This window comes from Cavia porcellus, unplaced genomic scaffold (genome assembly GCF_034190915.1).
Source record: "Cavia porcellus strain 051 isolate PalLab524CR breed Dunkin Hartley unplaced genomic scaffold, mCavPor4.1 scaffold_8, whole genome shotgun sequence".
Classification (NCBI taxonomy): Eukaryota; Metazoa; Chordata; class Mammalia; order Rodentia; family Caviidae; genus Cavia; species Cavia porcellus.
The window spans coordinates 45439489-45561384 of record NW_026947491.1 but is presented as its reverse complement, the minus strand read 5'-3'; the positions used below and the strand labels follow the sequence as shown (position 1 = coordinate 45561384).

The following is a 121896-nucleotide window of genomic DNA, read 5'->3' as shown; positions in this document are numbered from 1 at the left end:
AGTTAGGAGAGACTGGAACCCTGGGGATTCATCACCTGTCCTAGCTCTCACCTGGACTGCAGCTCAGTGGGAAGGGGTGAGGAGGAAGTTCGTCCCTCTCCCGCCTCCACCCCTTCCCCACACCTTCCCTAGCTCAGGACCACTCCGCCCCCGCCAATCCATGAGAGATGGCTGCTGGGGACGGAGTGATGTATGTAATGCAGATAAAATGTCAGCAATTCTAAATGGGTCCGGAGATGCAGCGTGGGGGGGGGGAGGGAAAAAGGGCGGAGCAGGGGGGAAAGAGGAAGGGAAAATGAGATGTGGGTCCTCACCGGGAGGGAGGGCTGGAGGGGCAGACACCCCCTCCCCCAGCAAAGGCCAGGGGAAGGGTGGGCCCAGGAGGCAGGAGCCCAAATGAGATTTTGAAGAGGGAGCTGGAAGGTGGGGGTGGAGAGGAGGAGGCAGGCGGGGGCAGTGGGGCCGGAGCTGCTGATGTATAGCGGTTTCATAACTTCCTCAGTATTAAAGGCAGGTTCATGGGGAGGGCAGCTCCATTAATCACCGGGCTGAATGGGGCCGGGATCTGCTGAGAGGCGCGCTTACTGTCTGCTGCGCCTGCCCGGCTCTGGGCGGGAGGGGGCAAGGGCGATGCCCCTCTCAAAGAAGGGGTAAGACCCCAGCGTGCTATTCTGGGTGTTGGGCAAATGGGTCCTTGGCTAAAGGGGAGGGCAGGGGCTGGGGATGCGGCTAGGAAGAAGAAAAGGAAGGTTGTGACAGGGCCTGGAAGGGGGGTAAGGGCTGGGGGGCTGATGGGGGCAGAGGCTGAGGGACCCTGGGGAAGAAAAACTGGAGAGGGAGGACTGTGCCTTTGAACATGAAATTGATCACATGTAAATATAATGCAAATGACATGCAAACGAGCACAGGGTTCTCTGGGTCCACTGCTCAGGCATTCTCCTTCTTGGATTGAGAATTGGGGCCAATTTGCATCTCACTCTATGCCCAGTACCTCCATGCTCCATTATGAATATTGACAGAGGGAGGAGGCCAGGTCTCCCTTGTGGGGGTGGGCGGCAGGGGTGGAGCTGGGAAAGGGCGAGGCCATGCCTGTCCTAGAGTGGTGACATCAGGAACACTGACATGCCTGAGTGACAGTGAGAAGTGGGACTCAGGGATCTGAGTCTGAATTGATGGGGGTTAGAAGGGAAAAGGCTCAGCATGGAGGCAGAAAGATAGACAGACAGACAGACAAGTCCCCTCTGCTCATTTGACAGCCCCTGAGCCAGTGAGATGAGAACACATCCTGTATCTTGTGAAGTAGCCTCTGTCCCCTCTTCTAGGGAAGAAAGACCAGTGCTAAGAGTCAGAGAGGAAATGAGCTTTCTAAGGTCATAGTACTGTCCACTGCTGGACCTCGGCTTCAAGTCGCCTTGAGAGTTCTGGGCTTCTTCAATATGCTGTAAGCACGTCCATGATGAGATAAAATAAAAATAGTGGTATTCATGTCTTCCTCTGCTTCCCTCCCCTGGCTTGAGGATCCCTTAGGCGAGCTCTCTGCCACTGAGCCACATCCTCAGTACTGCCCAGGTGTTTACTGAGCACCTGACAGGGACAAAGAGGGGCCGTCCTGAGGAGAGGGAAGCCTGAATGTTGACTTCCGGAACACATCATCTAGCAGAGCCACAGACATTTCTTTTTTAGAATCTTTTATTTTGCTCACTGTTTATATTATATTTGTATTATATAGAATAATATAATATTTATGTTATATTTATATTGTATTTATCATATATGAGAACCATATGATAATGAACCTTGTATCTGACTTATTTCATAACATTATGGTCTTGGGCTGGGGCAATGCCTGCCTGGCAAGTGCAAGGTTGTGAATTTGATTCCTACCAAAAAATGTGTAGTCTGATAACACTATAGTCTTAAGGTGCATCCATTTTCCCAGACTTAACAGTTGGTGACAGTGGTCACAAGAGAGGTACAGTCCAGGCAGAGGCAGTGGAGGCAGTGGGGTGAGGGTACCAGGGAATGCTGCAAGGGAGGTGATTTTTTTCTCTTCTTTTTCTTTTTGTCCTATACTGGGTTCTGCTAGGCAAGTGGTCTACTGCTGAGCTATACCCTCAGGCTTTCTTTTTCCTTTTTCCTCTTCTTTAAATTTTGACACAGGGTCTTGCTGAGTTGCCCAAGTTGACCTCAAATTAACTCTATTCCTCGTCTCCTTTCTTTCTTTCTTTCTTTTTTTTTTTTTTTTTTTTTTTTTTGATCCTATGTAGCACAGGCTAGCCTCAGATTCCTAACTATCCTCCTGCCTCAGCCTCTAGGGTGCTGGGATTACAGGTGTGTGCCACAGTGCCTGACTGACCTTGAACTTTTGATCCTCTTACCTCAGCCTCTCAAGTGCCTAGAATTACAAGTGTACATCATCATGCCCATCTGGGAAGTGGTATTTGGCTTGGGTCTTGGGGACTGGGTAGAATGTGTTCCATGGCAGAGGAATGGGAAGAATGTTCTAGGCCAGGGATGATCTGGGCCACTGTGCAATGGAGGAGAGGATGAGAAAGCTATGTTCCCCATGTCTTAGTATTAGAGGCGTGGAGGTGAGAGGGAAGTCAAGGGAGCCGGTAACAGGACCTGAGGTCCAAGACGTGGACACTACCTAGAGGCTGGTTGGGAGGAGGCAATGAGGTCGGTCATTCACTGAACTACTGTTCAGTCAATAGACACTGATTGTACTGCAGCCAGAGCAGGGTTTCTCATAGCTCGGGATGCAGAGATGAAGGGATATGGCCCCCCTCCTCAGGAGGGTCCCTTAGCAGTAATGTCGAAAGAATGATCTGGGTATATAACAGTGTTTCTCTTGGAGGAGGACTGTGAGAATTCGATGCAAGAGTCTACATAAGGTACTCAGGGTGGCGTGCGGGATGGAAGGTCAGCTCAGGAGAGCTTAGTGACAGCTGCTGCATGGCAGGCCCTGTTCTGCAGGTGTCGAATGGGTGGAGGGAGAGGCAGGAGGATGTGGTCAGTGCTGCACAATCTCTGGAAGAGGTGGAGAGGGTGGCGTGACTGGGACAAGGGGAAGAGTCACAGAACTGTGAGAGGAGGAAGGGGTGAGAGAAGGCACATGACAGAGCACAGGCTAGCAGGGAAGGTGTGGCCTGGGAGCCCCATAGGATGGCTTTAGGACTCTGAAGACTTTTCCTTGGTTGGGGTCTCTGCTCTTTGGCTGTTCCCTTGGGAGTGCAGGCAGGGCCAGGGCCAGGGTTTGGGGGAGCTGGGTGCTAGGATTCCTGGGTTCCCTTCCCACCTGGCTTCATGGGTCTCCCAGACTCTTCTGTCTCATTGCTGAATTCTGCTCAACTTGTGGGAGATGTTCCTCACACTCTATCAAAATCTAACTTCCATCCTTCTTGCTGCAGGACTTGGGGATCAGTCCAACCTGCTCCGCTGTCTGTCTGATGTCTGTGTGGTCCCCTCAGGATAATTGTTCTGGACAACTCTAACACCACTCAGACAGATTGTCCGGCCTCCTGGCCCGACATCTCCCACCACTGCATCAAGCCAAATTACTCAGCCTTCCCCCCAGCCGGGGGCCCTGGTGAAATCCGATTAGCAAGGAGAGAGCTGCGTTCAGCTGACAGTTCCTTCGATAATTGCTTCTCAAGTAAGCGACACAAATCAGCCCATCTAGCCTGTTCCTGTTCCTCTCCTGGGGACCCAGGAGTCCAGCCCCAGGAGTGGGAGTTGAGGAAACTTGGAAGCTGTTTCCTGATACTGGTGACGTGGGCATCAGTCCATAAAGTTGGGCTGTGCTGCCCTGGGCCTGAGATGGTGGTGGCAGGGTAGAGGCCGAGCCAGAGACCCCACTGGCTCTGCATTTCTGCCTTCTCATTCCTTGGAGAAGGATCCCATGTATCCATTTCTCTGTCAGGTAGAAGAAGGCAGGCATCTAGAAGATACAGACAGAGAAATCACTGAACATGTTAGGCAAACAATGGGTGAACTTGTAGCCTAGATCCCCTGGCTCTCCAGTTCTAGGAGGTGATGGGATGAAACCTGTGGGACCGTCAGACATCTCCCTCCACTTGTGGAGGCCCTCTGCACCAGATGGGGGAAAGACAGGAGGGTTATATTCCACAGTGCTGGAATGGGCTGTCATCCAGGTCTCTGAAGGCTTTTGGAATCTGATCAAACCTTCAGCCTTTTGAGTCTGTGCCCAGGACATATTCTTGGGACACAATCCCTTGACTTACCTCATACAATACGGGCCTTTCTTCCCTTTTTCATAGCATAGAACTTTTAAAGGTCTGTTAATGAATATCCTTCCTTAATGCATTTCTTCCTTATATTGTGTGAGTGTGTGTGTGTGTGTGTGTGTGTGTATACATGTGATTTGGACTGAACCAAGGGTTTTGTGTGTAAGAACACACCCTGAGCCAGGTGTGGTGGCACACACCTGGAGTCCTAGTACTCTGAGAGACGGAGGCAGAAGGATCACAAGTTTGAGTCCAGCTTGGGCAACTCAGCAAGGCTCTATCTTAAAATAAAAAATAAAAAAGACTGGGGTCATAGTTTAGCATAAAGGCCCTAATCATCAATCCTGCAAAAACAAAACATGTAACAGAAAGAACACACTCTGAGCTGGGCATGGTGAGGCACACCTGTAATCCCAGCACTCAGAAGGCTGAGGCAGGAGGATTGCTGTGAATTCAAGGCCAGCCTGAATAACATAGTGAAAAAAAAGAACACACTTTGCCACTGAATCACACCCCTTCACCCCATCTACTGCTGATCTTGGACGCATGAAAGGTATTTTTCTTGCAACCCTAAATTTCTACGCTCAAACCTAGCCTATGCTAGTCTGTCTTTGTTGAACTCTCCAGGGATGAGTTGCTCAGACTTGACCTCTGTGCTTATGTCAGAATATGGTTCTTGGCCTGAATCTTGAGTGTTCAGCCCAGCATCTGCCTGAGACTCTGGCTGTGGTCTAATAGCAACAACTGAGCTTCAAGGAACACAAATTCTGATCTGGACATTGTATCAAACACCTTATGTAATTAAGTAATTTAATTGTTACAAAAGAAGGCATGGATTGCAAAGATTATCTCATTTTACAGCTCAAATAACTGAGGCACACAAAAATTAAGTAATTTGCCAAAGGCCATCACTAAGTAAGTAAGTGACAGAGCTGGAATGCAATTCAGACAGCCTCATTCTACAGCTTACACTCTTTCTCCTCCAATTCATATTCATTCATCTTCAGTCTCTCTCTCCAGCACTGGGGATTGAAGCTGGACCCTTTACACCGAGCTACATTCCATGTATATACGTATGTTTTAAATTTTCAGACAGAGTATTACTAAGTTGCGAGGCTTGAACTTGCAATTTTCCTGGCTTAGCCTCCAAGAATGAGGGATTTCCGGGTGCAGTGGTGTATACCCGTTATCCCAGCACTTGGGAGGCTGAGACAGGAGGATCATTGTGAGTTCAAGGCTGATCTGAACTACATGCCAAGACCTTGTGTCAAAAAACAAAACAAAACAAAACAAAACAAAAAACCCGCAGGGATTATAAGTGTGCACCACCACACACAGCTTCCAATGTTCCTTTAATGTTTTCTGGGCCGACCAAGAGGGTCCAGTGTAGTGGGGTTAGGGCAGGTGTCTACACCCTATTCTTTAGGGTTATCCAGGGAGCTGACCAGGTGACACTTGGAACTTAGGAAGGCAAATAGGTTTTCCTTTCTCCAACACCCAGTCTTTGTTTTCTACAGCTGGAGGCCCTGTGGCTAGACGATCTTCCTTGCTGCAGAAGCATGGAAGCAAGGGCAAAGGCTGAATGAGCAGCTTAGGAAAGTGAGCTGGGAGTCAGAGCTAGGCACTCCACAGGCCGATAGATGGCGCTCAAGGCCCAACACAGCCCCAATAGCCCAAGGAAACCTAGGGGAAAAAAATCAAAAAACAAAACAAAACAAAAACCCCCCCAAAAACCGGAGTGAGCAGATTAACCCCTTCCCCACTGGGTTCAGGCCTGAGCTACAGGCTGGTGGGCTTGGACAGCCCCTCTCTAGGTGATTCAACTCTTTAGCTTGTTACCCAGGCCACAGCCTGGACCTGCTCCTACTCTTATTCCCAAGGCTCTATCCATAAACCACTATTTTCAGCCCCTTGAAGACTACTGAGAGGGCCAGGAGACTAAGAAATGGGCGATGTTTCACCTAAGCCTATGCTCACCTCTCAGGGCTCTATCTCTTGAAAGTCTGCATGTGTCTCTATTTCTCTGCACCATCTTTCCTGACAGACAAATAGGTAGAGAGGAGCAGCATGGGCCCAAGACTCCTGTAGGGTCAGCTGTAGCAAATCACTGGGGGATGCCCAAACCTCAGTTTCTCCTTTTTATCTGAATTCCCTATCTCTGAGCTTGCTGGGGTAGATGGGCTTATAGGGACAGAGTTACCTGATTCTCCCAGGAAGTTAAAACTAAAGGAGTGGGGGTCTTGGCATATTTATTTGTCTGTCACTCATTTTACTTATTATTGTCCTGCTAGAGGTAGACTTGGGCATGAGGGGAGGCTGCCAAGATGATAAACTGAAATCATTGGGTGAACAAGTGGCAAAGTGGTTGGGTTGATAGAAAGATATCTATCTGATGGTTGAAATCTACGAAAAAAATTTTTGAGACAGGGTCTTGCATGTAGCTCAGGCTGGTCTTGAAGTCATGATCCTTCTGCCTCAGCCTCCCAAGTGCTAGAATCACAAGTATATACCACCATTCCTCGCCAGGTAGAGGAATTCTAAAAAAAAAAAAATGAGATGACACCACAGTGAAGTCCCTACTTGTTTTTGTTTAGACACATACATGATAAGTGTCATGGAGGAAGAGAAGCCCATTCTAAAAGCTAACTCTTATTTCAGTAATACCAGAGAAAGAAACAAAGACAGATATACACTGAAAGAGGCAGAGATGCAAATATATGGAGAGAAAAAATATAGGAGAGATGAGATAAATTTATATAGGTGGGGAAAGACAAAGACACAGAGAAGGGGAGAATCTGGTACAAATTAAAGCTCAGGAAATAATGGGCTTCATGAGGTAGATGATTCATTCCGTTTCTGAAATCTTGCAAGGGTGGGAGGGGTTTCTCACTTTAGTGTCAGAGGGGTCACTGCTCATGGTGCCCTGAAACTCCTGCTGCACCTATTAAGTTTGTCTGCTAATAGAGGACTGAAGGAGGCTTGGGAAATGAGTAGCACTCTTGTTCTCTCATTTCTTTCTGCTCTTGGGTTCACTAGTCTCCTTCCCTACTACATACAGGGAGACCTTGCTTTGGTGATCAGAGTCCTGGCTGTGCTCAGCATGGGTGGGAGTGGGAGGAACCCAGAAGATAACTGGCTTAGGGGATTTTTACTCTATTGAGAGTCCTATAGTCAGAACACATAGAAAGATCTAGAGGACAAGACCAAACCAAGGACAAATGAGCATGATGGTGCATGCCTGTAATCTCAGCATTCAAGAGGCTGAGGCAGGAGGATCACCACGAGTTTGAGACCAGCCTGGGCTACAAAGTGAGCTCATGGCCAGCCTGAACTGTATAGTGTGAACCTGTCTCCAAAAGACCACAAAACCAAACCAACAAACAAAAAACAAACCTAGGAATCAAAGTTTTGGGTATTGGTTCTTAGACAGGTGTAGGTGGGCTATATAAGTGCAGTCAAGGAATTACAATTGGTGAAAAAAGGCTTCCTCGGAAGAATATTTGAGAAAGAAGATTTGGATGAGCGGAAATGTGATAGTTAATTTTATATGTCCACTAATGTGGATTAAAGTCACCCAGATACTGTAGTTGGCTTTTGCTTCTAGGTGTGTCAGGGAGGGCATTTCCAAGAGACTGGCATTTGAATTGGTAAACTGAGTCAGGATCACACACTCCCTTAAGGCCCAATAGAACAAAAAAGCATAGGACACGTAAATTCTCTTTCTTTATGAGCTAGGACATCTATTTTCTCCTACCCTTTGACTTCATTGGAGATCTGACTAAAGGTCTTGGTTCTCAAGCCTTCAAGCCCTGGGACTTATATCTACAAGCTTCCCTGCAATCCCTCTTCAGATTCAGACTCAGACTGAATCACACCGTAGGTTTTCCAGCTTATCAACAGTAGATCAGCAGATCATGGGACTTCTTTGTTCCCCCATCCTGTGGGTCAGTCACATGGTAAATTTTCTCATAGAGGAAAATAAATAGATATTCAATTGGTTCTGCTTCTCTGGAGAACCCTAATATAGATTATGGGGCTAGGCAAATAGCAAGGCAGAAGAGGGAGAAAAGCCAAAATGGTGAACCTATGAAGGCGTTGGACAGTAATGGGGTAGTGTTTGCTTTTAGAGTTGTTAGGAGTCACCAGAAACGCCTCCGTTGGTGTTCTGCCTACAGCAATGGACCCTTGAGGGTTGCAAAGGAGTAGTCTCTTCTCCCTGGGGTAGCCAGACTGGTAGAAATAGATTTTTAGCCATTGTCAGTATCCTCAAGTGGGTAAGAGATTTGGGATGGTTGGAGCTTCCTGATGCTTAGGAATAAACTTTAGGATTAGGTTCTCTCATTTCTTTTTTTTTTTTTTTAAGGTTCTCTCATTTCTTAAGATTTCTAGATTTAGCTCCTTTTGAGTCTCCTGAGTGCTGAACTAACATGCCTACACCAACCACCACACTCCATTGGATTCAGCGCTGATGGTAAGAATAAACTACAACTCCCAGCACCACTTGGGGGCTCACCCGGCGTACTTTTCCGGGGATTTGGGCATTTCCGGCGGAAGTGGCTGTGGCTGAACCAATCTCCTTCCCAAAATACTGCGGACTATGACTCCCACTATCCTTCACGCCTGGCATGGGGAAAGGAACTGGAAACTGGATGGGAGTGTGTATCAGGTGAGGGAGCGGAAGGCTGGGAATGTAGGTCTCTGAGGCCCTCCCATGGCGCTAGGGGCAGAGCTGAGAGGGTGGTAAGAGAGCTGGTGTTTTGGGGGCCTTGCCTCGTCTGGAGCTAGTCCCAGTGTGAGGGAGAGGCGACCAGGGATCGCCTGGGAGGCTTGAGGATCACAGCCTTCCCGTCCGGTGGAGCCCGCGTGCGCAGGCGGAGTTTTGCAGAGTACTTGGCCTTGGCCTGTCGGAATCAGAGGAAGGGTGGAAGAATCTTACTGAGTGTATGCTCTGTTTTGGTTTTAAGGATTTGCTTGTTGTCCATATGGATGCCTGGAGTACCACTAAGGGACGGGAGTGGACAGTGTCGTGGGTACTGGGTAAACTTTTTCTACTGGATGTCCGAAAACCCGAGTATCTGTCAAAATTGGTTTTGGTTCGCCTCACTGCCTTTACATCTGATCTAATCTGGCACCTGTAGTGTTCAGGTTATAAAGCTTAGGCTATATTGAATTATAATTTGTTGCTTATCTGTTCTCTCACAGTACTAGAGATAGTAGTGAAAGCCACACACACACAGTTTATTCATTTTGAATTTGTTCCCCACAAAGATATTGCCACAGTGCTTGTTATGTAAAAGACTCAAATATTGAAAGAATAAATAAAGCAAGTTAACAGTTGGTAGTGGTTTGATGGCATATGGGATTTTCCTGGAGTGGAGAGTTACATGAATCTTGCTGAGCACTGTGGTATAACCTGGTAATCCTAGGTACTCTAGAAGCTGAGGTAGAAGAGTTACAATTTGGTAAGATCCTGTTTCAAAACAAAACAACAAACCAACAACCAGAACCTTCGTAGAGATGAACCCAGGACTAGAGTTCAAATTAGTTGACTTCTCCTCTGTGGTTCTTGATAACTAAATCGGGCTTTGGAACTCTGGAATTCTGAAAATAAGATCTGTCACTTTTGTATACCCCTATTCTTGTCTTTCCTGTGTGTGTTTTTGTTTTGTTTTCTTTTAAATTAGGGTTTTGCTGTATACCCTGGTTGGCCTTGAACTCACAAATTAGCCCAGGATTGGGTGAGTTTGGCTGGTCTCAAGTTCACCCAATACTTCTGACTCAACCTCCTGAGTATTCCGGTTACAGGCAAACACCACCATGCCTAGCATCTTTCCTTCACTAGCTCAGGTCTCTAAATGCAAAAAGTAGACTCAGAGAGATCCTACAGTGGAGCAGGGGGAGGTGCAAAGAAAGGAGTCCTGATATGTTTGGGTTCACCACACCTTTCTTCTTACTTTTTGTATAAGCTTATTTGGTCCTGAGTACCCACCTGGACAGATCATTTAAGGACTTCTGAGGCAGGGGGATTAGCTCAGTGGCTTGAGTGCCTGCTTGGCAAGCGTGAGATTGTGAGTTCGACCCCTGGTAACCCCTCCGTCACTAAAAAAAAAAAAAAGACTTCTGAGATTAGGACTTCCTAAATTCAAATTCTGGGGTTTTCTTCTTCTTTTTTTCTTCTGGTAGTCTAGGATGATAGAATACGCTGATGGCTCCAGCCTCAACACCCAACACTTATTTTTTCTTTTTGAGATGGGGTCTGTGCTCTGTAGTTCAGGCTGGCCTTAAGCTAATTTTTAGCCAAGGCTGGTCTTGAAGTCACAAAGATCCTCCTGCCTCAGCCTCCAGAGTACTGGGATTACAGGCACCTGCCACCATGCCTGGCTTAACATCCAAAACTGTTGTTTGAAGTGTTTTTTGTGTGTGTATCAGGGATTGAACTCATGACCTTTCACTTGCCAGGCAGGTGCTTGTGCCACTGAGCTAAACCTCTGGTCTGTTGTGTGATTTTTTTTTTTTTTTAATTTTAAGACAGAGTAATGTAAATTTGTCCAGTCTGGTCTTGAATTTGTAATCTTTTTGCTTCAGCCTCTTAAGTAACTGGGATTACAGACCCATACCCCTGGCATCTGACTTGTATCAATCTAGGTACAACAACCTCACCTGGGGAGAGCAGTCAGTCTTGACCTAGGCTCAGGCTGAGAGGAACAGTGGTCCATGCTCTATGGAGGCCCAGACATGGAAACACACTCTAGCAAGTCTTGGAAAGCAAGCAGCTGAGCCTTGAGTGAACTCAGGATGTAGATGTGGAGAGAAATGTGTCAAGAACGTTTCTTGGGGATGGGAGTGTAGCTCTGTGGTAGAGCACTGGCCTAGTATACTCAAAGTGTTGGCTTTGATCCCAAGCACTTAAAAAAGAGAATGATTCCTTGGTAGATAGTAGTTTTATTTCTGGTTTACTGATAAAGTATGGCGCTAGCTCCGAGCTCATGTTTGTGGAGTACCTAACAAAAGCTAGAACCTTAGAGTTGTGGATAGAAATTGAATTGAGCTTGGCCCCTGATCTGCCCTAGTTAGGGAAGGCAAGATGTAAAATTCATGATGAAGCCACTAACCATGGTGATATACGGTAGCTGTCAGCATTTGTTAGCCGTTGTAATCACATTTAACATAGAGATATACAGTCCTCACAGATAATCTTTTGTGTGGGAGGAGGTTAGGAATTTATTGCAAATACTGCCATGTTCTCAGCAGGGCAAACTTTAACAGAAGGGTGGTTTGAGCCACATCTTGAAGAAGGGATATGATTTGGATGTATAGGGATGTGGGGGAGTCACTGCCCTCATTGATGTCTACTGGGTGATGTGCTTGTCTCAAGAAGTAGACTTGGTTGGGTTTGTAGAAATAACATGTGCAAAGTTTTGGAGATTGAGGCAACAAGTTAGAACGCTGAGTTTGCTTGGGAGGGCTGAGGAGGAACGGCCTTTGCAGTTTATCACAACCCTTGCTGTCAGGCTCCCTCTCCTCATTGTATCCTCTCCCCTTTTCCTTTTTTCTTCTTTTCATCCTCTTCTGACCTATGCATAACACCTCATTCCATTCTTATATCAATATTATGTAGTAGGAATTACTCTTATTTGGGTGGGGAAACCTGAGCCCCTGGCCATGGTTACATAGTTTTCGAGAGTCTTTTTTGGGGTCTGGGGATTTAGCTCAGCAGCATAAGCACCTGCCTTGCCAGCATGCAGTCATGAGTTTGATCCCCAGTACCAAAAAAAAAAAAAAAAGAGTCTTTTCTGAATCAGTTAATCATTCTGTTTACCACTGAGGATTCTTGAATGGGGAAGAAGTTGGGCTGGAGCTCGGAGGCTGTAGAACTAGCAGAGTGGCTGATCAAACCATCTAAAGCAAGTTGGTGTGGGTGGTTAAGAGCATAGCCTTGAGTCAGATAGTGGAGGTTCAAATCCCAGCTTCATTTACTTGCTAGCTGCCTGCCCGTGCGCAAGTCGTTTGATCTTGCTAAGCCTCAGTCTCCTCACTTCTAACATGGGAGCAGTAATGCCTACCTCATGGGGTCGTTATGAAGATCAATGAGGTGTACCTCATGTAGAGCAATTGCTTACCACCTGGAAACGATTGTAGTTAGCCCTCTCAGGTCTCTGGGCTGTGGCTGTGCACCTGCATCTCATTCGTCAGCACAGTGGTTTCCAGGACACAGCCCATCCTGGCTGGACTTGTTTCACTAAGTGCAGAAAGGGTGCCACTAGCAAGTGCACACTGAAAACCTACTACTCAGGATGGTCTGGGAGCTCAGGACTCAGCCCTGAGCCTGACGGAAAGGAGGTTGGAGTGGAGGGTGGCTGGCTGGCTTTGGTTTATTCTCACCAGGTGATATGTGAAGAGGAAGGATTCTAGAAGTGAGATGGGGGCTGCACTACTGAGAACTGAGTTTGAGCTTAGGCAATTGGCAGATGACTAACTTGGTTTCCTAGGGTTCATTCATGAAATGGTAGTAGAGGTCCTGGCCAGCATGAAACCCTTCTGCTGTGGGCTGAGGGCTGATAGGGCCTCTGTCTTCCTCTTTTCCAGGTGATGGGGCATGGCTGTGCCTCAGGCTTTTCCAGTGGGCCTCCTTCCTGAGCCTGAAGCTTCCCTGATGGAGGCCCAGCCCTGTGCTCGAAATTTGGCTGAGGGCTTCCTTGAGGAGGAGCTTCGGCTCAATGTTGAGCTGAGCCAACTGCAGTTTTCAGAGCCTGTGGGCCTTATCTACAATCCTGTGGATTATGCGTGGGAGCCACATCGAAGCTACGTGACTCGCTACTGTCAGGGCCCCAAGGAAGTGCTGTTCCTAGGCATGAACCCGGGACCTTTTGGCATGGCCCAGACTGGGGTAAAGAGCCTGGCTTCCCCTGGTGGGTGGAGTGGGAGGCTTCTAGGTGGATGCTTGGTTGGGGAGGGGGAACATGTGCCTGATTGTGGACATGTGTGTCCGTCCCATAGCTCGCTCCTAGTACACCCTGGCTCCTGTAGTCTCAGACACTCTGGCCTCTCTGCCTGTTGTTAACCAAGCACATTAACGGTAGTTTCATTTCCCTTGTGAGCTCTGTGCTAATTGCCTCTGAGAGCTCTTCTTCTGCGATCCCCCATCCTTGCCTTACCTTGTCAGATCTCCCTTGTCCCTGGAGTATGACTGGGGTCAGGAGAAGGATTAGGGCTGCTGGGTCCTCAGGGAAGATTGGTTGGCAGGGGTGAGTATGAAAGACATAGAGGGCATTCTGGCAACCTGGGTTCTGTTTCTTGGCAGAGGAGAGGTTCTGAGTAGAGCCAGGATCCAAGCTGTCCTTTCAGAGCTTAGGATGAGTGACTGCCCCTCATGGGAGTGCTTGGCAGGTGGGGGAGGGGAGGAGGCCTCAGGGCAGGAGGCTCAATCGCTTTTATTGACCCCAACTGGGTGATGAAAGGTGATCAATGATGATCGATGGAAATGACAACCTGAGGCTTGGGGCCGGGAGGGCACCTAGAGAGCAGTGGCTGTCATTCTATCTCAGGTTTGTCCTGGCTGTCATTCTGTCTCAGGCCATCTGGGCCCTCATTACTAACCATCATGGCCTGTGTAGTGCAGATGTCCCAGTATACTCCCTGTACCTGGTCCCAAAGCTAGCGAAGGTAGAGGCAAACAGATAGATTCTTCTGAACCACAGGCCATAGTGAAGCAACTGAAGATGGTCAAGTCCAAACCACAGGCCCAGGAATCTGTCTCAGACCTTTGTGTAGGGTGGCGAGTGGGCCAAACCTGCGTCCTCATGGAAGGGGGATCACTTGGCCAAGAGGTGTCAGGTGAAGGTCATGTCTCTCTTCTTCCCCACAGGTGCCCTTTGGGGAAGTGAGCATGGTCCGAGACTGGTTGGGCATTGGGGGACCTGTGCTGACCCCTGCCCAAGAGCACCCTAAGCGACCAGTGCTGGGACTAGAGTGCCCACAGTCGGAGGTGAGCGGTGCCCGATTCTGGGGCTTTTTCCGGAACCTCTGTGGACAGCCTGAGGTCTTCTTCCGTCACTGCTTTGTCCACAATCTTTGTCCCCTGCTCTTTCTGGCTCCCAGTGGACGCAACCTCACCCCTGCTGAGCTGCCTGCTAAACAGCGAGAACAGCTACTGGGGATCTGTGATGCAGCCCTCTGCCGGCAGGTGCAGCTGCTAGGGGTGCGGCTAGTAGTGGGCGTGGGGCGACTGGCAGAGCAGCGAGCACGACGGGCTCTGTCTGGTCTGATGCCAGAGGTCCAGGTGGAGGGACTCTTGCATCCCTCTCCCCGAAACCCACAGGCCAACAAGGGCTGGGAGACAGTGGCCAAGGAAAGGCTCAGTGAGTTGGGGCTACTGCCTCTGCTGACAAAGTGAAAGCCCCCCGGGGCCAGGCACAGGGTGAGTTTCAAGGTCTCAAGTCACCCTTGCACAAGCAGATGACCACACATCTCCTGGACTGGACCAGTGAGGTCTTCTTGGGCTCTCTGGTGCCAGCAGATAACATTCTTTGATCTGTTGATGCATCCTCTGACCTGCCCTGCCAAGGCAGTGTCTGCTTGCCAGGTGAATAGTGACATCTGCCCTGCCGCTTCCTGCACCTTCTTTGAGCATCAGCCCTTTGTATTTCCATGTCTGAGTCCACAGAGAGTCCGCTCAGTGGGGGACTTTCTGCAGCCTGCTCTACCTCTTCATTTTCTTTTTTTTTTTTACCTCTTCATTTTCTTTAGAGCCTCTCCACAGCTGAGAATCTCCTGAATAGACACGTCTGAGGTCACGTTTGCTATTTCAGAAGGACAATTTTTTTATCTTATATTTTTATTGACATTTTTAAGTGTACCTATTAATAGGGGTCAGCATGATATTTCCATGCACACATATAGAGTGCACTTATCCAGCCTCTCCCTGAATCTTACCTTCTTCCAACCGGAGGCTGGATCTCCAGGATTCCTGCTCATCCTTGCAGAACAGCTTCTGCCTGGCACTTCTCACAGGGACCAGGACAGAGCATGGGGTATGAGGTTAATAATGAACTTCCTGTTGGGGGCTGAGGCTGGATCAGAATTCATTGTGGTAGAGTACAAACAGTCAGAAGAGCTGAATTTTTACCTAGCTTTGAGACTTGTGATCTTTATTGTACTTTTGATATTTTTGTATATTTTTTTGTTTCTTTTTGTGAGTCTTATGAACTCTGTGCTAGACACGTTGATTCGTCTGTCTCAGGATCTTTGTCTATAAAATGGGGATGCCTCTACTTTAGAGGCCCTTGCAAAGGCCCAGCACAAGGTGCTCACTACATATTCTTCTTGATTTTTGGCCTCTGAGGTGGGAAGCCACTACACTACAAAGGAAGCCCCTCTTTACTCTGAAGGCTGCTGGGAGGAGTTTGGGCCTCTACCTGCAGTCTTGGTGAGATGGACCAGTAACTGAAAAACCTAGTCTGTGAGTTTTCAGCCTAAGCATTAAAAGCTCCTAAACTCTCCTGTGTCAGTGCTTTTTTTCCCCACTTCCTGAACATCATGGATGGGGCATGACTTTTTAAATATTTCTTGCTCATATCTCTTCATGACATGCAAAGCTTCTTTTGGGCATCTGGAAGAGGGATGTAGCACCTCTGATTGCCTTGCCAAAGCCACAGGGTCTCCGGTATAGGCCTGCACAGTAGTTTATCTGATTCTTGAGCCCCTTGGGGAACAGATATCAGTGGATGACAGCCTGAATGCAATACTGCACTACAGAAGTCCCTTTCTACTTGGAAGACTTTGCTGGGGAAAATCTGGGGTTCCACATGTGCCCTGGGTAAGGGGCAAATTCTATTTTTTTTTGTTTTCCTTTTTTCTGGTACTGGGGATGGAACTCACGACTGCCTGCTTGCAAAGCAGGTGCTTATGCCGTTGAGCTAAATCCCCAGCAAGGGGCAAGTTCTTGCAGTGCCAGAGATGGAACAATGGCTAAGAAGACCCATAGTTTCTGGCTTGTTTTTTTGTTGAATGGCTGCTTAGATGGCTCTTTGGTAAGGGCTGGGAAAGAACCAAGTTGGGAATAGAGCAATTCTTGAGTCTACTTTAATGTGGGACACTTTGGGTCTCCTGGAATATAGATGATTTCCAACTGTCTTAGAATTAATAAGATTTCACCCTTGTCTATAGCAGCACAATTTGTAATAGCTAGATCTTGGAAACAACCTAAATGCTCATCGACTGAGGAATGGAAAAAAGATGTATTTTTATACAATGGAATACTACTGAGCCATAAAGAAGAATAAACGAAACTTTTATGGGTAAATGAATGCAATTTGAGACCCTACTCATAAGTGAAATAAATCGTAGGTAAACATCATGTTGTCTCACTAGTGTGAGAAGCTGAGAGAACATATGTATATATATATGTATATAAAAAAGATGGTTAAGATGGTTAGACTACTGATTTCTTTGAGGTCACTGAAGAGAAAGACTTATGCTGGTATTGTTTGGACAATTATAAGCAGATGTCTTGTGCTCTGGGTGAATGATTCGGGGATGACAATGCACAATGTATTACCATTATTGCCCCTGATTGATATGCTTTGAAATTTTGTGTTTTTTTTTTTTTTCCTTTTTGAAATAAAATGGATTTGAAAAAAATTAATAAGATTTTTAGTAAAAAAGCCTTCAGGACCTCATTGTAAAATAAAGAATTTGATCTGCCTTCATCCTCAGTCCTGAGAGGGAGACTCTAACATCTTGAAGTTTTACAAGCATTAGAGTGTCTGTTACTCGTGGTAGGCCCCTGAAACCACACCTGAATTTATGTTGAAATTTGATCTTTTTTTTTTTTTTTTTGTCTTTTTCATTTTTACTGGTACCAGGGATCGAACTCATGACCGCGTGCTTACAAGGCAGGTGCTTATGCCGCTGAGCTAAATCCCCAGCCCCCTGAAATTTGATCTTAAAACCACAGTTAAGTTTATATTGATATTTGATCTCAGACCACACCAAGTTTATACCAAGATTGACCTAGGATAGAGGCTGACCTTGCAAGAAAGATCAACCAGGCTGGGAATTTAGCTCAGTGGCATAAGCGCCTGCCTTGCAAGTGTGTGGTTATGAGTTCGATCCCCGGTACCGATAGAAAAAAGAAAGATCAACCATGTGCTAAGAGGGTTGGAACTTCTGGACGATACCAACCTGATCTCTTGAGGGTGGGAATGGGGCTAGAGATCCAATGAAACTATATTGCCCTTGATTTCAGTCAATCATGGCTCAGTAATGAAACTCTAAAAAGAGCTCTGAACACAGATTTGGGTCAGTTTCCTGACTGAACATGTGGATATGTTGGTATGGTGATGTGTCCTGATTCTATGGGCAAAGTACACACATCTGTGTTTAGAACACTTACAGACTTTGCTATCTTTCTGTTTGGCTGATCTGGAGGTCAGACCTAGGGCTTATGTGTGCAAACATGCTGAACACACAGACTAGCACTGAGTAGATTTCCAGCACTGAGCAGATTTCCAGTTCCTGATTTGTATTCTCTACAATAAAACTGTAAATGTAAGTATAGTTTTTCCTGAGTTCTGCCTGTCTAGAAATCACTGAACCAGAAGGGTTGCGTGAACCTTTGAATTTATACCCAGTTGGTCAGCAGGGCAGTGGGGACCCCCAAAGATGCCTCTGCCATGTGAAGTGAGGGCAGACTTACTGGGAACTGTAGAGTATGCACAGACTCCAGCTCGTTAGCATCAGAACTGCACGCATCATATTGTTAACTCTGCCACATTCATCAGGCTCTTTCCCTCTTCAGTCAGTTGCTAAGTAGTGAGTGCCCTGGGGTGCAGAGCACTGGATTAGGCTTTGTGAAATAATTGGAGAGATAGAAGCTGTTCCTTATATATTTGGCTCAGGAAAGCAATCTGGTGTAAGTGACCTTAGAGACTGGGAAATCGGGGAGTTTGGAGAGCGTTTGTTTTGAGGCAAGGTCTTGCTATACAGTCCAGGTTGGCTTTGAACTATGTACCCAGTGGTCCTCCTGCCTTGGCCTCCAGAGTGCTGGGATTACAGGTGTGTGTCACCATGCTCAGTGAGACCATTATGTTCAAAGGGTGGCGAGTAGTGTTGGCCTGGACCTGTTGGGAGAAAATGGAGAAATAAGTTGGACCCCCCTCCTTGTGAAGAGAAATAAGTGTTAGAGTAATCTTTGAGAATTTGGAGCCCAGTGAGGGAAGACTGATGCACAGGATACACATTGAAGACACCCAATCAGAGGTGGAAACTCCACAGTTAAAAGGATGTACATTGCTGACAAAAACACCTGAGGTCATCAACCTAATAAAGAAGTTGGTTGACTGGATTGTTTATTCATGTGGGTATGTATGTACTGGGAATTGACATGCTAGATGAGTCCTTTACCACTGAGCTGTTTCCTTGGACAGAAGAAGGGGGGTTGTGGTTTATTTCAGAAATTTCAGTCCGTGGTCACTTGGTTGTGTTGCTTAGGGCCTGTGGCATCAGTGCATCATAGCAGGAGCGTATGCCAGAGGGGGCCTGTTTACCTCAAGGCCGCAGGGAAGCCGAGATTAAGGTACAGGGATCTCAGTATTCCATCATGGGCACAATTCCATTGATCTAACTTCCTCCCATCATGTTCCACCTCCTAAAGATTCTTCCATTTTCCGGTAGTACCATAGGTGGTGATTAAATCTTCAACACATGGGGCTCTGGGGGACGTTCAAGATAGAAACCATAGCAAAGGAGCACAGCATACGGGACTTGGGTGCCATGGGAAAGGAACTAGGATGAAATTAGCATGTAGGAAGGACATCCTAGGGCACAGCAACGTTCAGGTGAAAGCCTCTAATAGACTGAGAATCATGAGGTGGCAGAGGGAGTGGTGGGTAGTGCATAGTGGTACTTGGATAGTAGAGACCATGATGACTCGAAGTCCTGGATTTGGCAGGTCACTGCCTGGTTTACTTTTTAGTGGGGCTGTGACCCTCAATTCCTGGGTGTGTTTGTTAGGGAGAGGCTGATTGGATCATTGGCCTATTTTTTCCCGAGGGCACTATATTAGTATATTGGCACAGACATAATGAAAATTACACAGACTGAGTAGCTTAAACAACAGAAATTTATTTTGTCACAGGTCTGGAGATTGGAAGTCTGAGATAGGTGTTGGCAGCTTAGGTTTCTCTGGAGGTCTCGTTTCTTGGCTCATAGCCAGCCACCTTTACCCTGTACCCCTGTGCCCCCCTAGAGACTTTTTGCCACACATGCCTTCCTGGGCTCCTCCTCCCTCTTTTGAAGGTCAAATGTCACATTGAGTTAGGGACCTGTTCTAACAACCTCAGTTAGTCTTATTTATCTCTTTAAAGGTCCTATCTCTAAACATAATCATATTAGGGCTTCAGTGTATGAATTTTGTGGGGATGTAATTCAGGCTCTTGCCCCTCAGTTCTTAAGGGCAAACAAGAATGTCTTTAGGGAAAGGCTGTTCATTGTTTCCTCATGAACCGTAGGGACTGGAGACTTCTGCTGGTACAAAACAGTATTGTGAGGTGCCTGAAGTCCAACTGATGTAATTGAGCTCATTCAGAATCCAGTACAGAAACCCCTAGCCATGAGTGACCAGTTTATGTTAATTAAAGTGAATTTAAATTCACTTCTTCAGCTTACTAGCCATATTTCTGGTGGCCAGTAGCCACACATGGCTAGTGGCTACTGAGAGAATGGCAAAGACACAGAACATTTCCATTACTGCAGAAAGTTCGGTTGAACAGCATTGATCCAGCGGTCAGTGACTTGCAACACTGCCTGTGAAACAGAATTGACCTGTGGCCGTGTAGGAAAACACAGGTGTCGCAGCTCCACTTCAAGACATTTTGATTTGGGAGGCTGGACATGCATCTGGGTATATGTTTAACAGAATCTCTGTGCTACATTTATTTATTTATTAAATTTATTAGTCTCTGCAATTCAGACTGGCCTTGGACTCAGTTTGTACTCAGGCTATTCTCAAATTTGCGGTGATTCTGCCTCAGCCTCCCACATTCTGGGATTACAGGTATGCACCACTACACCTGGCCTTATCACCTCTTTTATCCCCTTATTGAAACAAGATGGCTTGTTGGGAGTGGTGGTGCACTCCTGTAATCCCAGTACTCAGAAGCCTGAGGCAAGAGGATTACTGCAAATTTGGGACAAGCCTGGCTACAAAGTGAGCCCAAAGCCAGCCTGAATGGCATGGGGAGACCCTGTCTCAAAAGAAAAAAAAGAAACAAGATGGCTTAAAAGAAGATTGGGTCTTTGTGACTGTGTGGTTTCTCACTTGCTTTTCTCAATCAGCAAACCTTTGTTAATGTCTGCGATGTGTCATTCCCTGTATAGGCACTTTAGGGAGTGACAGCTGAATCAGATGATGCTCTGCCTTCATGTTGGTGACCATCTAGTGCTGGGAGATAGAAGTATATAATTATAGTATAAATCAAACTGAAAGCATGTTGTAAACAAGTTATCAAAACGGTGCTCTGGACACACTGAATGAGGAAGCAATTACCCCTCAATGCATGTAGAGAGGTGTGTATGCCCATGGAAAAGGGTGACCACTGGAGATTTCCTATCACTTGCTAAATCTTACCATCTCCATGGAGTGGATATTCAAAAAAAGGGGGACCACTATGCCAGACACGTCCAAAAATTATTCAGCTCCAACTGCAAGGAGTTAGGAAACAGGATGAGGGGAGGAACTCAGAGGCTTGGAGTTAGGTGGGAACCAAGGGTTGGACCTGGCTCTAGGGAGAGAGGAAGGAACTGCTTATTCGTGAACTTCTAGGATGGAGAACTGCAGCAGTGTGTGTTAGGGAATGTCCATGTGCTAGATAAAAAATTCCTGAAAATAAGCCAGAGTGGTCACTCAGTAGAAGAACACTTGCTGAGAAGCTCAAGGTTGTGAGTGTGATCTTCAGTACTGCCCTCTACCCCTGGCTTGAAGCACACATACCCATACATAAAACTTTCAAAGAAAAAGAAAGGCTGGAAACACAGCCTGGTCAGAACTGTGGTCAAGAAGCTAGTGGTAGAATAGGTGTGGTCCATTCCAGACTAATGTCTTGACTCTTTGAATATTATTTAGGAATATATAGGTTGGCTGTTTACCTTCTCATAAGGTCCCATAGGAGTGAACTTCCTGGCTGTGACTGTCAGGTAATGCAGAAATAAGTTGCTTTGGGGGAGGCTGAATTGCTTTCTTTCTTTTTTTTTTTTTTTAATGCCAGCCTGGCCCAGGTTACAATCCAGGTTGAATTACCACATATGATCATGCATTTGGGGACATTTTCTTTTCTTCTTTGATTTTGGCCCTCACTCTTTCAAAAACAAAAGCAAACAACTCCAATAGAATTTTCCCAAACATTCTTCTTTGCATTCTTTGTCTCTATATCTTTCTCAGAGGTCTTCAGCCTGACGTCAGTCTCTAGGCCCTGCTAGCAGAGCGGATGGCCCAGAGCCCAGAACAGTCCTCCATGATGGCCTGTGCCAAGCTGGGCTGCCATTTCCATTTTCATTAATTGAAGTTGCTTGACCCTGATCATCTCAGGCCAGCAGTTTCCTGTCTGCTAGCAGGGAGTGTGTGGAGGACACGCCTCTGCAGGTCATCCTGTCCTTTCATCTACCTTGATGATGCCAGCTCCTCATCTATGCTGCAAAATGAGCCTGACTGCAGCAACTGGGAAGAAGCCTGGCCTCCTACAAATGTCGGACTTTGCCTTTGGAAGCTTAGACTTCCCGTACTCAGGCCTTCCTGGGTTCTATTTGCATCAAACCCACTGTTGTAGGCTTAGTTTTGTTTGTTTCTTTGTTTTCAGTTGCCTATAGAAGCTGTTGCCTCTCAGAACTTCGAGTGATGACATCATCTTCGGTGGCCCAGTGGCGGGGCGGGGGCGGGGGGGGGGGCACACACACGACAAACAAGAAGTTGAACCGAGGGTTTTAACTTCCAACCCTGGAAGGTCACAGATGCTTTGCTAAGTGTGGGAGTGAATGTGTGCCTAAAGGCTGTGTGCCACCCCATGAGGTCACAAGTTTACCTCCTCTTGTCCCCTTGTTTGATAGTGTCACTTTGTAAGTGGTGTTTGGAAAGGAGGATGGTGTGTTCCCTTGGCGTGTAATTCCCCAGTGTTTTACACGCGTTCATGTACTTTTTGGGCCATGGGATCTTTTTGTCTCTGTATTTTTTTAACCTTCCAGACGGCCACCTGTGTACCTGGGCACAGCCCATTTTTGCTGCTGTTGTGTCTTGTACGTCTGTAGCATTTTTGTGTGGCCTCTTGAGTTTTTCTGGCATCTTCAGGGGACTAGTGTCTTTCCCAGTGTCCTCTGGCTCTGTTAGGAGAGGGAAGAGAAGGAGCCCAGACTCAAAGGGGAGCCTTTGGGGTGGGGGATGTGTTGGGAAGGGGTGTGCCGCAATCTGTGACTTGGAAAACAGACGTGCAGAGCGTGCGGGGTGGGGGCAGAGGGGCCGCTCTGGCCCCCAGCTCCTCCGCAACCCAATTAAATAACATTTAAATGCATAACCAGCCCGCGCGGCGATGAGGCTGGAGATTGGAGCAGGCGCGGCGGCAGCCCGCGCGGGCGGCGTTTTGTGGAGCTCAGCGATTCTGGCGGCAATTTCCCCGCTCGGCGCGGCTTTTACGAGCCCGCTCCCGGCGCCGCGCCCGCTCCGCTGCGCCCGCCCGCTCACCGCCGCTCCCTCCCGCCCGCCTCCACACTTTCTCTCCCTCACCTTCTCCGCAGCCTTCTGGTCTGCCGCGTGCGCGTCTCCGCCTCTGGGCCCCAGTCTCTCCTGGGGGCAGCTCCAGTGTCTCCCCACGCTCTTCCTCTTGCTCTGACCGCGTCCATCTGTCCGCCTGCCTCTCGCTCTCTCTGGGTGTCTGACTCTCCTGCGCTGCCTGTCTCTCCTGCGCTCCTGCCATCTGTCAGCGTCTGCTTCCCTCTCTGTCGTCCCTGTCTCTGACTTTGACCTCTCTTTCTGGTTGATGCTATCCGCTTCTCCCTGAATCACCATTTCATCACTGCCTCTGTCCCTTTGCTGTAGTTTCCTCTGTCCTCCCTCTCCGTGAGGCCTCACCGTGCCAGCCTTGCCCTTGGCACTCACTTCCCAGACTAAGCCCTGTGTGCCAGTGTACCAGCCAAGGAGGCCTGTGGTCTGGGACAAGCGAGAGAGGGCAAGCACAGGAGGGAGGAAGCGGCTTAGGCTGAGAAGAGGGTTGGGGTGGTGGACTGCTCAGGGTGGGCTCAGGCCCCTGGGGAAGGTGGTAGGAGTAAACACGTCATGAGTGAAGGATGGAAGTGACTCCTTCCCTACCATTTTTCCGACCAAGATAGAGAGGATTGACCTTCCCAGCACGGGGGTAGGGTGAAGCTGGCTCCTGTCTAGAGGTCCTCAAGAGTGCTGGAGAGACATCATCCATCAGGACTTGAGCCTCTCCTGGGTTTAGGATTGGGAGTGTGCATTTTCTGAAGAAGCAGGTGGGCCAAGTCCCCTATAAGGTAACCCTGGGAGCTTCTGAAGCCAGTGCCTGGGGAAGAAAACAGCAAAAGCAAGATGAGCCATTCTGTGTCTTATGTGGGATGCTACTCCATTGTTGTCTCTTCCTTTTTTCTCTGTTTCTCATCCCTACTCAGACCCCCCAACATATGGAGTCTGCCATTTACCAGATGCTACATGGCCATGCAGATTTAGGGGAAGCGCTTTCCTGGTGGAGACAACAGCATGGGCAAAGGCCCTCTAGTGAGCATGTCTGGTGTGTTGAAGGAACAGCAACGAGGCCAATATGACTGGAGCTGAGAAACAGGGAAGAGAGTAAGTGATGAGATCTGAGGGGTGGTGGGGAGCCGGACCACGTAGGGACTAATAATCACAGTGAAGCTTTGGCTCATATGCTGAGAAAAACAGGAAGTTGCTGGAGGGGCAGAGCAGAGGAATGACAAGATCCGCTTTGTGTTTTCACAGACAATCTTTTCTGCAATCACAGAAAAGATTACAAAAACAAGGGCAGAAGTAGGGAAATGAGCTAAGAGCCTGTTTCTGTAGTAGGTAAGAGATGGTTGGGGCTTGGATCAGACATTGAAGCTGAGTATGAGTGGTCAAATTCCAGATATACTTCATGGAGATCTGCCATAGGTCAGATAGAAGGCATGAATGAAAGGATTCATTAGGGTAAGGTTAAGTTTTTTTTCCCCCAGCTTGAGTGACTAAACCATCGGGCTTGCCATTACCAGGTATGGAGGAATACTATAGGAGGAACAGCTGGGGAGACGTACTTTTGGACACATTAGGCTTGAGCCACTTGCTAAGCATTCAGGTAGAAGGAACTAGTAGGAGGTGGGAAGTTTGGGCTGGAGGTAGAAATTTGGGAGTTGTCAGTGATGCTGCATGATGTCTTCTAAGGAGAAAATAAGGATGTCCAAGAAAGGTCAGATTCTAGGTACTTCAATGTTTATAAGTTTCTAGGCTGCAAAAACAATTGCTAAAAAGAAAAAAAAAAAAAGAAAGAAAGAAAGTTGCTGAGGATTTGGGGAGGAGATATGGAAAGCTCTTGGTTTAATCGCTGTTTATTCTCAGCCACCTGGTGACCAGGACCTCATTGGACCATATCTAGATGGTCCCAGGCCATTTCCTGGGCCTTTGCTTCATTCTTGTATGAGCGTCAGATGCCAGCCAGACTGACCACGTCTGGTGCTGTTGCTCAAGGGTTACAAGGACTTCTGAGGGTCAGCATTCTGGCTTAGAGCCATGGAAAGAGAATTGGGGCTGGCAAGGACCAGAATGTCTTGATTCCCCTTTACTGCTTTGCCATAGGGAAACTGAGGCCTTGAGAAACAGTAAATTTGTGTTTCTGTCAACAGGTGGTCAAGGCTCCTCAAACAGGCCCTATGTTTCTGCCACCCACACTGCCTTTTCTGTCGCTTCTCCGTGGGCAGCATGGCTTCCCTGAGCACCTGATTTTGCCCATGGCTTGCAGAATTACAAAGGAGACTCTGAGGCATCCAGGGGGACAAAAGATGAAGTTGCTCTTTGCTACTATTCCTTGTGACTTCCCACTGCGGACTCTCCTCCTCCCCACTTCATGCCCCGGGTCTTTCTTTCCTTCCAAATCTTATTCTAACCCGTTCTTCCAGGACTGGCCTTCTGTTCCTGAGGATTGCCTAAGCCGTGAGGTGTGTCTTAGGCTCAGAGCTTGAGTCACTTGGCTCAAAATGTAGTCCAGTTTTGACTATATCATGTTATGACTCCTGTGCCATCCGGCCACGTCTTGTCTCTCCCTGTGCTGCCAGCCATGGCAGTCCCTCCTGACCCTCCTGCTTGTCTCCCTACAGTCTGTTGCCCAAGCAGTAGTCCCTGTCCCCTGCCTACCCCAGCACCATCTCCCATGCCTGTGTTGGTTTTTAAAAAAATTTTCATTTTTTATCATTCTTGTGTCCTTTAAGTCTGTCCCTCTGGCTTGTTGACATCTTCCCTGTCTTTTCTCCATCATTCCCAGGGGGTGGAGGGTTTGGAGGGAGAGGACCCATCTAGGGGGCCATCTTACTGGGAGCTGCTGTATTGGGGCTGCCCTAGATGGGGGCCCTTCCCTTGGAAGGGGGTGTCATGAGGAGGTCAGGTCAGGTCAGCACACCTCTAAAATGACTGGGAGCATTTCTTTCTTTGTTTCTGCTCTGCATTCTCCCTTGTTCTCATTGCTCCTTTGCTTGTATCTCACTGGTTCTCTGGCTTTTGGTTGGGAGGCAGACAGGATCCTTCACCAGCCTAGGCCCCTGAGAGATTCTCCTTCCCACTTCAGGGAGCTGAGCTTGGACAAGCAGGTCAGAATATTTATCTTGTCTTCTCCGGCCTGAACACTTGGTCTGAATCATTAACTACTTTGTCCCTAGTATCTGGCATGGCATTTTGCACCCAGTAGGTGCATTTATTATTAAATATTAAATGGATAAATGAGTTTTTTGAGACAGGGTCTCACTATATAGTTCAGGCTGGCCTTGAACTCATGGCAATCCTCCTGCCTCAGCCTTCCATGTTGGGATTATAGATGTGAGCCATCACATCCCACACATGAGTATTTTAGGCAGTCAGCTCTCTTTTTGGGCCCCTGATCTAACCTTTCTGGGTCTTCAGGCTACTGCTTTGAATTTTAACGTGGATCCAAGTCACCAAGGGATCTTGTTAAGCTGGAAAATGGGGTTGAATAGGTCCAGGTCTGAGAGTTTGCACTTCCAACTTGTGTCCAGGGATGTTAATGCTGCTGGCTCTCAGATCATATTTTGAGAAGGAAGACTTCAAAAGTGAGGTGTCTTTCTGGCAGAAGGCAGCCTCACCCTAAAATAGACAGCAGGAGATTGAGGGAGACTGAGAGACAGTGAAAGAGAGAGGAATCAAAGGAAGAAGAGAAGTCCAAAGCCCCTGGCTTGAAGGCCTCCAGCCTTCTTCGGAAGGCTCAGAGCATCTGCAGCAGTGCAGCAGCTTTGCTCTCTAAGGTCCACATCTGCTGTGGGGAAACGGGACTCTGCAGTCTCTGTCCTCAATTGGCCTCCTTACTTCTAGGAATGCTGTGGGTCATAGGAAGAAGCTTGGCAGAGGACAGCCTTGGAGTTTGCATTTGATTCTGCAAACATGACCCAGCTGACTTTTCAGCACCAGACACATAGAGGGACAGGAGGCAGGAGGCCTGTCCAGTGGGGAAGGAGAAAATTTTCTCCAGTGAGGGAAGTGGGGACGGAAATTTGGCCTTGAAGCAAAATAGAGCACTGATGGGCATAATGGGCCTTGGGAAGGTGCTGCAGGCAGGAAGGATCAAAGCAGCAGGATTCCTGCACCAGAAAAGGACCTCACTGGGCAGAAGGCTTATGGGAAAGTGAAACTGTAGGAGCTGGGTGTGGGTCTGCACTAAGCAGGGCTTTAAGTGAGGAAGCATGCTTCCCTGGGAATGTAGGCTTGTGTGTAGCCCAGGGAGCTGTGGAAGGGAGTCTGTGGGGTAATATGTCTACCTATTTGGAAAGAGTGCTTCTGGGGAAAGCTTTCATCTTTTGGTTTTCCTGATCTACAGTGTGGGACCTTTTGCTGTCTATATTTGCTAAGGTTAGGCCTGGCTGTGAAAGTGAAGGGGTGGTCCTGGAAGAGAAGCTAGGGTTGGGTTTTTTTGTTTTGTTTTGTTTTTCATTGTCCATCTGGGAAAGAGAGTAATTTTGCTCTGTGAAAAGTTTTAGAAGCTTCTGCCTTAACTCCAGGTTCTTTTGCCCAGGATCCTGATGAGAACCAACTCAGGCTTCAGTTGAAGCAAAGGAAGGAAAATAAGATCCCCTCATGGTGGAGGAGGCCAGCATTCCTGGCCTGTGTCTGTGGATTCAGCTGCTTTATTCCAGTGTCCTACTAACCACTCAATTCCCTCCACCAGCATCAGCATTTCAAGACCTTGGAATGAGTACCTCTCATGTCACCATGCCACCTACCTGGGGGCTTTTTGTGCCTAGATACCTGCAGCACTGTCCAGGCCAGGTATTTGCCTTGCTAAGAACTACCTTAAGTTCAGCACTTCTGTATTTCACACAGGCTTGTATGGATATAGACTGTTTTATAGCTGGCTGCTGGTAAGGGACAATTTTTGTGTGTATGTGTGTTTATGTTATAGGAAGTTGAACCCAGGGTCTTGTGCATGCTAGGTAAGCACTCTACACTGAGCTCACAGATAGCATTTTTGTGATTACTTGTGGGAGGGAACTCAGCTTGCAGGTCCAGAATTTTCCCTAACAGGAATCCGTTTCCTTCCTCCCTGTTTGTCACCGGTCCCCTGTGGCTGAGATCACTCTCTCTCTGGTATTCATTCCTTCTGCAGGCCTGAAATTGTGCCAACAGGAAGGGCAGATTTTGTTTCTGTGAGAAGGCATGGGATATCATTTTCATTTGATTTATTTTGGTTGCCTATGATCCCATGCTGATGTGATAACGAGCAGAAGAAGCCAGGAGCAGCCATCACCAGCGTGGCATGGAAGGTGGATAGACTGACTGCTGGCAGGAGCTGAGCCACATACGCCCTGGGAGGGTGGGAAGGGGACTAAAAGGGCTTAGGGGCAGGAAACTGATCTGAGGGCTATCACTGACACCTTGGACTCGGTTTCTCAGCCCAGGTGTTATACCGTTGGTCATCTTGATTTGGGGAGGGGCTAGAGGGGGGAAGCAGGGGAAACAGCAACTCTGAAGTAGTGTCCTGTTTCAGTTCAGCCACTCTGTGATTTCTTTGGGATTGCCACCTGCCAGCTTGTCCTGCATGAGGGGCTCTAGGTCATAACCAGTCATGCCAGGTCCTGCTGGGAATGCCTGGGAAGTGAACACAAGTACAATTTGAAGTTTGGTGAGGCAGTATGATCACAAGAAGAGAAGTAAAGGAGGACGTGAGAACATTTGAGAAGATGAAGGGTCAAGGTAGCCCTGGAGGAGAGATGAGAGAAGATGCGACGAAGGAAAGGCATAGCATTTAGTGCATTTTAGGCTTCAGGTTTCCACCTGTAAATGGGCACAATAGGACTGTTGTCAGGAATAAGTTAATAATGTGAAGCGCTTAGCAGAGACTGAGTATTACATAATTGATGATACAAATACAAGTGAGGGTAATACTGTCAGTGTCACAGTGGTCGTGAGACTGGGGCTTATGAAGCCCTTACAAGACTGCTAATGTTTTAGAAGCTGTTACTATTATTATTATTCTAGTGTCATTGGAAAAGTCTCTATGGTTCAGCACTGGTTGGTCTTCTTGCTGAGGGAAGGAGGCGCCCAGAGGCAGGTGTGGACCCCTGGGTTCCCTTCTGCTTTGGGAACTGTTCTTCCTTCTTCTCAGCCCCTGATGAACCAAGGCCAAAGCCCTGGCCCTCCCTGCTGCCTTTGCCTGTGGGCGGGTGGGCAGTGAGTAGAGAGAAGGTGGAGGCTGGCAGGAGAGGCGCAGGAGGGAGGCCAGAGGAAGCCAAGCTGAAAATGAAGCTGGGGAAGGGGCAGCCCAGCAGTGCCTGGAGTCATGTTTGCATAACAGCTGAGCTGCGAGCTGCTTGTTTCCCCTTTGTCTCCAGCCTGCACTCCAGTCTCGTCTCTTCTTTTCTCTCCCTGGTCACTTCCCCACATTACCCTGGGCTCTCAATACCCCGAGACCCCTCCTTCACGTCTCCTCATGCCACTTCTCTGATTCCCGCTCCAAGGTCCGTTCATTTTCCCTTTTGTTCCCCCATCAATCCCGCCCCAGCAGGGACCCCCTTAAATCCCTCTCTCAGCTCTCCCTTCACCCTTCTCGGTGCCACTCGCCTTCCTCTTCTTTTTCACTCTTCCCCTTACATTTTCTGACTTGCTTTCTCCTTACTGACTCCCTCTGCATTGCCATGTAAACTTCACCTCTCACCCTTCTGTCCTTCTCTTGGCTCTTACCTTTGGCAGTAGCAGTGTTCTTGTCAGCTGAGCTGCTTAGATTCAGGGGACTTAGTGCCCAGATTCAGGGTCTATCCAGACAGAAGCTTGTGGGGTAAAATAATAGTAATGATAAGTAAAAAAAAAAAAAATAATAATGATAAACTTTAATAGTACTTACTATGGGCAAGTATCACTAAACGCTTACCTGTCTGATCTCACACAATTCTCTTAATAACTTTGTAAAGTATGACTCCATTTTACAGATGAGAAGAGTGAGACTTAGAGAGAAGTTAAGTAACTAGCAGAAAGTCTCACAGTGAATGAATCAGCACTGGGACATGAGTGGAGCCTGCTTGCCTACCGTAGCTTTGGGAAAAGCTGGCCTTTCCCTCTCTCTGTGAGTTCACAAAGCCCTGCTTCTTTCCCTGAACATCATCTCAGCACAAAGATTCCCCCAAAGGTCAATTGGTCCCTCTTCCTTCTGCGTAAGCCTGGACCTGTCGTGGCCCGAAGCACTTACTCTTTATTATAGCGCCACTGTCAGGGTAATGCCAGGCACAGGTCTATGCACTTGATGACATTACTTCATTAACTGTCGTGATGACTGTGGGAGGCAGTTGCTATTTTCATCCTCATCTGCAGATGATGAAATTCAGACACAAGGAAGCTGTGGAGCTTGACAAGTGGCAGGACCAGGATTTGAGCCCAGGCATCTTGGCTCTTGGGAGCCTGCCCTCCTGTTGGAGATACTGCTCTAGACAGCTCTTGGGAAAACAGGCAGCACCCTCTGTTACTGACCCAGATGCTCCTTACGGCCCACCCCAGGTCCTTGGCACAGTCTGCTTCTGTGAGCAGTGCAGCTAAGGTGTCATCTTTGCCACCAGCACTGCCAACTCTGAGGTCTGGTGAGGCTGCCAGCCCTAATCGGTGCCTGAGGGAATTTATGGGTGGCTGCCCCTAGAGAGCGGGGACAAGTGTTTTCTTCTCCAGCCCTGCTGTGCAGCCTCCCAGCCGACAGCTCCCTCGTTCCGGCCCATCGCAGCAGCTGATTTAACTCTGTGGCTGGGGGATTTAGCTGCTGTCCTGGCTCCTACTATAAATCCCTGGGCAAATAACTGAGCTCTGCATCTGCCCATGGGAGTGAGCAGGAGCAGATGGCTGCTTTGGCCATGTGGGGAGGTGGGGGCAGGTAGGGAAGGCTTCAAGGCCTTCGTGTTTGCCCCTGGCTGCAAAGCCAGGCCATACCTTGTGCAGGCCCTGGAGTTTGCTGTCCACCCTCGGAGGACTTACCTGCCCTGTGGCAGTGTGTCTCATCCCTCAGCACAATGAGTAGGTCCTGCTTGGTGTGAAGCCTGGCTGTGCTGCCCGTTTGGATTCTGTTTCCCTGCATGGTCAGAGAAGTGGTACCATTCTTGGGCTCCTCCTGTTTCCAAGTTGAGCCTTGCTTGGCTTTCTGCACATGTTGGACAGAGATAGCTTCTGCCTTCCTAAGAAACCTCATGCTCAAGCAGGAAGTGCTAAGAACTCAGTGAAAAGACATGGAGGACCTTAGAATGTAGGCTCTAAAGTGAGGGCTTACTAAAAGCGAAGGAGAGAGGGTTGGAGAAGCCATGGTTGGGACCCCAAAAAATTCCATTTTTAGGCCCACACTCAGGAACATGCTATGGGGGTGTCCACACTGAATCTGAGAACGAGGTGGAACTGAATGGGGTCCCCATCCTATCAAGGACTCTTGCTTCTCTGGCTTCCTCCTGTGCCTCCTTCCAACTCTAATGGCTTCTCTCTGGCCTGTCCCTCTGTTTCTTTCTGTTTGTCTTGTTCTTCCCCATGATGTTCTCCTTCCACCCCTAAAAAGTACATTTTCACTTGGCTGACCACCAGTGGTAGCAGGATAGAGTTGGAGCTTGGAGATTGGTTCTGCTCCCCAGAACCTCCCTCGGCTTAGGGCCTGTCCCAGTGTCTGTGCCATTTTGTCTTATGCTCCTCATCTGTCTTCCCTGTCCCCTCTCTCTTCGCCCCTGTCTTGGCCGCCTCCGCCTAGGAGATTACAGACACTGAATCAGCAGCCAGCTCCCGCGTTCTGCTGACAGGGGACTTTCTGCCTCTCAGGGCTCCTTGGTGGAATCGGGGCTCCCCTGGGGCTGGGGAAAAGGAAGGACTGGGAAGACAAGTGCAGAGGGGGAGATAAAGGGTGGAAGGTAAAGGGAATTTGGAGAGATGAAGGGAGAGGTGGGAAGGGGACTTAGAAGTAAAAATAGGAAAAGATGAAGGGACAGCGAGGGAAGTCGTGAGAGAAGTAAGGTGGAGAGATGGGAAAGAGGGTCCAAGAAGAAGGCAGGGTGTAGAATGGGGCAGTGGTGAGCACTGTTCCCCCTCCTGCAAGGCAGGCCTCTCTCTGTTCTTCTTTCTCTCCCTAGGCCCGGACAGGCCCGGGCAGACCCAAGTTCACTGGGCCTGGACTCAGGGGTTCACGTCCGGCCCACTGGCCCTGAGTCAGGGGCTCTGCCTGCACCTCCCTCTCTCCCGCTCACGTGGTGGTTTGTACTTCATCTTGTTTGCGGGGCGGCTGGGCCTGCTCTCGGGGTTTAATGATCTGTGCCATTATTTATAGCTTTGCGCGCCGAGAAACACACTGAATTTATCGCTTGCTTCTATAAATAACCCTGGCAAACGGGTGCTCAGGGAGGAGGGCAGGCTGGGGAGGGAGAAGCAAAGAAAGGAGGGGGAAGGGAAGTCAGGGAGGTATCTCTGGACTCTGTCCCCAAAATGGGGTGACATGTGTGTACAAGGGCAGCAGGATCCAGTGGGACTGTCTCTGTATGGATGTGTATTTAAGCACTACTTAATGCAAACAGGACAGTGTGTTCCCCTGTGATAGCAAGCAATTGTTTGCATGTTTCTGAGAACATGCATGAGATGTCTATGCATGGCTGTTTGTCTCTGGCGATGCCATGTTGGTGGCAGTGGGGTTGGAACTACACAAGGCAGCCCCAAGAAATGGCTGGTCCAATGGGGGTGAGAGAAGGGGGCGGAGTGGGCTTGAAGAACCTCTGGTTCCCTTCTCTATGGTTGGGGAGACAGGGAAAGACAGTGACACTTTAATACTGTTTTTCTGGGTGGTGCTCAATGGCAGATGTGACAAGAGGAAGACATGAGGCCTGGGGAAGCAGGCTGGGGTGACAGGAGCGAGGAGTGTCCTGATGTCCTACAGAAAGCCCTGGCTTTGGAGCTTAGCGAGGGTGCACAGTTGGCTACAACACTCCTCCTAGGCCCCTCCTGGAAGTCCTAGTGTGAGGTGGAGCCCAAGCAAAGCCAAGTGGCCAGTGCTGAAAGCTGCTGGTTATGCCATCCCTGCCATAGCTCCTCACTAGCCCACTCCCCAGGACTACACAGCCAGATTTTGGGGTCTGGAGCCCTGGTACTGCCCAGTCAGAGGAGAGCAGTTCTGTCTCCTCCCTCCCCAGCCCGCAGTCTCCTTCTGCTCAGCACATCCACACAGAAATGGCTGCAGAAGTGATTAGCTCTGGGGAAGTGCTCCGCATTGCTAATGAGGATATTTGCATATATAATGAAGAACCTTCACAGGTGTTGGTGAAGCCACCCTGCCTCTTTCCCCTTTTTCCTCTCCTGCCAGCTGCCACCCTGACCTGTGGCTCTAGGAGTGGGAAGTGATCCCTCCCCTGGTTGGGAGATGTACTACTGAGGAGTTTCAGATGCCCAGCTTCTTTCTGTGGCTCAGCAACAGTCAGGATGATAATCCATTGTGTCCCTGTGCACGGATGGGCCCAGAAATGTGTACATGTGTGAACATGAGGTTTGTGCACATACACAGAAACACTGCACAAGGTCAGTGTGCCCATCACTGCCCAAGTGCATTAAAGCACGTGGTAATGTACCTTGGTCAATGCAAGTATGTAAAACACGTCCTAGGCTGCACCCAGGCCAATGCAGTGTGCTTGGCTGCCAGCTCATGTTCTTCCACACCTCCCATCCTGGCATGGGCACAAGCAATTAGAGAAAATTGCACCTGCACCAACACTTCCTTCATCTGAACAGGGCCCCTCCCTCCCTTGTAGAGTCATCAGTTCCTATTCAGGCCAGGAAGTCGCCCTTCCCATTCAGACTTTTTAAGCACACAAGACATCATTTTCCTTTTAAAAAAGAAAGAAAGAAAGAAAGAAAGAAAGAAAGAAAGAAAGAAAGAAAGAAATATAAGAGAGGTCCTTGTATCCAGATAAATGAGGTAGAAGGGGAAGAGAAAATTTCAAGGCCAGGATAGTGGGTAGGGCCTCATGTTAGGGACTAGGGGCAGGTGGATGTCTGGGGAGGAGCAGAACCAGGATGCTGAAGTCCTCACAAGGTCATCCTCAGGTTATCCCAGGCAGCCCTGACTCTCCTGCTGCACACCAGCCAATCGCCAGCCCAGAGGCTTCCCCTTGCTCTCCTGTTGGTCCTACTGAACCACGTGACATCACCCCCCTCTGGCAGCTGCCCTTGATGATGGATGCAGCTGCTCAGCTGTACCTGTTGGGGGACAGAGACCGCACAGCTCCTAATTACCTCTTCTAGAGTGAGGGCTGGGGGTGGGGGCTGGGCTGCATGCAGCCCCTCCCTCCTCTGGGACCAGGCTGACATCCTGAGCTAGAGCCAGGCCTGGGGGCAAGCAATCCTTGCTGATGGGAGTGTGAGGGCAATGGCATTAGGTGTGGAGTGGGGGAGCAGCTTCTGGAAGTCTGATGGAGGAAATGAAAGCACATCACAGCCACACCACCAGTGACCTGTGATGTTGGGACTTTAAATAAATGACCTTTCTCCAAGTGCTCCGGGCAGAGGACAAGACTCAGGTTAAATATGAGAGAGAAGTGTGTGGCAGTCAGGGAGGAGATACACTCAAGTGACTGGCAGAACTGTGGGCTAAAAGTTTGGAAGGCTTCTGAGACAGTGAGTCACATTGAATTGTCCTTTCCTCGGAGTGGGCAGCTCACGGCACAGGGCTGCAGAGGCAGGCAGGAGCTAGAGGAAGGTTTGAGGGAGAACTTGGGAGATTCTTGGTGAGATAGTGACACCAGATTTTTGCGGGACTTGTTGCATACTGGTGTGGGAGGCTGTGGGTCAGGGCTGGTTTGCAGAGGGAGGTGAAGACTGTGGCATTGGAAAAATGACAGAACTGCAGATGTCTCCAAAGGCGCTGATGTTTTAGGGGGCAGATGTGTAAACTCAGCAATTCCCCAGCACAGTGTCTGGTGGTGGGTGTATCCTGAGCTGGACGTGGGTAAATCTTGTAGGTTTGCTTTGATTCTTAGATCCATGAATCCCCAAACTGAACAGAGAGCTGGTGAATTGCACCAGCTATCCTGGGGGCCATGTCCTTTTCCCTGGGTGGCAGTGCCTCTGATGTCTTGGCGATGATAATTGCTAATCATTATTAGTTGATACTGGAGGTCATAGTAATGGCAACCCCAGTAAGATTCATTAGTTACAGTCTCCCATCTTTGTGGGTTCTTTGGCTGAAGGAAGAAGACAGAGGCATAGCCTGAGTATTATAGCACCAGAGTCCAAAGAAGGACAAAATAAAATGGCCATGCAGGTAAGGGGTCTCCCTATGATATAAATCAGTGAGGGGGGGTAGTGAGCCGGAAGCCAAGGTGCAGGTGGGCTCCTAAAGCCCCTGATAAGCCCTCGCCTGATTGTGCCCTTCCTTCTTATGTCTTTCTGTGGCATTTTCCCTAGTTATCCCTCTCTCCAAGTTTACATGGGGTCAGCACTGCCCCCCACCCGCCACCTGAGTCCTCATTGCCTTTCTGAGATCATAGGGCTGGGGGATGGTCAGACCTCACCTGTTCCACCCCCGCTCTGGTCCTGGGTATCAACCTATTGGAATTGAGGGGCAATGTCAGATGGGGAGATGGTGTGTTCCAAGTTGTGTTTGTGTCTCTGCTGCTCAGCAGGTTTGCTCATGTGTGTGCTGGGGCTCATGGCATGAAGAATGTCTAGGGGAAGTGGAAACACTCTTACCCATTCAGAGTTATGGGAAGGAGAGAGAAGGGGTGGAGAGTGGGCCTTCTGTCATCTTCCCACCAACTCAGACTGGGGCAGTTTTCTCAGACTAGGTTTCCTGGGCTTAGCACCATGCTAGCTTGTATGTGCGCACACACACACACACACACACACACACACACACACCTAGAGACAACACACACTCACATGCTTGGTGCCTCAGATTTTCTCCCAGAAAGTCTGCCCTGGGAGCTGCTACTAGAATAAATTTCCTAATAAATACCTTTGTATGGCAACCCCCTCCTATTTTTGTTATTTTGAGACAGGGTCTCACTATGTAGTTCAGGCTGTTTTGAACTCACTACATAGCCCAAGGTGCCCTCAAACTCATGGCAGTCTTCCTGACTCAGCTTCCTGAATGCTGGAATTACAGGCATGTGCCACCATACCCAGCTTGCATGACATCCTCTTTTACTCTACATAAAAGCTTTTAGCTCCCCAAGGCCCTTAGGTGAAGCTCAGACTTCCAGCTGGCATTCCGTGCCTTATCTGACCCAATCTCAACCTGCATTTCCCTATCCCTCCAATGGCAATGTTTTCCCCTCTAATGGGAGTCACATGCATTTATGTTTCTAACTGCTTCCTGGGTGGCCAGAGCTGCTTCTCCCACTAATATTTCTGCTGGTGTAGGCCCACCTTCTCCAGAAAGCCTTTTATGATTGACCCTGTTTTTAGAAGCTTCTTCCTAAGCAGCTAGTCCATGGAATTTGGAAAGCCAGTTGTTTTGGAGATTGGGGCAGAAGGGCCCTGGTCTCCCTGCCTCTGGAGCCTGGTAAGGCAGGACCTGTATTTGCTCCTCTTTATTTCCCTGGTGGTATGCAGGTGCCTGGCATCTATGTAGGTACATAAGTGGCTGAGAACCTGACCCAGGGAACAGCATCCTTCTGAACTGGGTCAAGTTCCTGCTTCATTTTTGGCTTTGTGACCCTGAGCAAGCAGCTTCTCCTCTCTGGGAGTGCATTTCCTAATTGGACCATGAGGGGCTCTGAGGGCAGTGAGGATGGTGACAGAAGCTCAGCTGCACAGATAACCTCTTTCAGTACAGAGGGTCGGGGTGGGGGGCAGTCACTAGATCAGTGGCACTGCACTTGTGTTTGGAGAATTCTTAACCCAGAGAGAAAACAGGTTAGTCTCAGGTCTAGGCAGATTCATGTGACCCTGGACTACTTCCTTTACCTCTTGTACCCTCAGCTTATTTATACCAAACCATGGGATTAATGTCATGGACTTCTTTGGGACTTTAGAGAAGGTTACACAGGTAGAAGTTTAATTGACACATGTACATATAAAGATTCAATTACTTGGGAAATTATATCTTGTTCCCCCTCTAGGCAACTCTAGTCTATGTTTTTTTCTCTTGATAATAGCTGGGGGAACCCATATTCACCTGTTGCAGTAGTGATTTAGCATCAGGTCTCCATGGGGTCTGTGACTGTTAATTGTGATTTGTCAACTTTACTAGATTCCGAAACACCTAGCAGATACTGAAGCCCATGGCTGAATGTGTATTGGTGGATCCTGGAGGTACGACCTTGGGTGCTATATATGGTCCCTGACCCCTTCCTCTGTGCCTCAATTCCCTTGCTTTGCTTCCCAGCCACTATGAACTAAGTAGCTTTGTTACCTCATGCCCTTCAGCCACGATGTTCCTCCTTTGAAGCCCACTGAGCATTGATTGAATGCCCTGAACTGGTGAGCCATATAAACTCCCCTCCTTTAAGTTGTGGGTATAGAGTAATTTGTCTCAGCAGTGGCAAAACTGACCAATATAGCAACAGGAAAGATGCAGAGTGACTCAGGCAGTGTCCATTCAGTGCTTCTCGCTGAGTTTCCTCTAAATGCTGCTGCTAAGGCAGGAATCCTATCATAGCCCCAGCCCCAATCCAGGTTCCCAGATTCTTGATCCTCTGCTTCTAAGACATCCTGCCTTCTATTTCTGACTCTGACCTTCAAGGTCTCTCCCATTCCCTGGGAATCCATTCCCTGGGAATACTGAGGCAGGAATTTTAAGAGACGAGGAAAATTCCTCCAAAATCTAAGGAAGTGGGAGGGGCCCTGAGAGAGAGAGGAGATCCTGTCCTACATTAAAGCCACTCACTCTTCCTCATTTTCCCATATCACCCTTGGGAGAGGGCTGGATGGAGGCTCCAAAGTGCATCCCCAAACTCCTGAACCCCACAAGACCTCAGAGGCAGGAAACTTTCCAGGGAGCTGTTGCATGGTCACAGTATCCTGGGGACCTGCCCTTCTGCTCTCCAGCTCCTACTCCCTCTGCTCTCCAAGGACCTTGAATATATCCAGCCCAAGAGTGGCTGCTCCACATATGGTATAGGAGCTTTATTCCCGCAGTCATCTCCCAGCCTGGCCCCGGGGCGAGAGGGGAAGGACTGTGAGAAAACCGAGGAGAGGCAGCCAAGCCGAGCCTAGCAAGGAGGTTTGGGTGGTGCCTTTGCCTCTGAGTAGCAGCTGGAGGGCCTAGTAAAATCTCCCCTTTCTCCTGGGGAGGAAGGACTGTGAAGACAAGCAGAGGAGCCAAGAAGGGAAAGTGAGAGCAGAGAAGGGTCAGCGGTTGCTGGTCCCTCAAGTTGCTGGGCCTGAGAGCTAGAGGAATCCTGGAGTAGAAAATGCCCGAGTCTGGACTCAGCAAGGCTGGTTTGGCTGTGAATACTGAGTATCTGAGTCATCGTGAGTAGGTGTGAGTACCCTAGAGGCTGCAGCTGAGTCATAAGTTTCTTGTTATTATGGGACAGCCCTTGCTTGCAGAAGGCCCAGGAAAGGAAAATGGTTGGGCAAAGTCACACAGCATTTGCCCAAGACCATGGGGCTGGCCTGTCCTTTTTCTTGTTCTTATTTTCCCAGCCAATCTTGATGTGACTTCAAAAACAAATGTATTCCCTACTGTCAATAATCTTCCTTGCTCCCTCCAGCCCCTATTCTCCCTAGTTATGTGTGAACTTTGCCCCCCAGAATCTGCTTTGGGGACAGCACTTTGGGAAAAACACGATAGAGTCTTGTAAAGAACTCCCAACAGCTTGCAAATGGCCTGTTCTAAATTGCCCCTTCAAGTGAAAATTAAAGCAAATGTCTGTTTTATTGCCATGTTTTCTTGGTCTGCAGCAATGGTGGGAGTGTGGGTGGCTCAGTAATGGGAAGCAAGAAGAGGGTGGAGGCACCTGGGTGGGCAGGACAGGCTGCTGGACTCAAAGGCCGTTTGCTTCAATCCCCTGCATCTGGCCTCCTCGCTTGTCTGTGTAGTGTGGCAGAGCCACCACCCTGCGGCGTCTTTCATGACACCTTTCTTCCGGAGCAGCCAGGTGTTGGAGAGTCCTTGCTTTTTCTGGGGCAGCCACTTCCTCGAGTGCCAGTGGTGGGAGCCCTGTGATCATCTTGGTCAGGGCTTTGGTCTGGGACCTGAGACTCCCCCAGGGTTTCTCCAATAGGCCTCTGGGGTTGCTGCTGGTGTGCAGGGCCATAGCTCAGGCTCCAGCCCCTCAGCCTGGCCCTGCCTGGTTCTCTCCAGATCTACTTTACTTCGCCTCTGGGATTCTGCCTAAGGTTTGTTTAACAAGAGGTTCTCAAGAAATAATAATAATAAATATAATGAATGAGGAAACCACTGGTCTACTCTAAACCCTGCATTGTATAAATGAAAGTAAGGGGGCTGGGGATTTAGCTCAGTGGCATAAGCACCTGCCTTGCAAGCAGGCAGTCGTGAGTTCGATCCCTGGTACCGATAAAAAAGAAAAAGACAAAAACAAACAAACAAACAAAAAAAAAAAGAAACTAAGGCCCAGAGTATGGGGATGTCTTAAGGGATAATCCTTTGTTGGGGGAAAGGACATCTGGGTTCTGGTTCTGACACACCCACGAGGGATTGGGTACCCAGCCCTGCTGACCTATGGCCCAGTGGTTTGGATGACCTGCCCAGCCAGGGTGGTGTTGGCCTCCAGCCTCTGGGGGCTGCTGAGCTGGGCTGTGAGGTACAACGCTGAGCGTGCTCTTTGCAGAAATGGGTTTTGGGTGGAACAGGGCCCTGCAAGGTGGCCTCAGAAGTCTGAGAAGAGCCTTTAGCTTTCTTATGAGGGACTCCAGGAAATTCTGAGGGTTCTCATTTAGAGTAGCAGTGTACAGCATTATACAAAATGCTCTCCCTGGGCCTCCCCCAGTGGCTCTGTTCACCCAGGAGACCCTGCCCTAAGCAGCTAGACTGCCTTGCTCAGCCTGCAAAACTTCTCCAGGACACCTCCCTCCCCCAGTACCACACATAAACACTGTCCCTCGCACCCTGCTAAGACTGGCCTCTTCTCAAGGCTTTTCTGCTAGAACTTGATGTTGGATCTGCTTCCTCTTCAGAAGACAATTTATGGTGACAAGTCAGAGTCTCTGTTTTAATGAAGTTGCAGAAGTAGGTTAATGGGCTGTGGGTGTTTTTCATTCTCCTCCCCCTGCCCCTCTCCACCCCTGGGCAGATGAATGATGCCTTCTCCAGTAAGATGCAAAGTCGGGCTAAGGATCTTGGGCTTGGACTCGCGAGCGCCACATCCCTTCCTGGCCTCTCACTGAGCTCCTCGGTGGCACTGCTCCTCCCTGCTGCCCAGAGGAGCTCTCAGTGTCTAGCACCAGCTCCTCCTGCTAACGCTGTGGCCCAGTAGGCTCTCCAAGGTCTGCCTGGAGGGAAGAATAGGCATATTTGAGTGTGCCAAATATGGGGCAGGGGACCCAAATATTGGGTCCTTGGGGAAGAAGGGAAGCAAGAATCAGGAAGAGTGTATTTCTTTTGCATAGCGGAGGCAGGGAGGTAAAAGTTTAGCTAGGATGGATCCAGAGAGCCTTGAAAACTGAGGCTAGTATTGTGGGAGAGCAACTGAGTTTCTGGGAGTCTCCTCCCACCTCCAATTCATCTCTGTGGTTTCCATTTTGATACATGACTGCCTTACGATATTTACTGAACAGACAATGCATATGAAGGTAAATGACTCTCTACCCCAAGTCTCTGGGACTAGAACCTTACTGTGATCCTTGCTCACCTCTGAAATGGACCTCATCCTGTTTCTGCTTGGGATTTTCTCTCTGCCCATCTCTTTGCCTAATCTTTGCTTCCTTCTTGCATCTTCCAGCAAGTTTCCCATGATTAAGATGCAAGAAGAGTTCTCCTTCACCGAGTGTGATAGCACATACCTTAATACTAGCAGTCAGGAGGCTGAGGCAGGAGAATTGCTGCCAGTTCCAGGCCAGCCTGGGCTACATAGTGAGGCCCTGTATACACACACACACACACACACACACACACACTGCCCCAAAAAAGAGGAAGAGGAAAGCAAGCAAGCATTTGTTTAGGTCCAAGATGAACGTTTGTCATTCCTAAAAAATTAAGGTCCTTTGGAGAGAAGGGTCTGTATCCGTGTCTGGATTTGGTCCTGCCTCAGCAACACACAGGACAGTTTTCTCCGAATGACATGGGAGCTCAGGGCTTAGTCATTGTTGGGGGCATATACCCAGGAGGACCACTGGGAGGACTGTCCTTCTCCCATGTTAGGCCCCCTCTGCCTGCTGCTCCCTCCTGCAGAAGTTCAGGAGCACACATCCTCTCTTGCCTGCAGTCGTTCTTTGGACGGCAAGAGGTTTGTGCACTCCCAGAACCTCACTGTCAGCAATTGGGGTCACTGGCTTGGGTCTGGGCTGTAAATACCAAGGCAGGGCAGACAGAGCCTTGTGCCTTGCAATCTCATGTTACCTTCTCTGGGAGCCTCAGCTGCTTCTGTACTTCCTTCCCCTCGTGGCCCCTAGTTTCCTGTTACTGCCATTTCTCCCTGGCTTCCTCTGGGCACAAGCAGTTACACGAAGTGTGACCTTTTGGAGTAATCCTCTAGAAACCCTAGAACACCTCTCCTGTGAAGCCCAGAAAGCCCCAGTATGATCTGAGGGCAATGCCACAGTTATACTCAAATCTCTACAGTGATTTGAGAACACCCGCAAAACCCTATAGCAACACCCAGAATTCCCAGACACAGGCAGTGCTACAGTGCCACCCCAAATGCGACCCCAGCCCAGGGCCCTGCAGAACTTCAGCCTTCTGCACACTGTCCCACTGCCCAGACCCATGTTTCCTTTCCTGACCCAAGCAGGATGTTTTTCTCTAAGGCTCCAAGGCTGTCCTGGCCCCTGCTGACCACTGGGCATGGCTATGGTGGTGGGAAGAGGGTACACAGAGCATCCTTGTGCTTGGTGGGGCATTGAGGCCTACAGTTGGGCTTGGTGGGAGGGTCACTTATCTGCCACCTTATCACAGTGTCCAAGGAGCTTGCACAAGGCTTGCCGGAGTCCAGTTTTATTCAGAGATGGGTATGAACTCTGAGCAGCAGGAGGAGTGTAAACCTGGACTCAGGAGATGAAAGGTCCCAATTCACACACGCTTCTTGGGTCATCATTCTCTAATATGTAAAGCATTGAGCATTCTGACTTTCTTCTTGGCAGGTGAGCAAATCACTTGGCAGGAGGCTACTTCTGCCCTTGATTCAATAGATCTAAACCCTGTCAGGCCCTCCCTGTACATGATAGGTCATGGACCCAGGGGGCTAGGACAGCATTCCAGTCCCCGTGCTGCCACAAGCAGATCCCTTCAATAGGCCTCAGTTTCCCTACAAAACAAGGGGAGTTGCCCAGGTTGACCTCTCAGGGCTCCTCCCCCACCTGATATGTTTGTAATTTTCAAGGTCCTTACAAACATCAGACGAGATGATAAACACCAAGAAGCTCTGTCAAAGTTCAAGGCTGCTTTCAACGTGTGGGGCAGGGAAGCATCTTTGAGATGGACCCCAGGCCTGACTCTCTCTGTCTCAGTCCCCTGGTGGGAAGATGAAGGGGCTCTGCTCCAGTATATCCCCTCTCCCTCAGCCTTGCCCATGAAGGCAACATTTCTTCCCCCTTCCCAGTCACCCTCGGGCTCTGGGGACCAGGCCCTACTCAGGATGGGGCTGGGGGCCCAAAGGGAAGGGGCAGGGAGGGTGGGAGCCTCTCTTCCTCCCAAGCTGGAGCGCAGCAATTACGAGGGAGGATTTATGTCCCTTTGCCTTTAATCGGAAACTCCGTGTCAAGAAGAAAAATCTGCACTGTCCTCCGGCCCAGCTTCCTGCTTTATCATTATTATTGGAGGAAGGTTGATTTGGAAACTTAAAGAAAAGTGGGGTTGGGGGTGGGAGCCACCAGGGAAGGGGAGGTGGGGGGCAGAAGGATGGCCTTCCTACTGTTTGTCCTGGTTGTCACAAGGGACAAAGGGCAGACCAGGGGCTGGAGGGCCTGGATTGCAAGTGAGAAGAGACTAGAAGGACAGCAGGAGAAGGGCTGGGCTGGGGACCCCTGATCTGGGAGATCCTAGGAGAGGAAGGGCGGGCAAGTATAGGAGACAAGTGGAGGTGAAGGGACTTGGAGAGAGAAGAGGAGAACTCAGGGTCATGCAGGGAGAGGGCTGGGAGGACTCTGTCAGGGGAGGGAGAGAATGGAGCCATCAGAGAGGCAGAGACGGACGCTCAGGGGATGCTGTGGGAGAGGAAGAGATGGGATGTGGGATACGAGGCAGAGATGGGCTGGGAGTCAAGGACGGAAGAGGCATCCAGCAGCTGGCAGAGGAAGAGGGCAGGTGACCAGAAGGAATAGCCAGAGACTGGGTTTGGGGTGCATCGGATGAGGGACTCTGGAACTGTGAGCATCACAGTCTACACCTGCTCCCATAAAGGCCTCCCTGCCCCCACCCCAAGCAGGACTCTGTCTCCTGAGCTCCTGCTTGTCCTGTGCAGAAGGTTCTGGCTTCCCATAAAGCCCCAGGTCTTCACCTTCCACTTTGAGAACCATTTGTCATGGTGGTGGGGGACAGTATGCCAAAGGGAACCCCTGGGCTCTCAGGCCCTGGGAGACCTAGGACAGAAGAGACAGACAGGGAGATGGGCCTGCATTCTGGAGCAGGGAGGCCCCAGCAGAGAAGGCCTCCTTTAGCCTTCGGCCCTGTTTGGAAATCTCTTTATTCCTCCAGTTGGCGGGATTTGGTTCTGAAGTGTGGAAAGGGCATCAGCTCGCAGTCAGACTGCATTTGAATCCATCTCTGCTTCTGAATGCCTGTGTGTGCCTCTCTGAACCTCAGGCTTTGCCTCCCCAACACAATGCCGCTGTTGCACAGAAGGACATTGCAGAGCTGGAGCTAATCAGAAATATCTGGCGCCCAGTAGGCCTTCCAGATACGCTGTTCCCATCTGCTGGCAGCACCTGGTATATACGGCCTCTCTCCTTTGAAAGCATGAGTTAATCCTTTGAGTCCTCATTTGATACTTGTGACAACGTAAGGAGCCTGGGTAGCAAAGCATAGGAAAGCATAGTACAGAGTGGCTGAGTGACTCGTTCAAAGCTGCACAGCACATCAGTGGAGTCACTGAGTGAGACAGCCCCATATACCACCCGAGGGGCAAGTTCTTTTCCTTAGCATCTCCTTCCCCCATCCTTGCTGGAGCCGCACAAACCATGCCGGGATCCAGGGTTGTGTCTGGGTGCTCAGCGAAGTGGCCCAGCTTCTTATTCTCCTGCAGCCTGAGCCACGCCCACCCTTGTGTGCCTTCTCCCCAGCTCCACTAAGAGGTTTTATAGCCGTTTATGAGCAATTTCTGTCCATATATCACCGAAGATATATAGCCAGGCAAATATTAGGGACCCAAGTGGAGGTTTTAAGAGGTAAGTTTTATTGCTGCTGAAAGAGAGCGTGATAGACAGCCTGCCGAGACCCTCTTCCCTCACACTCAGCAGCGGCCGGGCGGTGGCAGCATGGACTGGGGTTCGGCTAAGAAAAACCTCTGTGAAGCTTGAGTGTCAGTCATGCTGGCACTAGCGGTGCCCTGGTGACGGTGGTGCTCAAGAGGCGGTTCTGTTCCTCAGACAGCTGTGTGAGTGCAGGGGGTGGGTACAAAAGACCAGAGAGCGCATGCTAGTGTGGACAAAATACCCTCTCCAAACTGGTGCGGAGGACCCTGCATTCTAGTGGGTGTGAGCTACAGAAACATGGATGGAAATGAGACCAACTTGGGAAAGAACTGCTCACAGTGCCACAGGTCTCTGGAAGAGACTAGGGCATTTCCCTTTGCCGGAAGTTCTTAAAAACTGCTTCAGGAGCCTGGGGGTGTGGCTCGGTGGTAGAGCACTTGTCTACCATGTATGAGACCCTAGGTTCAATCCCCAGCACAGCAGAAATCAAAACCAAAAACAACTGGATCTGAACAAGGAGACTTCTGCCCAGAGACCGAGTGCTAGACAATTCAACTTCCTACAATTTTGGGTCCTGGCCCTAGTAGTGCTGGAGGAAGCCCTGGAGGGAAAGTCATTCTTAACCTTCTTTGGGGCCCTGTCCCCTGGGACCCCTTCCCCATGTGGGGCACTGGGCGTGGGTGAGCGGCAGAGGGCTAGGAGAGTCTACTTGGCTTGCAGCATATGGAGAGAAGATGTCCAGGGGAATCCTCGCTCCTGATTTAAGCAGCTCCGACAGCTTTATGGTACCTCCTCAAGTGAGCCCCCAACGTTGGCCGTTTAACTTTTTAGCGTCGTTTAACGCTTAGACTCCAGCGGACAGGCAGGCCTCTCGGCCCCAGAGGCAGCAGCACTAAATCAGGACACTCTGAGGCCCCGATAAATAATTTTTACAGGGCACGCAGCCCATAGATCACCAGTGGGGGTGAGGGGAGAGCGGCTGTGATATTTCAACCGATTGTCATATGTGACTACCCCATGCTCTGACTCCAGGTTGTCCACATGGCAGCCGGCTTCATAACTACAGTTGGCTTGGGGCCTCTGCACAGGGCCCAGGAGGGAGGGAGATGCCGGCTCCATAGACCCACCCAGAAGATGACTGACCCATTGTCTTCATAGCCTGGAAAAAACAAGTATCTGCTCATCTTGCTGTTTGCCAGAGTGTCAGTGCCCCTCCAAGCCTCTAGTTCCAGGAGAGGGATAGCTTGAGACAGTGTGTAGAGAGAACTACCTGTTACCAAAAGTCATTTTCAGTTCACCTTCACTGTTCCTCAACCACCCCGGAACCCAGTGACCCTGTGAGAGAAGAGCACAGGGCCTGCAGCAGGAGGAGGGCAGGGCCAGGCCTGAGGTTAGCAGGAGCTGCTTAGCAGCACCTTCATGCCATTTAGTGGAAGAGATGGCCGCAGAGAGAAGGAGGTGGGAGCTGGGGGCAGCTGCGTGGAAAAAGGGAGGACGCAGACCGGGTAATGAGAGGAACAAAAAATGAAGAAGTGAAGACACAAGAAGACTTAGAAAAGAGACCGAGGCAAAGGGAAACAGGCTTTGGTGCAGAATGAGTATTTTTGAAAGTTTGGTACCAAATAGAGGAACTGAGGGACCACCGGGTCCTGGGAGTGCTGCATCCTGGCCAGGCTGCCCCACCCGTGCCCTCCAAGGCCCCTTCCATGACTCCAGGCCTGTGTTTCCCTTTACCAACCCCACGCTGCCCCCTCCCTTCAATGCCCTTGCCCTGTCCCCTCATCAGTAAGATCCTGGGATTTGCAGGGACACTTAATCCATATGGAGCTGATTCATTCCCATCTAAATCATCTCCATGAGCTTCCCTAAGAGCCCTCTGATGTGCCAGCCACCATTCCTCTCCCCGGGTGATGGTGGGTTGGGGGCTGCCAGTAAACAAACCTCAGCCACCACCCATCCATCCTGGCCTCGTCCATCAGTCCTGTCAGGACCATTCATCTCTCCAGCCTTGCTCTCCCGGTCCTCTGACCCCGCCATCCACCTGTCTGTCCCTCCATCCCCTTCTCCTCAGCTCTGTTAACTGGAATCTTCCCTTTTCTTGTCCTGGTGGGATCTTGAAGGGATATCGATCGTAGTATTCCTGTGCTTTCAGACCAGAGCGCCACCTTACTCCAGGCTGTCTTGTTTTACTGCCTTCCAAACAGAGAATCCTTAAGTCTGATGATTTTGCTGTGCAGTGTTGACTGCCTAGGGAAGTTCTTTTGTCTAGTTTGTGTTGGAGATTCATATATGTCTGAATGGGAGTGAGAGCAAGACTATAGGGTTCTTTTCAAGCCTGAGTCACCAGGACTTATAATACGCCTCTCTGTGAGTATATGGGGTGCAAGCCCAGTGAAATGGTCCTTTCCCCATGTTCTACAGTAAAGTCTACTCCACTGCCAAGCGTACAGTAGGTGCTCTTTATGGATTGCTTTCTGGCCATGATCTTATTGTTGGCTTCAATAAATGGATATATATACATGTGCTGGGGAAGTTGGTGGAATGAATGACCCAATGAGTCTGATACAAGGCGTGGTAAAGCCAGGTTTGGCACTTGTAGCTGGTCTGGCTTTGCAGGAAATATTAAGGAAAGCATCTTTGCCTTCTACTCTGCTACTCAAACTCACCCTGTCCTTTCCTTTCTTCTCCCCTTCTCAACCTCCTCTTCTTTCTCCTCCTTTTTCTTCTTCTCTGACCCCACCCCTATGCTAGAGGCGGAACCCAGGGCCTCAAGAATGCTAGGCAAGTTCTCTACCACTGGGCTATGTTTTCTAGACCCCACCCAGACTTCCTAACCCAAGCTCATGGGTAGAATTTGCTCAAATGATTTGGTAACTATGGGGCTGCGGAGGAGGAGGAGGAAGAGGAGTGGTCTGGTGGAGCCTCCTGTGGTTCTCTTATTTCTGCTTTGGGGAGATCTTCAAATTTATGTGCAGAGTAGGGAGTGTGAAGGTGTCACCACTCCAGTCCCAGCCTCATGCCTCTCAGGTTTCCCCTCTCAGATTCATCTCAGCCTGGGAGTGGTGACTCTGTGTCCACCAGCCTGCAGGAGGGGAGACAGAGCAGGTCCTCTGGTCCTGTTGGTTTCCCTGTGCACAGCAGAACTGGTGACTGGAGGCGATATTTGGGTTGGACTCTAGTGTCCTGCAGGGAAGATGTTGGCATGGTGATGGGAAGGGAATAGAGTGATAGGGAAGGATGAGCCATGCCTGTAACAGGTGTGTTCCTACCTGGATTCCACAGTGATGACAAGTGGGAGAGGGAAGAGAGAGAGAGAGGAACAGGAGATTTCAGATGCTTACAGAAGGCTGAGCCTCACCACTTACCATCCCTTTCCTGATACCCAGGACCCCTTGGCAACATCTTTCCTACCCCAAGACCAGGCCAGGTGGAGAATCCCACTTCAGGAATTCTCCCTACTCCCCATAGCTTTTTCTTTTGCTCTTGGTCCCCCCAGGGCGTCACTGTGAGGACATGTGACAGGCATGGCTCTCCCAGATGCTACCCAGCTGTGAGGATCCCTTATCTGCCCCTTCCACCCCTACAGGGAGAGGAGGCTCTCATTCTGACCAGAAAGATGAGAAGGGTGGGATGGAGGGAGAGAAGACTAGAGGGGCCACAGGGAGGCTCACCACTTGCTCCAGTTGTGTGAACATATGTGTGGGAGGCAGGGGCTGCAGGTGGTAAGGCCCAGCTTAAGAATGATGGAGTGTTTTTTTAGCTCTCTGAGCTAGAGACATATGGGGTATATAAGACCAAGCAAAATGAGAAATTATTGCTTAAGAAAGAGGACATGAGGGAATAAGAAACAATTCAACCCAGGAAGACTCAGTGCCATCCACCCCCATCATCATCATCATGATCTGACCCATCTGCATTGACTGGATTAACGTCCACAGGGAGGAGGAGGCCTGGGAACCATTCCTCAGGGCCTCTGGAGGAAAAGCTGATCCCCAAAACGTGCATTTCCCTGGTATTACACAGAGCAGGAGGAGGTGGGGACAGCTGCTTACATTTTCCAGGTGGGACAACCACATGGAGCTTTCCCCCTTTTCATCCTTGTGACCACCTCTCTCCCCTCCCTTCTGTCTGGTCTAAGAGAAGAACAATGCTCTGCTTTCCCACTGCCCTGTGTATCGTGATCCTCCCTGGCTCCTTGGGCCATGCAGCAGCTCCCCCAGTCTGTCTCCTCTGAAATTCCCATCCCTGAAAGAAGCATCCCAGGCCACCTCTCTCTCCACAGAGGCCCTGCCCTCTGAGAAAATCCTCTCGCCACCAAGCTTGCCTCTGGTGAAAGTCCTTGCAGATCCATTCTTGGGATGGTCCATAGGGCCCCGGACTCTTCTGTCTGTCCTCTGGACATGGCCAATTTATGCTGTGACCCTCACCACGTCACTATGGATCCAAGTGTGTCTGAGGTTAACAATGCAGATCCAGGGGCAGCCTGACATCTTCTGTTGTTAACCGCTCCAGACTGCAGGAAGCAGAAGTGTTGAGGAGGCTGTGAGGCCTGAGTGGACCAATGGTGGGATGGGGGCTGCTTCCCCTAGAGAAGCCATCTTCTGCCACAGACTGCAAGTCACGACTGAGGCTGGACAACAGGAAAAACCAATGTCTCTTAAAGGAAAGTTTCCAGGGTTTCACTGAAGGCCTTGGAGAGGGAGATGTTCTTGACCTTTTCAAGCTCTGAGGGAATAGAGTCTGAAAGGTTTCACTGCCATCCTTGCGAAGCTGATCCAGAAGAGGGAAGCTCTTGTCTGTCTCTGTCTGTCTCTGTGTCTGTTTCTGTCTCTGTGTCTCTGTCTCTCTCTTTCTCTCTCCTTTAGTGCTAGCAATCGAACCTACAGGAGCTCTACCGTGGAGCTGCATCCCCAGTACCACCAACCGCACTTTGTATTTTTTTAAGACAGGGTCTTGCTGTATAGTTCAGGCTAACCTAGAACCCAATCTGTAGTTGAGGCTGGCCCTGAATTTACAGCAATCCCCCTGTGTCAGCTTCCTGAGTGCTGGAATTATAGGCATGCTCCACCATACCCAGCTTCTCCCACCTTGGTTTTTTTTTTTTTTTTTTTTTTTTTTTTTTTTTTTGTCTTTTTCATTTTTACCGGTACTGGGGATCCAACTCACAACTGCCTGCTTGCAAGGCAGGCACTTATGCCGCTGAGCTAAATCCCCAGCCCCCCCCCCCTTGTTTTGAGACAGTGTCCTACTAAAATGTTGCCCAGGTTGGCTTTAACTTTCAGTCTTCCTCCCTCAACCCATTTGCTTTTTTTTTTTGGTCTTTTTCTTTTTTATCGGTACCAGGGATCGAACTCATGACCACACACTTGCAAGGCAGGTGCATATGCCGCTGAGCTAAATCCCCAGCCTCCCATTTGCTTTTTTAATTGCACTGACTCATCCATGTTCAGTTCAAATTTGTTGACAATTTTTTGGATAATTGTTCATGTTTTGGCTAGAATTTATTTATTTATTTATTTACTTGAGACAGGGTCAGAAATCTGGTTTTTTTTTTTTTTTTTTTTTTTTTGGTACCAGGGATCAAACTCACAACCTTGCACTTGCCAGACAGGTTTTATGCTGCTGAGCTAAATCCCCAGCCCCTGAAATCTGATTTTTCAACTGTCTCTCCTAGTTCCAGATCTGGGGATCTTTTGGGAAATCAACTCCAGTCCATCCCCCTCCCCCAGGAATCAAATTCATTAGCTTGTACTTGCCAGGCAAGCACAGTGCACTGAACTAAATCCCTGGTGGCTCCAACCCCATCTTATGGTGACAGAACAGAGATGTAGCACCACTTCTGGACAGTCACACAGCAAACCAGCCAGGAGCTGGGAATACTGCCATTGCCATTGGAATCCTGTCTCTTCTCTGGAAGTAAAGGGAAAGATATGATCCTAGGGGAAAGGGTGGGGTTGGTGAGAGCTGGAAGAGCACCCCCGCCCAACCAGCCCAGGCCCAAATGTGCACATGATGAACTGTCTGCACAGCCAAAGACCCCTCCTTCCCAAAGAGAAAATCCCACAACTGGGTAACATCTGGATCAAACCACAGCCATGAAAGCATAACATCAAACGAGGGTTTCTGAGTGACCCTCCCAACAGGCCCTGGTCCAAGAGAAATTGCAGATCTTCCTGCTTGAAGCTTTTAAGTGTCACAGAACCCCTGAGTTTGGGATCATGCCTTATTCACAGGAGACAGATGTCCCGAGTGAGCATGGTTGGGTTTGATTACCCCCAGCGGGAGAGGATATGTGTGACCCAATCCTGGCCGAGCTGGGGTGGGGGTAGCCTGGGACTTGAAGCTGTGATCAGGGGCTCCAGCAGTTTGGGCTGGTGGGGGGCGGTGCTGGGGAGCAAGGGGACAGGTGGGCCTTTTAAAACGTGCCTACATCAAAGGTTTGAGTACACTCTATCCCCAGCTCTGGCGCCTGGGGCAGGGAGAGTGAGGGGGGAGGAAAGCAGTGATTTCACCACATAACTGCACGTAGGGCGGATCTCGGCCTGAGAACTTCTGGGGAATGTGCAGAGGGGAGGGTGCTCTCCAGAGGGAAGGAAAGGGAAAGGGGGTTTCAAAATAGCCTACACAGGCCAAGGAAAATTGGACCATATGCTGCCTCCCCCCCAACACACACCCTATTGAGAGGGCGCTGGAGGGGAAGGGCACATTCTTCTAAGGTGGGGGAGGACGAGGTCGGAGCAGCTGCTGTAGGGGGAGGGTGGGAGCTGGATGAGGTAGAGAATGGGGGGAAGCTGGACCATCTTCCCCAAAGGCAGAAAAGAGGAAAGCTGAAGAGTATGTGAGTTCTGGGAGACAGGAAGCTCAGCCCTGTCCACTCCCTGGGTTGTCCAGATTCAGGATGCAGCAAACACCTGGACAGCTGGTGGGGGTGGATGGTGGGGCAGGTGGTGCAGGGAGGCACCTCAGATCCTGCGGGGATTGCAGTTCAGATGTGGCCTGACCATGAGTGAGACTGCCAGATGTTGGCACCTCACCATGACCTCAGAAGCCAGTGGTTTTTTGGCGGGGTGGTGGTGGGGATAGGAGAGAAGAAAGACATACTTTGTTGCTTAATAATTTACATATCCTATTCCTCTTTAGGAAGCTGTTCTGATCTTCCCAGAGCCAGAGAGCTTTAGGTGGTGTACCTGGGGCCTCTGTGTATGTCCAATATTGTTCTTTTCACATTGCCTTATAAGGATGTATTTTATAATAATTTCCTTCCCCATGTAGACTATCAGAGCCTTGAAGGTATTGGCCTTCCTTGTGTTCCAGTGCCAGTAGGATGCCTGGCAGTGTAGGCACCCAGCAATATTTTCCTGCTGCAGCTGAAGACCATTCTCCCAGGCCAACAGTCTAGATAATAGAGAAACAGAGGGCAGCCATCTCATCTCCTCTTAGAGTTTTGGGGGAGGACCTGGGTTGACAGAATTTTCTCCTGCCTCTGAAACTTACTTTTCATAAGCCTCACCTTCATGCTGGGGTTTATTATTATTATTCGAGGACTTGAAATGGATATGACTTTTCTTGGCCACGTGAGACCAGATGCTTGTTGGGGCCAGACTGCTCCAGCTCTTTATGTGGTGCCCAGCAGTAGGGAAGAGGTAGGTCGAGGTCAGTTGGTTGTGGATGGGCTGGCCCTCTTCTTTGAGTGCTAGCAGCTCCATCTTTGATGAGGCAATTTCATGTGGAGCTCATGTGGCTGAGATGCTGTGCCCTGCCCATCAGAGATATCCTGACCCTCAATTTATTATTTATTTATTTATACCGAGGATTGAACCCAGGGCCTTTACACTGGTGTAAATCTCCAGCCTTAACAAAGTAATTTTTCTTTTGACATAGGGACTTCATAAGTTGTTAAGTTGCCTCTGCTAAGCTGAAACTTCTGATCCACTTGCCTCAGCCTCCCAAAGTCCTAGGATTTCAGGCATGTGCCACCATGCTCAGCAGAGATGTCTTAATGAGAATAGGAGCCTCTGTCCTAGGAAGGCAAGAGCATAGGCTCCTGGATGGCTCTGCAAGCTGAGAGAATGAGAGTTTGAGGGAGTATTTTGAAGAAGACTGAGGCTAGTGGGTTTTATTCAGTATTTGGAAACACAAGGATGAAAGGGTTGAGAGGAGGGCAGTCATGGAAGGAGAACATCCTGTGGGTCCATGTGGCAGACTGCAAGGAGGGAATGCACCTTTGCCTGCTGGTGAGAACCGAAGTGTGAGGCTGGCAGGACACATGTCTAGGAGAGCCCTGGATGACTCTAAGCACTCAGGATTATGCCGTTCCCCCATTACCCACCCTCCCTCGACTCTAGGCCAGATGGTTCGGAAGTCTTTCTCTAATTTCTAGACCCAGCCTGACCTGGCCCCACCAACATCACCCAACACCATGCTTGGGTCAGAGCAGCTTTGCTCCATACCCGGGGGGTCTTTCCTGGGCCTGGAGCTGCCTTTGAAGTAGATGGAGAAAAGATTGGTGGGCTGTGTGCTAGCCTAGATCTCTTAGCTGTCAGAGACAAGGGGAGGATTTCCACTTTGAACCTTCTTCCATGGGCTGAGGTGTTGACACCTTGGTTGTCAAAACCTGAGTTTCCATTCTTAGAGGTTTCTTGAGGCAGACTGACACCAGTCACTGCACTCCTGGGCCACAACTCTAGGTGGTGTCCTCCTCGTAGAATTCCCTGTGCAAGATGCTGCCTCTTCCCCCAAGATGGAAGACAGCTGGCTACCCTAACATCCTTTGGAGATCTGGATTCTGTTTATAAACCCAAGCCGGTCAACCTGAGAACTAGCAATAGAGAAAAGGAAGAGATGGACAAAATGATCTCTTAAGTGAGGTCTGCATGAGAACTGAGCATAGGAAACGGGGGCTGTCCTCTGAACAACTGGTCCATAGAGCAGTGTGCAGGCAGGGTAGGTTAGCAGGAAACAGGAAGGAAAATTCATCCAGGAGGAAAAGAAGAGTACTGTCCTGAAGTCCCTAGATGAAAAAGGATAATGCGTAGGGTGGTGTGCAGTGGTAGCACTTGCTAATGTGAGGAGAATCAGAATCACTCTAGCTTCCGGTCTTCAGATTTGGGGTTCTTAGAAGTAGAGTGACCCAGCCATGCCAGTTCCATTTGTGCATGGAAATTTGCTGAAATCAGAAATGGGATCCTGACCCAGATGAGAGTCAGGAATTTGTTTCCTTTCCTTTTCTTCTTCTTGGGAAAGCTCAGTTCATTGTTTAGGATGAAAAATAACAACCAGATGAAGGAAAGGAGAATCATCAGGAATGATAAATAATACGTTCCAGATGTGGCCACAGAAAGCTGCATCTGAGGAGCACTGTGGCCTCTACGCAGTCACCTTGCAGGGCTCCCCTATCCCAGTGAGTGCAGTGACACAGGTTTCTGCAGCTCCTCTGCTGGTGTCGCCCCCAGGGTATGACTTAATTTTTAAATGATCTTTATTGGTATCTTTTGACTGTTTTTTTTGGAATCAGGCCTTAAGAACTCATAATTAATTGTGATTGTCATGAATATTTTGTAAATTGCTTCTAAAGTAAAAATAAAACAAAACTTTCATGTGTGTGATGCTGGAGATTGAACCCAGGGTCTTACTCACACGAACTAAGCGCTCTACTACAAAGCCATCCCCAGCCCTTCTTTTTTTTTCTTCCTCCTCTTGCTTTTTCCTCTTTTTGTCCTTCCCTTTCTCCTTCTCCTTATTCTTATATTTTGACACAAGGCCTTTATAAATTGCATACACTAACCTTGAACTTGTGATCCTCCTGCCTTAGCCTTCTGAGTAACTAAGGTTACAGGTGTGCACCACCACACCTGGCTCTGGCTATAAAATCTATTTACTGATTTATTTAGAGACAGGATCTTGCTGTGTAGTGCAGGTTGGTCTCGAACTTGTGGCAGTCCTCCTGCCTAAGCCTCCTGAGTGCTGGAATTACAGGCATGTGCCACCACACCTGTCTTGTAAAGTCAAATTTTAAAGGAGTCCTTGTAGAAATGTTTCAATTACTAAAGGTACATATAGAATAAATACATATATGTTCTTCTAAGAGGATTGTTTTGAAAGACAACTCTTGCTTGTTTTGCTGTTTAAAGAATCTAACCACAGACATAGGTCCCATAATACATTCTATATAATTCTATCCTACATAGGAAATATGTTATATTCTATATAGTAAGTAGCCACTGCTTCCTACTGCTCCAATGAATGGATGCCTCTGACAAGGCACCACGAAACTGAGGCCTGGAGATTGTGTCCACACAGCAGGGCCTAGCGAAGAGTGGACGCAGTTATCTAGGGAGAAGGCCAGGGCCTCAGCTTACACTTGAACATTGTCTCATGATACTCCTATCTGGACTTGCTCTGTGTTTATTCTTTCCAAAGATTTGTTCAACTGGGAAGACTGTGAACAGACTTTTTTGGTAAGTCAGGAGATTAATTTCTTAGCTTGGTTCTCTGTCATTCACCTGCAAAAAATGGACACTAAGGTCTAAGAGAGAATCTGTCAGTTTGTGAATTTTGGTTTTTTTTGTTTTGAGTCTTGCTCTAAACAAAACGAGGTACTCCTCTCTTTTTAATAAGCTAGAGGTTTATAGACACCCATTTTTCTGAAGGTGTATGAAAAACTTTAGATTACTTTTACAAATAATTATAAAGTGATAGGCTAGTTTGTGAATTTTATCAAACTATACTTTTCACAGAATTGGAAGGGCTGAGCTCACAATGAATGTACACAGTAACTTACAACCATTATTAGTTAGCCTAAATGAAGAATTCCAATGAAGAAGTTTCTGGAACTTCTCTTTCCCGAAGAAAGCCCAGGAAGAAATGGCTAAGCCTCAGATCTAAGAGACCAAGTCACGCGAGTGTTTGCCTGATATGGGTGTGGCTTCTTTGTCCCTCTTGGACCCTGCCTCTGGGGTTGTGCTGGGTGTGTGTGTGGAGGGTCACAGGCGTGATGGCCGGGGCTAAGATGGAGGGAAGGGTGGGTTGACCTCCAGGAGGCCCAGCCATGCGGAACGCACAGTGCTCCTTCGCTGATAGACCAAGCTGCAAATCAGGAATTTATTAGGAGCTGAGACTCATTTTCCCACCCTTTATAGCCCTGACGACTCAAAGCCAAACTCTGGCAAGGGGCTTCCTCATGGTTTTAATTAGACAATTAATTTTTTATTGGGTCGTTTGATTTCTGGAGCCGATTCCACTCTCCCTGTTGTCTCCCATCTGCCTCCCAGCTGTGAACAGCCAAGGGGAGATGGGAGATTCAGGGAGGGCCTACAGGAAAAACACCCGTCTGCCTTTGAGCTGATTTAGGAGTCACTGAGTGGGGAGGGGTGGGAATCCTACTGCACCCTCGGCTCCCTTGTCTGGCACCAGAGACACTATCCAGAGCACCACAGCACTCAGAGCTGCTTGCAGAGCTGCACAAAGGCATTCTCAGCCGTTCCTCCCAAGCTCCTCCCAAGCTGGTGGGCTAATTAGTAACACGGGTAGGATGGGGGAAGGAGCAAGGAACATGCCTCCAAATACATCAGTGGCATTTCTGCCGTTAATCCTGGCTGTGCTTGGAAGCTGTTTACCCTCCACCCAAGGATTAGGAACCTGTTTGAGTTAGAGGGGCAGAGGGAGGCCAGGGCTGGGCTCTGCCTCCCACCTGCTTTCAGGAGCTGGGACAAGGGCACTGAGCCAGCAGATGAAAAAAGAAGTGAGAGAAACCTGTCTCCAATCTGTCTCCCCTTATTGATCTCCTGCCTTCCAGCCGCTCCAGCTGCTTTTGAATCTTGATCCTCTCCACCCAGACTTCACCCCTCACCACTGCCCTTGTCAAATAGCAACCTGGCTTGGGAAGGTGGGAGGAAGGGGAGACAGTGGGGGCCCCAGGTTTCTGCAGAGGAGAGAGTCTAGGTGTGAGGTCCTCTGCCTGTCGTACTCCTGGAGTGCTCCTGGAGTGGGGAGACCCCTCCCAAGATTTCTCACCATTCCTGTACTACAGCTTGAAAGGAAGAAAAGGCGAGGTTCTTGGAAGAACTTTACTTTCAGCAGTAGAAACAGGCAGCATCTTCCTTAGAATTTTATGAGAATCCAAGTAAGACTTTATTGTAAGACTTTATTGAGAGCAATATTCTCAGAGGCCTTGAAGTAGAATATAGTGAGAGGGTTGTTTCCTCAGGTGTCCTGTTGGTGGGGACATTGTCACTTGTTGTTCCAGCACAAGGGCTCTTCCTGGAAGTGTGTGCTCATACATGAGCAAACACACACACATACATGTGCAGGCATGCATGCCAACAGGTGTGACCCCTCATTATATCCAAACTCCCGGTTATCTGCAGGAGGGTGTGCCACCCACACCCCACTGGAAGCATACTTGGAATCAAACTGAGGGACATCTGCAGACACAAAAGTGGGCTAAGCAGCTTCCAAGGTCCACAGAGGCAAAGTAGGCCCTTCAAAGGAGTATACCAGGATGTCTGAACAGGGGCTCTGGTGACCCTTCTTGTCCCCCAGGGTCTCCTGGTGTGTCAAAGCAACATCAGCATTGGCGATTGTGTAACACTCCCCACGTTGTGCCTCTCCATGGATCTGGGAGAAGGCCAGCTTACCTTGAGGTCCAGTACTGCAAGAAATACTAGCTCATGCTTCTACTGGATCGTGAAGGACACAAAAATAAAAGGAACCAAAGATCAAAGCACCGTGTGGAAGCCCAGCTTGCAGACCTCTGGCTCTAGGATTTGTTCTGTAAACAGCTTTTTTTGGGGAAATCATGTTGAGCAGTATCTCTGCTAGGACCTGAGGGAGTTCCATACTGGGAAGGGACAGCCCAGGGACAGGCCTTCTAGGTTTAGTGGTGGTGGAACTCATGTCTGACAGCCAGTCTGCTGCATCCTAAGTCACACAGAAACCCAAAGCAAGTGTCAGAAAGATGGGGGGAGGGAGCCCCTTATCACCCACTGGTATCTGTTTCCATGTCACCTGTGACAGAGAAATGAACTCAGAGCTTCAGGACTAGAAGTACTGGGCTAAGGGCAGTGCTGTGTGTACATGTGAGGATCCAGGGATGCTCCAGGTACCATGAGAACAAAGGGCAAGGGTAGAAAGCGAAGCTATCGGAGTGGCCATGGGTGGGGACCAATGTCCATCTGTAGGGAGAAGGGAGAGGAAGAGAAACTGTGAAAGGAATAGGAGATAGGGAAAAAATTAAAAGGAAGACACTGAAAGAGCAAGGGCTGAGAGAGAGGCACACAAAGAGAGGCCGTGAAACACGGGGCAGTGGGGCAGGGTGATGGGAGGCAGGAGGGGGCACCTTGGGAAGGCCAGCAGGCACCACCGTTGGCCAGCCTGTGCCTAGGGCGCCAGGCAGGAAGGCAGGGAGGGAAGGGGCTGCAGAGAAAGATCCCACTTGCTGTGTGGAGGAGGGGGCGGCAGTGGAACTTGCCTCTCCCGGCTCACAAGCTAATGGCATTTCCCCTGCCCTTCTCCCTGAGCCCAGGGCTGAGATTGACGGGACTGCAGCTTCTCTGGGTCCTGGGTGGATTTGAATAATTAAGTCATCTGGATTCTTATGATTTACCATTTTCAATGATAAATAGACAGCGCCCAAGCCAGCCAGTTGGCAAAACTCTGGCTGCTAGTTATAATTTGTCAAGCTGCCAGCAGATTCATGTTTTATGCTAATGGAGAAAGACTCATTGACTAGGGGGAGGCAGTGACCCGGTCAGCTCTTTCCTCAGGCCCCCCAGAGGTCGAGAGGTCAGGGAGGGAGGCCGAGGCGCATATGGATTTTCTGTAAGGGTCAGTGTAATTTTATAATAATTCAGCGAGTACACACACTCTTGCATACACAGAAGGTCACATATGCAGAGATATGTTTGGATCTGGAGGCACCCATGTCCCCCTCCACACTCACACCTGCACCCACACCTGTGCAGGCTCCTGGGCCCAGTGTTTTGAGCCTCGTGGATGTGCACATTTGTCTGTCCTTCTTCAGCTCACTTCAATATGAGCAGCCTTGCAGCTGCCTCCAGGCATGTGATTACTGAGACAAACTCACAGACTTCCTCAGAGACCTGGAGAAACACAGATCACACACACACACACACACACACACACGCATACACACACACACACCCTGACCAAGCAACACCCACAACAAAGATGGAAGCTGTTTTTGGAGGGCCCTTGCTGGCTATCCCAAACCTTTATTTCAAGCTTTGTGTGTATCAATCCCAGGAGGAGGTTTCTCTTATTTCTACTTTAATAGTTTTCCAGTGGGAAGAACCAGTGGCTTGGAATCATCCTGCTTTTCATCTGTCTGGGGCTGTGGATCTGGAGCTGGGAAGACATCGGCTCTCAGACCGGGCATGTAAAAGGCTGCACTGAAAATCACGAGTCCACGGGGGCTGGGGATTTAGCTCAGCGGCATAAGCACCTGCCTTGTAAGCAGGCAGTCGTGAGTTCGATCCCCAGTACCGATAAAAATGAAAAAGACAAAAAAAAAAAAAAAAAAAAAAAAAAAAGAAAATCACGAGTCCAAGCCAAATTTCCGTTGGTCTGTTTGTATATTTGTCGACACATGGAGGCCTCATAGTGACAAGAATCTTCTGATAGTCATGGCAAACTCAGGCCTACACAATGCTTCGTACATGGCAGATATGTAATAAGTATTAACAGAATGAGCAGCTGAAGCTACTGACTGCTACACAGAGCAAACTGCTCATTTTCCCTTCCCTTCCTCCGCCTGAACAAAGCTTTACAATTTGAATCATCACTGACTTGATCGGCCAGAGAACAGGTGTGAGTCTGGGCAAGGATCTCATGTTCCTTAGGGTAAGAGATCTAGGCCTTTGGTGTGATAAGAAATGCTAATTTTTACACATCTGGTCTCACTTTTGACCCCCAAGTGCCCTCAGAATGGATCAATGAGCAAAGGGGGATTGAGGAAGGAGCATCTGCCCTTCTCCTGCCTGGAAAAAAAATTGAATTTGCTTCGATGATGGGCAGGGCTGGAAGCTGCAGTTCATTACTATCAGCAGCTGTGAGGTTGGGGGGCACAGGGCAGGATAAGGGGAATGGGGAGAATCATCTCATGTCCCTGTCCCCCACAACCCCCAAATGGGGAGAAAAACATACCGGCAAACTGAACAGAGCAGAGGCCAAGGCAGCAAAGAGAACCCAAAGGCAAAAGCTGCTTTCTGCGCAGACTCCAGGATGCAGCAGTGTCAGGGCTCTGCCTGCTGAGACTCCGGATCCTGCGAAATGAGCTGGGCTCTCTCCTTTCCTGCGGCCCGCCCGGGTTGGAGCAAAGAGATTGTTCTGCACTCGCTTTTTCATGGCCTGAAATGAGCTGCCTGCCTTTGTTGCCCAGCAGATGTGGAAGGCAGTGGGCCTGGATAATCAGGGATGATCCGTGGATAGATGCTCAGGAGCCAAAATCATTCAGTCTCTCCATCCAGAGGAAGATGACTCCTATGTGTACTGGGAATAGGAAAATACGCTTTTCTTAATTAAGAGCTTGAGTTTCCAACCTAGTATCACTGACCTCCCCTGCTCTGAGAGCAACAGCTTTGGGGTTGCTGGCAGCTCTCTCCTAGAAGCAGGGACAGCCTGCTTGGCTGAATGGGCCAGGGAAGAACTATTTGCAAAGAGTCAAGCTAATGTGAAGGTCATAATTGTGATCGATCAAAAAGACAGGTTGGCCGGGGATATAGCTCAGTGGCACAGTGCCTGCCTGGCAAATGTGAGGCCGTAAGTTTGATTACCGATACACTTAAAAAAAAAAAAAAAAAAGATCAGTTGGTTCATTTTGCACCTGGGGAGCAAAGCTTGCTCTCCCATTTAACACCTGATTTCTGAATCCTAATATTTGCATACCCACAGTGAACTCTTAAAGGCAAGATGTGTGATGTGTGTTGGCTACCCTGAAGTAAGGCAAAATCTTTTGGGATATAAAGACAGTACAAACAAAGCAAAACAAACAAACAGAAAAGAAAAGAAAAACTACAACAATTCCAGCATGGAGTAAATGAAAAGGGAAAAAGAACATGTGAAAGGAAGGAAAGAGAAAGAAACGGAGAGAGAAAAGGAGAAAGGATGATAAATGAAGAAGCCAGGGAAAAGACAAGAAGACAAGCATAAAAAACAATGTTAGGAAGTACTGAACAGAGGCCTCCTAGAGAGGGCATTGCAAGAATTACTAAAAAGAGCCCTGCAGCTGTGGGCTTGGGGCTCTTCCATCCATTTTCCAGGGTTACAGTCTTGGAAACCTGGCTGAACCCAGCGACCTGGCCTATCCCACTCTGGGGAGACATGGAGGATTATTAAACTGGATTTAAGAAGTCTGAATCAAATTGGGCAGTTGCCACTGGGGCACAGGAGCAGGGCAAAAGGATGTAGGCCCAGTAGGCAACAGATATGTGAGGACCCGAGGTGATCCTCTCCATAGGTTGCATCTAAAATCATTTTGCCAGTTCATCTCTTTGTGTAAATTCTGTAAAATACACCACAAACCTGATGTCTGCTTGCAGATTTAGTAGGGATTGTCATTATTCTTTTCCACTTTTTTTCCTCTCTGGCTCTTCCAAGATTTGTAAACTCAGGCCAAGGTCTTTGCAGGCAAATCCAACTTTTTCTTGACCTGAAAGGTATTTTCCAGAGCAAAGATGGAGAGTGTAGCAAACATTCTACCACGGTTGGAAGATTTTTCTTCTCACCATTGGGAGAAGATAAGATCCTCTTCATATCTAACGAGATCAGGCCTTATTGTTTTCCCCTTCTTACCTATTCAGAAAGGCTAATTGGAAGACAAACAGAAATTACAGAACAATCCTTCAGTGCCTGGCCTCATTTGATAGATACTCAAATTAAGATTTAGGTCACAGAGCCAGAGTGCTGCAGAGCCTGGAGCAAGGCTGCCCGGTCACCAGACAGTCTCTGCCAGTCAGGCCAGAGTGCAGAGCTCAGGTTTGCCAGGGAGGAGCCTGAACCAGAAGAGACTATGCACTCCGCCTACCCCTCGTGGCTTCTGTACACCACGTCTGGGTTGTATCCTGATTATCATGGGGCCTTAAGGTATACAGAGGCCGGGCATCAGCCAGAGCAGATAGCAGGTACCTGCTGTGGGGAGAAATCCTTCTCCAGTACACTTAGCTGCTTCACAAAGCTGATTCTCAGGCGGTGGCCTAGGCCTCCACCTCCTGGTGGTCAGCTGCTGGTCATCTGGCTGCAGGCTGGTCACACAGGCTAATTGCCAGGCTCCTGGCACCTGGGCTGGCACAGTGGTGGTGGAGGTCAGCTTGGCTCAGAACCCTATTTCTGCTCTCTCTCTTTCTCTCTCCTTCCCTCTCTTTTGCCCTCTTCTTCCTTTCTCTTCATTTTTTGTATCTTTTTCCCCCTTCTTTTGGGAGGGCATTTTTTCCTGCCCTGTCTTCACTTTTTCTCTTTATATTCTTCCCTTCCTTTAGCTTTCTTTCCTTCCTCCTTCCTCTTTCCCCCTTTCTGTCTGTCTTTTATACTGTCTTTCTTTTTCTATCTTTTTCTTTCTCCTGTTTTCCCCTCACTTTCATTTTCTTCCTATTTTTTTCTAGCTTCCCCTTTCTCTCATTTGGTCTTTCTTCTTCCTGCTTTTAATCCTTCTCCCTAAAAAAAAAAAAAAGAGAACTACCCCTTCATGCTTCTCTCCATATTCCTCCCCTCCCCCCCCCCATCCTTCCCTCTGACTCCAGCACTGTCTCATGTCTTTTCCTCCGCTAGGCTCTTTGCTGTTGTCCTGGATTTTCCAGTTCTTTGTGCAGTTTTCCTAGGTCTTCTTCCTATCTTCCTTTGTTTATAAACTGCCTCTCTGCAGTAGGTATGTGGCATAAAGCTTCCCCTCAAAAGGAGGGCACCAGCGCAGCTCCTTCATGACGTCCTTTTCAGCTCTCCTGGGCTTGGGCCTTCATTCTCTAGGGCTCAGAGAGGGGGCTGCTTCCCCTGCTAAAAAGCACAGTTCCTCACCACTGGTTCAGAAAGTCTTGCCACACTCATCATTCCAGCAACCCTAAAAAGAAGGCAGAAAAGCAAAAGCAAAAAGAAAAAGAGAGACAACCATGCAGATCTAAGCCATGGGGTGGGGCACAGTACTGAGGAGGCAGGAGCAAAAAGAACCGAATTTATCAACAGGAGAGGGGGCAAAGCCTGGGACCAGGCGCCCTCTCTAGAGCACCCAGAGTCCAGCAGCCTTTAAAAAGAAGCCCACATCAGCTGCAAGGCTGGCTTGGGGATTGGGGAGGGATGAGACCTGACTTCCAAATGACTATAGAAGTATAAAAAGGACTCCAGGCATAGGAGGAGAGAAAAGGTCTTAGATTTGCTTTGAATATCAGTGGCTTTAATGTCTGCCCCAGGCCTTCTCAAAGGTCCACTGTGGGGGGACCTTCTTAAAGGTCCAGTGTGAGGGGGGACCACTACAAACATGCTCCAGGGAGTTCAGACTGCAGCCCTCTAAACGTCAGGCCCAGTCCTGGAGTACTCTGGAAGCGGGTGCCAGGACAGCCACAGGAGCATTGCAGAAAATCCTCAATAACAGAGAAAACAAAGAAATGGAAGGGTAGATTTGCCTCTGCAGGTGCCCAGCCATCATGGCCACAATCACCACACACTCGACATGGGAATCTTTTCTCCCTAGCTCCAAACTGTGGTCCAAATGCACCATCCAAATGCTGTCCTGACTCCTCCAGCTGGGAATGACCCTGGAGGGCCCTGTCCTGCACATCCCAGGCACAGATGACCCTCCCCGCAGCGTGGGCTCCAGCTGGGCCTCCTGCAGCAGGCTCCAGAGACTCCTGGGCCACAGTGCACCTGCAGCTGCCTCCACCAGTCTTTGCTCCCAGGCTGCTTTGGGCTCCACATGCCCACCCCCCTTGTCCCTGGCCTTCACATTCAACTGAGTCCTCTGACTCACTCTCTGCACTCACTTTGAAGAACCTCTGTTACCCCTTCCTCTTGCATCTCATGGGGTGGAGCAATCTCAGCCTGAGAGAAGGGTGAGGCCTCCTTTCTTTGCCCTCCTTTGTGTGTGTGTGTGTGTGTGTGCGCCCACGCGCAGAATCGAACTCAGAACCTCACACTTGCCAGGCAGGCGCTGTACCACTGAAACTATATCTCTGGTCCCTTTATTCTCTCTTCAGGCTCTGGGGAAAGTAAGGACATTATGCTGTATGGAGAAAGTGCAACTACACCCGTGGCTCCATTTTAGGGAAAAGGGTTCTCCAGTCAAACTGGAAGGGAAGGTAGAACATTTGGGAATTGTTACCTGGGCCACTCCTCACAAAATATCAAAACGTCCCAGGACTGCAGGGGCCAAGGTAGCCCAGGCCCACCCAACCCCTTCGCAGCCAAGGCAGAGGAGGGGCTGATACTTCCCCAGAGTATTTGGGTCCCTTCCCTTCCGCAGGCCCCCTTAGGGATCTCCAAGCGTCTCTAAGGGCTTGCAGGGGCGAGCAGGTTTGGGACAGGCCGGCTCTTCGTGGGGGTAATTAGTCCTGACTAGGAAACCACCAAACTCAAACCTTCATCTGTACAGGAAGCAGGGTCCCCTCCCTCTCACTTAAAACTTCAGAATTCCCACTCCGTTTCCTTCTCCATCTCCCTTCAAAAAACTTTTCTGAAGTTCCTGATCGTTGCATTTGGGGTTTCCTGGCGACTCTGAGAAACCCTCGGCCCCATCCCTCCTTTCCTCCCTATTTTCAGCAGCAGCCCCCTCCTCCCTTGCCAACTGCCACCTTAGTGCCCAAACTCAGAAGATAAAGTGGGGTCACCAAGCGCCTGACGGACTCCAACCCCAGCCCAAATTCCTACGGCGCAGGTAGATTCCTGTCGGCCCACAGGGGAAGTGGAGTTAGGAAGAAAAAGGAGAGACAGAGACTGGGACAGACAGACCGTTTTCAGAGTTTTCAAAGCACATCCCTTCGGGCCAAACTCACCTGCTGCGGGACTGGCCCCTGTCGATCCCCTCAAAAGTTTGTCCTCCTCGCGTGGCATTTCCAGAAGGGGCGCACACTCGGGCCCTGGAAGCGGAGCGGGGAGGGTGCTTGGAGGGCGCAGATGCCGGATGGCGTGAGCAGGGGATGGGAGCACCGTTCGCAAAGTAGGGGCCGAAGCAGTGATCCAGAGCGCCTCGGAACGCCGGGGTCAGCGGGCCAAGCCGGCCGCCCCCGGACAGCTAGCGACGGAGCAGGTCGTAAGGAGGGAGTGGCGAACGCCGCCGGGCGGGCCGGGGAACTGGAGAGAGGGTGCCCTGGGTCCCCGGCGCTGTTTCTTCCTTCCTCCAGTTCCCGCGCTCCTGGGTGTGCCCCAGCCCACAACATTCCCTCTACCCCTTTGGCGGCGCTCAGGACCCCGACTTGGCGAAAAGGGAGCGTGAGGGTCGCCCCTTAGCTCCTCCCAGTCCCCCGTGCACAGCTCCCCCTTTCCCTCCCCGGAGCCGAGGGACAGACAGAGAATTGCAACTAGAAATTCGATCGATTGGTGCGAAGGACCACGTGCTCAGGGGCTGGCCAATGACCAGGCCGCCCTGGATGAGCTAATAATGGAAGCAATTTGTAACTTTCAGTAGCTCTCTAGGCCTGGGTACCGCGGGAGAGAGGCGGGAGGAGGAGGGGAGATGGGCACCCCCAGTCCTACCTTCGTTTGTCAGGGTTTCTCGGATCCCCTGGTGATCCTTTCCCCTAACACGCAGGCACTAGCAGGGTCCTTCTCCCACTTTTATCTGGCCGCCACCACCTCTGAGCAAGGTAAGCAGCTCCCAGCTCCTCAAGCCCCACCCGCTCATTTATGGCACCTGCAAAAGATGCTTCCTTTCTTGTCCCATTAGACAACTGAAATTCAGTTTTGTTTTTCTCTTAGTTGGAATAAAAAGAACCCACTTGTATTCTTTTGCGGAATCCAATTTGAACTTAAACTGGTCGAAAATTGAATTCAAATTAATATACTTTTGTGCAAGCATGAGTGGTACTTTTTCATAATTTTACAATCCTTTCTTGGAGAAAGCTTTCTACTTGTGGAAAGTTTACTTTTCTTTCGGGATGAATTTACAAGTTTTAACTCTTTACTGAGGTAGAATTCACCTCCTTTCTCTATTCCATCTCCAGTGTCAGTATTCCAAATGATCACTTTCCAAATTCTAAGTTTATTATTTTTTTCTCTTCCTCGGCTAGTTTTTCAGCGATTACAGAATTTTTGATGGATTTTCTCCCTCTGTGTGTGGAACTTAGTTTAGTTTTGTGTTGGTTCCTCTTTTCATTTTGTAAAAGTATTTATTGTTTGGGAAACTCAGGGTGTGAGGTCCTTTGATTAGTTCCAGCCCCTCTTCCCCCATGAAGAAAATTTTGCTTGAAATAGTTTATGCATTTTCTTATTTTTGTTGTGTCTCAAGTTTGATGTATTTTACCTCCTTTAAAAAGCCTCAGTTTGGGGCTGGGGATCTAGCTCAGCGGCATAAGTGCCTGCCTTGCAAACAGGCAGTCGTGAGTTCAATCCCTGGTACCGATAAAAGTGAAAAAAAAGAAATGAAAAAACCTGACTTCTATTTAATCTTTTGTGTGTTAAACCATTTCTAAGTTATTTTATAACCGTCACCCTTTCACACTCCTTTCCACAGGGCCTCCTCATCCTCCATCTCAGAACCTCCCAGCCCCACCCCCCTTTCCATAATTTCCAGTGCCTCCTCCCCGACCAGCCCCAGGGGTGCGGAAACTGGGAAAAAGCAAATGTCCTTGGTGGGGGCAGAGGCTGTGCTCAGCTGAGTTCTGGATTCTTCCAAGTCTGACCTCTCCAGGGACAAAAAGCAATGAGAACGGCAATGCTTTCAACTTTTAAATTCAGGACTAAGTTTTTTCTACTCGGTCTTACTCTGGGCAACTGTCTGGTATACCAAGCTGAATTTTTAATTCTTGTCTTTTCCCTAAATTCTAAGAAAAATATGAGCCAGATTTTCTTCCTCCCTTCGATATAAGCTGGTGTGTGGGGGAATGAGCCTGAGGGGTCTTTGACCTCCTGGGGAAGAATTCCCAGAAGGGCTATAGTGACGTTGCTTTCTGGAAATGGCACCCCTTTTTTGGCACTCAAGGGAACCCCTTTTTTGTTCTGGTGCTAGCTTTGAACAAAAGGTAGAGAACTGGCCAGGGGACTCATTGCTGGTCAGTGAGAGTTGACTTAGTGAAGTTTGGGGGTAAATGCCCAGTCTGAGAGAATTCCCCATTTAGTATTACCATGAAAGTAAACTATTAAAATTGTGGGATGTATTTTTAACATGTTGATATCTTTTGCAGCTACAAAATAAAATTGCAAGAGTAATTCATGTTTCCTGGAAGACAGTCTGCCTCTGGTGACTTTGTTCCTCTGAGGGACACAGAACCCATGTGAGCAGAAGTCAAACTGCTGCTCCTCCCCTCTCATCCTCCAGCGCCACCCCCCACCCCATTGTTACATTGACATTCTGGGCACATTTGGCCCAGCCCGGTTCCTGCTTCTCTCAAGTATGAATCTAAATTACTATTAATAAGGGGCTGCTCCAAGTTAATTGGCATTAAAAGAATTCATTTCAATTTGTTAATATTAAATGAACACTGTGCACTTTAGCTCCTTTCTTCACCCTGGATTCCCGAATGAGTGATGGGAAGAGGGGCAGGGAGCAGAGGAGGATTGTATTTCTGGCTCTCCAGTTTTACCACCAAGGAGCCTCTTTTCCACCCTGGGGCGGCAGCGGGGGTGGGGTGCGGGCTGCCATCAAGCGCTGGGGGCCTGATTGAGGAGAGTCTGAGGGTCTCAGGCTGGGGAAATTCATCTGAATTTCAGGAGCTGTGGAAGAGGGTGGATAGCAGCTGAGGAAGAGGGACAGAAAAGTTTGGGGAATATGGGAAAGGGACAAAGTTTGTGGGCCCTGGGGTAAAATTCATTTGTGAAAAGAGGTGCTGGTAGTTCAAAGACTATCTGGAGAAGGAGGGGATGAGGGTAAACAGGGGTCCTGAAACTATAGTCTGTGACATTAGACAAGTTGCTTAACTTTTCTGACTGCCTTAGTGTTTTGGCCTGTGAAACAAGGATAGTAAAAATAGAATCTGTCTCAGGGCATCCTTTGGGAGTAGGTGAAGTGCTTGGCACATGGACATTGTTAATAAGTGTGAATTCATTCACCTGTGTTCTGTGGCTGTGATCTGCTCGCCCCTGTCACCCTTCCTGGGATCTAGTCTTGCTCTAGGGCTACATTTGGGGCCTGTAACCTCTGGGGCTGGGGTGCTCCAATTCTTCTCTGGCCTCTCCTCTGGCTTTCTTCGTTGGTGGTGCCTTCTGAGTGGCCAGAACTTCTTCGGGGAATCTCCTCTCCTTCCCATGGTGGGGAAGGAGGTGCTGGTGATAAGGGTCTGGCTTTCTCTTCTAGTAGCTCCCTGTTGGGCAGAGTGTGGGCTGGGAAGACTGATGTGTACTAAATACCCTCTGTGTTGCAGCCCTGCCCGCTGGAGGATGGGAAAAACAGAGCCACAGAGGAGTGGCCTGACTGTGCCACGAAGCTGAACGTTAGCAACGCTGGTATAAGAGGTCTGATCTTTTTTTTTTTTTTTTTTTAATTAAACAGGAAAAAAGAACACACAATTTTTCTTTTAAGGCATAGGACTATTTGACTCATGATAACAAATCTTCATCTTTTCCTTGCTGTGCACTTTTTAAAATAGGAATTGGGACTTTCAGGAGGGAGAGTGGGTGAGACACTTGGGGTAAGGACTGGGCCAGGATCATGGGGCAGCTGCAAGCTGGGGAAGGGGAAGAGAAGTTGGGAATTTTTCAGTCAGGGAAGACTTCCTGGAGGAAGAGACTACAAGTCAGGTTCAGACAGGAAGGGAATGAAGATACAAAGAATCAGGAGGGAGCTAGATGAACTGGCATATGGCTATAATCCCACAAAAAAGACCAAATATGTAGCTAGTAGTTGAGTGCTCCATTTGTCTAGGGTGCTCAAGGCCCTGGGTTCAATCCTTAGTACTGTAAATTAATAGTAATAACATTAATAGGAATGGGAAAGAGTTGTGCATTGGCTAGGAAAGGAGGGAAGAAATGACCGACCCATACAAAGGCTGGGTGAGAGCAGAGGGTATGAATAAGATCACCCTTGCTGGTTTGGGGATTTAGCTCAGTGACATAAGCGCCTGCCTGCCAAGCATGAGGTTGTGACTTCAATCCTCAGTACCAAAAAAAAAAAAGATTGGCCTTGCTGGTGGCAAATATAATTAGTTAGCATTTGCTGAGGAGGAACTATCTCATTTAATCCTCACAACAATTTTGACAAGTAGGTATCTCAATCCTATTTCCAAAGACTCAGTTGAAGTTAGAATGTTTAATGCCCACCTCAGTTGATGAGTTGATGTTCAGAATGTTTAATGCCCACCTAAGGTTTTTTTTTTTTTTTTTTTTTTTTTTTTGAGATAGGGTCTTGCTCTGTAGCCCAGCTTTTGAACTGAATGGTAATCCTCTTGTCTCAGCCTCCCAAGTGCTGGCATTACAGGTGTGTGCTGCCATGCATGGTCACACAGTTGGTGGCTGGATTTCCTGGCACCAGTTCCTATGCCTGCTGCCAGCTGAGCGTGACCTCCCTGCCTTGATCCTTTATGTTCAGGTCATCATTCCTGTACTTACACATCTGTAGACACACCAGTGGTGGAGACAGGGGTCAGGAAGTGGGGTAAGAGCAAGGGAGAGTGGCAGGCAAGCAGTGAGGATGGAGGCTCTTCTCACAGCCGTGTGAGGCGGAAGGATAGGAGGACATTCTCTCCGGAGGAAGGCTTCCAAATCATTTTCCTGGGACTGTTGATCTTGAGATGAATGGCAGAGGCCAGATTGGGGTCACATTAGGCTGTGGCCTTTAGTTCTTTTTCTGTGGAAAGAAGATGGCTCGGGTGTGGGTTTGAGCCCTAGATAAAGGTGGTCAGTGGTCTACTAAAATCCCTCCTCTCTTTGTTGTAGGAAGGCAGAGAATGACCCAGCTGGACATCCATTTCCCAGTTACCTCTTGTTACTAGCCAAGGCCAGTAGGGAATGAGAGCCTGAGGGCACTGGTAAAGTCTTTGTATTCTCTTTTTCATGTGCTGGACAGATGGACTTGAGGCTGAGTTTGACCACGGTGCTTGAGGAGCCATCTCTAAGAAGGGCAAAGCAACAACATGAAAGGAACCTACGTTCCAGGTTGACCATGTGAAGCAGAGCTCACTGTACCCAAGACTACTTCCTTCCAATTGTTCTGTGAGAAATAAACTATTTTCCACATGCTAGTGTGTTTGGGGGCCTTTTTTATTATAACATTGCCATGATCTTTCCACACCAAACCTGTCTAGTTCACATTCACTAAAAGGATTCCAGGAAATAACTATCTGAATAAAATTGACTGAGCTAGATACTGTGGTAAGGTCTCTAAGTACACCATTCAATATCATCTCATGACATTCCTCTAAGATATGTTACTATTATTCCAGTTTATAAATGAGGAAACTGAGTCCTAAAGAGGCTAAGTAAGAGGGGCTGGGGATTTAGCTCAGCAGCATAAGTACCTGCCTTGCAAGCAGGTGGTCGTGAGTTCGATCCCTGGTACCAATAAAAATGAAAAAGACAAAAAAAAAAAAAAAAAAAGAGGCTAAGTAAGGTGCCAAAGGACACATGACAGCAGAGTGGGGTTGCACTCGTCACCAAGGGCCAGATCTTCTCCCAGGGACACAGCTGGAGGGGACTTTGGAGATCATCCCATGCTAGGCCAGCTCTTGACAGTAACCACAGGGTCCTGGGCATCTCCCATTCCCACTCCCATGAAGCTTGGCAGACTACCATAGTGTATGTTGGATCATAAGGTTTTATTTATAGAAAGGCCCTGCAGCTAAAACTTGTTTGAAAAATCATGATAGATACAATCTGTGTTTTGTTTGTTTGTTTGTTTTCTTTTCACAAATGAGGTCCGGAGGGGTAATTCGACTTGGTTAAGGTCACACACCTTAGTTGTCCTGATAAACTTGCTAAGTCTAAAATGAGCTTGTTCGCCACCACATCAACAAGTGAGGAGATGCAAAACTCGCCACCTCTGGTGAGAAGAATCCATCTTCTCCATTGAGAGCTTGCACCAGTCAAACCACATTCTGACTCCCCTACTGTTGGCTATGTACTTGGGAGACCTGTCTCCCCCAGCCTGAAGCCAAGGTGACCCCACCTCTTGCCTCACTCTCCCCTTCACTAGATGGTCAAAGGCAGAGGGAAAGAGGAACTGGGGCCAGAGCCAAAGCAGGCAAAGAGATCGCTCAGATTCCCTCTGCTCTTTCCACATTTATATTTGGAATTTGAGTCTCCTCCTCCCCCTAGGCTTTTGCTAGTAGCCCACCAGGGAGGAGTAGGGGGAAAACTGTCATAAATTTCCCTTATTTATACAAGAAGACAGCATGTTTCTTGTGCCAGAAAAAACAGAGAGAGGGAGCTGTCAGAGGAGAAGGGACCCAGCCCCATACCTTCTGGGGTCAATTTATCTTCCTGCGTCACGGCTTGGGGTCTACCATAACAGTGCCTGTATGGGGTGCAGGCTCTGAGTTGGGGAGCAGCCAATGTGGGCAGTGTCTGGGCTTTGTTTCTGATCATGGCTTTCCTGCTTCTTCTCAACTTCCCTCCCCACCTTAAAAACTTTCTTTGGATGTAATTCACATATCATGCAATTCCATTTGAAATATACAATTCAATGGTTTTAGTGTACTGACAGATATATGTAACACTTAAGATAGTCAATTTTAGACCATTTTATTAGCTCAGAAAGAAACCTTGTGCCCTTTAGCTCTCTTCTCCTTATCTCTTCATATTCTACCCAGTCTAAGCAGTCTCCTAGCTGTCTTCTCTATAGTGTTCCTACTGTGGACTGTCATGAGTCACACAGTGAGTGGCTTTCTGGGATTAGCTTCTTTTACTTAGCATCACGTTTTCAAGGCTCATCCATATGGAACCATGTGTCAGTGTGTCATTTCTTTTCAGAGCTGAATCATATCAATTGGATGTATGGACCACATTTTGTTTATCTGTTTATGAGCTGGTAGACTTTGGGTTGTTTCCACCTTTTTGAAATTATGTCTTCTCCCTTTCTCTCACATCTCTAGACAGCCTGGATCGTATATAGAATGAAGTCTATGTTCAATAACAGGTGGGCCTTGCCAAATATGGTGGTGCACACCTGTAATTCCAGCATTCAGGAGCTGAAGTAGGAGGAGTATCATGAGTTTGAGGCCAGCCTGGCTTGAACTACATAGTGAAACCCATTCTCAAAAAATAAAACAATAAAATAAATTTTTATTTTATGTAGGTATGTATTACATGTGGGAATGCTTAGTACCGATGAAAACAGTGCCTTGGATGTCTCTTGATTTTCCTCCTCTTAAACATTATGGAGCTGCTCCCTTCTTTCTCTTTTCCCCCCCTTCTTTCTCTACAGCTGCTGGCATTTTGTCCACTTGCTGTACTCCTTAGTTTAGAGGATGTGGACCTTGGGGTTTCAGAGACATAGTGGGTGAATGGAAGCTAAGTCCTTGGGTCTGTTTTCAAGTGACCTGTAGTGCCTCACAGTTGAAGGAAGGTCTGCAGAGGCTCCCTGCAAAGGGAAAGTTAGGTCCATGGATGTGCAAGTGATGCCGAATCCGGGAAGCTTGCCAGCACCTCCACGCCTAGACCCTCTCCATCTTCTGACATACCTTGAGCTCCACCTGTCCTCTCACCTGGGAACAATGTCCCCACCCTCCTGACCCTAGCAGTCCTGGTGGAGAGGGCAAGAGAAACACAGATGAATGAGATAATGACAAATCATGTAAACTTGACAAACACTTGTTGAATGAATGGATGGATTGGTGACTATATAAGAATTTACTTTGTACTCTGTAAATAAAATGTGAAAAAAATCATAGTTATAAATCACTTTCTGTTACCATCCCTGTCTAGTCTGGAAGTTAGCATTACTTCTCCATCCCTGAGAGGGCTAGGCATGCAGAAAATGCAAAACGTTAGCAAATACTAGCTGCCATTCATGGGTCAGCCATACACCAATGAGTTTATACATCACACAGCTGTCCACCTTTTGAATTAGCATAATTATTCTCATTTTGAGTAGGAGAAGAGTTGGTACTTGGAGAAGTTAGGTAAATAGCTGGTCACCCTTTCATTCTGTCTTCCCAACCAGAGTGGGCTGCGCAGGCGCCAGGCTCCTCTCCCACAGCTTGCTGTTGGGACACCTGCCTGCTTCTTGGGCATGGATGGAAGGACTGGTTTTGCTTTCAAACTGCTCGTTCTCAGAGCTCTCCATTGTACGTGGGAGGAACCATGAGAGGCCTGGCTGTTGTCAACAGAAGACTTGAACAAACCAACAGCGGATAATGCTGACAAGGAGACCTCAACAAGGCAGATAATCAGAAGTTGATGACTGACAACCTTTTAGCATCTCTCCAAACCCTGCTAAATCCAGCTTCTTGGCAATCTTGATGACAAATAACAAACTTTTAACGTGTTGTAGTTTTCACACACATTACTTCATTCCTTGCCACAAACATAAGAAGGATCTGAGGCTGAGCTTTTTACAGAAAGAAGTAGTTTGTGGGGCTATAACCCAAGGATCCAGCTTAATTTTACATAGTGAAATTTATGTAGGCTTCTTACATATTATGTGCCCTGCTAAATATTCATTACTATTAACTTTTTTTGCTAGCACCATATGAAGTATTTGTAGCATCCATGCTTTTTTAAGATAAGGAGTTGGAGGCATAGTACTCAGGTGTCTTGCCTGAGGTAGAGTCAGCAAGTGGTGGAGCAGGGATTCCGAGGCCGCAAGGCCCCAGTGTGTGTAACCACTTCCTCAGGTGGGCCTGGCACAGTGGCAGTGCCTGGGGACTCTAGTCTGTCTGGTGCTCCTCCTCTTCCCCCGCCTCCCTCACTCTTGATGGCCCATTGGAAAAAGCAAGTTGGAGCTGTGGCTCCCAGGGTGACGATCCTTCAGCTGCCTCCTTGGCACTGTCATCCTTTCCTTCCACCTCTTGCCAAGGGCTCCAGCCGGGAATGCCACAGACTCTCGCCATGAATCAAGGTTTCCCCAGAGAAAGAGCTCTCAGGAAGGCTGCTGTGAGAAATGAAGTGACATGCTGTCCCCTGTTCCCTCATTGTGAGGAACCAAATGAAGTCACTGCATTTGAACGTGCCCTCGGAGCACAGGTTTGGAGACAAACGTGGGCTGATGTGGCCAGTGACTGAATGGCTGCAAGGGAAATCCGAGGTGGCAGGTGTCTGAACTAAAACTTTGGTGAGAGTGCTGTCCGTCACTCGTCCAGCAGTGCTCCCTGATGTGGGCCCAGGGCTGCGCACAGGAGCTGCAAATGGCTTGTTCCGTCATTTTCCCATCTATTTACTTACGTATTCAATAAATTCTGATTTTGCCCTTAAGAGCCATGAGGCTAGGTGTCAAGGATGAAAAAGACAAAACCCTTGCCCCACAGGGACTCCTGTTCTAGAGAGGGGAGGCAGAAGGAAGCTTCACAGTGATTTGTATCATATGCCAGGGAAGGAGTCACTGACCATTGCTGCTGTTTGACATTCCAGCCGCTAGTGCTGTTCTTGTCTTTTTCTATCCAAGCTGGGCCTGAGCAGCCTCAGGCCCAGATGTACTCAAACAGCCGTGGCCCTTTCCTCTCAAGCCACTTTCTGCTTGGATTCCACCTCCCTCTGAGCAGGGGACATTTGTGGCAAAGAAAGAGTCTTCAGTCTCCTTCCCCTATCAGTCACCAGTTGACTACAGGCAACAACAGTAGTGACAATAAAACAGAGAAATAAGGCTCCAGTGTCAAAGCAGGAATCACGGAAGTGGGATGATAGGGTCACACATGCACAGCTCCTGTGCCCTGGGTTCTTTGTGCTACTCTGTGTCCTGGGAGGCTGATGCATGAAGATTGTGCTCTCTGACCTCTTGTTTCTCTTGGGTTTGACCAAAAGAGATTCTAGCAGGGAAGGGAGAGAGGAGAGTCAGAGTGTTTCTCCATCCCTGTCTGCCTTCGTTCTAGCTTGAAGATCTCAATGGTTTCAGCTCATGCCAGGCCTCGGTAGCATTATTTCCATCTCTCTGAAGCTTCCGGTTCCTGCATCTGCTCTTGCTAGTTTCCCTAACTCTGTTTAGATGTTTAAGGATTGCCATAGTTTCAGGCCTTCAGTAAAGCCCTTCTGAATGCATTCTTTCTTTCCCATTGGAACCCTGACTGGCTCACTTAGGGACAGGGCGGTTTACAGCTTATTACTCTCTTCTCTAGGCTTCCTCAGAGGCAGAGTAAGGACTTGGACTAATAAATGTGTCCAGCTCTTTCCTGAGGGTTTCCACTAAGAGATATAGAGTCACTGCCACCTGCTGTCTTGAAATCAGAGGCAAGAGACTCATTAGGAAGCCTTGTGGTTAAACCACAGAGAAGGAAACACAGCTGCTCAGGACCTTCCCAGGAATAGTCACTCTGATAAGCCATCCCAGTCTCTGCTGGGAATTTCCACTGAAACTTCCCACCTTCTCATCCCTTCAAGTTCCTCGTTCTCATTTTACAGATGAGAAGATTTGACCCACAGAGGTAAAGGTCCTGAGTCCTGAGAGTAGGGCAGGACTTCACTGTCTCAGGTTCTCTGACAAAGAGAAGCCCCACCTTTATGGCCAGGGATAGGGAAGGGTGACAGACAAATCTTGGCTCAAGTGTCATCTTGTACTGAACCTGGAGCCAGACTGCAGCAGCTTGAACCCTGCACCCTGCACTTAGTGGTTGTGTGATCTTGGGCATGTTACGTCACCTCTCTGTGCTTCAGTGTCCTTACCTATAAAATGGGGCTGGTGATAAACACCTACCTCATAAGAGAGTGGTGAGTGTTGAGTGAGTTCATAGCTATGAGGTACTCAGGAACAGCACTGGCACCTAGCACTGATGAGTGTTTAAAAAAATTGAGACTCCTAAGCTCTCTCACGTACTACCTCTGCCCTCTCCTTATTGTTCACCTCCTCAGCCTTCTTCCCAAGCTCCTGAAAACATGTGAACAACCATAGGGAGCTACTTGTGAGCATGCTAGCCCCTCCCTGCCCATAAGCCTCACCAGTTGGGATAGAGACCAAGGAAAGAGACACCTGGTTGAGCCCCCTGCAGCCCCTGCAGCCAATGGGATCCCCCTAATCCCCCTAATTGCTGTGGTGCATGCAAAACAGTCTCTTCCTTCTGGCCCCTCAGCTTCCTGGAGCTGCAGGAGGCTCAGGAGCTCTTGTAACAGCACATTAAGCCCCTGTTTGTGGGAACTTTAATTGAAACACAAATTAGAGACGGCAAATGACTCTGGCAGCCAGATAAGCCATCCCAGGAGAGTAAGAAATAAGCCAAGAGAATCAGCAGAGATAAGACTTGAATTTAAATTACTGTAAATACTCAGAAGTCTTGGACAGGTGAAAGTTGGGGGGGGCCTAAAATGAGGAACCCCAGAAGCCCCACATCCCACCTCTTTGCTCTGGGCTCCACACTAGTGTACTTCTGCATTCCCTGCATTGCCTTTTTTGCTAAATGTCAACCTGATGCCTAACTCCCTCCCCATCCTCATTGTGCTGTTTTGGAGAACTCAATTCCTTGATTTACTTTCTTTCCAGTAACCTCCATTTACCCTATTACAGTTAGAGTTTAATAGATCCTGCTTGGGGGTGGCTCCGGAATTTCTGTTCAGGAGGTAAATGTGTGAGAGGAATTAGCCTGATTGCTTGAAGGCCTGACCTAACGTCTTGGTTTCCTCATCTGTATAATGAGTGCATGAGAAAAGGTCTCTGAGAACCTGTGAGCTCTGGGGTTTCATGGGAAAATCTGAGCATAAGACTACCAGAAGTCTCTCTTGTTGTCTATAGCAGAAGTTCCCATTGTTTGGTGGCTTGGGAGTGGGTGGGGGGAGCAGCTGAGTCCACCGTTCTTCTGAGGGAGGGGTCTTGGGACTTGGCTTCCAGGTCTCAGCCTAGGAGGAGACTGCCTTTTCAGTTCTGTTAAGACCTTCTGAGCCGAGCTCTGTGGGGTGATGGCTGCTGAGACGTTGTGACTGTCCCCTGGGGTGGGAATGACATATGTCCCTCTGTCACAGCACCTGTGAGGGCAGCTGAGGGATGGCAACCCTGAAGGCAGAGTTCTACCCTTGCCATCTGACCTTGGGAATCTTTTTGTCCTGCTACTCTGAGAGGCTTAGAGTGAAGGAGAGGGCTGTCACCAGAGCTCCAAAGCCCACCCACATGGGGAGCTGCTGCCCTTCACAGAGGATGAAGAGCACATCTGAACTCCAGCAAAAGGGAAGAAGGTCAAGCCACAACCAGAACTTTCGGGCTGGAGACTTTAGCAGAGTGTGACTCCGGGAGGTCACCTATGGTCTCAGAGGGTATACGTGATGGAGGCCTGGGTCACTATCAAGGGTGGGGGTAATGACCTCAAAAGGCCTTACTATCCTGTGACTCAAGTCTGAAGGTTCCTGAGACTGGGATAGAAGGACTTTGACATTTCCCATGGCCCAGAGATTTTAAAGGTGGGCAGCTGCTATGGGGGGCCAGGGCCCAGCTGTGTCTCCACCTTTACAACCTCCCCCATTCCAAAATTCTGGCTGCCCCTAGAGCCCCAAGCCTGCCCGCCATCTGGGCAGCTCAGAGGAGAGCCCACTGCCAAGGGAGTGCCAGCATTGATTTATGGCCCACAACCTTGGCAAGCTCGGGCTGTGTGCCCAGAACCTCCTTCACTCAGGGAGAGGTGCTCCTCTTAAAGGAGCAGTGCAGAGGAGCTGGGACTGTCCAGGAGGATGGTAGAAGGTTCTGGGGCCTGGGGAGGAAGAACCCTGTCCACTAAGACGCTGGGTTATTGTCATTCCCTCGGAAGGCTTCTCTATCATCATTAAATTGGATGCCTTTATCTGGGTGGTGGGAACACTTCTCAAGCAAGGAAAGGCAGGAGATCTCTTATTCCAGACCTCCCATCATGTATTTATCTGTCATATTTCTCATAAAGTCATCCTGATGAGCCAAATCACTTGCTATTGATTATTACAGGTTTTTCAATTGTTGATTTATCCTAACTGTACCAGATTATCTTAATGGCAGTGTCCTCTGAGAGACTGTAAACTCCACAGGGCAGGATGGGACCCATTGTGTTCATCCCTGTGTATTCAGTACCCAGCAAGTGCTTGGTTTGTAATACAAAATAAGAAGCTGACACCCATAGGAAAGAATATATGAGTGAAGGTCTTGTCCAGGAGGTCAGGGAGTAGACCATGTGCCTTTTCAATGCCTACTACTGTTTGCAAGCCCCTTCACATGCACCCTTCCCGCCAGAACCCCTTCCCTGCTCTGTCATGTCAACCTGGGCCAATGAGCGATCTTCTACCCAAAGCGCTTGCCTCCTTCTTCCCTCAGATCACTTCCCTTCAGCCCTCCACACATGTTCTTTCCTGCCTCCAAGAAGCTTTCTCAGATTATCTATGGCTCCAGTCTCCCTGACTGACGTTTCCTCCATTGTGTGTCAGCACGGAAAGGCTTCGTTCATTCACTCAGCAATATTTATCAGGTATTGCTGGTGTGGGGGGGGGGCACTGCGTGCTGAGAATGCATGAATATACAGGACAGGCATGATCCCTGAACTCAAGGACTCTGTCAAAGCACAAAACAGATTTTAAAATAGCATGCAAGCAAATACATAAGATGAAATCTTGATACCTATTATAAAGAGTGCCAAGGTGATCACAGACAGGGTGGACTGGATCTATCAAATTGATTGGCCAGAGAAATTCTCTCTGAGGAAGTAATGTTTGGGCTAAAATTTTTAAGGGTGGGACAGAGCCACATGGAAAATGGGGTAGTAGGATTCCAGAAGTGCATCAGTGAGCTGGGTGCATAGCAGAATTTGGGGAGTCAGAAGGTGAGGGGAAGAGCCTTCTCATACTCTATGCTTCATCTCTTCCACATTTTGAACATCTCCTGTTCCAACTCATTGTCTAAAATCCTTGAAGAGGGTCAGGGGTTCCGCTCAGTGGTACAGTTCCTGCCCGGCAAGCACAAGGTCCTGAGTTCAATTCCCAGTGCCAAAAAAAAAAAAGTCCTTGGAGAAGGAGCACTGGTCTCACTTGAGAGTTGGTTAGAAAACAGAATCTCAGCCTCCAAGCCACATCTTTGGCAAGCACTGCTCTATACTACTTAAAGAGTGGAACTGAGAGCGAGGGCATCAGGAGACAAGGTGAGCACAGTTCGGGGTTGGTGAATAGTCTGAATTTGAACCAGAGATGGGGTCTGACAGTGTACACATGTGGGCGCATCTCTAGTTCTAAACTGTGGGTGACGAAGTTGCACATCTAGGGCCTGCTTCTCTCCCTCCCATGGTATGAATCACTCACCTCCACCAGGCTGTGAGTCAGAGGAAATCTGTTCCTATCTGGGTGGTGGGGATACCTATGAAGTGAGGCAAGCCAGGAGATCCCTTATTCCTGACCTCCGGCAATCCATTTATCTGACCTGAGTCCCATAAAGTCGTCCTGATGAGCCCAATTGCTTGCTAATGGTTATGAGCTGAGACCTGGGAATTTATGGCCAAGTCCTTGGTGGCCATGAGCAGGAGTAGCACTACATGTCACAGGACGAGACAGACTGCATGCCTAGGACACTCAGCTCTGCATGGCTTCAGTTCATGGAAGTTTGTGCCTGCGATCATGGCTAGGACTATGCTCCTAACCCACACACACAGGGCAAAGAGCACTGCCCTGAGGGGCAGGGGATTTAGCTCAGCGGCTTAAGTGCCTGCCTTGCAAGCAGGCAGTCGTGAGTTCGATCCCCGGTACCGATAAAAAAAAAAAAAAGCACTGCCCTGGATGAAGGGAGAAGTGAGGAGGAAAAAGACCACTAAAGCAGATGTCTCCTGGAAGAGTGTCTGAGAAACTCACCCACCTTGCTGAGGTGGGATGTGGGAGTCACTGAGAAAGGTGTAAAGAGGACTCTGGAATTGAAAGCAGTCAAACTGGAATTCAAATCCTCAATCCGTTACTTACTAGTATGTGACACTAGACAACTAGTATGTGACACTGGACAAACCACTAAACCCTGCCATGTTTTCCTGACCTGTAGATGGTAACAGAAGTACTATCTCATAAACTTTTGGGGTTTAAATGAGATGTATGTAGAATATCAATTGTATGTATTAAAATGAATTAAGAGATTGGGATTTTAATTCCAACTCTGCCATGAACTTGCTAAGATTCTAACATTGGCTTTGTCACCAATGGTTTTGTGGCTTGGGCTCATCACAGACCCTTTCTAGAGCCAGGGATTTAGCTCAGTGATGTAAACACTTGCCTAGCAAACATGAGATCTGGCAAGCACGAAGTCATGAGTTTCATCCCTGTTACCAAAAATAAAAGACCCTTTCTAGATCACAATTGCGAGAAGAGGTGGACCCAAGGTTCTTCTAGCTGCACCCAGCTCTGGCATTTTGTGGTTCTACCAGGAGTCTTTAGTTGAAAACAGAGAAGTGAAAGGATCTGGCTGTCATCCTGGTCACACAGAGGGAATCATTTCAACTACAGCCTCAGGTCTGAGTCACTACAGCCCCTTCCTCAATAGGAGTACATCTTTGGAAGGTATCAGGCACAGTGTTTCATAAATTTGGGGCATGAAAGGACCAGTGGATGGGATAGGGGACAGAAGGCCATTGATTGGGATGCTTTTTGCATGGCTACATCTTCAAATAACTTCAAATGACACACAGACACACATGAAAGAGAGATGGGGGAGCATAGAGTCTGATCTGATTGGAAGACTGATTTGGGAGCCAAATCAAGTGCAGAAGCATCCTCAAAGGACCCAGACAGAGACCTAAGCATTCCTAAACCACAGTGCCGAACAGAGCCCCACCCTCACCCCTGTCCACTCTAAAGTCAGTCACTATGGGAGGCAGATGGGTTTATTCAATGTCACAGGCCCTTCTCCCCTCCTGTGCTCTGCCCACCAGCCCATATGGTCCTGCAGCCTGATGCTGAAACCCTGGAGACCTCAAGGGATCCATACAGCAGCCAACTCAATGACGTTTGCAGAACACATGCTCTGTGGTTGGCTCTGGGCCAGGAGGAAGGGCTAAGGGGGAAATTCAACTTGATCCCTGGCCTCAAGATCTCATAGTGTGGCAGGACAAATTTTAAATAGATAATGACAACACCGTAATGTACAGGACAACAGGCAGCCCGCAGCGATGGGAGAGAAAAGTGTAAAGGAAGATATGCAGAGCTGCAACCTACAAATTTTTGTTGTGGGAGACTGAAAATGTACAAAATAGGCAGAAGAAAACAGCAAACCCCCGAGGCCTCACCACACAGCTCTGGCAAGGGTCACCTCTGCTCAGACTTGGTGTCTGTACCCTGTCCACGGTACTGGGTTGGTTTGGAGCCGGGATAGTAATTCTGCCAATGGACCAGCACGGATCTGGGGGAGCACTGGGCCCAGAGACGCCAAAAAGAGCCATTGCCTGAGCGGACCCGGGCATCTCCCTTTTGTCCAGGAGGACCTGTCACTTTGGAGCTGGGAGTACCCAGCCTGTCTTCCACAAAACCAAGGAGTTTAGCGGCCCCTTGGAGCGCAGGAGTTCGCGTCCCCGAGCGAGTGGCCTTGGTGCCCGAGCGCCAAGACTGGCACAGGCAGGCACCGCCGGGCACCGCGGGCGCAGTCGGGTCCTCCGCCTCGCGCCGGCGCGCGGCCTTAAATATTACCCTGGAGTTTTCAATTATCTCTTCTTAATGGATTTGCAGGGGCTCTTTTATCAAGCGCGGGGTGGCTGGGTGTGGGGGTGTGGGGAGCGCGCGGCGAGGGCTGGAGCTGGGAAAATGGCCCATATTTCAATATTAAAGCCCTTTACGATCGTCAGCAGCATGAAAGATGCAGCAAATAAAACGGAGCCGCCCGCGCCAGCCTCTCCATCTCGCAGGTTTTAATTAACGCTGAGGGGGAGGCGGCTGCGGGGCGGGGCGGGGCGGGTCGGAGCCGGCCAGGGGCTCAGCGCGGACCTCCGGACCCGGCCGAGCCCGCCCCGCGCGGGGCAGCGAGGTGCCAGGCCCGGAGCCAGGGCCGGCGTCCGGACCGTGTCAGCAGGACGGGGAGACGCCCGCGGAGCGCAGGGCACCTGAGCGCTGTCGGGTTGGAGGGGCGCTTGGTCCCCGCGCCCGAGCTGCTGGCCCCTGCCCTTTCCGGCCAGCAGCTCCCGAACAATCCCAGGGGCACCCCCTGCCCCTCCTTCGCCGCCGCCCTCGGCCCGCTTCCTGTGACCCGCCGCCCCGCGCCGGTTCCGGGAGGTCTGCTTTCCCCATCACCGCGGCTTCCCGGCCGGCCGGTCTCCCGGCGCGGAGCAGCGCACAGAAGCGCCACTGTTCTGCCTTGGCAGCGGCGGCCTGCTCCCGCAGCTTGTGCCTGAGCGGCAGACCCATCCGTCAGGCGGGAAGGATGGAGCAGCGTCCGGCAGCCCGCTCTGAGGACTCCCTGGGGAGCCACCTCTGGCCCGGGCCCAGGTTCCTCTCTCCCGCTCCCCGCCGGCTCCGTGCGCACTGTACTCTTTTCTCCATTTCCTGGTCCTCACCCCACCCCCACTGGTGGAGCCTGAGAATCCGGAGAGCGCGGGTCTCACCAAGGGGTCCTTTCCCAACCTGGTCCACAGGCCAGGACGTAACTCTTTGTCTCAAAAGGATCTGAGTATGTCAGTGGACCAATATCCAAAGCTAAATCAGCCAACCAACACTCAGGATTTAAAGGAAAGCCTGAACAAACCCTATAGAGTAGAGGGGTTAGAAAAATAATACAAATAAAACACATGGCCTTCATTCTTGGGTATTTACAGTTACTTGATGCTTCCTGAAAGGTTTTACAGAAGACAAATTATCTTATTGTACTACAGAGTTCACAAGCACTGACAAATTCTGTTAAAGTAAAAAAAGAAAACCTCCTCCACTTTCTTGTTGGTGTGTATTTTTTCTTTTTGTCAATTTGTGATAATCGTCTATCAAGCCTCCTTAAAATAGTGCGCCTATGCATGATGGCTAGGAAGATAAAACACAGTTCAACAGCACAGGGAAGAAGTACAAGTTATAAGTGTTCTTGGGGTGTGGAGTAAAGAGAGGAGGGATTGAAAATTAAAACATGTTTAGCTTAACCAAGAGAGACTTCCTGGAGAAGAGATTGGATTTGGAAGTAGAATGGTGATAGGAATGTGAAAAGAGAGTTCCAGATGGAGGAACATCTGTTCTAAAGTGGTGCAGATTCTATATTTTGTTTCAGGTTGAGACATAGGTCCCCTTGGTCACAACATTTTCCCTGACAACAAAACAAGATGAAATAAGACTCTTGGGAAAACACGGGGAATTCAGAAGGGACAGTGGAATCTTCAGGTGGATGAGGAGGGGTCCTGGTGCAGTCCTGCTTCCCAGGAGTCCTCAGATCATTGGCTCTGGCTGCTGGGCCTGGAGGGTTGCCCTCTCAGGGGCTCCGCCCATTTCTGTGGAAGCATTAGAAGGTTTGGATATGTGGTTCAACACTGACATGCTTGAGGGAAGAGGGAGGGAGAGGCAAAGACTCTTCCTCTTGCCCACATTGCAAGGTGAGAAATTGAGGCCTACTGATTCGAATCAGTCACTATTAATTGAGCACCCACGATGTGGTACACACTGTGTAAGATGCTAAAGAAGTGATAATATTCTGGGAATAGTGCCCATCAACGGGGAGGCCCACAGTCTAGTGGAGGCCCAGTTTACTAACTCACCAAAAGCAAAAAGAGCACACAGTATGAGCCAGGCAGAGCTGCAAGCACTGGAGATGTAACTGTGGGCGGGCTGAGACTCCCACCCCACTGGAGAGCACTGCTGGTCATAGAGGGCAGGGACACAGACAGGCGGTCTTAATTTAGTGAAGTGTGCTGCCAAGGGGAAAGGACAGCTGGGATCTCATGGGCAAGAAGGGGTGAGGGAGCAGGCAGCACCAACCTAGGAGAGCAAACTCTGAAGTGCTGCAGGGTGACAGTGAGGGTGGCATAGGGCAAGGCTCAGAATCCAGGTGTCTGCAGAGTCCCACAGGGAGCCTGTGGCCCAGTCATGCCCAGCAGGGTTTCTGGCCTCTAGTTACAAGATGGTACGACCTGCACTGAGGCAGCCCTCCTAACTCCCACAGGGAAACTGGATGACGGTCTCCCAGAGCCAGACCAGGGGCGAGCTTATCAGTTTTCCCTATTCTGTTTGGAAATCGTGCCTCAGGGCTATGCTATTTGGGAAGGCTGGGCCTGGGAGAGGAGGGCACTGTGGAGGGTCTTACTCTTCTCTATCCTCCCCTCACTGATAACAGTTTTGAAACAAACCAGACTTTAAGTAAAAAGAAACAGGTGATCTGCCTTGCTGCAGTTAGATGCAAACCAGGACAAGAAAGAATTGTCCTGTTCAGATGCGGCCATCCTCCCTCCACCCAGTCCACCTCACTGGGGCAGTCTGGAAAGAGGCACACAGCAGGAAGAGGTGTCCAGAGCAAACAGAGCCCGAGGGTCTGGGACCTGAGCTCCCCCAAGGCAGAGATGAGGCTCGGCACATGTTTGTGTGTCATCCCACACGCCAGGCTAAGAAGGTGGGGACAGTAGGGGATCCCTGAAAGTCTCAGAGTTTAAATTCTGATGTAGTTTCCCACAGTATAGAGAACAGAACATCCTTGTGTTCACTATTCAGACTTAGAATTTTGTTAAATCACTGATAAGAATTTGTCCACTTTGTACTTCAGTTTTTGAGATAAATGTCATTTTTTGTCCCCTTCTCCTGTATTGTACTCCTGCAACCCAGAGGCACTACCATCATGAATTTGGACTGATTCGTCTAGTTCATGTCTCTGTATATTTAACACATATGTATATCCAAGAAAAATATATTACTTCAGTGCATTTTAAAGCTGTATAACACTTATGACATAATTTACAAAATTATCTTTTCACTCCACATTGTTAAAAAAGTCTTTATTCGTAGTTTTTGGTAAAGCATCAAGGAAGGTAGATATAGGTTTGTAAAATCATGCTGGCTGCCAAGAGGAAGATTCCAGATAGTGGAGGACCAAGGATAGGGACAGTAGGCAGGAAGGGACTGAAGTAACAGATTCTCAGAAGAGTCCACACCACAGGCCACTGATGGCAAATCCGTGAGGGCAGGAATTTGCTTAGTGACTGCTGCTCTTCAGCACCATGAACATCATCACCAGCACCATAAATATCATCGGTTGAGAGTCTGATACCAACTGAGAGGTTCGGGATGGCATCCAAATTTCTGGCCCGATGTCATTCACTGAATGATGGCCCCATCTCCCAAGATGTAGGTCCTAGGAGAAGAGTTGAACTGCAGAGAAAGAAGAGTTGACAAACCATCTTTGTGGTACCTCATTAGGCAAATGAGGCTGTGGGGTATGGGAGGAGGAACTAATGTCAGGAGGAGGGCCAGACTCCCACTTCTCAGGATTAGAATCCCTATAGCGGGTGGTTGTTGATGAAGGATTTGAAAGGACCCAGAGATTGAAAGGGGGGAAGGCTTAGTCCTGCAGGAGGTAAAGGGAGAGCTGAAACACAAACTGAAGGTAAGCACCAGTTCCCTGTGAAGGGCAAGAGGGCCCAGCCTCTGTGTTACTTAAGGGCAAGAGGGCCCAGCCTCTGTGTTACTTATAGCGAGTGTTTTCTTGCCCTTTGTGTGGTGAGTACCTGAAGCCCATTAGCCAAGGCAGAGGAGGAGGAAGAAGGTGTAATGAGCGATTCTAGAATCATAAAGGCCTTGTCAGACGCCCACACTCCCAACTTTGCTCCCACTAACATATTCATCAACAAGACAAACAGGCGGGGTGTTCACAATTGCTTCCCAGGGACTTACTCTTGACCAAATCTAATCTCTGCATTCAGGGAAGGAGGTGAAATATAACCTGTGTTTCTACTGCTAAAATCCAAAGCTTTGGTCCTTCACCTAGGAAGGCTGTATTCTGCAAAAGGCTCCTCAAAATCACTGGCACCCCTCCCTCTTCACCCCGAGGCCCTGCTGTTGACTCACATATAAATATTCCCTGCCTTGTGACTCCACTCAGGGTCTTTCTTGTTTTAGGACATGTTCCGTCCCCACTGCCACCCCTGGAAGCCAACCCCAGAAGCCTGCTCTCTTTTCCTATTAGCCCCAGCTTGGATATCCTGAACCAAGTCTAACTGCTGATAGTTCTGTCATTCTCTGTTTTTGTCTCCTTCTGACTCCTCACCTGAGTTTTCAGTGGTTTGTGTTATGGTTTAGATCTGGGGTGTTCCCCAAAGCTTCATGTGTTTGGAGGACGACTGGTTCATTAGTCCACTGATGAGTGCGTCAGGTAGGAGTTGGGTCCTGGTTAGAGGCAGATCACAGGGGCTGTGAGCTGGAAGGATGTGTGTCCCACTGGCAAGGGAAAGAATGGCCTTTCCCTTCTGTCTTTCCCACCATGTTGTGAACAGCTTCCTCCACCAGGCTGTTTATGTCTTAGAGCAGCTAACTATAGACTAAAACCTTGAGGCAAAATAAACCTCTTCTCCTTTAAATTGTAGGTGTGGGTTGTTGCATCTCAGCAATAGGAAAGTGACTCAGACACTCGGTTTCAGGGTTTTTTATGGCTAAGGGGTATTTCCCTACCTCATGCTTGGGTCCTGGGGCAGGACTGCTGCAAGTCTCGCTCTTCTCCCAGAAATGGAGCCACTGTGGAGCTAAATCGTTTGATTCCCTTTCCTAGAAGTAATTGCAATTTAGACTTGCTCTTTACTAAAGGAATTTTAAATATTGTGACTAGATGGAGTGCAAAATCTTGGACTTATCTTTCCATAAAGCTGCTTATTGGAAGTGTGGCTGCATCCATGGCAAGGTCTCTTGCTCTCTGGTTCCAACTCCTACAGTCACTGAAGGGCCAGTGGAATGATCCTCACATTAGGCTACAACCAGTCACCTCCCACACTGAGTTTGGACAGGCTTAGTTTTTATCTCAGCAAGACACATTGCAGAATACTGCCTCCCTGAACCCACAGTGAGCAGAGCTCCAAGAGCTCAGATGATCGGGTTGCACAAACTGCCACTTAAACAGGTAGAAAGCTCAAAATTTGGAGTTTGATCTCTGGTATCAAAAACAAACAGAGACTCAACAAGATCCCCAAAGTCATATGACTTGTTCAGCTAACTAGGGTTCTTCCCCTACATGGAAATTATACACTTTTCCCTCCTCCTCCTTTTTTTTTTAAACACTTATCTAGACTGCTAATTTCTCTGCAGTTAACATATATTACATACACTATTACTAAGAAAATAAAACTTTAGTGGGGTTGTGGGTATACCTCAGTGGCAGAGCACATGTCTAGCATGTGCAAGGTTCCATGTTCAATCTTTAGTGCTGAAAACAAATAAATAAAAACAATAAAACTTTTTTTAAAAAGAAAACAATAAAACTTTGGGAAGAGTGTGAGCTATGACTGTAGCACTGGTGAGTGGGTGAATGCTTCAGAGTCAGGTAATTGCACTCTGGGTATCAATGCATCCTACAGGTGTTTTAATGGGTCAAATGCTGCTGTGGGCCCCTTAAAACATAGGCGTTGGGGATGTAGCTCAGCAGCACAGTGCCTGCCTGGCAAGCACAAGGTCTTAAGTTTGATTCCCAGTACAACAAAACAAAACAAAACAAAACAAAACACCACCAACAAAACAAAACTAAAAAAGCCTCACAGAAGCCTTGAGTCCTGGGCAGAACCAAACAGAATCCACAAGAGGCACCTATAGATGATTGGTATAGGGTTAGGGGGACTCCGGAAAGAAAAGACCATTAGAAGCAAGGTGTAGATGGTCAAATTCTCCCGATAGCCATAAAATTTAAAAGAATCTAAGATTCAGATGGCAGCTTTTGTATTTTTTCCTTAAGAATCTAGGTGATTGGGGCTGGGGATTTAGCTCAGTGGCATAAGCGCCTGCCTTCCAAGCAGGCAGTCCTGAGTTCGATCCCCGGTACCAATAAAAAAGAAAAAGACAAAAAAAAAAAACAAAAAACAAAAAACAAAAAACTAAGTGATTTTTCAGCCTTCTATAAAATGTGACTATTCACTCAGCTGATGATTAGAGCTTAGCTGGCAATTATTAAGCTAAACCAGAAGGAATCACAGAAGGCATCATAATACACTTTAGCTGAAAACTTGTATCCTTAATGTTGAATCTGAAGGTAAATCGTTGGGAAGGTAGACACAACAGTGTTGTTACTTGTTTTGTTCTTTTAAAGAGTGAAGAAGTTTGGAGCTGGAGGTTTAGCTCAGCGGCATAAGCGCCTGCCTTGCAAGCAGGCAGTCGTGAGTTCAATCCTCAGTATGATAAAAAGGAAAAAGACAAAAAAAAAAAAAAAAAAAAAAGAGTGAAGAAGTTTAAAATCTTGGCTCTTGTTCAGGCTGTATCTCTGACATAGCTTTGAATCTGCTATGTAGCCCAAACTGGCTTTGAACTCATGGTGATCCTCCTGCCTCAGCCCGAGCACTGGAATTACAGGAATGTGCCACCATACTTAGTTTATACTCATTATTGAGGATACATGAAATTAGCATTTGTTTTTAGGCTAGGAATGTGAGGCCTTTGGTTTGATCCTCAGTCTCTCTCTCTCTCTCTCTTTCTCTCTCTCTTTCTCTCTCTCTCTCACATACACACACACGTTCAAACAAACAGAAAAATGGATTTTTTTTTTTACTATTAAGAAAATAGGGCTGGGAATTTAGCTCAGTGGCATAAGTGCCTGCCTGGCAAGTGCAAGATTGTGAGTTCGATCTCTGATACCAAAAAAAAAAAAAAAGATAATAGGTGGTGGCATATGCCTATAATCCTAGCACTCAGGAGGCTGAAGCAGGAAGATTGTTGCAAGTTCGAGACCAGCCTGGGCTACAAAGTGAATTCAAGCCCAGCCTGAACTGCATAGTAAAACCCTGTCTCAAAAAGACAGCAACAACAACAAAAAAAAAAAAAAGAAAGAAAGAAAGAAAGAAAAGAAAAGAACCCCAATATGCAACACTTTGCAATTTATTGCATAGTATGTTTTGTGCATATTAAAAGAAAAGTGATTCTTTACACTACTTGCCATAAAAATTCTCGTGTCTCTCGCCAGGTATGGTGGCACATGTCTCTAATCCCAGCACTTGGGAAGCCAAGTCAGGAGAATCACCTGGAGACCAAGACCAGCCTAGGCTACATAGTGAGACACAAACAAACAAACAAACAAACAAGCAAGCAAGCAAAAATAAAACCAAATAACAATGACAACAACAACAACAAAACCTCATCTCAAAGAACCAGTCCTCCCTGGGGCACCAAGGTCTTCGTCAGTTTTAATGTTGGCTGTGGCTGATTCTGTGACTTAGCCCAGAGTGGAAGGACACTGAAAGGCCCCCCACTACCCCCTCCATTAACTTGTATGCCCTCCACCTGGCAGCCACACACAGATCCTTCTCAATTCTCAGGGCTGGGGATTCTCTCTAAGGGAACGCAACAGTGGCCTCTCCGTCTTTCCGTTGGGGCCCTGTAGGTCCAGCTGGAGGGAGGTTTCCAAAGCAGGCTCCCTGAGTGGCCAAGCTGTTGAGGGTAGAATAGGGTCTCCTCTCCCTGGGCCTCTTCCCTCCAGGCTGGAGTCCCAGCCACCTCTCCTAGTTTGGAAAACAGATTATTTATGGTTTATTTTTGACATCAGATCATCACTGCCCAAGTTTCATCAATTTGTCACTGTTTTTATTGTCAGCAATTGCCCATAACTGGAGCACATTTAAAATGTCATTGATCTTGGTATTACAGTGTCATAATCTGACAGTAATAGGTGTAGCCAGCACAGGAAGCCCAGGCCCTGAGATTGATGGCGTTCAGCACACCAATTATATTCTGTCCATCTAAGTGATAAAAGAGTACGTAGGAGGCATTCAATAGATAAATTAGATATCGCTCCCAATTATGTCCCTTTATTTTATGGAGTCATATGTTCCCCTTAGAACTTTTTTTCTTCATTTGGCTAGTAAAGGGGTGCTACCTCGCCCCCAAAGATGAAGGCTACCTCCCCCGCCTGCCCTACCTTGGCTCAACCTTGTTCCCTTTCTGTCTTCTTGTAGCCTCCCACCTGGGCTCCCCGGAACTCACCAGAGGTTTCCCCAGGATGGAGAGTACCATGGGTGTGGAAGGAAGGAAGCAGCAGTGCCTCAGTGCCCAGCGAAGAGTTGGGTCAGCTCTTGGGGAGGACTAGGGAGTTCAGCAATGCTTTTCCTTGCTGCAATACTGGCCCGAACATGGGACTGGGAGAGGAGCTGTGAATGGGTTAGGATCCTCCAGCACCAGACACCAAGACAAACTTCAAATTTAGAAGAGTGGTTGAGATTGGCGGGGGAGGATAGAAAGTCTTCCGGCCTCCTCTCCCCACTATAGATGGAGTTGAGCCCTCACCTTTCCTCCAAAGAGCCAACTCACCTTTTCTCTGGCCCCCAAAATCTCCCACAGCCCCAATCCAATCCGGGTCAGATGGTTTCAGCTTGAGTCCTTGCCCTGCTACTGGGGTGGGAGAGTGATGCTGGCCTTCCTGGGGAGACAGGAGTCCCTTGGAAATCAACAAGCCCTACCACAGCCTAACACTAAGAAGTGCTTGTCCAAGGCAGAGGCAGGGCCAGAGGTGCAGCAAGGCGTAGATTTATTTGGAGCCTGGCTTATAAGCACCTAAAATTATGAGGACACCTTTGTCTTGAACCAGACCCATGTTCCCTTCCTCCCTACCCACCGTGCTCTCCTAAAACCAGCAGGAAACACAGAGGAGGCCAAAACACCAGGTGGTAACAGCAATGCTGGTCTATTTATTGAGCTCTAAAAGAGAAAGTGTCCATGGGCTGGCTGTTCCCCTGCGCCTGTTCCCATCTTAATGTTGTAAATAATCCTGGCACTAAGTGCCCTGTTCCACTGAGGGGAAGCAGTTCTTAAGGCATGAAACTTGAGAATGTGGGCCAGGGGAGGAGGAATGACAGGGGACAAGGGAGGGAGATCAGGAGCCATCACCCCAAAGCTCCATGAGTACACCCTAAGCCGGTGATGGATGCATTTCTAGAGCTGCAGATGGCATTTCTAGTGAAATGTTTACAGGAAACGAACGTGATTTTAAACGTCTTGGCGATAAACCCCAGCCAGTTGGGAGTGAGGGCAAGGCAGGGAACAGAGGAATCAAAGGCCCAGAGGCCTTTAGTGTTAAGTAGCTGTCTGAAGCTCTGCGCAAGCACGCACACCAGCTTTGGTCTTAACATGTTTTTAAGAGCTGGTTATGATTTCCTCAAGGGCGACTCAGATTAAGACTCGAGTGGAGCCCCCAGCTGAGCGCCTTCAATAACTGTCTATCACACCCTCTTCAGAGACAGCAGTGGCCTCCTCTCTTCACCCCGCTCTGGGAGCCTGGAGCTGCACAGGGCTGCAGGCTGCACACTTGTCAGCCTGTTCCTAGGCAGCATTAGGGCATGCTGCCTCTGCCACAGGTCCTGCCTGGGTGCTAAGCACACCCTGGGCCACAAACTTGCCACGTGAGCCCTGCATAAGAGCACTCAGCCTTCAGGAAAAGAGAAAACACAATCTAGAAAGTGAAGAGAGCAAAAAGAAAGCAGCCAAGGAAGAGGAGCTGCCACCAATCCAGATCTGGGCCGCTCTCACCACCTCTACGCCGCTGCCACACTGGTCCACGCCACCTATTAGACTTTCAGATCTCCTTGTACCTTCCCTCACCCTGCTGCAGTCTGTGCTCAATAAAAAGAAGGACCATTTTGAAAACTGAAGTTCAATCAGGTCTTTGCTTTCATTTCCCTCCTGGTAGAAAGCAAAGTCCTTAAGTGGCCTACATGATCCTGTATCACCTGGTCCCTCATATCTCTGAATGTCAACCCTTCCCATTCTCGTAGTGCATGCTCTTCTAGCTTTGTTAGATTCCAGGTTCCACAGACTTGCCACGTGAGGCCCTGCCTCAGGGCCTTTGCATGGATTATTCTTGCCAAGCTATCTGTGGGCTTACTTACCTGTCACCCCTAAGTCGTTGTAAAAATTCCATATTCTCAATAAGACCTCCTTGAATACTGTATCTAAAATCTCAGACTTTTCCCTATCCTGATCCCTCTTTCTTGGACCTATTTTTTCCTGTGACCATTATCACTTTCAATAGGTGATATAATTTACTTATTTGGTAAGTACATTATTCTGTCTCCCTGGTGAGATACAAACTCTACATGACAAGAATCTTCCTCCAATGTAGTCTAAGGACCTAGAACAGTGCTTAGTAATAATTGCTTAACTAGTAAATGGACAGAGTGAGGTCACCCAAGGCAGGGTTTGGAGGAGAGGGAAGTCATCCCACTGTTGAGGTTAACTTTTGCTTTCTCTCACAGCAGACCATGATTGAGGATCTAGCACTCAAGAGTGATGCACACAAATTCAAGAATCATGCTAGGGTATCCCCAAAATGGGGAGAGTCTATTGGCAAACAGACTTAGTGGAATTTACCCCCTACTCTGATGGAAGACTTGGTTTTATGTTGGGATTCATCATCGTCATGACCAAAGTATCCTTTGGGATAATAATAATGCCAAAGGGCTACACAGTGTAAGAATGAGACTGTTGGAAATGGTGGCTAAGATGGCATTCAGCAGCCTTCAAAGTATGGAGAGAACAGCTGAGAAACAGCAGAGCAGACCCATACGCAGAAGGAAATCCAGTCGCAGAGGCTACTGTGCCAATGAAGATGCTCCTTCTCCACAAAGGGCAGAATAAAAAGGCATAGGCTGCATCTAAAGTGGAAGGAACTTAAGTTAGCCATCAAGAAAAGCTCCCAACAATGCAACAGGTGGCAGAGGGAGGGTGTGGAACCTTGTCCTCTGGAGATCCTGAAGAGGAGTTAGATGGGTACACACCTCAGCCAGGCTAGGTGGAGGGTCCTAAGGGTCTGAGCAGCTCCAGGACAGGAGTGCTGTGGGGGCTAGATCCCTGGGGAGGGCTCCGCTGCTACCTGGCTCCTGAGCCCCCCAAGCCAGGTAAGGTTTCTGAACTCAAAAGCATTAAGCCACTACCTCTCTCTCCTTTCCCAGCATTTCTGCATCTTTCCAAGGTGGAAATAGAGAGTATTTAGTACTCCAAGACACAACCATGCGTGTTCCCTTACCATCTCTACCCAAAACATCAGCGCTCAACACGGCTTTGTGGTGACCCCAGGACACAAGCCAGAAGAAGCATAAAATGTCTATGGCAAGTTATCCAAGACCATAGTGGTTGTGGTTATGATGCAGAGAGGATTTGGTGGGTGGGAGGCCTGAGAATGGAAGGAATACTTTTCATTGCATAATTTTTGGGCTTTTTGAATTTTGAGCCTGGTACATTTCCTATTTAAAAACAAATTATTAAAATCAGAAAAAAAGAAGAAAGAGTAACAACAAAGGAGACCTGCAAAGAAGCAGGAACTAGACATTTCCAGCTGTCACCCTGAGGACAATGACCTGGCTCTCGTCCCCCATGTGCATCATCCTTTATGTCTGATATCTCTGGGTTCTAGAGGCTTAGGAGAGGCATGGGCTGTCAGCTGTTCTGAAGTCACAAGGCATTAAATTCTGGCAAAGGTCTGAGGGACAGCTTTTCCGACTGTTGGGACTGGCTTTCTCCTTTGGTCTTCAATGTCTCAGTCTGCCCATGGGCTTGTCCATGTTATTTACAGAAGTTACATAAGCTACAAAGCAACCTTCCATACGTTTTTAAAAAGAAATATAGTCTTTTAAAAGCCATCTTTCCCAGGTAGTCATCTCTTTATGAGCCTCTCTTTTTGAACCCCCATGTAGCACCTGTAGTCCTTTAACCTTTTTATGCCTATTTCTTCATCTACAATTGAGGATCCTGATCTTCCTCTAGAGGAATTTCATTCATACATTTCTATTCTGTGCCAGGCACTGAACTTGGCACTGAGGGTTGCATTGAGACAGTGTATGTGCAGTTAGTATGGAGACACAGAGAGTTATTGCCGAGATCTCCTTCCTTGGATGTTTTTCTGGGCTGGGCACCTCACCTCTTTATCTGGCCCAACTTGGGAAAATGTGCTTCAGAGTCTACTCCCAGAGTCTACTTTCTGTGCTGTTCCTGAGGTGAAGCTGACATCGTGCTCTGCATGAAGTGTCAGTGGCTGCTGAATGGTCTGTTTCCCAGGCTTTTCCATTGGGTTAGATCCCAAGGGCATCAGTTTGTCTGCAAAGGAGTAATATTGAAATTTGTCTGCAGGTCTTTAGGCTTGGTCTGCAGGCTTGCCCTCTGGGGGACCCTGGCCCCGGGAGCTGGGAATGGAACGAGGGGATAGGAGATGGAAGTTGTTTCTTTCCTATCTCCGCTCATTTCTCTTCTTAGCTGAGTCCCATTCCTCTTTGGGGATTGCCACAGAGACTAAGATGCTGGGGTTGGAAGCTCACATTCACCTATATATGTAAGATGGACTGTGGAGGAAAGACAGTCTCTTGAGACAACCATCACTCAGAACAGACAGAGAGGCGGAAAAGGCTATCCTGAGCTCTTGTTGGATGGTGCTTCTACTCCTGGTCTTGCCATCGAGGGCTGGCTGATCATCACTGGGAAGGAGAAAGAAGTATGCTGCGTGAGTCCTTGTAACAAAAGCTCAAGTCAAGCTGCTAATGTTGGGCCATAGCAGGAGGAAGGATGAAGTTTATATGTAAGATGGCACTTCCTGATCATCAGGAAATGGGTTTAAGGGGAGTGGTTGTGGAGGGCTGTGTGGAACCATTCACACACAGTCTTCTTTGAGGATTTTAGGAGCTCTATGATGCTGCAGAGCCAGCCCTGAGTAGGGAGAGAGTCAGAGCAATGTCAGGCCATCCATGAGCACAAAGCTTATGGACAGAGACCAGATATCTGGAACCACCAACATCCTGAATACAATGCTTCCCACCTGACCATCTGGAGAACCTGATGGAAGATGGCACCGCCTTGTGAGACGGGCAGCTGCTTCAAAACCTCAGCAAAAATGGTTCCAGATTGTAGGCCCTGGAAGTACTCCTTCACATCCAACCTCAGTCCTCGATTCAACTTGAACTCACAGAGCCCATGAAGTTGGTCCATCATAGAGGACAAACTGAGCAGGGAATGGCTTTGCTCTTAGGCCTGGCCTCTCTGCTGTGCAAGGGAGCAAGCTGGGTGGACTCTCAAGTGCCTGCCTCAGCTCCTGGGGAGGATTTCCCTCATGGACTGCCCTGAGTCTGGAGGACAGAAGCTGAACAGCAGGGCATAAGGAGGGTTTGTGGGAGCAGGAGAAGTGGGTTCAGGGAGCCCTCCTGACCCAAGGGCAAGGAAGTGTCTCTGGAGGTTCAGCTCCTTCCTCTGATGCAAAACCACAGCTTTGGAGGGAGGAACTTAATCTTGTATTTTCTGGGCAGCCCAGGGTCCTCTGCTCGAGAAACCACATAGCCTCAGGCAAGAGCTGGCCCAGCTGGCAGCTCCAGTGCTGTGTGGATGAGGGATCCCCTCTGGGCCGCAGTTTCTTCATCTGTAAAATGAGGGGGTGGCAATAAATTACCTGTAAATTGTTTGCCATCCCTGACAATCTGGTTTTCTACTCCCCTACTTTTTCCTCTGTCTCTCTGATTCATGTCTCCTGCCTCAGCCTCTCTCTGTTTCTTTCCTGGTGTTCCTTCTGCCACTACCTGGCCGCCTCAGGAATCTCTCTGTGCTCCAAGCCGACACGTCCACCTCTTCCAGCGGTCCCTTCATCAACCTCAGACCTCAGAGGGGAGGTTGGGGGAGACGAGGGGTCTAAGCAGCCTCGTCCCTGCCCCGCAGTGGCCACCGGTGCGGCCCCGCCCGCGCCCTGCGTGGCCAGCCCGCCGCAGCCGGTGCCTCACAGCGCCCTCGCCCCTCGCTAATGCGATCTGGAGAGACCCGGGCGGGCGGCGGGCAGTCTGGCCCAAGCGTCCTGGGCGGCGCTGATGGATGGTCCCTTGACAGTAATCGCAGAATGAGGACGCGCCGGCGACGCTCTCGCCCGAGGCCCCGCTGCTTGGCAAGCCCAGGAGTCCCTTGCTCCCTCCTTCCACAGCGCCTGCCTCCCAGCCGCTCTTAATTCCCTGGGCCTTTTGGGGGGAGTGGGCACTGACCTCCTGGGTAGGCCCAAGCTGAGGGCTTTCCCTGCTTTCTCTCCCCAAGACCTCAGTTTCTGGTTTGAAATCCTCCTTGTGCCTGTGATTCTGAATAAGCTACTCGTCTATGGACCTCAGTTTCCCCTTCTGTGCAGTGGGAAATAATGGTCTTTTAAAGCCTAGATATAGTGTGTTGGGAGCAGAGGTGAAAACATTAGGTAAGACTACTACTCTCCCTCAAGTAGATTTGTTTGCTTCAGTATTCAGTGCTCAAAACCGAGCTAAAGTTATGAAGCTAAGTAATAGCTGAGTGGAGATTCACAGGAATAATGTTTGCTGTTGATGCTGTTGTTGAGGTAGTGGGATTGAATCTAGGGCCTTTGCACTGAACCACTCCCCTCCCCCATTTTTGTTTTGTTTTGTTTTTTGGATAAGCTCTCACTAGGCTTGAACTTGCAATCCCCCTGCTTCCGCCTCCTAGAGTACACCGCATGCAGGCTGATAATCAGGTTTTTTTACACATACATGTACAATGTCTTTAGGCTAATAAATACATTAGCATATGAGCAATAGCAACATCAGTCCTGCCTGGATGTCCTTATAGAGAAGAGTGTGAGCTCAGGTATTTCTTCAGGGACTGTTGCCTCTAGTCTGGAGCCTTCGTCCCATCCAGCCTTGGGGTGATCTGCAATCCATGGCTAGGTAGAGGTGGTGTCAGGTTAAGATCTGCCTTGGACAAGTGTTTCTGACAATTTTCCAGCCCCTTGCCAACTTCCAGCATGTGGGAGTTCTTAGGCTCCTCCACTCCTCTACCCCAGAGGATCCCCCATGGGCATGGCCCTACAGAGGGGCTCAGGTTGATCCAGACCAGTTACACAGTACCCAGACGCCTCCTCATTCCCTTTTAACCTTTCCCTCTCATCAGAAGCCAAATCAAGTTACTTTTGATTTAATTCTTGAAATGGAGTCATAATTTGCTTAGTGTCCTTTTCTCCAAGTCCTAGAAGTGTGTATGTGTGTGTGTGCACATGTGTGTAGTGAAGAATAGCTCTGTGGCCTCTGAAGGAACCTCATACTCACTTCCCAAACATCAAAGAGCATGAGATATCATGGCCCTGGGATGCAGAATGGTGTGATGATGATGATGGTGTGATATAAGGATAAATGATAATGAAGACAACTCATTTATTAGGCATTGTGATGTGCCAGGGCTGAGGTAGCTACTGTATATGTGTTTCTCACTTAATTCCCACAACTACCTTTTAGGTAGATGTCATTCACATTCCCAATTTACAGATAGAGAAACTGAGTGGAAGGCTTGGGGATTTAGCTCAGTGGCGTATGCACCTGCCCTGTAAGCATGAGGTTATGAGTTTGATCCCTGGTACAAAACAAACAAACAAACAAAAAACTGAATGGAGGGGGCTGGAGATTTAGCTCAGCAGCATAATCACCTGCCTTGCAAGCAGGCAGTCGTGAGTTCGATCCCTGGTACCTAAAAAGACACACACACACACACAAAAAAAAAAAAAACCTGAATGGAGAGGTTAAGTAGACTATGCTGCATTCTAAGCAGGCAGAACCCAGATTTGAGACCACATAGATTGCAGTCCATGCTTCTAATCACATAGTTGTGTGACCCTGGGCACCATACTTTATTTATGCCCCAGTTCTCTCATCATCAAAACGTTGGTAATAAAAAGGGATAATAAGATAGTCCCTTCATAGGCTTGTTGTGCTATTAAATGAGATAGGGCATTCACCATACTCACAGTTAGGGTTGACTTATTTAGGTATCCTAACCATTGTGGTGGGATTGTGTGGGAGAAAGAGTACAAAGCAATACAATTAATTATGACTATTATTTATGATAGTGATAGTCGTCAGGCACTGAGAGCCTACTGACCATGGTATATCCCACAATGTAAAAATTGCCATGCCTGGTCAAGAGGACTGGTCAAGGAACATAGTTCAGTGGTAGAGCACATGACTAGCATGCATGAGACCCTGGGCTCAATCTCTAGTGCTGCCATCAATCAATCAAAATCAATATTGCCATTCTTTTACAAATAAAAAAACTAAATTTCATGTAAACTAAATACATTGTCTATAGCCATCCTGTTTAGAAGAACAGACCTTGTTTTAAAACACTGGACTCTTGACTCTAAAGCCTGCTGTTCCCTACACCCCTCAGGGTCACCAGACACTGGTGTCTCCTGGAGGAGGTCAGTGTGGAGGTCACAAGCCCAAGTCACACCCTCTACCACCTGTGACCTGATCTGCTCCAGGTGAGCAATGTTTTCTTAAAAGAACTGGAGAAAAGTAAATAAAGGAGTCAGGGAGCTAGTGTTTCCCTCCCCCAAAGCAGAGCTGCAGAACCTCTTCCCCACCCCCCACTCTCCTCGTTCTGTGGTTCCTCAGTGCTCAAGTTTGTGGCCATTAAACAGAAGAGGAGAAAGTTTGAACCAGGCATGAAATATTTATCACTTAATTACAATATGCAGATTCTATTCCTGGGGGTGATTTATCTTTTTTGGAAATATAGGAAAAGATCCTGGAAACTTATATTCTAATTGCTTGGCCTATTATTGTAGCAACCAGGTAGAAACTCCATTTACTATATAACTACAAATTTTCCAACTACTGAAGGTATCCGCTTCTGTCTTTGCTATTGGTGGTCTGGGTACTGTATAATTTTCTGACGACAGAAGGGCCTCTAAGAGGTCAAGTTGTCCATTCTCCTGTCTCCTCATGGAGTGACCTTTTCTAAATCATAATAGCTGTCAGAAATACAAGGATGAAAGTCTGAAATTCTGGAATTTCAAAGGAAGCTTATCCTGGGTGAAATCTCTCCCCACTGAAGCAATGTGGCTGGATAGCAGTGTGTTGATAGCAACCTTCCCTGGCAGGAATGTATCTCTGATACCAATGGTACCCCATTTGTCCCCCTTCCTAGGGCCATATATCAACCTCTGGTTGCACATTAACATCACTTGGAGCCTTCATTCTTTGTATCTTTCTTTATTTTTTAAAAATCCAGGTATTGGGGCTGGAGGTTTAGCTCAGTGGCATAAGCACCTGCCTTGCAAGCAGGCGGTCGTGAGTTCGATCCCCGGTACCGATAAAAATGAAAAAGACCAAAAAAAAAAAATAAATAAATAAAAAAAAAATAAAAATCCAGGTATTAAGACTCCACTACAGGAACAACACACTAGAATCTCTGGAGGTGGATTCAAGCATCAGAGTTTTTAAACTCCCCAAGACATAGGCAGTTTTAATATGCACCCAAAGTTGAGATCCTCTAGGACTAAAGGACTAATAGAGGATCCTGGTAAGTAGGTCTTGCTTATCTGTAAGATTAAGTCATCTTCATCCCACCCTTTCAGGTGTGGCAGTGGGCAACTCCTTCACTTTTACTGGCACCCAAAGAACATCCCTTTTTTTCTACAGGAGAAGCTTCTGATATTAGCAACAACCATTTATCAAACCCCGATGAATGCTTGGATCTATGCAAATAAAATTTAATCTTATATACAACTCTGTGAGGCCAGTGGGCATGTCCATTTTATGGATGGCTCAGAGAGGTTAAGTAATTTGCCCAGAGCTATACAACTAGCAAGTGTCAAAGCTAAGATTGTAATACAAAACCCATAGTCTTAACTAACCACTGTGCTACACTGCCTCTCAGTTTCTGAAGACTGGGAGAAATGGACTTCAAAGCCATTATTTGAAGGATATAGGAAAGGCCTTGGGGGAGGGAAAGAGAAAAGAAGCAAGGAGAGTGTGGGAAGGTTGATGGGGGTTAGGAGCAGGTGGGGCATGGAGAAAGGAATAGTGGTACATGGGAGAGATGGAAGAGGGTGTGTGGAGACTGGACAAGGTGCCTGAGGAGGAAATGGTGAGCTGGTGAGCGGAATGTATATGGGGATGGGGCAATGGCTGTGAAAGCTGGAGAGCAGGTCCATAGTGTGTGAGCTGCCAGTCAGAACACCCAGAACTGAGCAGTGCCCATCAGGGCCTGGGTAGTTACAGGGAGAGGGATCTTGTGTTGGAGGAGGGGTCTTTGTGAGCCTGCAGCACTAAGGAATGCTCCACCATGAATACTAAGGGCAAGAAGAAGAGAAAGGGCTAGAGGGGGCTGGGTGATGTTTAGCTGCTGGGGTGATTAATGGGGGTGAATGGAGGGTGAAACTCAAAACCTTCGAACAGAGATGGTGGGGACTGGTTGTCCAAGAACAACAGCACACTGTTTCATCAAGAAAGCTAACGTCCAGAGGATGGGCAGGTGGGGAGGGTGCCAGGCTTCGTTGCTCCTTCCCTTTTTTCCCAAGGTCTCTTTATTTACCATCTAACAGTACATTAAACAGCTAGCTCAGGAGAACCCTCTGGATGGATTCCTACCTGTCTGTTGGTTCAGGGCAATACCAAGGGACACAAGAGTAGGTAGCTTAAGAGAGAAGTAGATGAGGTCTGGATGGAGGGATGGAGGTTGAGGTGCCTCCATGGACCAGTCCACTGGCAGGGCCAGTGCTACTGTGCTGGCTGGATCCTTGGCTTCCTCTGGATCAGACAGGCGTTGCATGTGCCTTGGAAAGCTTTAATGTTCTTAGATTAAAGATTTTGGAGCAGAACTGGCCTTAAGGAGAGAAAAAAGACTCCTTTTGTGTGAAAGAGAAAGTGAGGGGGCAGGTATCCACCACCCCTGGTTCCAGGATACTGATCTGAGTTTGAAGAATGGAGCTAAAGCTTGTGGAAACACAGGTTTGAAGCCTTCTCCCCATTTTCTACTTCTGTCTCGTTTTTTAGGTGCAGCCAGGGGAGCTGTTTCTCATGCCTTTAGCTGTTTGTATTTCTAGGGGCTAGGAAAGAGGGCAAAGAGGGTGAAGTGAACTATTTCATGTTGAGGGAGGTGAATTGAAGGCAGTGATTTAGAAGGACATCATCCTTTGGGATAGAAGCATTTTCTCCCTCTTTGGGCCTTTACAAATGCGAAACAGCTGACAGATACTACTTCCCCATCTCCAATGGTTAGAGAGCATAGTGTGTCTAACAGCCTGTGCCTGCCTAGCCTGGGCAAGGAACTGGGGTGAGCAGAGATCAAGAGATCACAAAAAGGGGCCAAGGGTGTATTTAGAGGGGGGCACTGTCTCTTGGTCAAGCTGCTTTCCCTATTGAAGGCTCACTCTTCTCTCTCTCTCTCTTTCTCTCTTCTTCCCTCCCTCCCTCTCTCCCTCCAGGTGCCAAGCCTACAAGGCACTTTGAAATCTGAAATTAATGGAAGGTGGTTGCATTGAGCACAGATACTCTGTGAGGTGCAACATGATTTGACTAATAAGGCAACCATTCCACATATGACCAAGTTCAAGAGCCGCGTTTGAGAGGGGCCACATCTCAGTTTGCTTGTTACAGAGAGCAGAGGCTAGCTGAAGCTGCCTTGTGCCTCACAGGTTTGCTGGAGAGCAATGGTCACAATCAACAGTCTTAATTATGAATTAATAATTCATAATTATTCACGACTTACAGATAAGCACAAGCCCACTGAAGTTATTTCATAGAGAGGAACACAGAGGCATTGGAAAGGGGACTTCAGTATAACCATTACTTCCAGAAGCTATTAAGTTCATTCCTCTGCTTCCCAGCCAGAACCTGGAAGAGATTCATTAGCTTCCTTGGCTATTCATCCTAAATGCCCCTTCCCTACCCCCAAGCCCCTAAACATACCACCACATTTGCCCCTCTGTTCTCCTGAGGCCAGAAGGCTATCCTTGCCAACACAACCTCAGAACCTGGACTCTGGATTTCTGAGCTCTCTTTGTGCTCTGCTCACTGGTCTGCTATTTATAGATGTGGTACCCTGCTAGAAGGCCAGTGGCTGGGTGCACCAGAGAGATGAGGCATCTTTCTGGCTTTTTTCCCTCTTTTTTCCCATCTCATGGGGGAAATGCCTAGAAGTTCTATTATGGTAAAAAGTGTTTCCAAGTCTGTGAGGGAAGAGAGATAAGAAGTGCCCTTCCCAGTATAGATGTCTTTGGTTCCTGGATGTGGATTTGAGAGGCCAGCTCTGACTTATAAAGACATCTACTAGGCTGGTGACATAGCTCAGTTGGTAAAGCCCCTGCTTAATACACTTGAAGCCCTGGGCTTGATCTTCAGCACAAAACAAAACAAAAAACCAGCCACCTGATCACATCAATAATGGAGATGGGGCCTAAGTAGGAGGACTATGGAGGCATGCTCACCACCAGACCCTCTCTCCAGCACTCATAATATAATTATACTAAATTTCCATAAGAGAAGATTTTTTAAAATGTCATTTTTTGTATTGGGCATTGAACATTTTGCACTGAGCCAGCCGCCCCCACTCCCATAAGGTATTCATAAGTTACTAAATTGTCTAAACTGGGCTGAAACTTGCTATCCTCCTGCCTCAGCCCCCACAGAGTGCTGTTATTACAGGTGCAGAACCTATATCTGATTACAAATATTTTAAAGGAACCTAAAAAAACTCCCATATGATAGCTCCAGGGGTATCTTTATTTATTTATTTAATTTATTTATACCAGGAATCAAACTCAGGATCTTGTGCTCACACGCTGAGCTACACCCCCAGCCCCAGGAATCTCCTTTTTGTCCCAAGGAATCTAAACAGGGAAGACCTTTTTCTCTTTCAAATATGCTTACCCACCATATCTGCTGAGGTACTATTTTCTCCAAAATGCTAAAGAAAAGAGAGATTGAATCATGGACCTAGAAGCTTTGGGACTGGCCCAGTCTTGTAGACTTCCCCCTCCTCATTTGCACCAAACATACCTGTTAGACTAAACCTACAGGATGTAGGAAGTTGGAATACGGACTCAGAAATACCCTTGCCCAAGTCCGTGAATACAAGAGCACGCTTGAAACCTTGTTTCCGAGGCAAGCTGAGTAATCCACCAGGTACACTTGGGAGGCAGCTAATACCACAAGAACAGCACACCGTGCCTTTCACCAACCACCCCTCTTTACTCGAGCCACTTTTGGTCCCAAGAGGAGAATGGGTTAGGGGTTTTAACCCGTTATCCAGATAATTAACTATGGAAGCAAGGGTCTTCTCTGCACTCCCATGATGTTACTTCTTTGGTCTCCAAACACGAGAGAACTTTAAATCCCTACCCTAGCTTCCCTTTATTCTTTACTCTTCTCATCAAATGTTAGCTACCAAAAATACTAAATATAGAGGGGCAAACATTCCTGGTCTACCATTTTGTCCCACCTGCAACCTCTGCCCCCTCCCCCCAAATTTTTCTCTCCTGAGCCTTCGCTCTTCGCTTCTTTAAAAAAAAAAAAAAAGAACGAAGAAGAAGGAATTTTCAATAGTCCCACTTGTCAAGCGAAGACCATCTTTTAACCTTCAACAGCAGCGAAAACCGTGTGAACTCTCGGTGAACCAAGATTGAAGTCATAAATCACGCGTACAAAGGCGGCTGCGGAGGCTGGCGCGGGCTGCTGCACCTTTAACGCTTTCTGGGGCTGACAGGCGGCGGCCCAGCTAAAGTTCACAGCGCCCGGGGAGCGCCCTCCCCGCCCCGGCCCGCCCCGCCCCCGCCCATCCCCCCTCTCCGGCCCGGCGCGGCCCGGCCCGGCCCAGACCCAGCCGGCCCGGGGTCCTGCCCGACACGCCGCAGCCTGCCCGCCGGGGAAGCCCTCGAAGGGCTGCGAAGCAAAAGCTCCTGCTATCCCTCTCCGTCCCGCCCCCGACCCAAGTCTGCTGTGATTTAAGTAGGCAAATACATCTACACCGACACAATAATTTAGCTTGTTTTGTCTTCGGTATTTTCTACAGGACCCCAAGACATGGACTTCCTCCATCCTTCATCTCTGTCTATACAGGATCTATTATCCAGATCCTTGGGGTTCCGATAGGCCCTGAGTTATTGGGACTAGGCCCACTTGCCTGAAATCGCACCATTTAATTAGATTTCCTTTCTGTCTTTACCCTTTCTTTTAGAGAGGGTTTGCATTAGCCTCCTTGTCCAGGCGGAGGAGCTGGGATTGGAGAAGGAAAACCTCACAGCAACCCAGCTTGCAGCCCCCGCAGAGATCGCCAGGCTCCGCGGAGCCAGGCCAGGCTCGCTTCCTCCCTCGGCCTCTCCTCCTCCTCCATCGCGTTTTCCTTCTCCCACTATCTCCTCTTCTGCTTAAAGTTCGGCGACTCCACTTGCGTCTCCCGGCCTTTCCCCCAGGAAGCGGAAACCAGACCGCCCAGCGGCCAGGGGCCGAGGGGTCCCAGCACGGCCCCAGCTCAACCCCAGCTCGCAGCCAGATGGGCCTCCCCGCGCCGGCCGGCGAGACACCTCGACCTCGGGATCCAGGGCTCAGCCTCTCAGCCGGCCGTTCTGCAGGTGTGCAGCCACTTGGCCAGCGGAGCCTCAGGACAACCCTGGGGTGGCAGCGAAGAAGAGCGCTCCTCTCTCCCTTCTCCAGGGCCCCTGGTTTACACGACAAAGTTTGGAGGGTGGCTTACTCTTCGACCGGGGCAACTTGGTCCCCCAAACTCATGGCTGATTAATCTTATATGACAAAAGCCTGTGATGGATTTGCTATACGTTAATTCACAATGCCCTTTCCTCTAGAATTTAACTATAAGTTAATACACACCGGAAACCACGCGCATACACGCCCGTTAATGGGCTTAGGTATTAGCGAGTCCTAACGATGCATACAAATGTGCTCTGTGCTCTGTAGGCCCCTCAAGATTTATGGGCCTTGAGCTCTCTGAAGCTGTAAACAAGGAGAAAAAAAGAGAAAGGGAGAGAGACAGAGGCTTGAATCACCACTCCAGATTATGGGAGAGAAGGGATTCTTATGTATTTTCCTTGCCTTAGGAGCCTGGTGCGTGTGGGGTTTTGGCATTGGTCTGGGGGTGGTGTGCTGCGAATGCTGGCATGCATGGGCAGCGTGTGGTTTGTGTACTGGAGGTAGAAGGCTTCTGCCTCTTTCGAGTTGCTGTGCAGAGGCCTAACATAACCGGCATTTGTGGACGTATTTGTGTGTGTGTGTGCACCATGTTAGGTGTGAATGTCTGTGTGCCCCGTGCATGTGTGACAAGACTCCTTCTGGGCCAGGCTGCTGCCCCCGCCAACCTGGTGAACAAATCTCTCACGGCAATCATAATAACAAATAACACAACAATAATAAAAACAGTAGTTAACAGTCTCTCCCTAGTAGGATAACAATAAAATGCCAGAGGAGGCATTTTGAGGAGCAAGTAAAGGAATCACCATCACAGAATCTAAAAGGAAGACAGGAAAAAAAGGAAGTTAGTTTCTTTAAATGCTTTTTAGGGGCTGGGGTTGGGAATCCCCTCCCCAAACAGGGTTCTTGGGCTGGAGGCAGGGAGGAAAGCCAGGAGGCCACTTTTCTATTGCTTTTTCTCTGGCGTTTGCTTCCTGTGAGTAGGAAAGGAATTCCACATATGGAGTGGTTAGTAGCTTTGGAGGCTCTCTGGAAATCCTTGTATTAAAGAGGAAATCAAACCACAGGGTCAGGCTGAGGGGCAGAGAAGGATGGAGCTAGGACCACAGTCTCTGTCCTCGGAGGTTGCAGAAGTACCGGAGAGGACAGACTGATGAGCCCTGGGCCAGAGGGGAAGCAGAAAAACATTTATGGCCCTCTGCTCAGGAGTGAGGAGAGCCAGAGAGTGAGGCTGGGGCTCTTGCAAGCTCAGTGAAGTTTCCCTTCCTGAGATCTTTTTAAAAAGAAAAGAGAGAGAGAAAAAAAAAAAAGAAAAGAAAAGAAAAGAGAGGTTGAAGCGCCTTGAATTTTGCTTCTGGAGCTTGGAGCCCAGCGGATTTCTGTAAAGGAAGCGAAGACTTCGGTCCCGGTCCCTGCATTGTCAACCTCATTCTCTCCAGGTACAGTTTTCTGAAATTTTACCAATTAATTCATTTGGGGGAGGTGGGAGATAGAGCTGTAGAGATGTGTCATTTGCTAGAGAAGAAGCCACCCCACCATTTCGGGTCTAACGAAATCCTTCCTTTAAAAACAATTGTACCCAAAAACAAACAAAAAGAAAGAGGAAGAAGAAGAAGAAGAAGAAGAAGAAGAAGAAGAAGAAGAAGAAGAAGAAGATATAACAACACTTAACCAACTTTTTAAAAGAGAAAAAAAAATGAAAATGACCATCCCCAAGAGCGTGAGAACTTCTAAAAGATTTAATTCACAATTCTTTTCAGAGGTTTGGATTCTTTTTCAACAGCAGTGACTCATTTGGTCTGAAAAGAGGCGCAGAAATGCAGGACCCACTGAGTTACTTCTTTCAACCCCGCCTCCCATACACACAAAGATTCAGAGGGGACCGCTGGGGTCCTCGCATTACAGAGGAGAACAACACCACACGGAGAACACTGTGCTACGATAACCAGGAGGACTGAGGACGAAGTAGCAATAAAATAAAACAGGGCGATGCGCTGAACACAGGGAGAAAGCCCAGGGCTTGAGGGTCAGGCTAGCCAGGCAGGCAGCTGCCCCAGGTGGGGGGCACCCAGCACCGGAGATCGGGGATCAGGTGGCCTCCTGCCTCTTTCCTTGGCTCACTTACTCGCTCACCCAGAGGCCGGGCCAGCTTTCCTGGTGAGAGGGTTTGGGGTCCAAGACTTGGCAAAGTGACTCAAGCTAGCTTCTGCTTTTTCACTTTTCTCCTGTAGGCCTCTCTACTTGCCCCGTTCTCACCCATCAGGACACTGACGGAAGGGGCTTCTGGGCTGCCCCCATCCACTCCTGCTTGACTTCCCAAAGTCCGCGAACTCCAGCCCTCCTTGGAGGGAAAATACCTGTAACGCAGGCACATTAGCCCGCTGTGCTATGTTACCCAGCTCCCTCCGGAATATTGTACAAAGAAGAAAGAACAGCTCGCTCTTGCTAGACGCCGTGTTTACATCTAGTTCTACTGATCCGTCCACATCTGGAGGGTTTATTTACAACTCCTTCTATAACTCTTTCTGTTTGGAGGCACTGGTGGCTCTTTTGACAGACTGATGTCTACAAAATATTGCTGTGTCTCTAACCATACCTAAATGTGCTGTGGTTGTATTTGCAGATTTATGTTTCAGGAAAATATAATTATTTCCATTGTATTTGTGCATATATAATGATTATAGAAGCAGATTTATATATGGGAAAATATATGACTCTCTACAGTCATCCAGCTTTATGGACATTTGATATTCTGACAGATTTATACTTCTGAGAAGCTTATAGATAAATGTATATCGTTAGAATTATGTATCAGGTGATATACACTTATTGATTGTGATATAGAGTAGTTAGAGCATTCACTTGGAGCTATACATGACTATGGGGATATTTCTATATTATTATCACTATATAGGCACATCTATTTATAACCACATAGTTATAAAAATAGACGTAAGTAATTATAGTCCTATATGTACATGCTGCTATCTCTTTCTAGAGTTATAGACACTTTGGAATATAACTCTATAGAGATATCCATATGTATATAGGGTGTAATTATCTTGTGATGTGTGTGCATTGGGATTTAGACCAGTGTATCTCTGAACAGACATATTTATGTATAGGGGTCAGGAGAGGCTTGTTCACAGAGATAACTGCAGAGGGCCCACTGAAAAACTGTATTTGGCCATCTATGAAAATAGCTGGCAGAGTTCTTTACTCAGAGAGATGACAGTAAATGGTGGATAGGAAGCATCTCAAAGGAGAGACAATGGAAGGTGATAGGGGCTCCCTGGAACACACAGAGGACTGAGGAGGAAAGGGGTAAACGCCCAGGATGCCAGAAAGGCATCAGTAGGTTTTTGAGAGGGGCTGGCACAGACAGGACAGGTGTGAACTAGGGGCTCACTGAAGAGTAGAGAGTGACACTCCTACTGCAGCCCCTGAGATGCCCTTGGCCTTAAGTTTGGCTTTTAGTGCACTAAAGTTAGGATAGTGTGATTCTCCCCACCCATTCTGGGCCACAGCTCCACGCTTTTCTCTTGAATTTTAAGTCTTAATTCTTGGGTTTTAGAGAAAGGACTTCAGAGGCAAAGACATGTGGGAAGGAACCTGGTAGGGAGAGAAGTACCCTTTTCATTACTGCTGCTTTAGAATCACAAGGCCAGGAAAGCAGGAAATCAAAGCAGCTTTCACCTGGGCCGCCTGTGGCTCAGCTATGTGTGGATGGGATGGGAGCTGTTTGTGAACTGAGGGGTAAATTTGAGAATAAGGGGCCTGTTCTCAGGGGTCTGGGAGAGGCTTCCTTAACAGGGGCTCGGGCCTCAGTCATCTAATTCTGCTATTCAAGGAGTGCTTCTTATTGTTCCTCAAATTGGGGTTCCCTCTCCTTTTGGGTACAGTGGGTGGGTCTAGTTCTCTAAAAGTCTTGCCTTCGGTTGGGGGGAAGTTGAGTTCAATAAGCAGGAATATGGATCTAAGCCCCTAGGCTTCTGTTCTCCTACTCAGACTGAAAGCTCTCCTGCCACTCCCTGTCCAGGCCCCAGTGGGCCTCGGTGCCACAATTCTTTCCCTGCCATCAACCATCTCAGGGGAAAAAGACACACACCCAAGTTTGCTTATTTTGTTTGTTTGGTTAGCTGTTTTGTTTTGTTTTTAACCAGGGAGTCACAGGTATCTATGCTGAATATTGTGAAGGGTTTTTCCTGAACTCAGCCTGAGTGGCCAGTCCTGCTTGTGAGAATCAAGATCCCAGATCCCTAGGATGCTTGGAAGGGAGCAAAGAGCCCTGGACTGGGTTAAATGCCAAAGCCAGCCTCCACACACACTCCTGTCCACAGGACTGGGAACTCATCCAGGGCAAAGCTTCTGTCTGCTGCCCAGTCCAGAACAGCTGGCCAATATGTACTTGTCGAGGTCCACAGAATGCAGTCAATGCAAAAGTTCACCCTCCCCTTGAGCACCACTGTGGCCAGCAGGTACCCAGGCACCTGAGATGAGGCAGCCCGGGTTGGGGGATAACGTGGCAGCGGGCTGTGGGGGGCTCTGGTCAGGGTGGGAGAGTGACCTGAGCCTAGGACTGGAGTGAGACCCAGGAAAACTGAGGGAGCCCAGGAAGGCCCTTTCTCTGCAGTGTTCCTCTGCCCATAGGCCCCCCAGACATAAGAAAGCTAAGTCTGCCTGTGAGAGCTGGGCTGGAAAGGAGCTACCTGTCTGCCTGAGGGGCCTAAAGAGGAACCACCGCTCGATCCATTAAGAAATATACAAATAAAACAAAAATAAATTAGCAGGAAGCAGACAAGCTGGTCAAGGAAAGGCCTTTCTCTTTGCCTTAGCCCTGACCTGGGGATATCAAACAGATCAGACTTAATATTTTAAAATGTTAATTTGTAATTTAAAAGTACACAGATTTCCTGATACAGAAATTTCTCCAGCTGTATTGCTTCATGTATTTATTTTTTATTGTCACTACTTGCTCCTCTTTGGTTCCTCCCTGGAGTTTGGGGCCAGGTTGGACACTGTTAGCAAACGGGACGAAATGAGCTACTCTGGGTTCCGTATCTAGTGAGGGTCCCTGTCCACAGGAACTGATCAGCCTTCCCCTTTCCCATTAAGGTTTAGAGTGAGAAGTATTTCAGGTTTTGTTTCTTGTTTTTCCTAACAATCTTGGGTAAAGGAGTAAGATCAAAAAGGAGTCTAAAGTAAACTTGGAATCGTATTTCCTAGCCCCTCAGCCTTTCCTAGGCGCAAAGCCCTCTTTCCCAACCAAAGCACAATTCCGCCGGGATGGTTGTTTTCCTTAAAGAAATGCAAGGAGTGTTCTGCATTTACATATGTTTGCCTAAAAAAGACTCGGCTCCAGGCAGGATTGAGGGGCGTCATTTGTTGTTAAAGTCAGAACCTTTAGGGCTCAGATAACAATTGTCTTTAGTCAAAAGGCAGGAAACAAGAAACACTGTCCACTATTAATAAGTCCTGGTTCCCACTCCCTAGGCTCACGTGTCTCTTAGCTGTCTCTGGATCCCAGACTCCTTTGAGAAGCTGACAAAAACAACTGACTTTGTTGCCAGCAAAATACACATAAACACAGTGTTTTTGAGGGTAACAAGGATTATAAGGAGCCCTAGAAGCCCGTGGTCTGTAGGGTGAGCACATTCCTAATTTGTAGCTTCCTTTTCTTTCAGTGACCCATCCCCTCTCCATTTGCCTTCCTTTGCTTTTGCCCTCCATGTGCCCTTGCTGGGGGCTCAGGAAGTTCTTCCCTAAGTCTGACCCCTGCTATTCACAAGAGCAGGCACCTGGCAGAGGCCTTGTGTGTGTCTGCTGCGCTTCAGATCAGCTCTTCTGCAGAAACCAGCAAAGTGGCTGTTAACTGAGGACTGATCTCTACTGCCCAATTATTCAACTAATTCCTGAGGGTGGGGGAGTACTGGGGGACATATTGGCAGCAGTGGAGGCCTAGCTGTAGGGGGACCAATTGGCATCTCTAGTGGAAACTGAGATGCCAGGAGCAAGTTGCAATTGCTATAATAATAGTCATAATAATAACAATAATAATTTATTTAGCATATCATTAGATGTGTATTTACTGTCTTCTCTCTGCTTTTTCACAAGCGTCTCCTAAGGAATTCTCACAACACCCAAGGGAAACAATAATAAGCTAATTACCACCCTTTAGCTTCTTCTCCTTGGATCCACAGTCACCTCTGAAACAGATCATTTACAGAACTCCTTCCTATGCTTTACACCTGCTTAACCGATTTGGTCCCCAAATCTCTCCCATTCTCAATTTTACATCCCTGTTAAAAGAATTTTACCCATAATTCTAAGAAGCATGGATTGGGAGAGGAAATTGTTGAGATTTAGAGAGCTCCAATTTGCGGCCAGAGGTATAGCTCAGTGGCATAAACTCCTGTCTGGTAAGCACAAGGTCCTGAGTTCGATTTCTGTTGCAAAAAAAAAAAAAAAAGAAGAAGAAGAAGAAGAACAGATCCACTTTGCTGTGGTTGTTGTAGGCATTACTATTGTTTCCTGCATATTGTAGCAACATAAAGAATAATGTACGTGGAACTGATTCCTAACTTTCCTGTTGTCTTTTTTTTTTTTTCTGGCTTTTTCCTTTTTACTGGTACCGGGGATCAAACTCACAACTTGCAAGGCAGGGATCAAACTCACAACTTGCAAGGCAGGGCTTATGCCGCTGAGCTAAACCTCCAGCTCCCCTGGTTGTACTGGGGATTGAACTCATGACCTTGAGTTTGCCAAGCAGGCACTTAGGCTGCTGAGCTAATTGCCCGGCCCCACTGGTTGCTCTTTTTAAGGCAGATAATATTAGAGAGCATGCATGCTGCTGTGATACAAAAATAGTTGAGTAGGACTTAGCTCAGCAGCATAAGCACCTGCCTGGCAAGCGCAAGGTCAAGAGTTCAATCCTTGGTGCCACAAAAAAAAAAAAAAAAAAAATTGAGTCCAGGGTAGGAGCACGGACACTCCTGAAAATTTACCATCTACTCCAATGGCCTTCAGGCTGTGCAGCTCAGACTTCTGAACTGTTAGGTGCCACATAATTCACTGGCCTCTTTTGATGGGAGGGAGGGAGGGAGGAAGTGAGGGAGGAAGATGTGTATGTGCATATATTCATACACACATACACACATTTTTTTTCCTGAGGGGAAAAAACCCCATAGCAGTGGCTATATTTTTTAAAAATTTGAAAAAATATTTTTTTTGTCTTAGTAGCCAGCCTTCTTATCACATGGCTATAAACCTAGCTCTTTGGGAGGCTGAGGCAGGAAGATTGCAAGTTCTAATACTGCCTGGATAATTTAGCAATTTAGTGAGACCCCCTTCTCAAATAGACAGATAGAACCAGGCATGGTGGTGAATGATTGTAATCCTAGCACTTGAGAGGCTGATGCAGAAGGATCACTATGAGCTACATAGTGAGTTCAAGCCCAGCCTGATTACATAGCAAGACCCTGTCTCAAAAGAAGGAAAAAAAGAAGATAGATACATAGATAGATAGATGATAGATAGATAGATAGATAGATAGATAGATAGATAAAAGGGGGTACCAGGGATTTAGTTCAGTATGAAGGCCCTGGGTTCAATTTCAAGTAGTATTAAAAAAATACAAAATCATATTGCCTTAGACATTATAATCAAAACACACGGATTCTGGGTGGACTTTTAGGCCAATTCAAGGAACCTCTAGAGTTCCAGTGATCTGTGGAGCACTCTTTGTCACTCATTTCCTTGACCCCAACCCAGAGGGCAGCATTGTAGCTGCTGTTGTGGCGTCTTGGTCAGAGACAGAGCTGCCTGACCTCAGCCACTGACCTTGGATGCTGCTGCTCAATCCAAATCAGCTGCCCCTACTTCCCTCTCCAGGGATACAGTTGCTCCTAGGAGAAAGCATGGTTGGGCTGGAAGGTACAAGAGTCAGGAAGAGTCAATATCAAGTTAAAATTGAATACACATCCTAGCTCCCTAAATCACAGGTAGCAAAGTTGACACCCTTGATGGGTCCCATTCTCTTTCTGCTCCCCACACATTATACTCTATGCTTCCCGGAAGGAAGAGACCTATGCTCTAGCCCTTTAATAACTCCAATTCTATTAAAACTTATTGCCGAGACCTGGCCCATTCACCCTTATTAGGTAACAGACAGATTACCATTTTAGGAAAACTTCAGTAATGTGTGGATGCACCCATTTTCGCAGGCAACTGTCTGCTCTCGGGCATGGATCTTCAGATACCTACAGTGATGGAATTTCAGGCCTCTGTGACAGGTGGCATGATATAGATTTGAATGACAGTTGTTTATAATTTTCCTTAAATCATATTATGGTAATAGCCTCTCATCATGTCTGTAGTAAAGGCCAATGTTGTCTAAAATCTAAGGCTTTGTAGATTGTTTAGAGGGGCACAAAACTCTCTGCTTCTTTATTTCCAGTAAATTAGAAAGAGACTAGATTTTTCCAGGTAAGAATATTATGCATGAATTTACCAGAGTGTGGGCTTCTAATTTGTTTCAACCATAGTGATCATTTAACTCATAACTATATTCCATATTGTCCTGCAGGCCTCAATACTGAAAACTATAATAGTTTTCATTTATAGGAGATAACTATATGCTTATACCAAATTTGGTGAGGAAATGTAATCTCAGAAAGCTTAAGTTACCTGCCTAAGGTCACATGGCTGTGTTTGAATCCTGGTTGAGTGTTTTTCTATCTGCTCAATTTTAACAGTTTAAAATCACGCTTTATGGTTAGATAAACAGCAGATAATCATGAAAATTAAATGAATTTCTTTTCCCTCTGAAATATCTACTGGGCATGCAGAGGGGGCGCTCCCACAAGGCACTTTTACATTGGCTTCCACTGTGGCTGTCCCAGATGCATGTGTATATGATAGGAATTTTCATCTTCCTGAATTCAGTTTTATGGAAGGCTCCTGTGATTTTTCAGCATAATCGCTACCCTCATCAGAATCTACCTCTTTCCCAAGATGAGGAATATACCCAAAATTGTAGGCCTCTGGTTTCTAGAGGGTCCTTGAGTTCTCACTTCCTCCAGCAGAGTCCAGCTTTCCTATAAGGGTTGGTTTGTGAAACTTAGTATCTAGAGATTGATCTTCAGAGCCCCTCATCATCCTGAGCATCCCCACTAAGCACTCCTTTACTGGCTGTATCCTTGTTTGATAAAGTGTCCCAGTGGTGCTTTTGCATTTTAAAGGATGTGATCTGCAGAGGCCTGTACTTAACAACATGTGTTGTAATGGTGGAACTTGAGGCATTTTAGTGGCAGGATAATTGGGGAGGGGGAAACAGAACCTTCCCAGGGGCTTTAAACTGCTTCACTGCATAAGGCTGATCCTGCATCTCATTATCCATTAACTTCAGATGAAAGCTACAAAATTGGATCCCTTTTTTCTGATATTTGAAACTAAGCAGACAGTGGGCTGATTTCACTGTTTTCACCTGGCTGCTAGCATCATGCAGACATCCTCCCTGTCTTTCTGCCCCATCTTGTCTCTGCCTCTCTCCCCTCAGGGGCAGGGTCCTTGAGGGAAACAGTTCCCTATGGCACGTCGGCGGGGGCCCAGTGGAAAAGGTTGAGTTGTCAAATGAGGAGACACCACAGCAAACACCCCCATTCCCCACCCCCCACCAACTCTGGAATGAAGATGGAGGGTTTTCTGTGCCTGGTTTAGTTCACTGAGACACGTAGTCCATCATTTGATTTGCTCCAAAGAGTATTCCTTCTCCCTGGCCCACAACATCCTCCAGTTTTTGCTTAGAGACTCAAAGCTGGAAGAATTTTAATGATAAGCTCATCAAACCACTCAACTGTGGAGGAAGAGAAACTGAGGCCCACACAGGGACTGGAATCCAGGAATGTTAATATCAAAGTAGTACTCCTCTTTTTTTTTTTTGGTTCCAAGGACTGAACTCATGACCTCCTGTTTGCCAAGCAATCACTTATGCCACTGAGCTAAACACCTGGCCTAGTACTCCCCTTAGTACTAACAGAATGTAGCTTTCTGTGTTTCAGCTAGATACATTTTTATTTTGGTACCAGGGATTGAACTCATGACATCATGCTTGCCAGACTGGCACTTATACCACTGTGCTAAATCCCCAGCCAATTTCAGCTACATACATTTTGAGTTGCTCTCTCCAGATCCCAGAATGCAACCTTGATTTCCATGGCAGAGAACACACACATCAAAGATCATGACAAAGTGGCCCTCCTTCTTATGGCCACTTTGGGGCACATGCATTATCAGATACCATGCTCCATAATCCCACTGGAACTGATTTGTGATTCCTGTGACAATGAAGGACCTCTCCCTTCTCTCTTTTTGTGCATCACATTATACACTGACTCACCTCAATCCATTTCCTAGAGCTGGCACAGCCCTGGAGAGGGGACTGAAGGTCTCAGGACAGAGGGTAAAAGGGTAAGGCTGCTACTGTACTTTTCCTCTAACTCCCTCAGTCTCTCCTTGAGATAAGAGATGAAGAGATCTTTGAATAAAACTTTCCGTAAGATATTGTTAAGCTCTCTGCAAACTTCAAGAAAATAGAATTTATTACTGGATGGGGCTTATCTTCCTGTCCAACTCTGAGGACAAGAGGCAAGGGAAGATGTTGAGCTTAGCAGGGAAAAATGCTGACTATACAGTAGTGCCTCAGCTCACGAACTTAATTTGCTTTATGATTTTGGAAAAGATGGCCAAGTTTGTGTTTATGTGGAATGACGGCTGTGGTCATGTTTGTTGTCCAATGCAAAGTTTGCAAACAAAAGCAAATTTTGCCAAACACTTCTGTTTGGGAACCAAACTGTTTGCAAACAAAAGCATTCCAGAACCAAGATACTATACGTAAGAAAGAACCTACTAGCCTTGACAGCTGTCAGACACCTTGTGTTTCCTGAGTATATCAGGTAAATTCTCATCCTGCTGAAGTCCTCAGGTTAACCTCATTTGGTTCCTTCCAGTACAGAGCCTGGACAGAAACTTTCTTTTCCTAGTACCTGGCAGTCTGTCTAATCCTAGGCTCCTTGGCCAGTGTCCACTTCATTTCCCATTGGGCTTTGGCTCCAGAAAACCTTGTTCAATCTCATGTTGTCTCTAAACAACATCTTCTCTATTTCTAAGAAACCAAATAAAATTGCATGTTTCAATACCTGACTACTTAGTGATGATGTGTGTTTTTTTTTTTTTAATCGGTACCGAGGATCGAACTCATGACCACGCACTTGCAAGGCAGGCGCTTATGCTGCTGAGCTAAATCTCCAGCCCTGAGCTAAATCCCCAGCCCAGTCTGATGTGGATACAAAACTCTTATGGGCTGAATTGTGTCCCCCTGAAGAGTCAAATGTTGGGTTAGGGATGCAGCTTAGTTAGTAGAGCACTTGCCTGTCATATAGGAGGCCTTGGGCTCAATCCCCAGCACTTCAAAGGAAAAGAAAAAGATCCAGTTGTTGAAGTTCCAACTGTTAGAATCTTGGAACATTATATCTGGACCCAAGGCCTTTAAAGAAGTAATTAACTTAAAATGTGATCATGTAGATGGGCCCTAATCTAACATGTTCCCAGGCCTTATTAGAAGAGACCAGTTCACCGACAGACACAGAGAAAGACCACGTGAAGACAGAGGGAGAGGAAGATGACAGCTGTCTATGAGCTGAGGCGAGGGACTGCAGAAGGAACTGATGCTGTTAGCATCTTGCTGCTGAACTTTTTTTCTTTTTCTCTTTTTTGAGACAGGGTCCTTCCAAGTGTAGTCACTTACACAGGCCCTTTCCTTACCCCAAATGCCAGTAGAGAGGCAGAGTTCAATGCCAATATATTTGCATCTCTGACTCTGGGATGCTGCCTCTGTTGCAGCTCACAAAATAGCTTGAAATGAGAACATTTTAGTCAATTGACTGGTTTTACTGAACACAGTGCCAAGGAGCCCACTGGTTTATCACTATTTAATTGATGGATTTTGTTTTTAAACTGTCAGATTCTGTCCATTCTTTTTGATACAGAGTCATTCTGTGACTATACAAATCCTAGTCCACAACCTGATCCAGCCAGTTCCATCATTTTTATTCTTTTAATTGATTGGTCAATTCATTCGGGAGCATCAAGCCCACTTAGACAGAGAAAGCAACCTCAGGTCATGTCTATTATAATATGCTAAAACACAAAGTTGGTTTAATCAACTCAGTGAAAAATCAGTCAAATCTACAGCTGGAGCACAATGAAGGTAAAACAATGTTCCCTTGTCAGCCTGGTGAAGTCTATCCATGGCTATTGTCCTTCTCTTTGACACAACAGGATGAAGAAATGTGTGTGCATGTACACACCACATCATGCCATACCCATTCCTGCCTTTAGGGAAGAGAGAATACTGAGGGGTAGAAAATTTGCACTGGAAAGGCCTTGGGATGACTTATTTCAGGTGCACATTTTTGTAAATTGTCTCAGATTTAGCTTTGGTCAAAATTTGACCCATTTGGTGTTGCCAGAGGAAAAAGAACCAACCAGACATGGAGCTTGGCCATATTAGTCGATTGTGAATCAAATGGTCCCAGGTATATCTGCATTCTTCTGGGTTTTTGTATTTAGTTTTAAGATTTACATGTTTGTGTCTCTATGTATTTACATATATGTAGGTATTTGAGATTGTTTCTCTGTGTTTTCCCATATACCTGCATTTGTTGGTGGGACCTTGTACACTTGCATTGCCTCTGAGTCTTTGAATGTATTTGTACATGGCAAGTATATTCATCTGTCCCTCTGCACAGGTTGGTTTTGGGTTTCTGAGTGAGAATGCTATTACATATAGCTGTACATTGTTGGGAATCAGTAACTACAAAATGACTTAAGACATCTCTCAAATGCTTGGCAAGCCAAGAAAGAAATCTGATGCTGGAGAATATAGTTGGGCAGCAGTTGCTGGAGAATATACTTGGCTCATATTCTTTCTGGCTCAACTCTGATTTTCTTCTAGATAAAGTCCACAGTGTCTTCCCAGGGCCTTTTCTGGCTCCCTCCACTACAGCTAGACCTCCTAGGGGCCCCTCCTAGCTTGTTTTTAATGGACCTAATGAGTAAAGGGGAGGAGCAGGAGGTGGCCTGATATTTTAAGATGGAAATAGAAAAAGGAAACTTCATCATTTTCTCCCCATTCTCATTTTGTCTCATTGACTTTCATCAACCCTGAGCATGAAGCACAGGGAAGTCTGCTGCTCTGCATTCTTAGGCTTTTTTAGTCTTTATAAACTAAAATATTTAGACAGGTATTATAATCATATTGTGGTCATGTTGTCTAAAAAGTCTTTATCTTTTACAACTAGTCATTGAATTGCTTAAAGAAGAAATTATATTACAACTGAGATTTGCTTCAAAATATATGAGGCAGGGGCTAGGGGCTTAGCTCAGCAGTGTAAGTGCCTGCCTGGCAAGCACAAGGTTGTGAGTTTGATCCCCAGTACAAAAGAAGAAAGAAAGAAAAAAAATATATGGCAGTATTTGGTACAGGGATATATAAAACTAGATTGGCTGTGATCACTTTTGAAGTGAATGATAGATACATGAGTGTTTGATTAAGTTATTATCTCTAATATTTTATCTGGACCTTTCCATAGACAAAATGAATCACATCCACTCAGGAATCTCCTCCTATGCCTCGCATCCGGAGATGTAGCTGAGACTGTAATTATTCCTCCCTATTATGTGGATGACGAGGTAGAGGCTCTCACTGGATAAGTGGTTTGCTCAAGGCAACTGGGAGCAGAAAACTTGGCTAGAATTCAGGCAGACAGACTTCCCACCGAGGGTTCTTCTCATTGGATCGTGCATAAACATGAACCCCAAACAGCCATAAAATATAGAATTTGCAAATAAATGCCTATTAGATTAATGAAAGAGCTGAGACTCGAGTTGCTCATACATTTTCATAGGGCTTATCTAGGCAGGTATATGGACACCTGAGGGTTCTACATTTGCATCAGCAGAGGCACATACACACCTCCGCTCACATGGATATGCTTTCCTTATTTGTATTCTTGTCAATTACTTATTTTGAAAAGGCATGTTAGGTACTACAAGAAAAAGAAAAAGAGAATTAAAATATTTGATGTATTCATGTGAAAAGCCAGATTTTCTATATAATCTTGGAAAGAATGTACCAACAGAGTACTTAGAAGAAACGTATATCCCTAACATTGGACATAGCAACCCAGTACTATAGACCTAGGAGAATTTGATGAGAAAGGAAAAACATAAGCAGGTGGTACCCAGTAACCACCATAAGCACATGGTACCCAGTAAGAAATGTCTGGGTAAGAAACCAGACATTTCTTTCTCTCACATATTGCATACTCAGATAAATACAAGCATCATATACATCTACTTCCCGTGTGCACGTTATATTGCTACATCTCCACTGGGAGGGCTGCTTGAAGGTGAGCTTATGCTAAGGGTCAGAGGACAGGATTTCTAGTCTACTCTCTACCACTTGTTGACCATGTCATCTTCAGCAGATAATATCATCCTTCTTTGCCTCAATGTCCCCCTCTGAGAAACAGGATTGATATTAATGAGTCTTTTGTTTTTTGTTTTTGACAGAACTAGGAATTGAACCCAGGGCCTCACACCTGCTAGGAAAACACTCTATCACTGAGCTACATCCCCAGCCTTAATAATGATAGTTCATTGCCTGCCTCAAACAATGTCAAACATGTGAAAACTATTTTACCCACTGATTCATATTTTACGCTCCACATTTATACTAAAAACTAATAAGGAATTAATAGCACTTCTAGCTTATCTCTCCATCTCCCCATCATTCATCTCTTTATCATTTATCTCTCGATTTGTGAGATAGCAAAGTTCAATCACTTCCCAAGATAACTCAATTAGAGGATAGCATAAAATCAGGCATGGTGGTGTGCATGCCCATAGTCTTAGCACTCTGGGAGGCTGAAGCAGGAAAATCATGAGTTATAATCTAATCTTTGTTACTTATCAATTTAGTGAGATTTTTGTCTCAAAATAAAAAATTAAACAGGGCTGGGGATGTAGCTTAGTGAAAAGGCCCTGGGTTCAATTCTCACTATCTACAAAAACAAACAAACAGAAAAACCCATAACTGAACCACATACAACCCCAGCATAGTATAGTTAAATGATGATAGGTTTCAGGAAGTCAGAAGCTAAAAAGCTAAAGACATATCCAATGTAATTTTTTTTTATCAGTACTGGGGATCGAACTCACGACCGCCTGCTTGCAAGGCAGTTGCTTTGCCGCTGAGCTAAATTCCCAACCCCCTGATGTAATTATTATAGCGTGGTGATGTCCTCCAGTTATCTCAATTGATTGTATCAATGGTCCTTAAGTGTGGTCTAAATATCTCTGGGATCTTGGCCTCACTCTCTAATTCAAGTTGGCGTTGAACTCACTGTATAGCCCAAGCTGGCCTCAAACTCATGGTGATCCTCCTGCTTCAGCCTCCTGAGTGCTGGGATTACAAATGTCAACCAGCACACCAAACTTGGAGATGCTTTTAAAATTCTCCAGGTCCTTCAGCTCCTAGTTATATATCACATGAGACTATGTACTTCAAGTACTTGAACCAGAGCAGCGTATCAGAACAAATAGAATGAAGCAATAGGTAAGATAATCCGACTATCTTCTATGAAGCTATACATTAAAGAGATTTGCAAAAATGTAAAACAACAATTTTCTTTCTAGTAAGGTGTTTTGCTTTGAAAACAGTTGTTTTTGTCAGGCATGGTGGTTCATGCTTATAAAATCAGCATTCTTGGAGACTAACACAGGAGGATCACAAGTTTAAGCCCAGCCTGAGCAACTTAAATATTTACTATGACCGTATCACAAAATAAAACAAAAAAGGGCTTGAACATAGCTCAGTGTGAGGACCCTGGGTTCAATCCCCAGTGCCACAAGAAAAGTCGTATCTAATAAGTTAGCTGTGCTGGCATGTAATTATTACTATCAAAGGTTTTTAAAAAAAACTTCATGTTTAACTTCTAACAGGGTAAATACTGATAGATATATAAATTAAAGTTCTTTGAGGACCAGCAATGGTGGTGCAGCCCTGTAATGTCAGCACTTGGGACACTGGGGGAAGAGGATCCTTGCAAATTCAAGAACAGCTTGAACTGTCTAGTGAGATCTTCTCAAAAAAATCAACACACAACAAATAAAACAAATCTTTTTGAACTCTCATAATTTTTAAGAATGCAAAAGGATCCTAAAACAAAAATAATTTTTTTTTTGGTACCGGGGATTAAACTCACAACCTCTTACTTGCCAGACAGGCGCTTATGTCATTGAGCTAAACTCCAGGCAGGGCCAAAAATTTTGAGAAACATAGAGTCAGGACCAGTTGACAAGATCTGCCAAAATGAGACCAAACCAGCAACCAAAGCCTGGGTTACCCTAGGTCCCATTTGCCTTAGGCTCTGGCTGTTTCCACATCCTCATAAATGTTTCCTATCTGGATGTCCCATCATAAGAGTCAGTGCCTATGTATCATGACCAAAGAGTTGGAGTTGTTCAGTGCACCTACCCTAGGATCCAACAAATCTGGTTAGAGTCCCAGATGTCTCAGTGGTGCACGTCTTTGGTCTCCAAGGCCTCATTCAGCTTCCCCTTGTGTCAACTAGGAATATACTAACTTTCTTACAGTGTTATTGTAGTGCTGGAATGAGATGACAAATCTAGTCCAATGCCCTCTACATAACAAGTGCATAAATAATGCCTATTATTGTTAAGAGTAATAGTAGATGGCACTCACTGAGAGCTTATTCTGTGCCAAATATTACTTTAAGAGCTTTCATACATTAATCCATTGAACCTCCAATACCACTGTAAAGCAGTTAACAACCCTAGGAGATAGTTAGTTGATTATTGATTCTGTTGTTATTGTGATAGTGGTTGTTTCCTAGGTCCTACCCATGGATAGAATAGATTGGAGAAACATAAATGTCTATAGTTTTGATTTAGCTTTGCTAAAGAAAGTATTGAGAAATCTGATCTTCTAGAAAGTCTTTTGCCCCCCTTTTTTTTAGTCTCTCTAGGCCTAGAGAGTCAACTCAGAAGACGAGAACAGTCCTCGGGCTGTATGGTTCTCAGCATCAGCAAGGGAGCAGGCATTTTAGAGCAGTCTATGGAGAAGAGAAGACAGAAAAAGCCACTGTCATCAATGACATCAGTGATATATCAAAGAACCTGCTTCCCAGGTGCCTGGCTAGGGTGTTATTTTTCTGTCTGTCCATCATTGCTTCCATATGCACATAAACACATATTGCCTGCAACAAAATCACCTACCAAATACATATATAATCAGAAGAAATGAGTGTATGTAGGCCATTCCATGTATGTGTCATGTATGTTTGAGGGTTTGCCTTTAGGTAACATGGGTGCAAGGAGAAAGGCCTGTGTGAAATTGCTAACTGGGAGAAAGAACTCTTTGTATGGTCTTCCCTCTTCTTCCCAAATTAGCAAAGATGCTATCACAAAATCCTACCCCTTATATCTCTCTTGGTTATAGTTCTCTCAAAGAATATTTCACCCGGCCCAGGTCTGCACAATCAGTGTGTGTGTGTGGTGGTGGTGGTGGGGTATAAAGGATGGTAGGTAGTTCAGTTGTCTTTCATAACTGTGGAAATTAAGGGACAAA

General features: G+C 47.8%; 1 protein-coding gene and 1 long non-coding RNA gene across 7 annotated transcripts; one reads left to right on the top strand and one right to left on the bottom strand.

Moving 5' to 3' along the window:
- Positions 1 to 531: 531 nt before the first annotated feature.
- On the top strand, positions 532 to 69804 carry Smug1 (single-strand-selective monofunctional uracil-DNA glycosylase 1). Of its 6 annotated transcripts, XM_005006434.4 has the most exons (5): positions 8780 to 8913; positions 12834 to 13134; positions 14113 to 14232; positions 67992 to 68082; positions 69632 to 69804. In XM_005006434.4, the coding sequence occupies exons 2-5, from the start codon at positions 12844 to 12846 to the stop codon at positions 69664 to 69666; spliced, it is 537 nt and encodes a 178-aa protein (XP_005006491.1). In that variant the 5' UTR covers positions 8780 to 8913; positions 12834 to 12843; the 3' UTR covers positions 69667 to 69804. The 6 variants fall into 6 exon arrangements, with proteins under 6 accessions (XP_003476068.1, XP_063110947.1, XP_005006491.1 ...); XM_003476020.5 differs by lacking the exons at positions 8780 to 8913; positions 67992 to 68082; positions 69632 to 69804 and adding exons at positions 532 to 650; positions 8611 to 8718 and having other exon boundaries at positions 14113 to 15743; XM_063254877.1 differs by lacking the exons at positions 8780 to 8913; positions 67992 to 68082; positions 69632 to 69804 and adding exons at positions 596 to 650; positions 8629 to 8718 and having other exon boundaries at positions 14113 to 15743.
- On the bottom strand, positions 58674 to 64980 carry LOC106029016 (uncharacterized). Its single transcript, XR_001202651.3, has 3 exons — positions 64470 to 64980; positions 61018 to 61144; positions 58674 to 59985 (listed from the first exon to the last, which is right to left on the bottom strand). It is a non-coding gene; the product is annotated as an uncharacterized LOC106029016 (long non-coding RNA).
- Positions 69805 to 121896: the final 52092 nt, after the last annotated feature.

Bases quoted from the DNA above. Each gene is read 5' to 3' on its own strand.
- Smug1 (XM_003476020.5), top strand. From the start codon at position 12,844: ATGGCTGTGCCTCAGGCTTTTCCAGTGGGCCTCCTTCCTGAGCCTGAA. The intron at 13,135-14,112 runs GTAAAGAGCCTG...TCTTCCCCACAG, and splicing joins TTGGCATGGCCCAGACTGGG to GTGCCCTTTGGGGAAGTGAG.